The sequence below is a fragment of the Vigna umbellata genome, chromosome 9, assembly GCF_029865625.1.
Source record: "Vigna umbellata cultivar VRB3 chromosome 9, Vumbellata_1.0, whole genome shotgun sequence".
In the NCBI taxonomy this organism is placed as follows: Eukaryota; Viridiplantae; Streptophyta; class Magnoliopsida; order Fabales; family Fabaceae; genus Vigna; species Vigna umbellata.
In genome coordinates this window covers 11,631,829-11,776,007 of record NC_142173.1, presented here as the reverse complement: position 1 = coordinate 11,776,007, position 144,179 = coordinate 11,631,829, and the positions used below count along the sequence as shown (strand labels likewise).

Genomic DNA, 144,179 nt, shown 5'->3' with positions numbered 1-144,179 from the left:
AATTTCCCTGTTAAAGTTTGTCGTCGAATTCGATTTCTATTCAACGTCCTATATCTTTTACATGAGCAAGAAACTACATTAAGAAAAACACAGGAATTAAATAAAAAAAATCAGGAAAACAATGAAGAATGTTTCTGAAATTCATAAGTGTTAACATTTTCCTCTGGTTTTCCACCATGCCTTCATCGTTAACAAAGAAATGTCTTCATTTAGTAGAGGTATTGATGGAAACCTAAAGGAAAAAGTTAACATGAATTTGGTTATGGAAGCTCTGTAATGTAGGTTTTCAAAGGTTAGTTACAAAGGATCTGAAACTGTATTTAAAGAAAATCTACTCTAGTGCCCATCAAGTCAATCCTTATATTGTCAGAGTTCAACTTCAACTGCATAATAAAACGTTGAACCCTTTAGAAATTCGTCGCCCGTCAAGTCAATCCTTATATTGTTAGAGTTCAACAACTTTAACCGCATAATAAAACGTCAAACCCTTTAGAAATTCGTCGTTGTTGAAACTATTTTACTAGGATATATAAGATTGAAAATTTTAGTTGGGCCTGAAACTGATAAGATTTGATGCACAACTTTATAAATACTAGATTTGAAAACGCACTCAGTGTTTTCTAAACTAAAGAGTTACAAATCCTAGAAATGTGAAAGACGTTCCAGAATCTGATCAGAAATTGCTTCTTCATCATCATCAAGAAGAAAATGGAAGGTTGCCCGGATTGCAAGGAATGCTAATCCTACAGGTTGGATTAGTGATGAAGACATTTGACGAAAGCTTTTTAGTCTAAGGAAGATTAAAACCGTGGTTTCTCACATATATCTAAAACTGGTGAGCATGTTCTACTCCTACTTAAAGATGAGTGATGAATCTTTTTGTAACACAGTCAAGGGGGTTGATATGAAACTGATCAAAGAGGTTTGGATTGGGATTGTCGTTTTTCAACCGATCAACAAAGAAGGCTTTCTCTTTCAAATTTGGATTGGTCATCAAGGACTTATTGGATTCAGCATGATGAAAACTGATGATCATCAGCAAGTCTATCCCATATCTGAATCTTTGAGTGGACTAGATGGTTATGCGGTGAAAATAGATTGTATGTCAGAATCGCTCAAAAAGATACTTCGGACTCAAGTAAATTGAAAGCTGACACAGTCATTGAAAAAAGACTCTAAGGACTGAAAAATTACCGATCAAATTGGAAAGGAAGGTGATGTGAACAACCAGAGAGGATCAACAATAATTCTGCAATAGAAGAATATGGATTTTTGTTATTTGATTTTAATTTTGTAATCAATGGCTTCTTAAGCCATTTTGCTGGTTGTAATCATCTTTTGAATATTAATAAAATTCTCTTTTGGCAATAACATTAGTCAATAATGATTGAATTGTTTAAATTGATTAAATCATTTGTATGATTGTAATTGAACGTTTTAATGTTACATCATTACATTGAATATACCATTGTACTCTTTTTGTTTTTTTCTTCTTTTAAAACACCAACATTACGTCGTTGGTAAAGCTACACAACGTAATATTAATAGAAAAAGTTTTGAAACGAAGAGGTTAACGTATTATTGTCAACCAGATTACTCCCTTTTTATTTCTTGTTCCTTTCAACCAACAATAAATGTGCAATTTCTTGGGCATGTGATGTATTATTCGTTAACCAAACCCAAAAGTCGCTCCCTTTTTTTATTTATCCTTTTTAAATTGAAATAGAACGTCCAACTTTATATGAGAAAATGCAGTTGGTTAGGCTTGATAAATGTTGTATTAGAAACAAAGAGATCCACGTCATATATTAACACCACTCGACGTCCAGGTATATGGGAAAAGACTGTTGGCAGGGCATGATAAATGCTACGTTAAAACGAAGAGATACACGTCCAATATTGACACCACTCGACATCCACGTTATTTGGGAAATACATAGGGACGCCATTTTTCCTTCAGAATTCGATGTAAAATTATTTGAAAGATTTTTAAAAGAAATCCATTATTACATAGGTTATAAATGGAAATGAAACAAAGGGAAAACATAATAACACTAAACATAGGAAAAAAAATGAAAATCAAACCACGAAAAGATCCGTAGGATTGTTAAAATGTAGAAGGATTTTTGTGAATAGAGGTTGTAGCGTTTTGAAAGGGTGCAAAATCCAAATCTTTCAAACTTTTTCTTTGTTAAAATTTAGGAGGATTTTTTTTAATAGAGTTTGTTTTAAATTCATAAGTGTTAACATTTTTCCTCTGTTTTGCTACCATGCCTTCATCGTTAACAAAGAAATTTCTTCGTTTGGTAGAGGAATCGATAACAAACCAATGGAAAAAGTTAACATGAATTTGTTTACGGAAGTTCCGTAGTTTAGTAAAGGAGGAGTAGCATTTTGAAAGGATGCAAAATCCAAATCTATCAACCTTTTCCTTTAGTTTTCTATACTCCTTCAAGCTTTTTTGTGTCCTTGAAGGAGATAACAGAAAACACAGAAAACAATTAACAGATGGAGTTCATAGCATAAATTTTATAAATGGATGTCTACAGGTTATCTAAGGCTCTGAAACTGTATTTATAGAAAAAAAGAATGATTGTTGGGAAAGGCTTGAGTGGGGTGACCTTTGGTTTCAATAATAAAAGGTAGTCCCAAGGCAAAGGTCGCTCGTTTTTTTTCTTTTTCCTTTTTAAATTCTCATAGAACTTCGTACTCTAGGGGACTTCGACGTGAAAGGTTTGTGAGTATTTATTTTTTGCTGTTACCAAAGGTTTTGAATTGACTCTATAAATATAATGCTTAACTCTATACAATTACATAGTTTGATCGTTTTTGAATAATTCATTTTTTAAGTTTTCCTAAAGTTGTTTTATAGAATGGGTTAAAAGAAAAAATTAAAAACATTATTTCTCGCCAAAAACGTCTAAATCAGAATAGGGTCTTAGAGTCATAGTATTAAGTTGTGATGTCCTCGTTTTATTATGTGTTCTTTTTTTTATGGCGTTTTATTCATTGGTTTGAAAAAAAAAATTATGTGGCAAAAAAATGTCGAATTGGTAAAAGAGTTCGACATTTTTTGGTTGATTTAAAAGAAAAAAGAAAAAAAGAAAAAAAAGAGGGACTGAGGTTACTATTAACGTTGTTTGTTCTGTTATGGGACGTTGAACTTTGACGCTACACGCGAGTACACGTCAAAGCCAAATCCCCACATAATTTGACTTGATAATTCGCTTAATAAAACGTCGAAGCCACGAGTACACAAGGACATTTTTTCATTTGGTTTAGAAGAAAAAATTAAAAACATAATTCCTTTTGGACGTTATGTGATTACGACCAGCACGTCCAACTCCAACTTGTTCAACGTTCTATATTGTTTTAAATGTCGACCCCATAAAGTGTGGGACGTTCTGTTTGGTTTATAAGAGAAAAGAAATAAAGAATAAAAAAGGCATTCACTCTTTGGCTTCATGCTAGCATATAAAACGTCAAAAATTTGTCATGGTTGACGTCAAATGTGGGTAGGAGTAATATTGCTGGAAGCAAACCACTATTTCGTTTCTTTTTAATTTTAAATTGAACATCAGATGTTTCTTAAGTTGACGTTATGTGATTCTAAGGTCATTGTTTTATGTCGATATAGGCCTTATTTGATGTTAATACATTTTAGATTACGTCGATATGTTCCTTGTTTGACGTTAATACATTTTAGACGGCAAACTATTTTATTAAATGCTCTTTAGGGACGTTATGTGATTACTACCATCACGTCCAACCCCAACTTGTTCGACGTTCTATATTGTTTTAAACGTGAACCCCATAAAGTGTGCGACATTTTGTTTGGTTTATAAGCGAAAAGAAATAAAGAATAAAAAGTGGATTTAATCTTTGGCTTCTTGATGGCATATAAAACGTCGAATATTTGTCATGGTTGATGTCAAATGTGGGTAGGAGTAATACTGCTGGAAGCAAACCACTATTTCGTTATTTTTTTATTTTAAATTAAACGTCAGATGTTTCTTAAGTTGACGTTATGTGATTCTATGGTCATTGTTTTTCGTCGATCTGGGCCTTATTTGACGTTAATTCATTTTAGATTATCAGAAAGAATTGTAAGATGTCATTTCTCTTATTTTGACAACATTTGTGTTATATATATTACATAAATCTTTCAAATAATTTTGAAGTTTTGTTATGTTACAAGAACCATTGGTTTAGCAGAACTCCCAGGGTTAGTTCACACAAGAAGGTCGTTAGGATATTCTTGCCACTACTATTGGAGGACCCAAGCACCCAGGACGAGTGCGTAACTGGCATAGGCATTAGATAGTTCTTTGGGTCTTCCTCGCGTCCATCTTCATACAGATTAAGTAACGAGTATGAACAAAAGCTGAAGCAAGAAATCACAAAGGAGATCACGCAGGAGATCACAAAGAAGGTCAGGGCAGAGTTGAATGATGAAGTCGCTTAAATGGTTGTGCGCCAGTTCTAGAAGTATGAGAGTCATGGAATGCATCCGCAACCATTTCCTATAGAGGAACATGTTGTGCCTCCTAGGGGTAAACTTAATAATCATTTTTGTTTATTAATTTACTCTTTATATAACCTAACATTTAATGTGACATGTAGAAGCGACAAAGGAAGTTGTTCAACTGCCAGTGCCCCAGGGGACAACATGGACGACACTCATCCATGTTAGCTATATATTCTCTCTCCTACTAGGACCATACTAGTGGTTCGTGGCACAATCTATGAGGCAACCACTATAGTGCATGGAATGGAGCTAAGAGAAGATGGGGTTAAGGTCACGGTTGATGAAGTTGTCTTACTATATCCCTTTGTTCCTATGCCTACAGAGGAGTTTGTCATGTGGCACAAGCATTTATGTGCTTCACCGCCTGGCCTAGACATTTGGTTGGTGTTGTATCTGTCCCTGGTAAACTCCTACTATATACTTCTTAATTTTAAACCTTACTTCTTATTCACGTCAGAACATAACCATTTTTTCATGTAACAGCAAACAAAAATAAAGGGAAGTCCTACACCGAAGAAGACTCATTTATATGAGGACGACCCTTTTAGTGCGTTAGACGAGGTTTGTAACATCATTGCAGATGGGTCGATGATTATACCATGGGATTCTACTACATTTGGAAGACACGCTGAGATTCCATTGTACTTGCATCAACAAGATGTTTAGGAGGTTGCGTCAGGGAGAGAAAAGATTAATATTTCACTCGTTCAGTTGTCGATGAGCTAAGTTTATGAGAACTTCTTTTATATAAAATTGATTTATCAACTTACTTATATCAGATCATTTCTTGATTTTAGGTATATGTTTGGTGTAAGTAACAAGATATCATTGAACCCTAAATGACTCACATGGAAAGTTACGTGTAGGGAAGGCATTAGCACCCTACAGCGTCTGCCCTAAGGCAATACCTTTAATCAAATGTGCAAAGTTGTTGTGGTTTTAAAAATGTTTATTTTCCCCGAAAATAACAATGCAAGATAATACAAATAAAAGAAAAATATTTTTTATTTTTAGGAAGCCTGACAAGGATTGCCTTACTCCTATGTATTTTCATGTCAAAAATCAGGGGTAAATAGTTCTTTTGAAAATAAGTTTTGAAAGATGTTTCAGAAAATATTTAGAAATTCGATCGAGATGATTATGGATAATTTTGGATTTTTAGGGAAGTGAACTTGACAGGAATAGCCTTGCTCCTACGTATCTCCACTATTGATGGAGAATCAAGGATCACATAGTTCTAACGGTTTATCATTTGAAAAGGGTTTGTATTTTTTATTTTTTGAGATTTTATGATTTTTTGGATATTTTTAGATTATCTTGAAGAAAAAGTTGTCATGATGTAATCAACAAGATGGATATAAAACATTTTTGTAGTTTTTTTTAAAAAAACATTTTGTAATTTTTATGATTTTTTGACATAATTGACATGATTAAGAAGATGAAAAAATAATTACACAACGATTACGCTTACTTGCCAAAAAACTACATGTTTTTAATTTTTTTTAATATCAAGCAAATCCGAGACTTAACATGATAATCAAAATGATTATGAAAAATGTAATTATCAAGCAAGTCTGAAACTTGACATGACAATTAAAATTATTATTATGAAAAATGTAATTATCAAGTAAGTTTGAAACTTGACATGACAATAATTATTATTACGAAAAATTGAATTATCATGTAAATTCGAAACTTGACATGATAATCGATATTTTTGTGCTTTTTTATTAGAGATAAAAAAACAAAATGGTTTATAAATGAAAATTTAGAATCAAAAATAGCAAAAAATAATTATGGAACAATAAAACAAAATTTAACAAGATAATTCAAAATAAAAAGAAGAGGTGAAGGGATAAGAACCTGGATGAGAAGACAAGGATAGTCTGATCAAGATGCAAGTGGAAATAGAAACTGCAAGAGATGTAAATGTTGATATGGAGGAGAAGAGGTGTGTTGAAGTGTTTGATGATGGAGTGAAGAGAGAAGAGATATGTTTATGTGAATATATGTGGTATTTGTAGAAGAATGATAGTAGGGGAAGAAGGAATGTGTGGAAAGATATGTAGTATGGGAGAGAAGAGAAGGATATTGTGTGTGTAAAATGGAGTGAAGAGTATGTGGGTATTTATAGAGTTATGATGAGAAAAAATGTTGAATAAAATATAATTTTTAAAAAAGTTAGTGGAAAAATAGAGAAGGTTAATGTGTCAAATAAGTAAAAGAAGTTATATAAAAAGTAGGTGGAGAAATTAGGTGAAATAAAATATAGTAAATAGTAAAAGTTAATGTGGAAAATAAGTGAAAGAAATAATATAAAAAGTGGATGGAGAAATTAGATGAAGAAAGTGGATGGAGGAAATAATGAAAAATGTTAATAGGGAAATTATGTGGAGTAAGTTGGTAAAGAAAAATAATATAAAATGTGAGTGGAAACGGTAGAGGAAGAAAATACATGAAGGAAATAATAAAATAAGGTAGGTGGAGAAGGTGGTGGATAAAATATAATATAAAAAAGTGATGGAATAAATAAAAGTTAGTAAGAGAAATTAATATAAAAGTGGGGTGGGAAAGTAGATGCAGAAAATGGATGAAGGAAATAATAAAACGTGTTGGTGGAGAAGGTGGTGAATAAAATATGATTTAGAAAAGTGAATGGAATAAATAGAAGTTAGTAAGAGAAATTAATAAAAAAAAGTGGGGTGAAAAAGTAGATGGAAAAAATGGAGGAATGAAATAATAAAAAATGATTGATCGAGAAGATATAACTAAAAAAAAGGTAAGTGGAATAATTAGAAAAGTTGATATATAAAATTTAATATAAAAATGAGGTGGAAAAAGTAAATGAAAAAGATAGATGATGTGGAATGGTGATGTGGAAGGTGATGTGGAGAGTGTGTGTGATAAGAAAAAAAGGTGGTGAGGAAGTAAAAAAGTGTGGGATTATTTTGGCCATTGGGCTAAGGGTGAAAAATTAAATTTAGGGGAGCAAACAGTAAAACAAATAATATTTTTATTTTTTTTCTTTTCTATTTATTTATTTTTGTGATGGATTTTATTTACTCGAACAAAATTAGAAGTTGACAGTTATCCCTCTTTACTTAGATTTTACCAGATAATATGAGAATTTCAAATTTTCATATTGACGTAGTAAAAGATAAGTAAAGATAGAAACACTAATTATGTTCAGGTTTCAAAATGAATAAAGGAGAAAAGAAACAACAAGAAAATTTCAATAGAATATATACGAAGATGAGAGAATTGAGGTGTGCAAACGTCGTGGAGGGTGTCCTAACCCTATGGATGAGTGTGTAAAGGTGTTGCAACCTCGTGGAGGGTATCCTAACTTTATGAATGAAGTAAAGTGAGGTGTCTCAACCTCGTGAAGGGGTGTTGGTAACCTTATTAGTTTGACCATTGCACAATAGAGGGTCAAGATCTCAGAAAAAAGAATGACCATTGCACAACAGAGGGCCACAAAATTATGAGTTTCACCATTACACAGTAGAGGGTCAAGATTTCAGAAGACGACCATTGCACAGCAGAGGGTCGTAAGATTATGGGTTTGACCATTGAACAACAGAGGGTCAAAATCCTGCAAAACGACTATAACATAGCAGAGAGCCACAAGATTATGGGTTTGACCATTGCACAATAGAGGGATAGAATCCCAAAGAAACTACCACTTGACAACTGAGGGCCGCAATATTATGTGTTTGACCATTGCACAGCAGAGGGTCAGAATCCCAGAGAAACGACCATTGCACAGTAGAGGGCCGCAAGATTATGGATTTGGTCATTGCACAACAGAGGACCAAGATCCCGAACAAAAAACGAAACAACCATTGCAGAGTAGAGGGCCACAAAATTATGAGTTTGACCATTGCACAATAGAGGGTCAAGATCTCAGAAAAAAAAAGAACGACCATTGCACAGTAGAGGGCTACAAAATTATGGGTATAACCATTGCACAACAGAGGGTCAAGATCACGAAAAAAAAGGAACGACCATTGCATAGCAGAGGGTCGCAAGGTTATGGGTTTGACCATTGCACAGTAGAGGGTCAAGATCCCAATGATAGAAAATAAAATTGGGATCGGCCATTGCACAATAGAGGGTCAAGATTCCAATGGTAGAAAAATAAAATCGGGCTCGACCATTTCGCTGAGGGTCACGATTCCAACGGCAGAAAAATAAAATTGGGCTCGACCATTGCACAGTAGAGGGTCAAGATCCCAATAAAATTGGACTCGATCATTGCACAACAGAGGATCAAGACACCAATGGTAGAAATTTAAAATTGGTTAGTTGTTTTGATTTTGAAATTTTTTAATTTTGTGATTTTTTTCAAATTTTTTTTTTGTTTTTGAAAAAGAAATCGATGAGAATTTTTGGGGAAAGGTCATGGTATGAGGATAATATAAACAAGGTATTAAAATTTTGGAATGATGTTGAAACCTTGACTTAAATGTGATAAAAAAAAAGTGTTGAAACTTTTTACAAGGATCAAGGTGTTGAAACATCGATATGCATGAGAAATATGACTGGTGCAAATTTTGAATTTGAAGGAGAAAACTTTGATGCATGTGTTTTTTTTCCTTTTGAAAGAGATGTGATAAACAAAAAGTTCAATTTTTTTTTCATTTATGAAAATATGTATGCAGATCTTTTTGTCTTTTTGAAGGAAAGAATAACCATTCATGAAAAAAAGGTTTTGAAGGTATGTATATGATGTTGGTTTATTGTAACAATTATTTTATTTTTATGCATGATGCAAGACTGTGAAGCTATTTGACATTCTTCTTTTTATTTTGGTTGGGTCAATTTGTTTTCTTTGAAATCATCCAATTTATGAAGATTTAGATCTTCATTTTTTTTATAATGGATGTCACAAATTCTAAAGTCAAATGTTCAAAATGAAGCTTGTGGGCTAGAAATTTTCTATTGAAATACTAGTGTATGCATGCTTGATATTGAAGACTGGTCAGAAGTGTAAAAGAGATGTTTGGAAGGGTTTGGAGGAGACTAGGATGGTTGTTCAAGCGTATCATTCCTCAATGGAGATGTAACATGTGAATGTCAATATGAAATATGATATACCCAAAGGTTGTCCGAGTTTGGTGTTTGTAAAAATGAATATGGGGACCTATGTCATGAATGTAAGAGTGAGAAATTCATGGGTGACCCACAAAATTGCCCCAATTTTGGTTGTATAATTTATGAAAGCCAGGACGAACCAAGATCATGCGAGGTCCAACAAGGGGGCCCTAGTTTTGAGTGTGGGTTCAGATGAAAAATTTGTGTGAGATTAGCAAAGCTGTCCCAATTTTGAATGGGCGAAAAGGTCATTTAAAATTTACAAAGTTGTCCCAGGTTTGGAGAAATGAGCAAAAATGTCATTAAAACCCACAAGGCTGCGTCTAGTTTAGGGATTGGGAGAAGAGTTTGAAGGAAATATGAGTTTTGTTTCAAAAAGTGGTAAGGGATATGAAGATGATTGGCTAAACAGATTGCCCCTGTTTGCTTGATTTTCTTTTCCATGATCTTAATCAATAGGGAGTTCCATTCTTCCCATGACATTTTTTTATTCTTTTATTTTTTTAACCGAATTATTAGTCATTTTGTCTTGTCTCAAATTTAAGCTTTATGAAAATTTGAGCAACCACCATTCAATCTGTGTGGACTTTTATTGGGTTTGTAATGTGGCTTGGGCTGAAGGGTTTTGAAAGATAGGGTATAAAGGCTCAAATCATTATTTGTGGGTTACTTGAAACAAGAGTTGTCATCTACACCTTGTATCAGCTATTCGTTAAACCTTTTGACTACTTGCTATTTTTTCAATTTTCATTCTTTGTTAGTCATCACTTTGTGATTCTCTCTATTTTTTATTTACTTTTGATGAATTGTCTTCATTTGATCACTAAGTGTTTTTTTTTTTTGCATTTTGAGTTGACTTCTATGGTGATGATAACCCTTGTTTGGGTAAAATTTGGAAAAAAAAATTATTTTTGGCTCAAATAAGGTATCAAGGGATATTTTATATTTTTTTGGATAAAGAAAGGTGGTCACACATCATTTCAAATTTTGATTGCTTTATTTTCAAAAGATTAACTTTGTGACAATACTAGATGACCTCAACACGAGTAATTTCTTTCCTTATTTTTTTATATATTTTTTCTTTTTTTTACGGATTCAAGGATCTCCCAAATAAATACCAGCGAAGGTAATCTCAATATGGAAAATCAGCACAGTTGTAAAACTTGTGTTCATTATTTGAGCTTAAATAGCATGATTAAGGACAATCCTTTGTTTAGTGCATGCTAGAGGATGGATGTTTTCAAGTAATGCATACATAAATAATTCATCAGAAAATATAATTTTAGTCATTTGAGCACAGAAAATTATGACATCCACTATAATTAAATTTTTTTGCTTTATTTTTTTTAATGTCACAAATTTAACGATATGCATCGAAAAAAAACGACTCATATTGTGAGATATATTTTTTGTGTTTTTATTTTGTGAAGCAAAAATGATAAAACTTATAGAAAGATTTTTTTTTTTCATAACCAAAGAAAATTAGGTTTAGGGAATGAGACAAAACTAGGCTTAGAAGCCAGGCAAAATTGGGCTCAGGGTGTTAGACAGTGTTAGGCTAAGAGGGTAATAGAAAATTGGATTGAGAGGGTTAGGGAAAGACTAGACTTAGTGGTCCAAACATAATTGGACTTCATGGACAAACACAATTGAGTTTAATGGGATAAACAATTGGGCTTAAGGGACTAGACACAATAGGGTTTAATGAATCAAACACAATTGGGCCTAATGGGTTAGACATAATTGGGCGTAAAAAATGTTTCTTAGTGTCACAATGAATATTAAAAATGAGTTTGAAATTCTCTTTTTTTTGGATATGTAGGTCACTCATGAATGAAATTGACCATCATTCCGAAAATATCAAGAAAACAAATTTATGCACATGTTATAAAATTTTTAATTACAATGTAGAAAAGAATAAAAAATTAATTGTATGCTCAAAACGTTTTTACAAAAAGTGAGAAAATTATGAATTTAACGTGTTAAAATAAGTTTTGTTTTTGTATTTTTTACCATTTTTTTAAGAAATTCTGAAGAACTTGATAACAAGAAAAAATGAAAAATAATTAAAAATGAATTGAAACATAACCTTTTTTTCATATACCCCTTTTTTTTACTTTTTTAATTTTTTTAATATCATGAAAATTTGATTTTTAGGTATAACGAAAATATGAATAATAAATATTGAAACTAATCTCCCTTTTATGTGCTATTTGGTATGGAAAAACTTCTTTTATGTCCTACTTGGTATGGAAAAACTTGTTTTGGCCTATGAGCTTTAGCGAATTCAATGCCAACATTAAATCATCTCACAGGCCTCTAGAGCTGAAGTCAACCTCAAGACATAACCACAATGATAAACGATCTAACAGATGTGACATGCCACGAGGAAGCAAACTCTAGATGAAGTCTTCACAATAGCCAAGTAGATCTGAGATCTAACATGTCAATCGTTGGACCTCCACTTCTTAAGGCTCAATCAGACCCGAGTATACGACCCAATATCAAAATAAATGTAGCAACCTATTATGTGAAGTGTGAAGAGAGAAACCTAAGACTACTCAAAATGACACATACAAAACAATCAAAAACATCTTAGTCATATATAACATGTCTTCTACCTAGGGTTCAATATTCAACAATTATAAAAAAAAATACACTCATGCAAAAAATAAAATACACACATGCAGTTATTTACAATAGCAAGACACATATAGAATTATTCCAAACATTACAAAACACAATAATATACATGCTCAATGAGAAAAGGGGAAAGAAAAACATAAAGAAAACCACATAAATTTTTCATATTTAATTAAATGGATTGACTCTCTTAAAATTGGTCCCCAGTGGAGTCGCCAACTATCGCAACCGAGATCGCGATGGGGGATTGGCAAAACTCTAACAAAATAATGTCATTTGGTGGAGGTTTTTTTTTTTTTTGATTTGCATGGGCTTTTACCCTCCGCAAAGTAATTTTCGGGGGTTTTTCAAATCGCCGCATTTTAAGTCGCCACAACCTATTTGTGGGAGTTTTCCGCACCCCTGGTATCACATTCAATTTGCAGAGGTTTTTCTACGGAGGGTAAAAACCTCCTCTATTACTGGATGTTATCTTGTGGGAGTTTTTAACCTCCTTTATATTCAACTATTTAATTACAAAAAAAACTTGTATTTTTTTGCAGTATATTTTAAGATTAATATATGTTATTCAATGAGCTTGCTAAAAAAATAATAATAAATATACAAAATAGTAAAATACTGAAAAATAATTCAAAATTAATGTATTAATGATTTAAAATAACATACATTAAATTACAATGTAAATATAAAAAAATACATAATGTTTAAATAACATTACAAGTCGAAAACTATCAAACCAATTAAAAACATATAGACTAATATTGATGAACTAAACAAAATCCCTAACACATAAAAATTAAACATGAGACCAATAACTCTGCATTTGCTTCCTACTACTGAAGTAAAACAGCTTCACTTCATCAACTACTTCCCTTGAACTCATTGCTCCACCACTACTGTGCCCAACAAGTCATTGTTTGTAGACTCTCCTGCTTCCATTGCTTCTAATCTTTGATTGATGATGTTCATATAAAGTTTTGTGAGATGGTAGGCATGATAAACAAGATGAACAACGGATTCATCATCCATTTCCGAACCTACAAAGTTGAGATTCTCCATATGAAAAATATTATTGCATGCCCATTTGCATATCAAGAACACACCATTCATATTGCATAATAATAACAGCCTCTAACAAAAATAATATTTCAGCTACATCATATTTACAAGCACACAACCTTTTTCCCTTCACATAGCCTATATAAATAACTTATTTCCCATAATCCAAAGATTCAACAGGGTAACAAATATTCAAACTCATTTCAAACAAAACACACAAACATGAATAATAGCTTTTACATACACCTATCATCAATACTAGTATTACTTCACATAGTCACCAATGACACATCAAAACTACACGTACTCAACATGCATATTCAACAAAACCAGCTATTTCCTTACTTCATCACCCGCTCTTACTGCATCACTAGCTTGCTGAAATAATAAAAAAAATTAATAAAAATAAGCAACAATATATTAATAACCATGAAAATTCAAAATTAAAAAACTGAAGTTTAACGATATAAAATAGGAATGCCCACTAGTGCAGTCAGAGGTAATGGCACCAGTTACTTTTGCCTATAGGCACCGGTTCTTGACCCGAGGCATAAGAAGACGAGGTAAAAACTCTTCACTTTTATGCCTCGACTGCGAATCGAGTCAAAACAATGTAGGATTTAACCTCCGTTTAAAAGGAATCGAGGCATTATGGTCACCACAAGATCGCATATCTCAGCCATAACAATCGAAAGCCATACACAAAACCCATATCTCAGCCATCAATCTTAACCAAAATTACCAGATTAAAACTCCATAACAGGAAAAACCCCGAATTAGATCTCAAATCGTAGATTAAAACACCAAAATTACCATATTAAAATACCAAAATTACCATATTGAAACCTTACATCTCAAATCGCGAAGAAATCAGATCCTCAATTCATCAAAACAGAAACCCCAAAAATTTAAGAACAACCCAAACCCTAAATCGCAGAATCAGCACCACCAAAATCATAGTTCCATTTTTGACGTTGCCTTCACCAAATACCAAGCCCTTCACCTTTGTCGTCGTTGCTGGAGGTCACTCACGACATGTCTTCATCGACTTCTCTCACTGTGCGGTGAAGCAGCAAAGGAAAAGAGAAAGGGAGCCTCCCCTTTCCGCCGCGAAGCAAGACGACCAACATCCTCACACAGTCACCGCGACCTCGCCGCACCATCGCTCCGTGATCGTTGCACCTCCACGAGCCACCACGAACGCCGCATGTCACGCCTTCTCTCACTGTGCGGCGAAGCAACAAAGGAAAAGAGAAAGGGAGCCTCCCTTTTGCATCGCGAATCAGGACGACCAACGTACTCGCACAATCACCGCGACCTCGCCGCACCAGATCGTCACGCCTCCACATGCCACCACGAGCGCCACCACGAGCCACCACGAACGCCTCTTGTCGCCTTCTCTCAGTGTGTGGTGAAGCAGTGGAAAAGAGAAATGGCCTTTTGCGATGAAGAGAAATGGCAAAAGCTATGCGGGACGAGGGATAAAGAGAGAAAGAGAAAAGTATTCGAAAAGCTTTTTGAAGTATATGCCTCGAGTGCCCATTTAACTGAGGTCATATTGTGCACATGCCTCGGGTCCCCCACTGAAGTGAGGCAGTATATCAGGGTTCAAAAAGTTGTCAGGCCAAAAGTTAAATATGCAAAATTTTCAAAATATTAAGCACCGATTGGTACTAGGGATGTCAACGGGTCGGGTCGGGCACGGATAGTGCCTACCCGCAACCCGACCCGACAAAAAAAATCTACCCGCTACCCGCACGGATACCCACTTAAAATATATCCGCAGGTATTTTAAAACCCGCGGATACCCTGATATCCACAGATACCCGCAAATATTAAAAAAAAATTTAATAAATTATTAAAATAAAATTTAAATAGAAGTACAAAAAATATATAAAATATATTATAAATTAAATTAAATATAAATTTAAATTCAATTTTAATTAAATTTAATCTTGTAAAATATAAATTAATGTTAATTTTAATTAAATTTAACTTAATAAAATATAAATTAAATTTTTATTTTTAATTTTATTTTTTGCGGGTAGTGGGTATCCGCAGGTACGGATAGTACAATACCCGCACCCGACCCGTTTATAAGCGAGTATTAAAATATCCGCTACCCGCGGGTTGCGGGTAGTAAATATCCGCAGGTATCATCTATCCCTCGCAGATTTTATTCGCGGATATCCGCGGGCGCAGATTTTTTTGTCATCCCTAGTTGGTACTTTAACCGAGGTCATATAGTGTATATGCCTCGGTTCCCCTATAATCGAGGCATAAAAGTTTGATTAATCTACGAAAATGCCATCGCGTTTTGATAGACTTCGGTTGCTCCTAAACCGAAACCTATTGTGCGAGTTTAAATCATCTTTTTTTACTAATGGCCGTTGAACACAAAACGCCATTAGAATAAATAAAAGACTGAACTATATATGTGATAATTGTTAAGGCAAAAGCAGATTATAATATTTTTCCCACTATTGGAGCTAGCAAAACCTAGTAGCTGCTGATTAAATGCCCTCTCAACTGTTTCTGACCCTTCATCACAGGAAGCCTGTAACCAAGAAATTATCCTAACTTCAACAGTAATATAACACAATAACACAAAATGTAGAGAAAAAAAAGTAAAATCTAACTTATTACTTGTATAAAGATGAAATATGATATGATTCCAATTGCTTATCATTAACCTTGCATACTTGTTTCAACTAGGACTTTCACTACAGGTTCCAAATTGGAATTGTCTAAAGAGAAATCTTAACAACATTCAATGTATTTCAACAGGTAAGCTTGGCTATATAAACCAAGTAATCATCTAATCTAACACTAGTTAGCCATGTTAATATCCAGATTCAATTAACACCATTTTTTAAGGTTTTCCTTTTAATGGTTTATCTTATTGCTCTCTTAGCTCTTCCTCTTAATATTGAAGCAAAATGCTACATTATTGAAGCAAAATGCCACATTATAACTCTAATTTAAAACATATAGCATAAAACAATACTTTAAAATGCTAACCTGGAGATTTATCCTTGGTTGAATATGAATCACCAGTAATGTAAACTTCGTTTGACAAAAATTTTGGATGATCAATTAACCACTACAAACAATTAAGCATGATTGTGATTGACTAACAAATGTATTCTAAAATAAAGAAAAGAGAACGATTCTAAACTAAAGAAATAAAAATTGGATGAAAAATACAGGTACACTTTTATAGTTCCTTAATCTAAAAGGAAATAACATTAACTACAGAGTACCAAAGGAGAAGGGGCATGGAGGCACTAAATATTGTTATACATAAATTTAAAAAAGAAATGTCTAAAAAGTAAATGAGAACTCACCTGCGCTGCTCCATATTTCCAAATCATATGTATTATTTGAGCCTTGGAGAGGGGGAACGTGCATATAGTATAATACATATTGTTGATGAAACATTCCATCCTGAAAATAGTTCATTTTCAACTTATCATCAGAACAAGTTTTTTAAAGTAAAGCATTCATCTCCTATATAGCACTGAGTTGCAAAACTAAATACATTGCCTATATGCTATAACATGTTGTAAGCATGGTTTATGACCAAGGAAAAAAATAAAAAATCAATTTACACTAATATTAGGCTACTAACAACAATGATATACATGTATTGACTAAGGAAGGAACTAGAAAACCATGGAAGTAGCTTCAAAGCAACGGTCAAAGGTCTTACTAACTTTGAGCTTAATGGACTTTCATTGTTGCCATTTGCACTTGCAATTTTGTCATCTGATAGGGATAAGCAAACAAATTATCCAATGGACTAATATTCAAATGGGTGGGAATCGAAAATATAATACACAAGTTTCTGTTTGCAATTTCACATATTAAAACCTAGACGACTAAGACAAAGAAAGGCTAGAAAAGCACCTGATTCATCTTTGCCTTCCAAAGTAATAGCGAGCTTTTTCAGACTTATAAATGTAAAATAGTTGCACCAAGTAAATTGATAATTCAGCAAACAAACAAAACTCCATGACCAACAAGAGTTATTCACTAAACACTCGCTCAGGTAAATATCAACAAGAACATCGTGTCAGTGAATTAAGGACTAACAAATTCATCCCCATAACACAAGCTACATAAATTCAGCCTTCCATAACAGGGGCTAAGAGCGAAACAATATATAACATAAATCATAATAATATAAAAGAACCATGATAAAATTAAGTGAAATGAACGAATAGTTGGTTTAGAAAAACAATGTCAGCATAACAACCATACCGGACATCAATATATTTGAAATACTTCGACTCCAGAAGATCTACAACAAACGTAGCCAGACTAGTGGAATGAACCTGATAGCACCAATCCAAAACCAAAAAAATCATATCGAAACAACAATAACAAAAACATTAATCAACAAAATTGTCATAACGTACAACGCAAAGGAGAAGTTTGTGGTACAAAGCAGAGTGGAAGGCGCTGCCATTGGCCACCTTCACGAACTCCATGAGCGTATCCAACACGAGTTCCTTGAGCGTCTCGTCAGACTGTGCCGAGGCAAGAATGTCGAGGAGTGACTTGAGGAACTCATCGAATTTAGAGCGGAGCCAGGTGACGTACATGAACTCGGACTAGTCAGCAGTGGAGGGAGCAACCGCGGAGGTAGCGACGACGGAGGAGAAAGGGAGCTTTGGTAGAAGAGGGAGGAAGAAAGAGTGGAGAGAGAGTAGGGATTCGAGGACGTGGTGAGGAGGAGAAGAAGGGGAAAAGAATGTGAGGAGAAGAGGGAGGTTGTTGATGTGCGAGGCGGAGGAGAGAAGCTGGTTCCCTAGGATTTTCAACTCTACGACGCTGTATCTTCCTTTCTTCTTCTTCCTTGGAGGATCCACGCACGCCATGGTTCGACGCAGAAGAGGAAGTGTGTCAACACTAGGAAAAAGGGAATATGAAATATATTATGAAGTTGGAAAATTCAAGGAACAGTGGGAAAATTTTGAAAGTAGGAGGGAAGATTTGGGAAATTTGAACGTAAGAGGGAAGGAATAATGCTATAAAAATGTATTTTAATTTATAGAGGCTATGTACCTCTTCTAAAAACAATTAAAACTTCCGTTATTATTGACCATCAAACAATTCATCATAATAATTTTAAATAATGTTAATTTGTGGAGAGCTTTTATAACCTCCTCGAAACAAGTCCTATTAAATGTCTCTTTTTTTTAGTGTTTTATAAATAATGTGGAGTTTGAAAATTAGAGTTTGGAATCGTTATCATAGTTTATTCTGGAAAACTACGAAAAAACCTTAAAATAAAGACATGGCCTATGAAACAAGAAATTGTGGATTCGGGAGTCATTTACATGTAGGGAAGGCATTAGCATCCAACAACGTCTGTCTTAAGGTAGTACATTTAATCAAATATGCAAAGTTGTTGTAGTTTTCAAAATGGTTATTTTCCCCGAAAATAACAATGTAAGATAATACAAATAAAAGAAATATGTTTTTTATTTTTAGGAAGCCCGACAAGGATTGATCTTGCTTCTACGCAATCTCATGTGAGAAATCAGTGGTACGTAGTTCTTTTGAAAATAAGTTTTGAAAGATATTAAAGAAAATATTTGGAAATTTGTTTGGAAATTCTTTTGGAATGATTATGGCTAATTTTGGATTTTTAAATAAGTGAATTTGACAAGGACTAGTCTTGCTCCTACGTATCTCCACTCTTGCTGTAGAATTAAGGATCACATAGTTCTGATTGTTTATCATTTGAAAAGGGTTTATATTTTTTAGTTTTTGAGATTTTATGATATTTTGGTATTTTTGGATTATCTTGAAGAAAAAGTTGTTACGGTGTAATCAATAAGTTGGATATAAAACAAATAGATGATAAAATTATTTTTCTATCTTTTTTAAAAAAAAGGTTTTGTACATTTTATGATTTTTTTTGACATAATTGACATGATTGAGAAAAATTAAGATGAAAACATAATTACACAAAGATTTACACTTACTTGCAAGAAAACAACATTTTTTAATTTTTTTAACTATCAAGCAAATCCGATACTTTGCATGATAATCAAAATGATTATTAATTTCATCTTATCTACTCTCATATATTTAAGAATTGATCATTTTCTTCATCAATGTTAATGTCACTCTCTAAATTACCTTAAACCCGATGTCTCGGCGAAGAAAGCCTAATCATAATCACTAGTTTACAATGTCTTGTTTTCCTAGCAATTAATCATGCATTATAATGAACAGAAGCTTAAAGGCAACTAGTCATCATACTCATATGTCTAGGTTTATACTACTATTGGGAGAGTTTCCCCGGATCTACATTTCCCCGTATTTGTCCATATTAACAAAACCAATAATCATGACATCGAATGAGTTAAACAATGCATGCTTTGACCAAAGAAGAAAAACCCTAACTATTGATGAAAGAAAGCATGTATCTCAAATAAGATGTTTAAACACAAATTCCATATATGAGAGCTTCAAAATATTCCATTGATTCCCCAACAACAATACAAGTTTAGTTCACCATATTCATGGTGAAACTAGATGAAAAATAAAGAGAAAGAGTGAAGGATAGAACCCTAGAAAGTTGAGTAGGTAGCCTTAGCATCCAAAATCTTCCTCCAAGGGGTGGAGAGGTGTGTGTTTCCTTCGTTCTCTGCCAAAGATCTCAACCCTAGGATGTCCTAAAGCTTATATACTATTCTAAAAAAATACAAAAAATTAGGCCCAAGCCCATAAGAATGGCGCTCAGCGGTAAATACCACTTAGCGGCACGTACTCAATTTCCCCCTCAACGGTGCCAACGGGTCTTCAAAAGTGCCGCTCAGCAGTAAATGGCGCTGAGCGGTACTCGCGACTTCTCTTCTTTTGCACTTTTTGAGTTCTTTTCTGATTCCATCTCTGTCCTACTTCACTTCTTTCATCAAAATCATCCTAAAACCTGCATAAAACAAGGAAATCAAGCATAAACCTGTCCAACTCTCTTATTTCCCAAAATATAAGCAAAAACATGGTTCCAAGCTAGTTTCTAAGTCTTAAAGGTTGCTTTTGGTATCAACTTTAAGCATAAAAATAACATTTTTTCAATTGTTATCACCTACGCACCAACGTAGGACTTTTTGGTTCACCAAAACCGGGCCTACGCACCAACAGAGGACTTTTCGGTTCACCAAAACTAAGCCTACGCACCAACGTAGGACTTTTCGATTCACCAAAATCGGGCCTACGCAACAACGTAGGACTTTCTCGCGTCATCAGCCATTAAGTACGTAAGAAAACAGATGATTCACAGTCACCCACTAACATGACTTCTCAAACAACACTTATGGAAACACAACTCAACATACTTATGTTCCCCTCAACACACAATCTAATTAACTTAATTACTACACTCCGCAAGAATAACCATACTAATCATGCATTTGAGCACTACAACTCACCATATAATTATCCCTACAACCAACACATATCGTGATACTTAGGCTCACAACATTGCAACCATCATAGATTTCCTAGAATCACTTCAAAACATACAACAAGTATCTAACACCACCATACATCCGAAAACATCAACAACATATTAGAAAAATACTATAGTTTCTTATAAAGTATCATGACACCATAAAAATCACTATGACTTCTTATGCAAGTCCAAAATAGCAATCAAAATACATAAATCACATAATAAATATCAAATTACTTCCAATGTCATCAATAACTGCTTATACAAATACACAATAACTTAATAATTTGAACACCATTCCAAGTGTCAGAGTGGCGCAACAGAATGGTTAACGCGTTCAACAAACCAAGAGGGGGTGAATTGGTTTCTTATCACAAATCACTCTTTTAATAATTTTCTCAAATAAATATAAATTCCTTAAAATAATTTAAACAAATTAAAATAGTAAGGAAGAGAGAAAATTGCATAAGTAATTTTTATCCTGGTTCGGATCACAGATATCCTACATAGAGTTGTTAATCTCAACTAAGAATTAACGCTTTACTAGCACAAACCAACAAACCATTACAATCACAAAGAAAGTAAACAAGTTGAAGGTTAATACACCTCTCTTGTTACCAGAGATGAAACTCATTTCCCTTGTAACCCACAAGGGATGAACACCTCCTCTGAATCTTCACAAAGGATGAACACCTCCTCCGAATGCTTCACAAAGGATGACAAATTTTCAACTCAGCAACAATCACACTCCCTGTGAAAGTTCTCGCTCTATGCCAATAGCAACAACAAGAAAGAAATAAAGTGGCTCAAATCTCGCACAGGGTATTTGTGTTATAATCAATTCACCCTCTCAAACATCATAATAATCTTCCCAAGCAGAGAAAAGCAAAGATTTCAAACCATAAGTATTAATCACGTTAAGTGAAAGATGAGTCTACAGCTTAAACACAGTCCAGAATTGAAGAGAAAAATGTTAATTGCACACAATACACACTAAAAACAACTTCAAACAGAAAAAGAAAATTTAACACTCAATAACAAAAAATTTAACACACAAAACAAAACAAAAAACCAGAATCTCTCCCCAGTAGACCACACTTAAATTACACAATGTCCTCAGTGTGTTACAATCATCAGATTATCAATTTTAGAGCAGTCAAATAATATAGACAAGTGCAATAAAAGGTAGGGAAATGGGAAGAAATTTTTCAGTAACATCCATCAGTAGATGTTGTCAGTGACATCCATCAGTAGATGTTGTCAGTGACATCCATCAGCAGATGTCTAATCACCTAGCACCCATCAGTAGATGCTAATATATTTTTATTGGCATCCATCAGTAGACGCCTAATCACCCAACACCCATCAGTAGATGTTGTAGAAGCATCCATCAGTAGATGCCACCGTTATTTTTTGTTTTTTTTTTGAAAAAGGATGACTGGTACTGTGACAACAGTTTCGGTGGCAACGACCGGAACTGTTGCTACAGTGGATTATTTTTGGCTATAAATAGGATACTCATTGGCGTCGAGCGACATTTCCCGATCTGCCTCTGTCTCTATCCCTCGCTTTCTCTCTCTTCTCTCTCCTCTGAGCGTCTGGAATCTGCGCGGAGCCTCTGCCCCCGTGCCTTCTGAAGAGTCTGAGATCTGCGAGGAGCCTCTGCTAGCCCTTCTTCTCCGGGTAAGTCCTTTGCACTTTGGATCTCCCTTTCCTTCTTTCTTTTATGTTTGTTTTTCCTTTCCTTCTTACTTTGAGCTTTCGTTCCTTCTTCTAGATTTTCTTTCCCTCTTGCTTTCCTGCCCCCTCTTTATGCTTTCTCTGTTTTTCTTTCCCTCTCCCTTGTCCTGCTTTTATTTTTGTTTTTCTGCCCCTGCTATTATTATTATTTTTTTAATAAACTGAAAATAGGAAAATATAAACGGGAAAACTTCGTTAATCACCTCCCTAAAAATGAAATATGGACAAAAACGGATAGGACATAGACCTGTTAGGACCCTTTGCAAGGACCTTGACCTAAAACTGGACAAAAAACTGGACAATGGACAAACCTAATTTAAAAGACAAACTAATCATTTTTTTTTATAGAAAAAAAAAATGGAACAAAATTTAACAAACCAGCAAGTTCAAGACAAGATAGCGTATAAAAGATGGGCACCAACTAGAGAACAAGTGGCCTTATTGGAGGCATTATTCGCGTTCGGGATAAGAAACCCGAACAGAGAACAAGTTCATGAAATCGCGACAAAGCTTAAGGTATATGGGGAGATCGGGGAATACAGTGTCTATTGCTGGTTCCAGAACTATGGATACCGCGAGAAACAAAGATGTTTGAAATGGAGCAACGCCCCTACGTCCTACTCTCCAATACCCCTCCTGCCGCCTTTCATGGATGGTAAGAAAAAAATGTATTATTATTTTTTTTTGTTATTTGTTTTTATGGTTTTTTTTTTCTTTTTTAACATTTCAAATTTTTTGTTTTTTGTTTTTAGATCTTTCAAGGACACCACCGTCAGTGCCAGATTGACGAGCGGGTCGCACCACTCACAAAAGTGTTGATTGCACGAAAATAATGCAGTATATTTACTAGGAAGTGACTCCTAGGTCGTCTCTCAAGGACCAATATTTGTGGATCGGTCTTAGATTTAAACACGAAGTGGGGGGGTTTGATGATGTTTTGTGCAGATAAAATTAAACACGACTGAACTAAAAACGTTGAAATAATTTTTAATGATTGTAAAAACTGAACGGTAAAAATAGAAAACGTCTGAAAATGAAACAAACGGTAAAATACAATGACAGAATTTAACGGTACAAAAAAATACTAAACGGTAAAATACAACAGATAAAATAAAAACACTTAATTGAAAAAGGAATTCACCGAAGATTCAACACTTGAAATAAAATGTTTGGTACAGATGAAAATGAAATAGCAAACTGTAAAAACCTCTACTGAACCACACCCTTCAGAAATAAAATTCTACAACATTTCTGCACTGTGAAAATGAAAACCGAGAAGGCTACTGGAAGAGAAAGAGCCGTGAGCTTCTTCCAGGCCTCCAAGGCCGTCCGTTCTTCTGCTGCTTCTCTTCCCTTTTAAATGCTAAAATTCTTGTCTTACTCCCCTTGATTCCAGCCAGGTTTTCTAACCTACGTTTCGTTTTTGTCTCCCCAACAGCCCCCTACGTCTTTCTTTACTCTATATGTGCCAAAAAAGGGGGCCCTCCATATCTTAGTCCGTGAGCTTTGCTGCTTCTTCTTTCATGGAAAATCTTTTCAACCGTGGCTCCCACTCCAAGCTGCTGGATTTTTGTGGAGCTGGAACGTGATCTTCTCCCTGCCCGTGCACCTCTTGGACGTGAGACCATCCAGGCCGTGATACCTCTTGAACGTGGCAGTAGCAGCTCCCAGTCACCGTGCCTTCCTTCCTTTCCATTTCTGGCTTCTCTTCACACAGCTGCATGCTTCTCTGGCCGTGTGGTGTTTCCTTTTTGCTGCACCTCCAATGCATGCTGGACCGTGAACTAGCTTCCTTGGTTGAAGTGTTCCAGCAAGTTGCAGCTGCTCATTGCCGAGACACCCTCTTCTCACAAGGCCGTGAGCTGCTTCTAATTTTGGTGGACAATCCATCCACTTCTTCCAGCTGGAGTAAGAACGTAACAGCACCCCTTCAACTTGAATGTAGATTGATTTCATTCAGTGGTGACTGCTATTTTCTTTCCTTCACTGTGCATATATTTCTCTTCTCCAATGAAAAAGATCATTTTCCAAGTGATAGATTATTTCCAAAATAATTTTCCAATGGCCTAGGCCGTGTGCAGCTGTTGGAAGCCGAGACATCACTGCCCTTCTTCTCCTGCTTCCAGTCCATCACCGTAAGTGGTGGCTCCCTAAATGAATTCTCCATATGGGGTCGTGTAACCTGCTGCTAAGCCATTAAAAGAAAGAACAAAACAAAGCATTCCCCTCACGGTGCTATTCCACTCACGGTGCTAGCTGGATTTCACTTTCAAGAGTGTATAAACACCTTTCAAAACCGCATGGCATCTTCCAAATAATAAGAGAGCACAGGTCCTGAAGTTGTTTTCTTTCAACGTGGTCCCTCCTTTATTCAAATTGCCAAATTGAATTTTCCAATGCTAAGTGGGGCCATGTGTTTTTTAGTAATGACAATTCAACAATTTCAGCATTTCATTTTGAAGTTTTTCACGTAAGCTTTTAACATGGTGATCCCTTCCTCTTTTATGCCAAATTCTCAATGTTTTGCCAATTGCAAAATTCTTCATTTATTTGGAAGCAAGGAGTTGCCGTGGCCTTTCATATGTGGTGGATTCCACTTTCAAATGCTAAGCCATTAAATAAAACAAGAAAGAAGATTCCTTGCCAATTGTTTTTGTAATTGCCGTGTGTCATGTGCTATGTGAGTTAGCATAACACTTCTCCAATTTCCTTATGCTTCTACGTGAATGTGCTGCATGACACCACTTTCCTCTTTTTCCATTTCCATTGTTGACTTGCTAAATGAATGAATAGAACCGTGAATGATTTTCAAGTGGCGGCTCTTATGTGTTTGTCCAACCAAAAATGTTTCATCTTGCAAGCCTTTGGACGTGCAAAAGTGTGGTATGCATGGTTTCCAAACTAACCAATATTGCTTCTTGAAATGAGGTATAAAATGTGCCAATATTCCATTTCAACACACAACTAAATCAATGCAATGTAGCTTCTTCCAATAGAGTATGTAAATGAATATTCTTCCAAATGTCCAAAAATATTTACAGAATTTTCCCAACACTCAATAATGTAAATAATTAGTCTCAGATAATTCAAATTAATTAAAATAAGAATATCTGATTGGATTAAGCTCACTTCAGTAAAATGGGAAAATACTGGACATTTAAACACAATTCCCTGATTAATTCTAGCACAATAAGCTAAGTGAAGTGAAGAAAATAATGATTCATCACAGATCGAGTGACACTCGATCTCTTTCCGATTCCTCCGGTTCCTGTCAAAGTTGAGGTCCCTACCCCCTTTCGGTTCCAGGTGAAACCCACTTCTGTCGAACTCTCCCTGTGACTGCCCTCGGCCGACGAGTAGTCTCCTCAAGGAGACTGTAATTTTCATTATGTTATTCTTGTTTTTTTTCATGTATTTTTTTTATTTGGACTGTAATATTAAGGTTTAATTGCTTCCTTTGTCCCCAGTTTGGTTGAATTGTGTCAAATTCATCCTCATTTTTAAAAAAGTTTCATTGTCGTCCTCACGTGGTATAAAAGTGTCAATTGAATCTAAACATAGAAAAAATTTGTGTCAAAGTAGTCATTTTTCCTATATCTCTGTGTCTTCCTTTCATATGTCACTTCTCTGGAGCTATGAAAAGCCTTAAATTGGATAAGGTAAAATGAATATCTGTACTTGATTGTATGAAAGGAAGACACAGATATATAGGAAAAATGACTACTTTGACACAAATTTTTTCTATGTTTGGATTCAATTGACACTTTTACACCACGTGAGGACGACAATGAAACTTTTACACCACGTGAGGATGACAATGAAACTTTTTTAAAAATGAGGATGAATTTGACACAATTCAACCAAACTGGGGACAAAGGAAGCAATTAAACCTAATATTAATGATCATTATTGATCGACCCCCGAACATCTTTTATTATGTTTATGTTTTTTTTATTTTTTTTTTATTTTTTTATTTTTTTGTTGGACTGTAACCTTAACGATCATTATTGATCGACCCCCGCACATCTCTTATTATGTTTTTTTATGTATTTTTGTTATTTATTTATTATTTTTTTTTATATTTTTATTTGTATTTTTTTATTTGGACCGTAAGACAGATTGTTTTCGGTGTATTAGGTTTTATTCAATAAATGCACTCAGATTAGTATATCCTCACTACACCTCTCTGTCCATTACTGTTAATTCTGCTCTTATGTTGATTTTTTATTTATTCACTCGAAACAAAATTTTCAATCAAATAACTATATTAAACAATAAAGAAAATTATATTTACAACGAAAGAAAATAAGGAAAATTGACTTCGAAAAAAAAATGATATCTGAAGTAAAAAATGATAAACAAAATTTTCAATGAATTATTTGTATGAAATAATAAGAAAAATGGATTGTAGGTTAGCCTCTAATGAAACTGAGGGCCGAAAAAATCATGGACTATGCAAAACAATTTTTTTTGAATTTTCGATTTTTTTTTAATTTAAAATAAAAACTAAATAAAAAAAGCAGAATACACAATAACAAAACAAAAGACCTAATACCGAACACAAAATATCAAAGCAGACAAAACACAAATGTAAAAAATAGTAGACAAAACATACATTTACAAAACATATATTAACAAAACAACAGACGAACACATATTTTTCTATGTTTTGTTTTTTTTTTAATTATTTTTTAAGGATAACAATTCGCAAACTAAGAAAGTTCAGAATCTCCCCCAATCGACCACACTTAAACTACACAGTATCCTAAATGTGTTCTAAGCATAAGATCATCAATTAAAACAATAAACAGATAAAGGACAAGGGCACTAAAAGTATGAAAACGGGGAAGAAAGAAAAAGAAAACTCCCCTGGTCATGGTGGCAGTTGCCAAATTTGGATTTGTAGGGAGATGTCTTCCTCTTCCGTATCCAGCAAGGACATTTTGAGGACGAACTGCTTCATCCTCCAGATCTGATCAAGCAGGGAAATATCTTCCACCGCCGGATCTAAGCAGCAAAAATTGTTGATGAGCTGGTTCAGCTGATGCCTATTGATGTTGAAGCTTTTGTCATTATCAGCACCTTTGTTGTCCACTGTGGGCATTTGTTGGTCAAATTCATTTGTACCTCCTGCAATAGGGTTAGTGCAATATGGTTCTACAAAAATTACATGTAGGGGTATAACACCCAAATCTAGTGTAACAGGCTGAACCTCAGATACATCCTCAGAACATGAATCAATTTCAAAATTAGAAACTATATTAACCGCATACTCAGATTCATGTTCAGTGAATGAAGAATAAACATACGGATTTGATATCAAAAATTGGTTCTCATCATGCACAGAGGGAAAATTAAAAACATGCTCGACAACAATATAGTCATTAGCATACCGATCATCATCACAATCAACAAAATAATCAAATTGTGGTATGCTTACCTCCACTTCCTTGAAGATTTGTAAAGTGGAGGGAGATAAAAATGGTCTACCTGGGTCAAGAGTGCTGCTCATATCTGCCTGGTCCTCAAAATGTTTAGCAGTTTCCTCCAGTGCAAGAGTAGGGACATAGGACGATGGGAAAGTAGGTGGCATAGTAAGAAAATGACTATGGTCCACATCTCCTATATAGGTGGCACTAACATCATCAGGAATATGAACAGTCTGAAATGGTGATTCCTCTGACAGTTGAGACTGTTCTTGATTAAGCTGTGTGGCCATATGTCCTATTTGGTCATTCAGATTCTACATGGCAGCTTGAGTTTCCTGCTGAATCTTCATGCTCTCTTGCTTGAACTTGAGATTCTGCATGGTCATCTGCTCCAATAACTCCTTCAATGTAGGCTCAGAAGTTGAACGCTGAGAAGCTATTTGGACAGGAGCATCATACTGTTGACTCTCGTATTGCTGGACTGTTGGAGGCATAAAAGTGCTCTGGAATGGTGGTTCTAGATAATGATCTTGTGGGGTATCGTACCATTCGTTGTTAAGATCATTCTACTCAGGATCGTTGATGTATCCATACTGCTCAGGGGAGAATTTGCTTAGAAACTAATGCTCAAGATATCCCCAATCGGTAACGGATCCTAGAGGAAGAGAGTCTTGCCAATCCTTAGCTGCTCCTTGTAATGAGTGCGAAAATTCCCTTAAGAAAACTTGATCATCCGTGACATTTGGAGGTTTCATTGCAGAACAAATTCTATAGAAATTTTCCAAATGTTCATGTGAGCATTCGCCTGCAAAACCATGAAACTGGGGCAGCATTTTTATCATTCCAATATTGAGAAAGTGATGATCACCATCCCTATTCGGTGGAACTGACTCCCAAGGAGAGCTCTTAGAAATTGGAGGATGGGCCATATTTTTCTCAACATAAAAATCAGCAGAAGTAGACTCATAATTAGAGGCATTGACAGAATAAGCACTATTCACAAAATTAAAATAGGTAGACATGGAAAAATAAAAATAAAAATAAAATACTAAAAATTATGAGACAAACAAAACACAACACATTTATACATGCTACAGGCACAAACAAGACAGAACATCAACAGTAAATTTTTTTTTAAAATTTTCTTTTAATAACAACTAAATACAAAACACAACACAATTAAACACATATAAACACAACATATATTAACACAGTAAAAATCTAAAACAAAAACCTGACAATGTCGCCAAAATTTGTTGAAGGTGTCGTTGCCGCCTACAAAAATATAACAGACAGAACACACAAAACACAGATATTAGCAGAACAAAAATTTACACAACAAAAATCTAAAACCAAACCGTTATTGGTCCCCGGCAGCGGCGCCATTTTTGACGAGCGGGTCGCACCGCACACAAAAGTTGAGCATTAAAGAATGCAGTACAGTATAACTAGGAAGTGACTCCTAGGTCGTCTCTCAAGGACCAATTTGGGTTTAGTCTCAGATCTAACACGAAGTGGGGGGGGGGTTTATTGATTGTTTTTGGTTGCGGAAAAATAAATTAAAACTTGAATTTAAATAAAACAACATTTAAAACGTTGAAATAAATTTTAAAGACTATAAAAACTGAACGATAAAAGACGGTAAAAATAGAAACACTTGATTGCAAATAAAATTTATCAAAGATTAAAAACGACGTTTGAAAATAAAATGAAAAGTAAAACACAATGACAGAATTTAACGGTCAGAAAACCATAAACGGTAAAATAAAACAAATAACAAAAATAAAACACTTAACTGAAAATAAAATTCATCAAAGTTTCAATATTTAAATTAAAATTCTTGACAGTGAAACAACTACACGAAATGCTCTCCAAATACTGACACAGAAATAAAATTCTACAACTTTTACACTGTTTAAAATGAAAATCTGAGAAAGAGAGAGCTCCTGGAAGAGAACCGTGACCCCTTCCAGGCCTCAAGGCCGTCTCCCCCTCCTACTGCTTGAACATTTCTCTTATAGCCAAAATTCCTGTCCTACTCCCATATGCACTCCTTCTTTCCAGCCAATTTTTTCCACCCATATTACACAGTGCTTGTCAAGTAAAATAAGCAAGGGCCCTTCATTTGTTTGTGTCGTGTGCTTTTCTGCTTGATGACAAATTCCTTTGAAGAATGGTGCCCACATTCCAAGCTGCTCGACTTCACGTGGACCATGTGTTGCTGGATGTGCTGGATTAGCTTGCTGGACCGAGTAGCTTGCTGGTCGTCTGGACGCTCCCACCTGCTGCCAAGGTCGTGAGTTTCTCCTTGTTGGACGTGCTTCCTCTTTTTCCAGGACCGTGGAGTGTGCGTGTGATGAGTCAATATTTTATTGATTTCACTTAGTTTATTGTACCGGATTTAATCAGGGAATTGTGCTTAAATATACACTATTATCCTATTTTTCCTAATTGTGCTAAATTTGATCGGAAATGCTTATTTTAACTAATTTGAATTATCTGAGCTAATTACTTTGCAAGGAAAATTTTGGAAATAGAAATTGAGACATTTGGAAGGATATTCATTCACACACTGTATTATTTAACTGAAATAAGCTACACTGTATTGATTTATTTTGTGTTGAATAAAAGAAAGATGTACAGATCATGAGACTTCAACTAGAATTGCAGTTTGATTTGGCTAAAACAAAGCACCTTCAACTCATTTTCTTTTGGAAGAAACAAATTAATTCTTTGTTGATTTTCATATGCAATTCACGGCCATGACAACAAAATTGGTGTGCACATTGATGAGGAAGGATATCTCACGGCATTTACAAATGGAAGGAAGAAGGTGACAATGTCACGGTTGAAGCATAAGTTAAGTGGAGACCCTTGCTTTCAAATTGATGCATCATGACATGGAATCACACGTGAATGAGTGGAAGAATTAAGTGGAAGTGTGGACAAGTGGCAGCCAATGTTTCTTTTATTTTAATATGATGCATATGGAGAGACATCACGTGAAGTGAAGCACAAAGGGAGTAATGTTACGGCTGCACATGGAAGCCTTTCTTGCCTTTATTTAATGCATCATGGAACCACAAAAATCTGAAAGTGTTCAACCAATCTCACACAACTCTCGGCACACCATGTGGAGGAAACACACATTTTATTTTTCTAATCTTTGGAGGCACATGGGAATTGGATGCATTTGATTAATAAAAATGAAGAGTTACACGTTGGATTTGGAGAAATTCTCGGCAAAAGTTTCCAGCCACAATTGATTACCAAACAACACATGAAAAAGAGCAAGGCTACTAATTGAAGCATACATGGACATAATTAATTGAAGCCACATTCACAGCAAATTCCTTTATTAAAAGTAAGAACCACACGGTTTTTTTTATATAAATGGACTATGACAGACATCATGTGCTCCACATAAAAGCAAAAGACGAAGCTGTCCTTGGTACTTTCAATTCAGAATTGGCATCTTCACGTGGAAATGAGTAACCTTTTCTCCTTCATTTTAATTGTACATAATGAAATTGGAGAGACAGTGCAGCACCAATAACTCGGCACATAATGCTGATGTTGGGAAGCTTTTGGGTTTTATTATTTTATATAGAGAATGGGAAGAAGGTGGACAATCTTCACGGCTGCACATAAGAAGTGGAGGGCCCTCCTTGCTTGTTTTTGATTGGAGAAAAGATGGAAGGAGCACTCCTCACGGCTTAAGGCAGCAGCCAGCACTAAATGAAGAATTTTCTTTCTATTGGAAGTGGGAAGCACCATAACATCAGACAAAAGAAGGGACCACTAATTGAAGAAGTATTTCACGGTTCTTCTACCCAGCTGCACTATTGGAATTTAATCTCCTTCTTTCTATTGATGAGCTTCAAGTGAAGACATTAGGTGCAGCACCAACAACAAAGTTCACGCAGCTGCCACAAAGGAAGTCCAACCATCACACAAGAAATTCTTCACGGCCTTGCTGCAGCAAAAACTCATCCAGCCTTCACATTCTACATGGACATGGAAGCCAAAACCAGAAGCACACACAACAGCATGCGCAGTCAGAAGCTAAGGCAGCTAGTGGAGGTGGGTCATCTAATCTTAAGTGCTTCAAAGCATTATCTTCAGTGCTCCATGCAATACCTTGAGGGCTCCATCCACTAAGGAAATAATCATCATCTTGCAAAATGAGTGGAGAGTCCAATTAGCACAGGAAAGGGTGCACGGTTTTTATGCAGATTTTTCTGAAGTGTCTAGGAGGTGGGTGGTGCTGGAGAGGGAAGTTTTTCAGAGTTTGGAGTGTGGAGAAGGCCGTGAGCTTCTGGGAGAGGTTGGAGAATGAAGGAACTAATCACTGCTGGAAGGGAGGACGATGTACCTTGAACATCTTGCTGGTTTTGTACATTTCTTTTTATTTAAGTTATTGTTCATCTGCTTTTGTTTATCTCACTACAAAAAAACGGTTATTTAGTGGAGGTTTATTTTCCATTTTGCGGAGGTTTTTACCCTCCACAAATTAATTTCCAGGGGTTTTTCAAACCCCCGCAATTAGAGTCGTCGCTATTAATTTGCGGGGGTTTTCAATGACCTCTGGTATCCATTTTATATTGCAGAGGTCTTTTTGTTGAGGGTTTTAACCTCTTCTATTACTGACTATTATTTTGTAGAGGTTTGAAACCTCTTTTATTTTCAACTATTTTACTGTAAAGATCAACCTCGTTTTTCTCAAACCTTTTTGGATTAATACCATATTCAATTTGACAATTATAATTTACATGTTTTAAGTCGCCTCATTTGTACTATTTAGGTTGTGAGTTTACAACTTTATTTTGCTTATATTACATATATCACCATTAAGATGCTTATAGTTTTGTCAACAATATTTATTTGTAACAAAATTCAAATACTATAATAAAGACAAACAAGCATGACAAACTTCTTTTACCAAAGTCTTGAATTATATATCATTAAAACATTCAATTATCAAAAACACCATGCTATATAAAAGTAAGTTAAATTGAATCGTAATTACAACTAAATTCATAATTAATCAAAATCCATAGGCTAAATATAGTTTCATCCTAAAGGACATCATAAACTCCCTAAATGTTGCTAGCACCAGATGATCCTATCGTATCCAAAGGAGACTCGGGCTCATTTGCATCACCACCTTCCTAAAATGATAAAACAAAAATATTAATAATAAAGAATGCTTATAATTAAAGTATATTAGGCACAATGCTTCAACTATATTTAGTAACTTACTTGAGGTTGACGATCAAAGAATGAGATCAATTCATCAGGAATCTTTCCTTCCTTCATTATCATGTATGCTTTAAATGCTGATTCTAAATTGTTATACTTTTGTTGCCACTGATTAGAAGATGATGATGATGGGACAGTGGTAGATGAAGCAAGACTTAAATCTGAAAGTCGAAGTCTTGTATTCCTAAATGCATTAGTAGGAGCTGCTCCCAAACCCATACATCGTACTCTCCCAGAATGCTCTGGGCCTAACACTTTACCAACAACATCATTAGGAGAAACCTCTGATTCATTGGTAGTACTTTGAGTCAAACCCACTTCAATTTGTTCCTATAGGCATATAACAATTTATAATTAAAAGTCTAAATATTAAAAAAAACATATTTGAAAATATAATATTATAATAGAACTAACCGCTATATCTTTTGCTGCGTCATTTACAAATGATCCATCCTTTCTTTTATGAGTTTCAATGTATAGTTTTCCACGACTAGGCAGTTGTCCAGTTTCCATAAACTAAATAAAAAAGAAGAAATTAAAATAAATAGTAAACTTTAAAAAATAGTAAAAACTGTCATGTTTACTAATATCCCTACCATCTCATGCCTTTTTCTTGAGAAAGGTTTAGAACCACCTGTATGAGGAGTTAGTTGCTTGTTGCGATTTTCTCTATTTTTTTTACACATCTCCTATGAGAGAAACAATTGTAAGTTAATATACCAATAAAATAAATTAAGTACACAAACAATTCACACCATTCAAAATAATGAAATTTATACCAGTGTTTCTGGTTTTAGACGATAAGTAACAAAATGAGCCCATTGAGTTCTTTCTATACCAGTTGGCACATTACTTATGATTTGATCTTTGGTTTTCGCTGGATCATAAAACTCATTCCATAAATTCTGCCTATGTGCAGCCCATTTTCTACCAAGAGTTAATTTACAATATCGTTGTGCATTAGCTTCAGCAATCCTAAAACAAAATCGAGGCTTTTGAAAAAAAGAAAACATAGTTAGTGTGTTAACATTTATAAAAAAATTGAAAAATTTCAAAAGATAAAAGTCATACGTGCATAATGATATATATACCTGCAACATTTCCTTAAAGCATTCCAAAAAATATGTGTTAGGCATGCCTGTTTTTCCAGACCACCTTTCAAAATTAATTGGAAACAAATTGCCATCAGTTGCCAATATACCACAGTATCCTGCAAGCACGCCTTGTCCTTCACCAATAGGCATGCCTATCTCATCAAACTCCACAATGATGCGTTCCCCAGAAGGTAAATTATTTACTTCTTTGACCTTGACCTTAATTTTCTTGAAAACTCCTTCTAAGTCTTTAACAATAAAACAACTTAGTCAATCATCACTACAATTTAAAAAAATATGCATTCAGAAAAAATAAATATGACATATACCTATTGCATCAACAGTCCAATACGATAAAGATTGACGTCCAACTTGTTGGGTGGATGTTTCAGTTTGTTCTGTGTTTTCAGTGGGTAATGAGGATTCACATCCAACATGCGTGGATGTTTCAGTTTGTTGTGTATTTTCAGTGGGTAATGAGGATTCAAGTCCGGCATGTTGTGATGATGGTGGTTGGTCAATCATTGGAGAAGACACTATAGGATTAGTTGGTGAAGAATTACCTGAAGGTTGAGTTGTAGTATTTTCCACACATTGAGGTTGAGGTGTAGATTTTTGCAGATTTCGAAAACGCTTAACCTTTGGCATGACTACATATTTATGAAAAATAATTAACTTAAAAGGTGAAACAATTAGAGAATTCTTTGATGGATAAGTGAGGATCATTATATCAAATTCTGGTGCAACGAAACATTGACATATTGGTGAAATTAAAAAAGTGAGGAAAATTGACTAAAATATACCAAAATGCTGCAAGTGAGAAGTAAACAATCAAGAAGTAAACAATTAGAATATGGAATGATCTTATGTAATGGCAAGTGGTAGTTTTCTCAACGGACAATGACAATTGCTTTTATAATGTCTTACTTCACCAATTGTTGCGATCACTGCCTACAATTATAATTCTAATCTCTATAGACACTTTTAAAGTTCAACAGTATATAGTAATTAGCTATACAAAATACTATCACTACACTTTGCATACATTGAAGCAGCCTTAATAAAGTAAAAAAAACTTGCTAAAGTGGGGAACATGTATCAATCTGAATTCCCACAATAAATACACCAAATAAAAACAGAAACACACACATCATCATCCCAATGTGACCTTTTTCTGCTGCATGCATATCCATCTTTACATAACAGTAACCTTCAAGAACATGGTTAGCATATTCAGAATAAGAACCTTAAAGACAACTAGTTAAGCCACAATTCCAATGAATCCTTAGCTCACAACAAATACAGAAAAATAAAATTCAGAACATGGTTAGCATATTCAAAATGCAGATTCATTACCTTCCCAAATGATGAAGAGTTGTAATTCAAAATACCCAACTTCTCCTTTCTAACCTGAAACTGAGAAGATGTAGTCATATAAATATGTGGTACATATATTGAAAATAACTTTGAATATAAATAATCATTAACTTTGCAAGTCATACATTTCACTCATGGATATCATCATCTAAATGGTTTGTAGCCAATTGAACATATTCATTGTCATTACTATAAAATTTCTCAAGTTGTTGATCTTCATATGGCTCATTTTCATACACCTCTTCTTCTACCTCTTCTCCCATTTCATACAAATCTCTTGGCTTTAAATGCACTACAACACTCCACCCTTTATTAACAACATCATCAACATAATATACCATTTGTGCTTGAGATGCCTCAATATAAGGTTCATGTTCTTCACGGTCTCCAATATGAATAAGTCTATCAAAGTTAACACAATTAAAATTCCATTGATCCTTTCTATATCCTCTCTCTCGTGTTGTATCTACCCACTTACACTTGAAAAGAACAACTTTGAATCGGCCATAATAATTAAGCTCAATGATATCTTCTAACTTTCCATAATAGGGTAAGTCTGCTTGCCTTAAGTTCCTATCAACACTACTTGAAACACAAGATGTATTAGATGTTAAAAAAACACCACTATTTTGTGTTCTCAATCCCTCATCTCGAGTCAATGTTCGAAATTTAAACCCATTGATGTTGTATGCAGTAAATCTTCTAGCATTATCCAATGGACCTCGTGCTAGAAACTTCAAGTCCATAGACATTGTATTTACTGTTTCTGGATTCATAATCTAAATAAAGAAATTATGTTAGTCAGAATTGAAAGATAACATAATAAACAACAAAAAGTGTACTATTTGATCACCTACCCGTTGTTTAAACCAATCAACAAACTCTTTAAACACTCTAGTTTCTATCTCAGTGGTTGAAGGTCGCCTTCCTCTTGATCTTCTTTTTATTAGTTCTTTAAATTCACTACATGAATTTATTCCAATATAATAAAAAAGGATGACTAATATAGTTGAATTTGTTTAAATACAAATCACACACTTAATGTAGATTACTCACTCAACAAACGGTGTGACTATGGCACAATTTAAAAGCACATATCGATGGGCTTGTAGTTTTTGCATCTGAGTTAAAGTAAACATCGAGGAACCTCCTACTGCCCTCCCAGCTTGTGGGAATATAGATGACTCAATAGGCTCATTATCATCTGGGTTATCACAAACACGTCCAGGTCTATTGAACCTTGTCTCTATATCTTCAATGTATCTAGAACAAAAGGTAAGAGACTCTTCAGCTAAGTATCCCTCGGCTATAGAACCTTCTGGTTGTGCCTTGTTTCGTACAAATGTCTTTAAATGACCTAATTCCCTATAATAATGACAAATAGTTACATTAAACAACTTGGATATATATATGATACCTTAAACAAAAAGTACTAAGCATTACCTCTCTATAGGATACATATATCGATAATGAACAGGACCTCCAAGCTTTGCTTCTTCTACTAGATGGACAGTTAAATGAACCATAACTGTGAAGAATGATGGTGGAAATAACATCTCTAAGTGGCAAAGTGTAACCACAATGCGATCTTGAAGCATTTCAAGTTCTTGTAGATTTAAGCTTTTAGTACAAAGGACTTTAAAGAATGAGCAAAACTCCACCAAGGTTGCAGTGACATGGTTTGGTAACAAGTTACGAATTGCCAATGGTAGTAATTGCTCCATAATAATATGGCAATCGTGACTTTTTAGTCCTAATATTTTATGTTGCACCTCATCAACACATCTAGAAATGTTACTTGAGTAACCATCCGGTACTAATACATTTTTCAAAGTTTTGAGAAACAACTTTTTGGTATCACGAGTTAGTGAAAACAAAGCAAGGTGATATCTTCCATTATCATGTGGCCAAAGATCTTGTCTTATACCCATTTCCTTTAAATCTTTCCTAGCATTAAGATTGTCTTTGGATTTAGGCTTTTCATTCAACAAAGTATACATAATATTGTCAAATACATTTTTTTCAATATGCATAAAATCTAAATTGTGGCGTAACAAATTAGACTCCCAATATGGAAGTTCAAAGAAAATGCTTTTTTTTTTCCATTGTTTAACTTCTTCTCTATATCTTTTTCCTCTACCATCCAAATGAATTCCTCTCCCAAATGTGACATTAATATTTTCCACTTGCCTAAAAATGTCAGAGCCTGATAATTTTAGTGGTGGATTCCGTTCTTCAGTGCTTCCATCAAAACGAACACGATTCAATCGAAATCTATGGTTTCTACTTAAAAAGCGACGATGCCCCATAAAACACCACTTCCTACTATGAGGAAGACGACAAGGTTCTGCATCAAAGTTACAAGTAGGACAAGCTAAACCTGTGTGTGTGTTCCAACCAGATAAAATACCTAAGCCAGGAAAGTCACTAATTGTCCACATAAGAGCAGCTCGCATTCTAAAAGTTTCATTCAGTGAAGAATCAAAGGTGTCCACTCCATCACTCCATAGCTCACGTAACTCATCCACAAGGGGTTGTAAGTAGACATCGATATTATTTCCAGGCATTTGCTTGCCTGGAATGATCATGGATAGGATCAATGAAGTGTGCTTCATACATATCCAGGGTGGAAGGTTGTATGGAATTAAAAAAACTGGCCAAATACTATAGGTAGAACTCATAGTGCCAAAAGGATTAAAACCATCACTAGCAAGGCCTAAGCGAACATTTCGAGGATCAGAAGAAAATTCTGGATGCATTAAATCAAATGTCTTCCATGCCTCACCATCCCTTGGATGCCTTATAAACCCATCCTTGTTATCTAAAGAATGCCATCTCATATGCTTTGCAGTCTTAGAACACATAAACAATCTTTGCAATCTTGGTTTCAATGGAAAGTAACGTAAAACTTTAGCAGGTTGCTTTTTCTTCTTCTTCTTTGGGTTCCATCTAGATGTACCACAATGTTTGCATGTGTCCAAATCTTTTTCATCATCTCTTAAATATAACATACAATCATTCGGACATGCATCTATTTTGGTATAGTTAAGACCCAGTTTGTTGATGACTTTCTTAGCCTCATAAAAAGAAAGAGGCAACTTTGCTTCACTAAATGCATCTCTTAACAAATCTAAGATCATAGTCATTGCCTTGTCACTTAATCTACACAAAACCTTGATATGATATAACTTGATTACAAATTCTAATTTTGTGTACTTGCTCCCATCACATAAGATCTGATTTCCATCATTGAGAAATTCATTAAATTCATTATGATTCTCCCTTGGCCTTTCATTCAGAACATTGTTTACATCCACATGTTGTGAACCTATATTAGTACCTTCTTGCCTATAATGCCCAAATGCTTCATTTATCATTGTTTCCATTGGATTTTCAGAATGAAATGTCTCTTGTATATCATCTTCATTTCTTGAAATATCTTTTGTTTGTTTCTCACCGTGAAGATTCCATATAACATAATTTTTAGGAAATTGTTTTAAGATCAAGTGCTCTTGAACTTCGACTCTATTATGCCATTTCATAAATCCACATTTGGGACATGGGCATCGAATTGTATCTCCAATAGCCCCATTCTCAAAAGCAAAATTTAAGAATTTTTCTAAACCAATAGAGTATTCAATTGTATTTCGAGGTTTAGCAATCCAAGATTTATCCATTCAAAAATATTCCTAAACAAAATGAAATACACTACCACATCAAAAGGATAACAATATTCATGGAATATACAAACAAAGATTGAATTAATAAATAAAATGTTTTCAAATGAAATTAAATGTACTAACCTTGATAACTGTGAGATTCCAAAGTTTGATGGCAGTCAAATAGTAGAACAACTCAGTAACTCAGTAATAACACAATACCTCCCCAGCTTAGTTGTAACACCAGCTTATTAATAAGCACGTTTGTATCTGTGAACTACCTACAAAGTGGTTTAGGAGAAAAGCTGAAACTATAAGCTTATATTACATTGCTTGTAATTGGTGGTAAGCTTTGGAGTAATAGGTTTACAGGGTAAAAACTCATATCCCAAAATAATCAAAATATTAAAGAGATACAGATTTTCAAGTTATAAAAAGTTAGTTTATTACTTAAAAAAAGAGATTTAAGTGTCAATTTTTCTTTTATATCATGCATAGTTTTCCAGAATTATACCTTGACTTAAAAAACTAAATAACCAATTATATATTAAAAAACAATCCATAAACATTGCACCAACTATAGTATCATGCGTAAGTGTCAACAACTTATGTATTCAATCATTTTGACCAACATAAATATGCCACTGCTCCAAGACTTATTCATGCCTAATTTTTTTTAAAACCATATAAGAGAACTAATTTTATATGCACTAAAACACCAACTTTTCCTCACTATTCCAATATATTTTTTCAGTAACCAAGTTTCAATACCCCCAGGCAATAACCAATACAATCATCACCATACTTAAAGCACCTAACAGGAATATAAAATTATATGGCTCCAATTAAATGAACAACATACCAACAACACAAGAATTCAAGCATTACAATTTATATTAGCGAATCATAAGCCAAGTGAAAGCACAAAATTTTCAAATAGCAAATAAATATACAGTAAAAAACAATGGTTCTCTAGAACAATTATAAAAGAAAGAGAGATTCCAATTTTTAAAGCACAAAATTTTCAAATAGCAAATAAATATAAATAAAAAACAATGGTTATCTGGAACAATTATAAAAGAAAGAGAGATTCCAATTTTATGAACTGTAGGTAAAGGGAGTTTGATCAAAGTTGTAATTAGATAAGGGAACAGGACAATTGTCCTCACAGGCTGCCATGTAGTCCATGATGGTGAAAGACATGTTGGACCACAAAAGGAAGAAAACATCTATATTTACAAATGCAGTCAACAACTCTTTTAAAAATTAAAATCACAATTATTCATGGAATATACAAACAAAGATTGAATTAATAAATAAAATGTTTTCAAATGAAATTAAATGTACTAACCTTGATAACTGTGAGATTCCAAAGTTTGATGACAGTCAAATACTAGAACAACTCAATAACTCAGTAATAACACAATACCTCCCCAGCTTAGTTGTAACACCAGCTTATTAATAAGCACGTTTGTATCTGTGAACTACCTACAAAGTGGTTTAGGAGAAAAGCTGAAACTATAAGCTTATATTACATTACTTGTAATTAGTGGTAAGCTTTGGAGTAATAGGTTTACAGGGTAAAAACTCATATCCCAAAATAATCAAAATATTAAAGAGATACAGATTTTCAAGTTATAAAAAGTTAGTTTATTACTTAAAAAAAGAGATTTAAGTGTCAATTTTTCTTTTATATCATGCATAGTTTTCCAGAATCATACCTTGACTTAAAAAACTAAATAACCAATTATATATTAAAAAACAATCCATAAACATTGCACCAACTATTGTATCATGCGTTAGATTCAACAACTTATGTATTCAATCATTTTGACCAACATAAATATGCCACTGCTCCAAGACTTATTCATGCCTAATTTTTTTTTTAAAACAATATAAGAGAACTAATTTTATATGCACTAAAACACCAACTTTTCCTTACTATTCCATTATATTTTTTCAATAACCAAGTTTCAATACCCCCAGGCAACAACCAATACAATCATCACCATACTTAAAGCACCTAACAGGAATATAAAATTATATGGCTCCAATTAAATGAACAACATACCACATTATATCACAGTACAACAACACAAGAATTCAAGCATTACAATTTATATTAGCGAATCATAAGCCAAGTGAAAGCACAAAATTTTCAAATAGCAAATAAATATAGAGTAAAAAACAATGGTTCTCTGGAACAATAATAAAAGAAAGAGAGATTCCAAATTTTAAAGCACAAAATTTTCAAATAGCAAATAAATATAAATAAAAAACAATGGTTCTCTGGAACAATTATAAAAGAAAGAGAGATTCCAATTTTATGAACTGTAGGTAAAGGGAGTTTGATCAAAGTTGTAATTAGATAAGGGAACAGGACAATTGTCCTCACAGGCTGCCATGTTGTCCATGATGGTGAAAGACGTGTTGGACAACAAAAGGAAGAAAACATCTATATTTACAAATGCAGTCAACAACTCTGTTAAAAATTAAAATCACAATTATACCTTTAATGGCTGGCAAGATTGAACAACTGAATGATCAGCACAGGTACGTTCATACTTATTAATTTGATAGCACTAAACATACTTATTTATTTTCCCATTGCATATAACATCAAAACAAAGTCACTAGCCAACCAAACAAATGATCAATAGTTAATTTCCAATTCAGACGTATATTAACCCTAAACAATATATAAATTTTGTTAGAGAATAATCCCTAAAATGATTCATTCATCTACTTAAAACAACTCTTTAAAAATTTTCCTTTCATTGACCGAATAGAGCACACACCAGACAATTATCAACAACAATTTCAAATCAAAAGGAATGTCTATAAATTGAAAGCAAGAACCTTCTAGTACATCATCGATGTCGGGGAAAAAAGAGGGTTCAAAAAAATACTAGGTTGAAGAATTAAACCTGTCCGTGAGCTGGCTTCCGCACCTGGCTTGACAACCACACTTTGCTGAACCTGGCCGGCGACCACACTTTGCTCAACCTAGACGACGACTACACAGAACAAAATATGAGTTGCTATGAGTGGAAGGAAAGTTGCTAAACTTTGGAAGAAACTAAAGTGAAAATTAGGGATTGAGATTTGGGGGGAAATAGGAAGAGATATTTTGGAGCAAGAGTCAGATGAAAGTTGGGAGCAAGGATTTGGTGAATAAGTTAAACTCCCGCTTAGGTTTTAGGAAAAAGGAAAAAAAAGGGGGAATTTTTTTGGAAAATATGATGTTAAGTGGGAAAGTTTAAATTTTTAATTAAGGAGGTTATAAACCTCTTAAAAGAAAAACTAAAACCCCTACAATTACTAGCAATCAGACAACTCATTGTAATAATTTTAAATAATGTTTATTTATGGAGGGTTTTTATAACCTCCACAAAATAACCTCCATTAAATAATATTTTTTTTGTAGTGTCTGCTGTTACATTCATCTTGGTATTTTATGAACTGTAATTTGTATAATATTGTGCAAGTTGTTGTAATTTTAAAAACTTTGTAATTTCATTTTGGAAGTGTTTTTCCTTCTTTTGATTTATGGTGAAAGGTCACGGTTTATTCAAGAGTGTATTCCTTCGTTCATTTTAGCTTTCTTTGATGCACTTTTGGTTGAATGTTTTTGTTGTTTATGTATGAATCTTCACGGCTGTTTTAAGTGTGGGGAATGAAATATTGTTTCATGCTTTATTTTGATGTTGTTGAGTGAAAAGAAGCAAAGCAAAAAGGTAAATTAATGGAGATGTTCACGGTTCTTTCTATTCTAGTACCTCTTGTGTTTTGTTTTAATTAGAAAAGAGAAGTGGTGTCATGGCTGGAATGGGAAGTTTTCGGTTATTTCATTTTCCAGTAGCAAACCTTTTGATTCTTTTAATTTATTAGATGACATTTCATTGTTGAGTAGGTAGTAGTCAAAAATTCCAGAGTAGCGTAGGAGTAGTGTAGGACGTGTTCTGGAGTCATTTTTCCCCCTCCCCCTTGGGGATGTTTTGGGTTTATTTTCATTTTCCAGCTTCATGATGTACTGAATCTTAATTTTCCAGTCTGCGTTTTTCAGTTAATGTTGTTGAATTTTCACTTTCATCTACGCCAATTACAATTCTGTTTTCAAGTTCAAATCTTTAATCCCATTACTGCCATTTTCCAATTTACTGCAATTTGTTGTATTTCACGTTTTTGCTCAACTCATTTCATCAAGTTTCAATATGTTTCCAATTGTGAAGTTTAATTCTGTCAAAAATTTCATTTCCAATTTAAGTTTTCAAAACTGCGATTTACGTTTCTCTGCTTATTTTTACTGCCCTTGTGTAATGCCTTAAAAAAAAAAAAACGAGCGTTGGTGGAGTCCACGTGGCGAGCGACGAGCGCGCCACCTCAGCGACGCACATGGGCGACAGCAGAGTCGGACGCCCACTAACGAACGCCAGCTGTCGCATGTGGAGCTGAGTCAGGAATCGGAAGTGGAAACCACGTGGCGACCGCTGAGTGGACGTCCAGCATGGCTGCCAAGGTGTGAACGTGCATTCGGCGGTAGCGGAAAACACGTGGCGGCCTCAGAGTGGACGACCGTCCGACATGGGTTGTCAGAAGCCTAGTGGAGTGTGCTGGCAGAGTGGGACGTGCGCTGGCAGAGTGGAACGTGCGCTGGCGGAAGTGGAAAGCAGAAGCTGGGAATTTCTGAAATATCACTAGTACAGGAGTAGGATATAGCACCGGTTAAAATTGGTTATAGGCACCGGTTCTGCAACCGGTGCATAATCAGACGAGTTAAAAAAGTATAGATTTTATGCCTCGGTCATGAACCGAGACAAAAGTGGTAAGATTATGTCCCGAACTTTAGGATAACCGAGGTCGTAACCCTTTTTTTTTTTAATTTAAGTAACCCAGTTCAGTTCAAGCAGTTCAGTTCAAGCAGGAGGAAGGAGGATTTGGTGACCGAAATTAAAAAAATGCAACTGCAGAACCCAGAAGCGCAACCCATAACCCAGAACAACAACCTACAACCCAAAACAACAATCCAGAATCACCATAACAGCAACCCAAAACTCAAATCGTGCCTCCATGATTCAATCTTCTCCACCCCAACCTGCACACAGAACCCAGAAACTCAAAAATCGGAGAAACGAAGATCAAATCACAGAAACTCAAACGGTAGGAGAGAAAACAGAGATGGTGAGGGAGATCGAGAAATTGTCGCTGCCGCCGCGTCCTCGTCATCCCCGCGTCCACCATCCTTTCTCTCTCGCCGGAAACCACCGATCTCGCGGCTGTGCTGGCTGTGTGGGTGTCGTCGTCGCGACGGGATCTAGACTCAAGGACGTTGGGGTCGTTGTCGCACTCGGAGCAGAGGATGACTGGACGAGAACGAGCTGCCGGAATGGTCGAGAACGAGACTGGACGAGAACGAGCTGGACGACGCGAGAAAGCGATGGAGGGAGTGGGAGGGAGGGAGTCAGATCTGGAGGAAGAACGAAAGGAGGGAGAGCGAGGGAGCGAGGGTGGGTTGCAGATCTGGAGGAGGAAGAGCGAGGGAGCGAGGGTGGGTTGCAGATCTGGAGGAGGGAGAGCGAGGGAGCGAGGGTGGGTTGCAGATCTGGAGGAGGGAGAGCGAGGGAGCGAGGGTGGGTTGCAGATCTGGAGGAGGGAGAGCGAGAGAGCGAGGGTGGGTTGCAGATCTGAGGAGGAAGAACGAAATTAAAGTTTACGTTTTTTTGCTTAAGTGTGTGCTGCAAATATGACTCGGTTCTCTCTGCCCGAAAGAATACATGCATAGGTCTCGGTTCTAGTCCTGACCGAGGCATATAGTCCTCAAAAAAAAAAAAAATATAAAATCACTATATACCTCGGTTTCCGTTTAAACCGAGGCATAAACACTATTTCGTACTGGTTCTGTTGGGACATGTGGGTTTTTAGGCTTCGGTCGATGCTTTAACTGAGGTAATATGACTTATATGCTTCGGTTGATTTTGAACCGAGACATATAAGTTTGCTTAAACTACAAAAATGCCACCGTATTTTAATAGGCTTCGGTTTCACCTAAACCGGTGCCTATAACGCGAGTTTAAAACCAGTTTTTTTACTAGTGTATTCTCCACCCTCCTCACGCTCCACCATTTTCGTTTCTGAGAATTCAATTCTCTCCTCCTTCTCTCTACATTCTCTGCACCTTCTCTCTAAGAAACACCCGTATAATCCCCTCCATTCTGTATTCCGGCACCGTTGAAGGACGCACGGCGTCAAGGACTCCAGAAGAACCATTCGGTTCGTGAAGACTGAGCTGGTAAGTCCTTCCCTTCATGCTATCGTTCGTTTTCCATGCATGCGAACTCAGTTCTGAGTTCGTACGTTCGTCATCCTTCTTAGAAATGAATAGATCTAATTTGGTGTCGAGGCTCGTTCGTTGTAGTTTGGATTAACGAGCGTTGACGAGCAGAGGACCTGTAGTGGAAAAGTGTATTTGTGCGTCTGTGGACGTTCGGTCATTTCCAGGTAAGGGAAGCTTATTTAATTTAACTGATTTGATGTATGATTGTGTGAACGTTCGTTATTTGACTGTATGAAAATAATGCATGATGTTGCTGTGATTGAGTTGCATGAACGTTCGTTGTTTACTAAGTGAAAATGAAATATGACTAAGTTTACGTATGATGTATGAAATACATGAGATTTGGATGATATGGATTATATGAGGATTGTGAAATGTACCATGACATGAATGAATGGAATTATGAAACTGTATGATGAGAAATGAACTGGAAATGAAAATGGATTTTGTAAGAATTTCCCTATGAAAACGTACGTTCGTACTGAACGGTCATTGACCGTTCGGTTTTTCTCTTGTAACGTAGTTGAAATGTTACTCCTGTCATCCGAATAGAACTGTGGTGAGGACGAGCATCCTCGTGTTAAAATACTATGCTTGAGCGTTCGGCCAAGCACTGTTGTATCTGAGTATTCTTTGATAAATTCCATTCTTTTACTTCCCATGATAATACGCGTTCGTTACTTAACGGTCATTGACCGTTCGGTTTTCCCTTGTAATATAGCTGAAATGCTGACTTTGTCATTCGGATAGAATTCTGGCTGAGGACGAGCGTCCTCGTATTGTGATACCTTATTTGAGCGTTCGTTCTAAATGGTGCTCGATCTTAAACTGAGCGCACGTCCTAAATGGTGTTCGGTTTTATACTGAGCGCTCGTTCTAAAGGGTGCTCGGTCTCATACTGAGCGCTCGCTCTTAATGGTACTCGGTCTATTACTGAGCGTTCGCTCTAAATGGTGTTCGGTCTTATACTGAGCGCTCGTATTCATCCTTAGAAAATTAGTGTTATTGAAATAGCGTACGTCCAACTTCAGATTTGCCACGTTCGGTCATTGACTGGCAATGGGTTCAAAATGATAATTTCTATAAAAACGTTTCTTGGAAGTCTTGAAATATTCGTGTTGATGTATCCGGCCTAGGGCCTCTATACTTAAATTATTTCTTGGAGTATTGGTTTGAAATTCACGAGCGTCAGTTCATTCAACTGATTCTCAGAGTAAATGTCGTTCTTCCAAATGAATAGGATATTACTCGGCCATTCCCGAACGTAACTGTAACTCTGCCGTTCGTACTCTGATTCGAACGAGCGTCTTTTGGGTCTCGTTCACAGCGTTTGTCCTCGGTCTTATTGGGGACAAAACGTTCGTTTTTTATGGTTTCCCTATGAATGATGAAAATGATTATGGAATGATGAATAGTGAATGATGAACAGTATATGAGATGAAATGAAAGTATAAATGTTGAACGAGCGTTCCGGGGAGGAACGACTCTTGGATGATTATGAGAATTTGTAAAGTATGACCGTGGTCAGACTTAGCAGGCGATTCATCCTGATGTTCCGTGAGTGCTCGTCCTCAAGTAGAGGGGAGTATGTCATGTGTGGGAACAGCAGGAGGTCCTAGTCCATAATTGTACTTTGGACGGAGCGGACTAACCTCGGGTGGCAGCTGATGAGAATTCCAGCTAATCCACCTGGGTGCACGAACGTCGTAGCTACACGGGAATTCATAAAGTCCGGACGGTCAGTCGTGTATTGAGTTTTATGTTAAGCGTGCGTTGAAATGTGCATGTATGTTGAATTGTTTACTTGAATTAGTATGTTGATGCATGAGTTAAATTACATAAGCTTACCCTGCGTTTTCCTTGTGTTGTCTCGTTTTGTACGTTCGTCTTGTCGTTGCAATGATCATCCGTGTGGATGTGAGCAGAGGGAGACGAGCGTTTGGAAGAGGCGCTGAATGAAGAGAATCTGGTTGAAGTTGAAGTGAAGACCGAGCAGTGAGATGCTCGGCTAGTAGTGTAGGTTTGTGGCAGAGTGGTCGTTCGACCAACTTATGATTTTATTTTGGCTGTTCGACCGTTCGGTATTTTCATGTGTAAACCGTTCGGTCAGTTTCCGCTTACGTTCGTCCTTAATTTGTAACTCTTATGTAAAGACGTGCGACTTTACGCGTTCGTTACTTTAATGTTGTAATACTGCACTCGAGGACGTTCGTCCTTGAGCGTTCGTTCGGTTTGTTTTTGGAAAACTGTACTGAATTATTATTAAAAGTGATTTTCTAATTTTATGGTTTATGACTGTATTTTTGGGATGTCACACCTTGTGATTTACAATTTCTTGTGATGTTTACAAAAGTCAAATTTCGTTTTTACTGTTTTGATTTTATTTTTTTTTTACAGCTTGTTTTTACGATTGACTTTTACAGATGTTTTTATTTAAGTGTTTAATGTTTACCGTTTTAATTTAATTTTTCGCGCAAACAAAACCTTCAAAACAACCCCCTTTTGGTGTAAAGATCTAAAACTGAACCGCACATAATTGGTATTGAGAGACAACCTAGGAGTCACTTCCTAGTAAAATATACTGCATTAATTTCGTGCAATCAACTTTTGTGTGCGGTGCGACCCGCTAATCAGCCTGTGATGCTGCAACTCTTGCTTGCTGCCGTGAGTCCTTTATCATGCGACAGCCATGCTTCTTCTCCAATTTCTCATTTCCGTCACAGCCACTGGATGCTGGTGTAGGGCCGTGATCTTCCTCTCTTCAGCTGCTTGCTTCCGGACCAACGTGAATGCTTCTACTGTCACAGTGAATGAATCAAGCCGTGCAGCTCCTCTCTGCTAGACCGTGTGCTCTACTGGACGTGTATCTTTCTTAGCTTCCAGCCGTGGGCTTCCTTGCTTATCCTCTCAAAGAAAGAAGACGTGAAGGTGCAGCTCCCCTCTTCTTGCTGCAGCCACCGTGTCCTACTGCTTCTCTTTGCATGGACCGTGAAGCATCTATTCTGCTGGACCAGCTGTTGGTGTACTTCTTTGGTTACTGGATGTTGCTTCATTTTGCTAACTCAAGCACCGTGTGTCAGTCGTGAATGCAGCTTTCCATGGACGTGTGGGTCTCTTTTGCAAGAAAGAAAACTAATTCCCAGAGGAGAGAACCCGTGAGCTGTTAGACGAAACATCAGTAAAAACGGTGGCTCTCATTCTCGTGAATCTTCAACATGTGGCCCCTTTCATGTGTGTACCACTTCAAACTAGAATAAAATATTCTTTTGTGGCCAACATCTTTTCTCTAGACTTAGTATCTCCAAATAAGTGAACTTCCTTCCTTCAACGTCGCCCCTCATGTGTCATCCTTTATGATTTTAGAATAATATTTCCTCGTGGCAGCCCCCACTTTTGTCCATATGCATGCTACATTTTGAATTTGGACCGCATGAGTTTCGCCAAGCCATCAACTAAATGCATTTCAATAAAACCGTGAGTGGTGGCCCCATGATTTCCCTTTCTCCTTTAGCAATCTTGAATAATTTTCTTCAATCAATTGGACGTGCAAAACTGAGCAAGGGATCCCATGTGTCCGTCACTACAAAAATGTCTAATTTTAGCAGGGGTTTTTTTCTACGTTACCGGGGGTTTTAACCCCCCCTAAATATGTTTCCTGCGGTTAAAATAACCACCGGGAAAAGCAGCGTCACAATTACCGACGGTTTTCAAAAACCGCCAGTACTAGCAGGGGTTTTCAAAAAAACCGCCGGTACTAGCAAGGGTTTTCACAAAAACCGTCGATACTAGCAGGGGTTTTCACAAAAACCGTCGGTAATTATTGAGGTTTCCAAAACCGCCAGTACTTACAAGGGTTTTCACGAAACACCGATAGTTACCTGGGGTTTTCCAAAACCGCTGGAAAATCATTTTTTTTTAAATTATATATTTATATTCATTCAATTTATTTTTCTGTATTATGACATTCAATCAATCTATAATCATTATACGCTCATAACAAACAGATTCAATTGAACAAACAAAAAATTCATTTCATAGGTTAAATTGTATAATAAGATTTAATACATTATTTGTACCTAAAACTATATATCTTAAAAAATGCAATAGTAGTTGGAAACAAAATGAGTATGTAACCTTAAAATCCTCATCCACCGAAACGGTGAGAATGAAATTTTACCTAAACTACGCAACTATGTTAGTGGGATGAGCAATAGAGCCTCCAAGGGTCTTGGTTGCATTTAGAATGTTTTCCCTGTCGTGTGATTCAAGTTCTTTATTATATAGAGGGCTTCCACTTTATTTCATGTGCAACACGAACTACTCTTTCAATTACCTCAGGGGTATCCCTCACCACCACAGTTCCTTCTAGGAGTAAAATTCGATCCAATTCCACCGTCAACTCAATAAGGTTACATCTGCAATGAAATCATGAAGCAATCAGAGTGAGTTCATAACTTATGTGAACAGTTGTGTTTGCAAGGATGATACAATATGACAAATATTCTCACTTTTTTTGTTAGTATCTGCAACTTAGAACTACATTTGACTATAATCTTTTGTTTAAGTAGTAAAACCATGACTGTATACACATGCATTCTTGACTTTGGTACAAAACTATGATGAAACTAACAAGCTACACGTCAATTAAGGTAGTAGCAAGTTTTTGCTAACGCTTTATCCAATTATTCATGTTAACAGATATTTGAAAGCATCAATTGAAATTTAAAATTCATAAACAAAAATTCAATCACATCATCATGACCCCAAAAAATGTAGAAGAAAGCCAAGTCTATGAATTCAAATTAGCACTTTAGAATGAAAATACTTGTTTTTGGCAGAGGCAGGATCCTTTATAAGTGATTTGATGTTTGTTGCAGGGATCAGATCATAGATGCGAGGATATGTTGACAAAGGTTCACACCTGGGAACATTAATCAAACAACTCACATTTCAAATAAGAGTTTAAAATAAGAGGTGAGTTACTCCAGTTTACCTTTTTATAAAAAAAAAACTAAAAGATTATCATTATTTTTTAAAAGAAAACTCTCTAAAATGCAAATAAACAAAATATCCTCATTAGGTATGTCACCTAAAAAATAACAACACAGAAGAGAGTTTTACTAAGAAAATAACGACTCAGGGACAATAAAGAATCAGTGAAATGACATAATAGTAGTCATGTTTTACTAAGAAACCTTTCCGATTCACCTTCTGATTTTCTTGATTTTCTTGATTTAGGACTGGTGTGAAGTAATTGTGTAATACTACACCTAACAATTACTACACCTAAACACACTTTATTTCCCATTAATTCGCACTTTATTTCCCATTAATACTCTGACGTTACAGAAAGAAAAGGACAAAAGGAAACCACGTAACAATTCAAATTCAAGTAAAACTTACTAAAAAAAGCATTTGTTACGTTAACATGTCTGCACCACTTAATAAAATAACATTCATAAATTCACCTAATAAAATCTCTTTCATAACTATAAAATATCAAACGTATATATCTAATATAATACGTTTATAACCTACATAATATAATATCTTTAACAATAAATAATAAAATATCCTTCTTAAATCTCTTTAATATAATACGTATATAAAACCTACCTAATATAATATAACGTACTTGATATAATATCATTCATAAATAATAAAATATCATATAAAAAAATTAATCATTCACGTATATTTATCAGTAGCATCCAAATAACCCAACTGATAACCAATTACTATTACACTATAAACCTATTATATGCATTAGCTTTCAAAGATTTATATAAAAACAAGATCACGTTAAAGCCTCTAAAAACAACTTTTACTGCAAGAGTATATATTTTATTAACTGGGGGACTAATGCACGCATTCAAATGTTATATACTTATAAAATGAATAAGGGATGAACAAACAATTTAACATTGTTCTTCGAAGCTAGTAGTGCTGGGTCTGATTCAAACAGTTTCAAAAGCTTACCTTTTCATTCACTTTCTTGAATAATGTGGATATAGTAGCCTGGACAAGGGAACCATGATTACTGGACTTAACTTTAGTAGATGCACTGACTGAAGTAGATTGAGACACATACTCATTATTTTCCTGGTTGAGTGGATGTCCCGGTGCATCATCCTCCTTATCAAGGTCAAAAACTACAGTTTCTTTCTGTATCTGTGAATTAAGGAATATAAAATATAAACTCAATGATAATATAAAAATATATAAGAGCAAGCAACTTATAAATTCCAGGTGGCCAGGTGATCAAAAGGAAAACTAAAGTTGAACACAACTTCTTCCACTTTCTCTTCGTGATCAGAAATGTCAGGGCTGTTTTCGCCAGAATCATCACTGGACGAAATCTCAGCAAATCTAGTCCAAATGCAGTACATATTAAACCAAAAAATTGGTGAAGTTCTATGTTCTGACCTTCTTCTGGTTATGCAGAGTTTGACAAATTTATAGGAAAAAAGTAAAGAAAGTAGCAAAAGGATAGTCAATTTTGAGAATGAATGAGAGAAAAGTTTATGAAACTTTGAGGGAGAAAAGTTTATGAAACTTTGAACATAAGTGCTCCACAATAAACCAGGCATCTCAATACTGCGGACAACCTCTCCCAGCTTCTTCATCTCGGTCTCATCATCCCAAGGCTTGACATCGAGTAGGACAGAAGACTGGCCACCTATAAAACGTCATTCAGTTACAGTTTCCAACAATTTCAGCAATGAAGTAAAATCTAGAGATAAGAAAAAACCCTGTATGTGACAAGTTCTCATAAATTTCAACCATTGTTCTACTATATAGCAACATGCCTAGTTTCTAAGTTTTCCAAATAGCAAGACAATTTTACTTGAATTAAAAAAGGTCCAGAACATCTTCCATCAATATTTTAGTTATGGGAAATGTTTCATGGACCAGAAATTACTGTCACCATGCTCTTAAGAAAGCTTACTCTCTTTTATCTTGGCAGGCTTTTTAGCAACCTCCCTTTCCTCCAATATTTCACTTTCTCTACTCAAATCCTTGGCTTCTTCACCTTCTCAACAATCTTCTGCACTACTTTCAACTAAGATTCTTAATTAGGGAAGACCAAATTACAAAAGTATATGTTGCATATGCTAATAACTTTAGAAAGACAGATACTAACCAAGTTGTGCTTTGATCAGGCCAAACCACTTCTGGATGCAAAGCTGGTCAAAGAATTTGTAGACCCCAGATTAGGAGCTAATTATGATCTGGCCAAAATGAAGTTTTTATAATATTTTATTTTAGTTTTTACTATGTTGAACGAAATACTAGGGAGTTACATCACTATAAAGCTTACATCTATTTGAGTTGTTATCCAGAGCGAAGCACAAAACCTGATTTTTAGAGGAACACAAATAAATAAAGCTCCCAGCATCAAATACATTTTTTTTATCACTTTTCATGTAATTAGCTGGTGTGTAAATTCCAGAACTGGAGAAGAAGTTGAACTTGCCTGCAGAGAGGAACTATCTCCTCCTCAATGTCACGAGTCCATTTTCTTCTATGGAGCTTTTCGTGTCTTGGAGGATCTGTTCCTCGAAAAAGTAGAACGCCTCTCAGACCATCGGATTCCTCTCCTTCCTTCGCATCCCTCGCCACTGCCATTCCAACTGTCTGCACATGAGTCCAAGCAAGGAATCGTTGGATTTGATGGTCTCCCAATCTCTAAGAGAAGCCAAGGCAGGAAAGGCATGCGGTTGAGGTAGGTAAAATTATACAAGTAAATAACACACACTTTTAAAGAGACCAAACAAATATGAAAGTAGTAAACAACAGCAGATGGAAGAAGGAAGAAAGCAAAATTAAAATTTCGAGGATAAGATATAGGAGACAAACGAATCGGAAAGATTTTTCGCAAGGATTCTAAGCCGCATGAACGAATCTATAGTTTAATTTCCCAGGGAGAACACGCCAGAACACCATGATGCCTCGATGACGAACACAATGCTCAGCCCAAGCAAGAGAAGAACGACACGAAGATGGTGCAGGGAAGGGGTTGGGGAAAATGACTATGTGCGAGGAAATAGGGTTGGTTTGGAGAAAAATTAGGAAAATAAGAGAAATGATAAAGGCACGGAGAGGGTGAATAGATATTTAGGGATTAAAACTTATTCTAAAAATTTTAAAAAACCTTTAGCGGCGGTTTTAGTTATAAACCGCCGGAAAGTTTTTTTGGTTTCCGAAACCACCGGTAAATAACCTCTGCTAAAATATATTATTTTTGTAGTGCGTGTGCTATTCCATGATAATTGCAAGTGTGAATTAAAATAAAACTTATGCCATCTTGCACCGTAACGTAATTGTTTTTTTTTCTCCAAAATAAAACTTCTTAAAATTCAAGATTTTGGATGACATGGTTTGCCAATTAATTTCGTGGACCACTTTGCATCCAGCAAAGAAGCAAGAAGACCGAAACCTCCTCAAGCTTCATGAGCCAAACATCTTTTCCATTTTTGTTTTCAATTCAACACACAAAATAAATCAATGCAGTGCAACTTCTTCCAAACACAGTGTGTGAATGTTTTTCCAAATGTCCCAATTTGTATTTCCAAAATGTTCCCTACAATTACTAATGCAAATAATTAGTTCAGATAATTCAAATTAATTAAAATAAGAATTTCTGATCGAATTAAGCATAATTAGCAAATACGAAAAAATATCGGACAATTAAACACAATTTCCCAATTAATTCTAGTACAATAAACTAAGTGAAGTGAATAAAATATTGATTCATCAACTGCCATGTAATACCTTAACTAATTAAGACTTAAGAAAAATTTCATTGGTTTAGAATGTAAAAATGCAGAAAAAGTAAATATGAATGCAATTTGATCAATTGGGCAAAACAAAAAGTGAATGGATGATTTTGATAATATGAGATGAGTATGTTGTTGGGGTTTAGATTTCACAATCCTTACTTTCATGCATATAAGAACTCATCTTCTTCATTCATTTGTTAATGTCACTATCTAAATTACTTAAAACCCGATCCTTCGACGAAGAAAGTCTATCCTTAATTATCAGACCACAATCCCTTGCATCCCTAATAATTAATTTTGCATTATGAACAAAAGCTTAAGACAACCAAACCTATTATCCCCATCCCTGGGCAATATTTCTTTTGGGAGAAATTCTCCAGATCGTGGTTTCTAGATATTTCCCAATAACAAAGAAGACCATAAAATCATGCCATGAATGATCAAAACATAACAAACATAGAGCAAAGGAGAAAATCCCTAACAATTAATGAAAGAAGCATATAATAATTTATAACAAATTCAAATACATGAGAGTTTAAAGGTTACATCTTCCCCAATAAAAAATGAGTTTAGTTCTCCATAATCACGGAGAAACTAGGTGTACAATGGAATGAAAGTGATAGAAAAACCCTAGAAACTAAAGAGGCGAGCTCTCGCATCCAATTCTGCCTCTAGAGAGTGAAAAAGTGTGTTTCTACGTCTTTACTTCCCAAAGATACAAACCCTAAGACGAACAAATCCTTAAATAGAACAAAAAACAGAGTCGAAGCCCAACACGCTGGCGCTCAGCGCCCCTACTTAGGGCAGCCAAGTGCTGGTACGAGAGGAGTGGCGCTGAGGGTCCTAAAACAGGCAATCAAGCGGTGTGCGACACAAGGAGGATGGCGCTCAGCGCCCTAGGAAGGGCGCCCAAGCGTTGGTACGAGGCATCCTGTGCTGAGGGCTCTAGAAAAGGGCAGTCAAGCGCCCATACGAGACATCCTGCATTGAGGGCCCCAGAAAGGGGCAACCAAGCGTCATGCGACCTTCTGTAGCCTTCTTTTCTGGTGTTTTTTCTGTTCTTTCTGGATTCCAACTCCTTAGTACTTTAACTCCTCTTCCAAATCATTCCAATTTCCTACAAGATCAAAGCAATTTAGTGATAAAAATCATAAGTTCTAACCTTAACTCTCTTTATTCACAACTTAACTAAAAACAAGAGTTTAAGCAAGTTTCTAAGTCAAAAAAGGCTCATTTAGTATCAAAATTGAATCACAAATAATGGTGAAATCAACCGTTATCAGTCGTCCATTCTCATTTTCTTCTTTGGACAAGTGACCACTACCTTCAACTAAACTCTCCCTCTATAATAGCAGCAACTCTTTTGTTTTTTTCATTACTTCTCCTCTATGAGAGCAACCTTATCCTCAAGGTTGAATTGTGTATAAACTATTTTCATCTATTTAATTTGCTCTCACGAATTATCAGCTTCTAACAATGAATCATATTGCACCAAGACTTCCAAAATTTTTTGTACCAGGTATCCAAAATATTATATGACCACATTACTGGACCAAACTCATTAGTTGTCAACTATAGAGGAAAATATTGTCGAGTAGGATCACCCTTGAACTCCTTCAAAATGATATAGCAAATATTGGATGTATTTTTACTATCTTTGGTAATAATAGTTTATATGCTACACTTTCAATCTTCTCGACAATCTCAAAGGGCCAACAAACCTTAAACTCAATTTTTATTCTTTCTTAAGACCACTAAATGTTGTTTATATGATTGTAATTTAACCAATACCAAATCCCCATATTCAATTGAGCACCCCTTTTTTTCTTATTAACCTATAACTTCATATAATTTTGATATTACTGCAATTTGGTCTTTAACTTAGTTAAAAGTGCATCTCAAACTTTCAAGCACTCTCTAAGATCAGGTGGATCTTTGTCATTGTGTTTGTTGGGAATCCAAGTGTGAGTCTAAGTCCCACATTGGAAAGAAATGAGAAAGTAGAGTGGTTTATAAGTGGGAAGACCCATTAACTCATTGCCTTAAGGTTTTGGGTAAAGAGTGGTGTCAATCTCTTATAAGGTTGGACTCACATCTCATTGCTCATTGACTCCCCGGTCAAAAACCTCCCCCTTGGTACTCCTAACAGTGGTATCAGAGCCGATGGTTGGCCTTGGTGACCAAGGCTCAGACGAGGGTAATGATCCCTATATCGAAAGTCTTCCTGGCAAGGGTTCCAGGAAAGCGAGACCCGTTAAGATGAACGGCGGTATAGAGGGCAACTCGTGATTGAAGGGGATGCTTCCGCTGAAGGGGGAGCTCTAGAGGGAGTGTATCAATGACTCACCCTTGAGGGGGAGATTGTTGGGAATCCAAGTGTGAGTCTAAGTCCCACATTGGAGAGAAATGAGAAAGTAGAGTGGTTTATAAGTGGGAAGACCCATTAACTCATTGCCTTAAGGTTTTGGGTAAAGAGTGGTGTCAATCTCTTATAAGGTTTGACTCACATCTCATTGCTCATTGACTCCCCGGTCAAAAACCTCCCCCTTGGTACTCCTAACAGTGTTCATAGCAAAATACAGATGGAGGTAATTCTCCATAAACTTGCTAATAAGTAGACTTGGCGATGTTGTGATGGAAGGAAGAGTTGTACCTATACTGAGCCCATGGTAGCCTGTCTAGACAATCTTTTGGATGATCAAATATAAACCATCTTAAATACATCTCCAAGGTTTTGTTTAAATTCTGTATTCAACCATCTAATTGTGGATGGTAGGCTGAAGTCATTCCCATATTCATGCCCTGCGTTTTTAGATAGTTTCCTTCAAAAATTGCTCATAAACACCTTATCTCAATCTGATACAGTAGCTTCTGGAAATCCATATAGTTTAACAATGTTCTGAATAAAAGCTCCAAACATTATTTTGCTATTGAATCCAAGCTTTAATGGTATAAAATGAGTAAGTTTTGATAGTTTATTAACTACCACCATAATATTAGATCATCCACGAGCTAAAGGCAATGAGATGCTGAAATCCAAAGCAATATCCTCCCAAATCAGATTGGGAATGGGGAGTGGTTGAAGTAATCACGCTAGTAAGGATTAAGTTACTTTGGCCAGTTAGCAAATAACACATTCTTGGACAAATCTTCTAATATCTTCTTCCATTTTGTGCCAATAAAATTGGGCCCTGATTCTATCAATGGTTCGGTGAATACCAACATGATCACCAATTTTAGAGTTGTGAAGTTTAGAGGATTTCTTTCCTCTTTTTCTCTTCTTCAGCTCAAATGTACTCTTTTTTAGCTTTTTGCTTTTGTTTTGTCTTGAGTGCTTATTAGATAGATGTTTTGTTGTAAGCTTCTCACTTGGCTATCCTCTTGAATTTCTTTTTGAAAGTTGTTCTGTTTAAAGGCTTCATGAATAATTGTCCGTTAGACTGAGCTTTTATCCTTGATACTCGTGCTTTCTCTTTCTTTGTTGTACAACAACCGTTAGGTAAGTCTTGTGAGAGCAGGCATGCTTTTTCAGTATTTTGCTTGAAGTAGGTTGTACGTTCCTTTTAGGTATGACTTCAAGTGAAGAACATTCTTTGAATATCTCCTTTGTCTCTAACGTTCACTTTTGATATTTGATTTATAGCTTTGTGGATGCATGTATAATAACTAATATGCAAAGAATAGAGTAAATTGTGCATGCAACAAATATGTCTTTTCTTATCACTTTTTTTGTTTTTGAACGTTGAGCATTTAATGTCATTTAATGCTTACTCAAAACAACAAAAGTCTTTTTGATTTTCTATCATTAGGTAGCTTTTTGCAATTAAGTTCTTTTCTGAAGATACCAAGTATTGTATGCAGACTTCATCTTTGGACGGAGTATTGTTTTAAGCTTATGGTATCATTTAGTCATGTAAACTCTTCTTTTGGTTTTGTCTCTTTTTAGATAGATATAATTTAGTTTAGTAAAGCTTTCTTTTTATATTTTAATAATTAAAGTCTTTTAAAGTGTTTTGTCAGAGACATTGTCTCAATTGTTCTAAATACCTCTTTTAGGAGTGATAAGCAGTAAGTGTTTTACTTCAAGTCTCTTGGACGCTTTAGGAACAATAATGTTTAGCCATGCGTCTGGGTGTTTTAGCCTAGATGTTTTTCTATTATCTAAGGTCCTAAGTGCTTTCCTAAGCTTTTCTATGATGTGGATTCTAGTTCTAATTCTTTGTGTAGGTTTTCTATGTTTGAGGATTTTGGTTCTAGGTTTCTCACCCTACGTTGTTTTCATATTATTATTATCTCGTTTTAATGTTATTTGATTAAACTTCAAAACATGAGAAAGTTTGGGTGCATAGACGATTTTTGTTTTAACATAGGGTAACAGGTGGTTATTCGCTGACCGTGGAGACTAAGACTGGTAAGAATACTCATCCAAGTTTAAAGTAACAGAAGGTTACTCGCTGACTATGGAACCTAGGAGTGGTGTGAATACTCAGTGTAATCTTGTGAAGATTATAGTGGAACCCTTTACAAAGGAGACTGGACGGGAGTTAACTAGTATAAAATATTTGTGCAATTACTTCCTCCTTGCCTAAACGCCTCTCTTGCAAAACCTGTAGTTGAGTTTTTATTTATAAATGCGCGAACCTCCCAAGTTAAATGATTATTATTAAACAAAGGAAAGCCTTATAAAGTCATCTGTGTACATTCTAAATAACACGAAAAAAGTACTTCTTGATATAATCAAAGAAAATCATAAAGCTTTATAAAGTGCTATATCAGAAGGGTTGCGAAAAGAATTTTTCCATTAACACTCCCCCCTTCTAGTGTTTTTCACATACTTCTTAAGATCCCAACAAGCAACTTATTCTTATTGATAAGCAACTCGGGATCCTTCAAAAAGGAACGAAAGACCATAATCTTATTGAATCCTTTAAGGCCCCGAGAGAGCATTACACCATCCTTATGTAGTTCTACCTTAGCCACAGATGTCCTCATACAATATAATATCTAATCCTTTTACCCTTGTGGAGTAGATCCTATCACGCACCTTCAAGTTCAAATAGAAACCTCAAACCAGATGAGGATATAATTTACCTTGCATTTCCAAAAACGACATAATTCCTTGATGGAAGATTTGAGGTGGAAATAGAAAATCATAGATATGGAACCACTACTAGAAAAATGGTATTTATATACGGAATTTTATATACGGATTTTTATCCGTATATAATGTGAATTTTACATACGGAATTTTTATACGGATGTGAATAATGGCAATACATACGGATTTTCCGTATGTAATTGGGGGAAAATTTTATATAAGGATTATCCCTCTGTAATATCGGTATGTAATTAAAAAAATTAGCACGTGCACTGTTCTTAGAGTCTTCTCAGTCTCGATTCTTTCTTACTTTCGATGCTTCTCACTCTCCAACCCTAACCTTTTTCCCCTTACTCTTCTCATTATGCATCCCTAACATTCTCCCTGCACTGTCTTCTTCCCTCCACTCATTCTCCGTGTCCGATTGCAACTCTGTTAGTCTTGAGCTCACAATCCTTCTCGAACGTAGTTGGCATTCGTTCTCCGAAATCGCTTTCACTGAAACGGTAACTTGACATTCGTTCTCCGAACCGTAGTGTGGCATTGCAGGCATCGTTTTCCCTCAGTCGAACCGTAGTTGTCGTCATCCTCGAATCCCGGTGAGTAGTTGAAGCTTTGAGGTTAATTTTTTTCCTTTTGCTCTAGTTGTTGTCACATTGACCTATTTTTGGTTGTCGTTGTTTGGAGGTTTGAAATTGTGATTAAGGAAACGTAGGTTGGTTTCGTCGATGTGGAAGATATAAGCTAGAGCTGGCATTCTCTTCTACACCTTGTAAGTTTCAATTGTTTAGATTTAGGTTTGTGTTAAACCTTGAGTGTTATTGAAAATGGGTGTTCAGGGAGGGGACGGGATATGGGATGTTGATGGAGATGAGTTTTTGTGTTGAGGAGGTCGAAAAATGCATGAAAGTGTGTATTCCATTTATGTGTTTACCTCTGCATCCTGAAATAAGTGGTTATTAAAAGATTTGATAACTGTGACATTGTTTTGAAGTTATTTTGTGTTTAGATATTTGATTTGAAGGGAAAGAGTGAAACAACATTTCGGTGTTTTCATCCTTTAACGTGCAAATGTTTGAAAACAAGTAGCTTCTTTTGTTATAAGTAATAGGACAAGTGATGAAAATGTAAAATAATTTTCTTTACTAAGCAAACCCTTAATTACTTAAGCATTATTCTTGTTATCATACAACTCTTGTGCAAGTGTGAGGATAATAATGTTGTAGCCGTTGTAATCTTGTTTCATGATTTGAAGCTAGAAGATTATTATTTTATCTGGTTGCATGATATTCTTGCAGATGCAGAATTTGTGTTTGGAATGCATTTGACAAAAGCTTAGTATACTCATTGACTGGGCATATTGAATCTGTAAGTGTTTAAGGTTGGTTTTGGTTTGTCTTGTTACTTTGGTTTGATATGATTTTCTTCTTTTGTAAATATAATATATGATGTCAGATTCTGGCTTTTTATGTGATATGTAACTGAAGCATCTTATCTGATGGCAAGTGTTGTGTTTAAGATTTTTTTTAAGAAGTTGGTCAGGATTCTATAGAAGCTATGAAACTGAAAAACAATGTGTTAAAGAGAAAATCTATAGAAGCCAGCTAACCAATTTATTCTTTGAGACTTGTGACATAGTTAGCTTATTAGAGCAAACTAAATCTATAACATCTTTGTCTGAATGATAGGGTTCTGAATGGTATCCTTATATCAGCCATCTTCCACAGCAAGGGGAGCAACACAATACAGTAAGTTTTATGAAAAAAAGTCTCTTCTAATTTATGGTATTTCTGTAGAATCTATTTCTCTTTTCTGGAATTAAAGGCCACTTTGCTCATGTACCAATTTTAGGGTTTGAAATAGTTCTTACTATTAGTTTGTTTCCGCAATTATTCTTTTGAAATAGTTAATACCTACTTTGTATACAGTTTTTAGATTTGGAGAATAGTCATAAAGGCCTTTACTTACTGTGGGTTGATTTTTGAGCCTTTTTGTTTTGACCAGGTATTTTGGAATGAAAGTGAGTTGGAGTTGATTCATCCAAGTTCAGTTTATCAAGAAACTATTGACCATAAATCTCAAATTGAAAAGGATTTTTTGACAATCAAGCGTGTTAGTACTTTTTATCATTATCTACTTTTAAATGTTTAAGTTGTGACTCAATCTATTATTGTTAGAAATTTTAGGCTATTGTGTTTGCAACACTAGGTTTCTGCCATTTGTTGGAAATAAAACATATTTTTACCTAGGTTAGTATGTCATTTCATTTTTAATTTTAAGTATGCAGTTGACTCCATTTTTTATTTTTTATTTATTATTATTATCATCTATCTTGGGATAAAGCAAAACATATTTTGCTTTGGAGAAAATGTTATAGGACAAGAAACCTTGTTACAAAATAGAGGGGAATTAAAATCCCAAAAACTATACAGAAGAACATTAGCTTCTTTTGGTTTATGAGAAGTCATGAGATAATGAAGTGAGTACTTTTATCAATAGAAACTCAAAAGCTTTTATCTGTCAGATTAAATAACTTTATTGTTTTCTTTTACAATGCAATAGGTGTTCGGGTCAAAGTATTATTCTCATATGAGTGGCTAAATAAATTAAGTTTGCTGTTTTGGAGACTGATTATATTGAATTTGTCCTCCTAATTCAGGTTTTTGAATCTTTCGATGTGAGTTTTGAAGATTTTACCTTCAAGGACTTCATGCACGCATGCACACTAGGTAGAGCAAACACTTGCAAAGTTTGTGCTTTCATTGTGTGTTCACTTCATAGGGTACAAGGATTTTATATGATCTTTCATGTGTGGTAATACGAAGGAACTGCATGAAAATTTGACTTTGGTCAATTTGAGGGTTGTTAATTCAAGTTTGTTTTTATAGCATTAGCTATAATAAGTTTGATAATTTTGATAATTAGTTTTGAAGGTGGCTGTATGGTTTACTTTTTGTTGTTAAGATTTAACCTGTTTTGTAAAACACTCTCAACTATTGATGTTTTGCTTATTGTGTATTATTATTTCTTCTTACTCTTTCTTGACATCTCTCATTTTGTGTTTTGACTGTCTCATTCCAGATTTATCTGATTGTTCAACAATTAAAATGAGAAAACGACCCAATATTATCCTAGTTTCTGGTTTAATTTATCTTTCGTCAAACATTTGATTATACAATCTGATCAGAATAATCAACAACCTCGTTTATCAACAATCATTTGGTTATACAACCTATTACTTCCTAGGAAATATCAACAACCTCGTTTCCCTCCCACCACAGTGACTACTTATAATAGCCAGTTTATATGAAAAAAAAGAAACATTTACAAGAGGTTATAACTGTCATATTCAGTTATACCTCTTATCCCTCCTCTTATAACCAATTCCAAACCTATCACATTTTCCTTTTGTATCCTTGATAGAATAGTTGTTTTGTGTTGTATTCATCTGTAACCTAAAATGGTAAACTCTATTGTATTTTTCTTTCTTTTCTTGAGCTTTGGTTCTAAGCCAGTGGTCCTTACACACACACATATGAATATAAATCAGTAAATCAGTAGAGAGATCTAGTCTGAAGCTCTTTTTCTCATATATACTCCAAGTATTCTGATCTGGTCTGCTTTGGTCAATACTGTTTATGCTCAATTTTGTTGTTTATAAAGCTTGAGACAAGTTTCTTTTATGATTTTAAGCATGTCTCAAGTGATAGCAACTCCAATCAATCACAGAATTGAAAAATGAATGGTTGAGTTGATTAAATTCTGGATTTCAAAACTGTCACAATTTTAAATGAAGTGTTTGCACCGTGCTTGCTGTCTTTGTGTGGTTTTAGGTCACTTTAAATCTTGTAGCTGATATCCTGCAGTTAGATCTAGTGTTTAGGCATTCTTTGAGTCTTTATTTGAACCAGCCAGCTTTGAATCTACTGTTTTATTAAATCTGCAAAAGTTTTCAATGCATTTTTCGGCATTTTAAGCAACTACTGCTGTCATACGAAGCCACTGGCTGTGTCTATGTATTCTAACCAATTGAGCAAGTGTATGTTGTCAATTGAAAGTTGTGTGCAATTTTCAAATGGTCCTTGAGAAGCCTATATGCACAATTCACCTTTAAACCATCACATTTTGCTGCATTTTAAGCTACAACTGTTGTGAATTATAGAATCTGATTGTTTCAGTGCAGTTTAAACGTTTGATATAGGAGCTGAAGTGGTTGAGAATTGTGGGGAACCTCATTGGGAAGGCTTAAAGTGTTGTACAGTGAAGCAAAAGATCTATCAGAAACTGAAGCAAGGTATGTTTACTCCTGTGTTTTGCTCTGTGTTGGTTTCTTTGTTCCTTGTGTGTATGGTGTGGTTGTCTTGTGTGTGGTCTGATTTCTTAGGACTCCAGTAAGATGTGTTGTTTGTCTTGACTGTAAACTATGTTAATCATCAGGTAAAAATTTCCCCCAAATTTGTAGTAAAACAGTGAAATCAAAACTCAAGTAAGTGGTTCTAACCTTTTATTTGGATTTATTTTCCCAAATTAATGTTGGAGTTGTGATGTTTTCTTGGATTTTAGTCAATGAGTTTGTTTTCTTTAATTTATTTATTTATCTTCTATTCTATTTTCTATATTTAGCATTTATAGATATATTTATTAATTTTTTTTCTACTATTGGCTATCATGCCTTCTGCCATATTTTTATTTTGTTTTCTTGTACATTAGAATGAGTGCTGCAAGCAGCACCATTGCTTGTTTTGGAATCCTTACTTATTACTTTGGTTCTTTAGTAAACAATACCCCAAACATTCCTTTTCCAATTTATAAATGTAGAGTACAAGCCTAGTTTTTGAATAATGTGATATAGGAAACAATGACCTTAAAGTCCAATTTCCCATCTTACAAACTTCCTTTCCCTAACAAACAGTGACCTTACAAACTTCACCACTACCCTCTAATATCAAGATAATATCTTTAGATATTTACTGTCTTTCTACACTCCTCCATAAGAGGATGTTTACTGAGTGTCAGCTTGTTACAAGAAAATAATTCACTGCCCTGCAAGTTCAATGTTTAAAAACATAAAAATCAAAATTGACTGAAAACAATGGTTGGAGAAACAACTCTGGAATTTGGGACAAAGTTGAGGCCTTTGCATTTGGAATAAAGTTGGGACTTGTGAGTTTAGAAAATAGTTGGGGTCATTGCAGGAATTACTAGGACCAATGCTTTTGGCAATAGTTGGAGCTAGTGCATCTAGCAACTAGTTGGGGACAGTGAATTTAGGGAAAAACCAGGACCAATGCATTATGGAAAAAGTTGGGGCCAGGGCATTTAGGTTACCCATCAGGGTTATTGCATCTGGGGAAAATCTGGGGTCAATTCATATGAGAAACACCTGGATCAGTGTATCTAGGTAAAAGTAGAGTTCCACATAAATGTTCTTCACCTACATAGAATCTGTTGGATGATTAACAAAATTTGATCAAGGTTCTGTTCTTCTTATCTGTCTACATATGAAAATAATTGAACATATTTTCTCTGTACATAGTGACTCTTCAATAGTTTCTTCACATACTCCAACTTTTCTTATAAGGAGGAGATAAACTCACTCATCACAGCTCGGAACCTTGTAGGTGTCAGCTACAATTTCTAATAACCTAATCCATTAAGTCGAAGTTCTTTGAGCACGCACACTCCAATAAAATCAATTCTATTCCTGTGAAGGAATCACCTCTTATACTGAGTTCTTCTTGCTCTGGCCTCCTTTTTACAAGCATAATTTATGCTTGTTTTCCTCTTAGCATTTCCTAATTTGACAGTTTATTTTTTAATAACAAAATATCCATGGTGTGGCATTTTTTGGCTTTGTCTGGTAATGACATATGGTCACATGATTCTGCCAGTCTTGTTCCATTTCAAATATTGAAATTTTTTTTCAGCTCTTCCTAATCCTCCTCCTCATTTTGTTGAGGCTCAATCAAAGTATGCCCCTTCTCAACTCCAACTCCAAAACTTCCATCTTCTCTTCTTGCCTTGCTAGGTGATTTGTAACATGTCCATCTCCTCACTCCACTAACACTATTATTCTTTCATGATCTTTTTCCACACCATTGACACCAAAGTTCTCCTTTCTTCATTATTTGTATGAACCCATGTACCCCAACTCACTCAAACCTCACTTCCACTCCTCTCATACTTAAAACTCGTTCTTTTCTCTTCAAACAGTGGAAGAGAATACTCAATACTCTCTTACCCGCACTCTTGGTCAAAGAGTATAGATAAGTGCCCCAACAATGTATACTTAATGCAAGAGGCTAAAAACAAGATATCCACAATATACATGGTTTTAAAGTGTATCCATGACACTTTTTCATACACAAACAACATCCCAAAGTATCCAACCATGTGTACTCTTTATAACAACATCACTTTTCATAAAGCATGAACATCTATACCCCATGTAATATGCCAAACCTTGTAAACTAACATGACTAAGTACTTACCTAACATTACCTTCCAAGGAGCAGTGATGGAAATTCAATTACTTGATTGTTTAGTGTTGAACTTTCAATTAATTTAGCCTTGTATTAAGTAATGGCTAATTTGTCGTTAATTGATATGTATACAGAACATGGATCAAGTTCCACCAAATCGTTCATGGATGTACGATAGGTGTTATAGAGGAAGAGGTGTGTTGAAAGAGTCATTTGTATTGGGTGTTGAAGAGTTTATAATTAAAGCTTGTGAACAAGACCGTTATCAAAGAGATGGGGGGCTTCGATGTCCATGTTCAAAGTGCGATTGTACAAAGATTTTGAACGAAAGAGTTGTGAAGGTTCACCTGTATAAAAACGGTTTCAAGCCTAATTATTTCATTTGGGAGGATCACGGGGAAACCATGCAAGAAGCTGATTTAGATAATGATGTCACTTTCAGGGGTGTGGAGACAGAAGGTGAACCAAATGAACAAGTTATCACGATGGAAGACATGGTCCATGATGCTCTCATACAAAGACAACCCTTCCAAGCATCAAATTCTTCTAACATAGAAGAGGCTCCAAATGAAGAAACTCAAAGGTTTTATAACCTTTTGTTGGAGGCAAATACGCCTTTGTATGAAGGAGCATCAGACTCCAAATTATCAATGTGTGTGAGGCTTTTAGCTTGCAAGTCGAATTGGAATATTCCTAACCAATGCATAGATTTTTTTGCAAAAATGCTTTTGGATGTAACACCACACAAATGTGGTTTACAGAAAACTTACTACGATGCAAAAAAGATAGTGTCGAAGCTGGGATTACAGTCGCAGAGGATTGATTGTTGTGTGGATGGTTGCATGCTATTCTATGATAATGAATATGGTAAGATGGATGGTGCGTTAGTTGAATGCAAATTTTGTGGGAAGCCAAGGTATCAACAACACAAGACAGGAGCAAGTTCAAAAAAAAAAGTTCCCGTTAAATCCATGTTCTATTTGCCAATAATTCCAAGACTTCAAAGAATGTATGCCTCAAAAGAAACTGCAACAGAAATGACATGGCACCATCACAACAAGTCGTCAAATGGTGTTTTGCGTCATCCATGTGATGGAGAGGCGTGGAGGCACTTTGATAGAGTACATCGTGATTTTTCCATTGAGCCACGCAATGTTCGACTTGGTTTATGCTCCGATGGTTTTAATCCATATGTGCAGGCATCATCAATACCATATTCGTGTTGGCCAGTAATTGTCACGCCGTACAACCTGCCTCCAGAAATGTGCATGTCTAAACCCTACATGTTTTTGACTTGTCTCATTCCGGGGCCATTCAATCCAAAAGTACGCATTGATGTATACCTAGAGCCCTTGATAGATGACTTGAAAAAGTTGTGGAGTGGTGTCATAACATACGATATTTCAAGGCGACAAAACTTTATCATGAGGGCGATGCTAATGTGGACAATTAATGATTTTCCTGCTTATGGTATGCTGTCTGGATGGAGCACCCATGGTAAATTGGCTTGTCCACATTGCATGGAGCATTCAATAATGGGCGAAAAAATTCGTGGTTTGATTCCCATCGGAGGTTTTTACCAAATGACCATGCCTTTAGGAGAAATAAGAATGCTTTCAAAAAGGGGGAAGTGGACATGGAAGACGCGCCACCATATTTGACGGGAACAGAAGTTTGGAATAGAGTTAATGGTTATCCTAAAGTAACTGAAAATGGTGCACCAAGAATAGATGGATACGGTGAGTGGCATAATTGGACGAAAAAAAACATCTTTTGGGATCTACCATATTGGAAGGATAATTTGTTAAGGCATAATCTTGATTTCATGCATATTGAGAAGAATTTTTTTGACAACATTTTTAATACTATGATGAATGTCAGTGGAAAGTCAAAAGACAATGAAAAGGCCCGAATGGATTTAGGCTTGTATTGTAAACGAAAAGACTTGGAGCTCAAAACTCATACAAATGGAAAGATGTACAAGCCAAAAGCTAATTATACACTTTCAGTAGACCAATCAAAACAGGTCTGTCAGTGGTTGAAAGATCTTAGGATGCCTGACGGATATTCTTCTAACTTGTCAAGGTGTGTTGATGTGAATAGGGGAAAGGTCATTGGGATGAAAAGTCATGACTGCCATGTGTTTATGGAATGCTTACTTCCTATAGCGTTTAGTTCTTTACCGACTCATGTTCTCAATCCCATTACAGAAGTAAGTCATTTCTTTAGAGATTTATGTTGTACAACATTGAATGAGGTCGACCTTCGGAAGATGGAAGAAAACATTCCAATCATTATTTGCAAGATGGAGAGAATATTCCCCCCGTCATTCTTTGATTGTATGGAACATCTCCCTGTACATCTTCCATATGAGGCAAGACTTGGTGGACCGGTCCAATATAGGTGGATGTACCCATTTGAAAGGTGACAATATCTTATTCAACAGTTGAATTTAGATGCAACACATATTGAAACTAACATACCACTTTCTTAAATTGTAGGTTCATGGGATATGCTAAACGTTCAGTTAAGAATAAAGCTAGGGTTGAAGGATCAATAGTGGCATCATATTTGCAGAAAGAAACAACTCATTTTTGTTCACACTACTTCAAGAACTTTATGTTAACACCACAAAGCATGAGAAATGAAGTAGACACTGAAGTTGAAAGGACAACATTATCAGTGTTTGACGAAGGTGGTCGTCATTCCGGGAGGGAATCAACTCATTGGCTAAGTGACGAAGAATTGAGATCAGCTCATGTTCATCTCTTGATCAATTGCAATGAAGTTCAACCTTATCTTCAGTAAGGCTCCAAATAAATTGCATTTGTCTATGGATTTTGTTTTCATCATATTAAATTGATATTGACTGAATATTCTCATACCTATGGACAGCTCATTCTTACATACCTATCAACTTTCAGAGTCAAACAATTCGACACATATACATGCAAATTTCCCATTGTGGTTCAGGGATCAAGTACAACTTATCAAATTCTTCGACATAAATTTGTTATTCACATATTGATTCATTTTTAATTATATTGAATAGGTTCAAATATTTTTGTAGGTTCATAACGATCCTTTAAGTGTCAGAAACCAACATCTTAGAGATTTATCACTTGGTCCTTTAAGATGTGTGAAGGAATGGCATACCTACTTTGTCAATGGATATAAATTTCATACCCATGCATGGAGCCAGGGCAAGAAGACTATAAATAGTGGGGTTCATCTTAAAGGCCTTACAGAAGGGGGTGAAGATGATTTCTATGGTGTCATTAAGCACATATATGAGCTCGAGTATAATACCTCAACCATTGAAAAGAAGGTTGTATTATTTTATTGTGATTGGTTTGATCCATCAAGAATAGGGACAAGAGTGGATTCAAAGTATGGCACTGTGGATATTCGAATGGATAAAAGATATATCTTGTTTGATCCTTTTATAATTGCACATAATGTAGAACAAGTGTATTATGTACCATATCCTGCATCGCGCACCGACAAACGGGGTTGGTGTGTTGCAATAAAGACCAAACCTAGAGGTCGTATAGACTCTAATGAGGTAGATGCCATTGAGCCATACCAAGTGGAGGAAATGTCACATGTTAATGACATCATTCAAGTTGAAGAAGTTATCCGATTGCAAGATATAGAAGCCGGTCTTGAAGAAGTGGACCCCAACAATGTACCATCAATTCAACGCTATATGGATGAAGAAACAAGTGAATCGGAAGAAGAATGCAGTGAAGAGGGACAAAGTGAAGATGAGGATGAAGATTCATTTCACAGTTCTAGCAGTGAATAGAGTTACGATGTGTTGGTGTACCCATGGGTGATCATAAACCCATACTTGTAGAGGGGAGAAAGAAGAAGTGATGAATTCATTTATGTAATTTCAATTTTCGTGTTATTTTGATTAGGGGTGGGCAAAGCACACTGTACTACATTGTATTGTAAAATTTTATAGTTAACTATAAACTAGTTTAGGAAAACTGTAAAACTGTAATGTACTTAAAAACAACTCAAAGTAACTGATCTGAACTATTTTTTAGTTCAGTACAATTCAGTTAACTGTTTTATTCATGAAAATCTAATCTCTTTACTGGTTTAAACATCACATGATTTTTACAAATAAATCTTTTATATTTTAATCTTCAAGAATATAAAAGATTGGATTATTCACCTCCTGCTTCAAGAATATAAAAGACTTAACTACTCGACTAATGGGTTATGGTATCAGCATAATACTAGTGTATGATTCCCACACACCACCAGTTTCAACACTCCAATAGAAAACTGGTATCAATTTTCAACCAAATACCCATTCTCCAGAACCAATTCTAGACAATTCATTATTTTTTATCTTCTTCTTAACCCAATCAGTCTCTGCCAAAATTAGCAGCACATTAGCTTCTGCATATGATGTCTGTCCTTCAACCATACGACATCCCAGTTGGATTTCTTCGCAAAGGCTTGATTAGACTACTAATTAATCTTCAAGAATATACATCTATATAAATCTTCTAATCCACTTAAATTTTATCAAGAACAGTATATACGTATTCAAGAACATAAATACTTGGAATGAATGTAATATATAAAACAACCTTTTCAATGAAACTAACCCACAACATTATGAATAAAATAGATGTTGTAGTAATTAGCCAAAATCTGAAATTCGTCCATACCCTACTCTTGAAAGTATATATAGTTTTCACCTCAACACTGTGCTATACAGTTGGAAACCCTAACTAGCTAGCCTTGAAAAGAAGCTTCATCCATCTGCAACAGTTAAGTAATTGACTTTGCTACAAGGGAAAAAGTTGTGGGTGAAAAGCCATAACCCAAATAGAACATCTAAATTGCGACCAAATCTGCATAAGTGCCAAATGCTACATGTCTGTGCGTGGATCTTCTCCTAGTTACTAGGGTACATAGGTGGGGATGGATTCATCTTTTAGGACCTTTAATCAATTGGTTATGGCTGTTTCGTAGTGTCCGTTAGTTTTTCAATAAATGAAGATTGCGAAAATACATATTCCCTCTGCTCTCAAGTTTCCATATCAGTAAACAGGAAGAGACTGTGAAGCAGCTATAGGAATACAGCATGCTAATGTCTCACAGAATAGCACCAGACATACAAGTTGAGACTTGTCTCTTACTTTTAAAAACTTGTTTTTCATAATCTATTAATCATAAATTATGATATCCTGTATATAAAAAGGTCTTTCAACGCTTCATATATGTTTAAAACTTTTTATATATGAATAAGAGTGATCTGATTTGTTAATGAGCATGCAGAATCATATTTGAACTATTTGAATGACCCAAAGATAAACATATAACAAAAGGGATGTGGATAATGTATAATATATATGAACCAGAAAACTGCATAATGCTTGCAGATAAAGATGTATACTTGTGTTTGGCTGTGTTTGAGAAGGTCTCGTATGTTTATACATTAGTTGGAACTGAGATCCATGTGATGATTAGTAGAATGTAATTAAGCAAGTGTGATGTTATTTGTAGTTTTTCAGCAGAGAATACTCTTTATACAGATAAGTTTCTGGGACAGCAAGTTTCTGTCATTTTTTAGTCTGATCTGTTGAATCAGTGGGAAGGGAAATCTGTGAGGTATGCAAGGTGATCATTTGGGATGGAGTTTTGATTGTGTAGATTTGTTGGTTGAATAATCAGAAAAATATCAAGCTGATGTGGTACAAATGGATGAGATGATTGGACACATGGAAGAGAACCGTCTCTTTGAGATGTAAAGGCTGTTAGGGAAGAGAACCACGGTGGAAGATGTGAGTTGCAATCATAAGTAAATATCCTTTAAGCCAGGACTCGAATTTGAATATCCAAGGTTTGGAGAAGTACTGTATGGCTATTAAGATAGTGGAACTGCCGTCCTTTATTGAGAAGAGCCTGTGGGATGGATGACTAGGGCAGAAACATACTTTGGAGCAGTGCAAAATACTTTAGAAGTGCAGATCAAATTGATTATGAAGGGATTAACTATTAGTTGCTTAAATATTTTGAGAGAAACAGATGTTGTCACTTGGTGGAAATTAAGGATTCTAATTGCTATGTTTGGAGGAAGAAGGTTTGAGAACCCATATATGAGGAATTAGCAACCTTGAGATAATTAGAACCCATATATGCCACTTACCACCCCAACAGAAACCAACAAATCGCATAGCAGAAGCACCTTTCCTTTTCAAGGCTTCAATAATAGGTTTTGCAATTTCAATACATTTTCCCTGCACATTTAATAGGTAATATCATAATAACACAAAATGTTCTTTTCTTACTTTTCTTTTCCATTCAATTGTAAAAATAAATTGACCCCACAATTTTGTTTTTTGTTCAAGAATATGGCATCAGATGGTTGTGACCCTCCTATTCCACCTTCAGCAAAATCAGATAAGGAGAAGGGCAAGAAGAAATCTTATATGGTCAAGTTGTTAAACCGTTTCAATAACGTAAATGCTTCAAGTAGTCAGCCATCTACACCTACCTCTACCTCCACTGCTAGATTTGTTCCACCACCATTACAAGTTCCTGGTTTGACACCTACTCCACCATCAATTCCACCTTCGTTGGAAGTTCCTCCTTTCACACCTAGTTCACAACAATTTGCTGCTGATCAATGGAGATCACCCTCCCCCCATGTTGGTTCTAACCCAACAACTCCCACAAATATGCCATCACCATCTCTTATAGGGGATAACCCTCCACGTTCAAGTTCAGCAGCCAATGACTTTGAAGATGTTTCCAACAATCGTCCAATCATTACACCTATTGGAGGAGGGTAAGAAAACATCAATTTAATGTTCCAAGCATATACTGTATTATTCTAATATTTGACTTTTATTTTGGTATAGGTTTTATCCAACAAAAACAGCATCCAAAGCAATCACAGCCACCATCAAGCAACAGTTTGATGAGCCATGGGTGACATGGGGACAAATACCTCAGACACAAAGAGATGTTTTCTTTGAGCGTTTTAGGGTACACTTGTGTTCATTTACATTATGTACTACAGTTAATTTTAAATGTTAAGGTCCTCAATTATGTTATCCAATATTCATCTTTTTTGTCAACAGAGAAAGGTTTCATGGAGGTCTAACCATGAAGAAAAGGTGAAAAAAAATTTCCACACAAAAGCATCTCATAGATTATCTGAGATGTTTAAAAAAGCTCGAACAGAAGGAAAAAAACCTGATTGGATGGGGGATATTGTTTGGAATGGTCTTTTGGAGAAGTGGAACATGCCACTTTATAGACAAAAATGTGAAACGGCCAAAAAGAACAGGACATCTGACAAGGGTGGTTGTTTGCACACTGGGGGATCCATTAGCGTGCATGAGCATGCAATTCGTCTGGTACATATAAATTTATTTTTACATTTCTATACGGATAAACTTTAAAAATATTTGATGTTAACAACTTACATCATCTTTGCTTGCAATCACAGGAGCTTGGTCGGTCAGTGCATGTTGATGAAATATTTCAGCAGACACATATTCGAGCATCAACAGGAGAATTTGTCGATGAAAGGTCTAGGCGGACACATGTTAGTTTCTACTAACTTATTCTTTATTAGGTTATATAATTCTTAGGTCTATCTATTTAACGATAATCATGTATTCATTTAACAGGAAGAGTTTGAAGCCAGATTTTCTCAAATAAGATCTGAGACAGCATCCGTTGGGGCTTCAACATGTGCTCCCCTAGACCCTGCAGATGAGGAAAGATTGAGGAACCAATGTTGGTTGGATGTTGCTGGTGGAAGGTACAAGGGACGCGTATATGGCATTGGAAATGTCAGTGCTCAAGATGACTGTGTCGATAGTTACATACAACAGACACAGGCATCTTCTTCTCAGCAACCGATTGCAGAGGACATTCTTAACCTCCACACACGAGTATCAACCCATGATGACCAACTTCGATAGATGAACTCTCAATTGCAAGGCTTTATTGGTGTCATGATGCAGTATCTTCCACCTCCTGCAGCCGCAATTGCACAACAATTTCTTCAATCCCAGAATCAGCCACAAGCTAATGTTCAACCACAACAACCACAACAACCACAACAACCACAACAACCACAGCAACCAACAGATCAACCACAAGATGATACTGTTTATGGAGATTACTAGTTATGTTTTTAGAAGTAGGACATGTATGACTCACACTTATTCCCTCAATGACTTTAAACATGTTATTTGAACTTATTATGATTAACAATTATGTAAACTTTCTTATTATGATTAATGTGAAATGCATGTTTGTATGTTTTAAAGACTTGATTTATTTATCAAATTTGTGAATGGATATAATGTCCAGGTCTTGTGAATTGTCTGTGTGGTATGGGCAGGTCTTGTAAATTGTCTCTTTTTGGATGTTGGATGACCAGGTCTGTTATTCAAGTCAAGCTGTATGTAACTTATATACGGATATTCCGTATATAACTTATATACGGAATATCCGTATATAAATTATATACGGAATATCCGTATATAAGTTATATACGGAATATCCGTATATAATTTATATACGGATATTCCGTATATAATTTATATACGGATATTCCGTATATAAGTTATATACGGATATTCCGTATATAAGTTACATACGGATAATCCGTATATAATTTATATACGGATAATCCGTATATAACTTACATACGGATAATCCGTATGTAATCTTATCTACGCCCTTTTTATATACGGATTTTTGACCGTATATAATTCGTATATAACACCACTTTTTATACGGATTTTGGATGTTATATACGGATTTCGGCCGTATATAAATGCGATTTTTCTTGTAGTGAACCAATAGAGATCCACATATTTAGGAGAAATCAACTTCCTCTTCTTCCATAGCAGCAGGTTGTGAACCACTTCAGGTCTTGAGCTTTCTCCTTGTAGAATCAGCCATAGCAGTAGTGTAGCATCAAGGAAAAAGATAGAGTGATGGAGCGCAAATATTCACACAAATGATAATCGATTATGGCTTCTTATAATCTATTATCATTTCAAAAAACTGAAGCCCGAAACTTATGATAATCGATTATGGCTTCTTATAATCGATTATTCGAAAACTAATGACATTTTCTAATGGGAAGGATAATCGATTATTAGTAAAGGATAATCGATTAGTTCACGAGGATTTTCAAAAAACATGAAAATGCATTAAATAAGACCTCTAAAAGATTTCTAAGTTCCCAAATCCCTTCTAAGCTCATAAAATCTATCCTTGGGCAATGCCTTAGTGAAAATGTCTACTAATTGGTGCTTGGTATCTACATGTTCTACCTCACAGCTCCTTTTTGGATATGGTTTGTACGAAAGTGGGGCCTAATCTATATATGTTTGGTTCTAGATATCATAAAGGGATTCTTAGTAAAATTGATGGCATTGGTATTGTCACACTTATGTGAAATATGGTCTAGGTATATATCAAAATCATCCATAAAATTTGTGCACAATAATTACCTACAACAATATACTCAGCCTCAGTAGTGGAAAAGGTTTCACAAGCTTGTTTCTTAGAATCCTTGGAAACTAAGGAACTACCTAAGAGGTGACATGTACTATTTGTGCTATTTCTATCTATCTTACATCCTCCATAATTTGCATGAGAAACCCTACAAGACTAGGTTAAGCTTCTGAAGGATACCACAAACCAAAGGACATATTTCCCTTAAGGTATTTAAGGATACGCTTAACTGCGGTGAGATGAGATTCCCTAAAACTAGACTAGTATCTAACACATACATAAACACTTTGCAAAATATCTGGCATACTAGTAGTAATATATAATATAGACCCTATCATGTCTTTATATAGAGTTTGGTTCATACCTGATTCATCCTTGTCTAGATAACATGATGTCCATTGGAGTGGATGCCTCCTTAGCTTTGTCCATTTCAAACTTCTTCGGGATTTCTTTACAATATTTAGTTTGAGAAAGAAACGTACCTTCTTTCGTTTGCTTGATTTGTAAATCAAGGATGAATGTCAACTCTCCCATCATTGACATCTCAAATTCACCTTGCATAGTCTTAGCACAATCCTCACAAAGAGATTTATTAGTTGATCCAAAAATAATATCCATCAACATGTACCTGGGTAAGCAGAATATGTTTTCCTACTCTTTTAATAAATAAAATGGAATTAACTTTACCTCAATTAAATATATTTTCTATTAGAAAATTGCTAAGTCTTTCATACTAAGATCTAGGTGCTTGTTTTAAATCATAAAGAACTTTATTTAATTTAAAGATGTGATTTGGAAATTTATAATATTCAAAACTAGGTGATGGAGACCAATTCCCAGCTGGAAACGTGTAGGAAGAGGTTCCAGACCAGAGAAAACCAGTAATGAAAATTGGTGCAGCGGATGGATGAAATGATGCAGTGTTTGATGTGTTTTAATGGAGGAAAGGTGTATGGGTGAAGCCTCACAGCTCAGAGGGCCTTCATACAGAGGAAGGAAGCTTGAGGAAAGGAGGAGAAGTAGTAATTCAAAGGTGACTTAAGAGCACAAAAGCTGGAAAACAATTTCTGCAGCATATCATTAAGCTCAAAAGTGAATCAATACAAGGAAAAGGCCCTCTTATTTATAGGTGAAGAGGAGCCTAATTTCTAATTCTAATTCCCTCCTAAATTCAAATGGTTCAGATTTATTTTGATCAAGCAAGGTCCATGCCTCTTTCCAGCTCATCAAGCAAGGTGTGTGCTTCCTTCCACATCAGCCCATTTCACGTGGAAAATGTTGGTGCATGCCGTAAGCACCTCTTTTTGGCTCTTTTGCTTGATTTATTGATTTATCTTCTTGGATGGCTCAATCATAGTCTCCAAGATTTATTAATTCCTACAAAACAAAGTATAAATGCTTTAGTTAAGAGAAGAAGGATTTTTATAAGTAACCTTCCATAGAAGCAAAATAGTATGTGGTCCTTCTTCCTCTTGAATCCTCTTTGCCATGGCTCTAGTAAGAGGTCCAATGTGCATCTTAGATGGTCTTCCATCAGACCCTCCCTCTTGAAAAAGATCTGTCCTCATATCTGCTTCATCCTGTTGATCATCTCCTGTGAAAGGAATTAAATCGCAGATGTTAAAAGTAGGACTGACACCATAACTTTCAGGAAGGTCTAATATGTATGCATTATCATTTATCCTTTTGACCACCTTGAATGGACCATCTCCTCTTGGACTAAGTTTGGATTTCCTTTGAGAGGGAAATCTTTCCTTTCTCAAATGAAGCCAAACTAGGTCTCCTTTTTCAAAAACTATTTTCTTTCTCCCTTTGTTGTTGTGTTCTGCATATTTTTGAGTTTGTTTTTCAATTTGGATTTTAACTTTCTCATGTAACTTCTTGATAAACTCCGCTTTAGAAGCACCTTCTTTATGAAGAAAAGAAGATGATTCTGGAAGAGGTAGTAAATCAAGAGGTGTGATAGGGTTAAAACCATAAACAACCTCAAAAGGAGAAAGATTAGTAGTCTTGTGGACTACTCTATTATAAGCAAATTCAATATGAGGTAGATGTTCATCCCAAGATTTGTTATTTCCTCTTAATATTACCCTTAATAATGTAGATAAAGATCTATTTTCTACTTCAGTTTGCCCATCAGTTTGTGGGTGACATGTAGTAGAAAATAGAAGTTTAGTTCCAAGCTTTTCCCATAAAGTTTTCCAAAAATGGCTTAGAAACTTCACATCTCTATCAGACACTATAGTTTTGGGTAAGCCATGCAATCTCACTATCTCTTTAAAGAAGAGTCTAGAGATATAGCTAGCATCATCTACTTTGTGGCAGGGTATAAAATGAGCCATTTTACTAAAACGATCTACTACCACAAATATAGAATCATACCCCCTTTGAGTTCTTGGCAATCCTAAGACAAAATCCATGCTTATGTCCTCCCAAGGGGTATTAGCTATAGGAAGAGGTGTATAAAGTCCATGAGGCATAATTTTGGACTTAGCTTGTAAACAAGCTATACATTTAGAACAATGCCTTTGAACATCTATTCTCATGTGTGGCCAATAAAATTTACTTTTCAATTTTTGACTTCTCTTTCAAACCAATTGTCATGAAAACATTTTCAAAATATGACAATTCAAATCTTGAGTTATTCTTATCTTTAAGAAAACAATTAACTCAAGATAAAATTGAATTTGGACTTCTAAAAATTTCAAAGATTACTAATCAAAGTATTAGAAGTTCTTATTCTCTTGTTTTTAAAGAAAAATTCTTTCTTGGATTGATATTAACCGAAGATATATGTGATGTGTATTGCAGATTCGTGTTTGATCCAGGAGGAAGAAAACTAGATCTAAAAGAATAACGCCACTCCAAGATGGCCATGCTCCCAAAGATTGTGTGGAGCTTCTTCATAAGGCGATTGCCAGATTTGATGACAAATCTTTTTTTAAGAGGGAGGGTATGATGGAATCATACTTGACGTAGTCCTCCTTTTGTATTTTTACTTTTTATAGTTTAGCTCTTAAGGAGTATGGGTTACTATAAATACCCAGCTCCTCTATTGTATTGTCACTTTTGAGATTAATGAGAATTAGGATTTCTGAAATAGAAACTATTCTCTCTTGAAAGTCAGGCTAGAGAGTCCAAAGACTCCCTCTAGCCACCTTCCAAGCACCTTCTTCATTCTCTCATTTTTCCACCTTAACCATTGTCCTTCTCACTCCTCCACGCTGCATCCTTCACTGCCATCTCTCCTCCAATCCGCGTCAGTGGCGTCAGCAAACGCGTCCTCTTGTTCCTCGCGCCTCAGACACACACACCACAGTCTCTTTCTCGTTCCTTCACTCTCGCACAGAACCGCGCCTCTCATTTCTTTGTGTGTTTCATTATCTCGCGCATCCATCCACATCTCAGAGCGTATCATTCTCGCTCTCGACCACAGATCCACACTCCATACACGTCTTCGAAGGTATCTTCTCTTCGTTCACCACACTTCCTCATCTTCTTCTAGGGTTTCCTCTTCCTTCCACCATTTTCCACCGTTCAAACACCTTAATCCCTTCAATCTTCACTTTTCACCGATCATCTTTGAACCAATTAATCAGTTTATATTGAGTCTCATCACCATTTTAGGGTTTCTTCGTGTCCGATTAGTGTTTCCACCGATTAAAACCTAGATCCTATGTTTTCCAGTGTCCGGTCTCCGTTTTCCCCTTCAATCTCGAGTTTCTTATTTCATTCCGCTGCGTCTTCATCTCTCTGGAGGAAGCTTCGAGGAGTTCACGACACGCACCTTCGTCCTCTCCTCGGCGTTCGTCCATCACTAGGTGGTTGTTAAACATATACATCTTCTTTAACAAAATTGTTTAGGAAAGCAATTTTAACATCCATTTGATATAATTTAAATTTCATAATAGATGTATAAGCAAGAAGTAGGCGTATTGTCTCTAACCTGGCAATAGGAGCATATGTTTCATCATAATCAATACCTTTTTCTTGACTATTGTTTTGTGCTACAAGCCTAGCTTTGTTCTTGGTTATGTTTCCATCTTCATTCAGTTTTTTTTTGAACACCCATTTTGTTCCTATCACTTGATGAGTATCTTTTCTAGGGATTAATTCCCATACTTGATTTCTTTCAAAGTGGTCGAGTTCTTCTTGCATTGCGATACATCATTGATAATCTTGAAGAGCTTATTTTATGTTCTTAGGTTCTAACTGTGAAACAAAAGCCACAGTCATGCAATAATTTCTAAACTTCTTCTAGTACTTATTTGTAAAACAAAAAAAAATCATATTTTGGTCCCAAGAAAAACTTATTTGGGTCCTTTGGGTTGAATATAAAATTTTTTGAATTATTTTATAACTGAAGTAAATCTTCTGTAAGGAACACCACAATGTTTAATTTTACATTTATTTGAGGTATGACCCATTTTCAGTAACAACATTTGGGTTCCTATAAGTAATTCCTTTCTCTACCAAACTCTAGGAATTCCTTTACTTTTATTTTTGTAATGAGGAACATACTTCTTTTCTATAGCATTTTTACTACATTCATCATAGGTTGTTTTATCTAGTAGCTTCTTTTTATTTATGCAAGAAATACATTCATCAGTCCTTTTTCATAATATAAATTTTATTTTTCAAATTGTTATTTTCTTGTAGACTATTTTCAAATTTTAAATTTAATTATTTAAAATCTTTTTTCAATTTCTTATAACCAATATCCAATTTTTCGGATTCAATTAATAATTCTTTATAAGTGTAAAGCAATTCACTATGACTATAATAAGAATTTTCAAAATCGCTAGAGGAACATACTTGGCTTTTAGATATATTGTTGTCTACCATTAAGCAAATGTTGCTTGCTCGTCATAATCAATTGAGCTTGATGTTAGTTCATTATCATCATCCCAAGCAATGTAAGCTTTATTTTCTTTAAGATTTTCTTTGTATTTCTTTCTTCACCCTTGTTTTGATTTAGGCAATCAACTTTCATGTGTTTTTTTTCTCCTTCCTCTCGCTTTTGAATCTTCTTTTACTTTTAGACTTCATGAACTTGCTTAGCTTTTTAATGACAAGACTCATATTTTCTTCATCTTCATCAGAGTCTTCATACTCTATGGTACTCTTCACTTTTTTAACCTCGTATTTGAAGGCTAGCGTCTTTTTCTTGCATTGTTCTCGTCCTCTTTCAATCTTCTGAGATCAAGTTCATGTTCTTTCAACTTACTAAACAATGCAGCCATCAACATGGTGTTGAGATTTTGTGACTCGCTTATCGTAGTCACCTTGGGTTGCCAAGTCTTGTCAATGATTTAAGAATTTTTATATTTAACTCATAATTATAGAAAGACTTACCTAACCTAATGAGGTTTTTAAAATAGAATGACTCAATTTCTCACACCAAGAGGGGGAGGGGGGGAATTGGTGAGATTGAAAAACAAAATCTTTTAAAATCTTTTTCACAAAAATGATGCCTTGATACTTTTTTTGAATCACAAGGTAAAAGATTTTCAATGCAGTGAAAACTTAATCGAATGAATGCAGAACGTAATCGATTGAATCAAGAGAGTAGGGATGAGAAAATTCAAAACAATGTGTTTTTATACTAGTTCGACCAAGCCTACATCCAGTGTCCTTCCAACCATAGGAAGCCAATGCATTATAATGATCAAGAATTTTACAACAAGGCTTTTATGGCGACCACACGTCAAAAATATAAAACACCTCTCTAACCCTCAAATCAAAATATAGGCAGTAAACAAGAAGACCAGCAGCAAGAATCCCCTCTCCTACTATCTAAACCGTTTGAGACACTCTCTAAGTCAAGAACGCCACACACTCTTTTTCCTGTAATCACAACAGGGAACCTCAAACCAATCTTCAAAATATTGCAGAATCTGATCTCTCAATGACACCCAAATGTGCAAGTTGATCAGCCTTTGAAAAACACAACAGTCTTGCTCTTCAAGAAATCACAAGTAGTTGATCACCATGGTCACTCTTGTTTCTTGGAGCTTTTATTTTCTTTCTGCAAGATCACAACTTTATGTAAACGATATGAAAATGTTGGAATCACAAAAGTTCTTACAAAAATCAAATTTGTGTCAATTTATAGAATAACACATCTTAGACGCAATTTAATCGACTTAGTTACTAATGCATTCGAATACAACAATTTTGTTATAACAATTAGCAACAATCACGACAATTAATTTAATGCGCAATTAATGCAATGGACTATCATTTATGCTTGGTCAACACAATTAAAAATATGACCGTTAGACATTTATGTCAAGCATTAACAAAATTTCAAAATAATAACAGACTTAATCAAATACAACACGCATGCAATCGATTAAGTAAAAATGTTAAGCATAGTTTTGAAAATCTTTCTCCTTGAAAAAATCACACAGCACACTTGAAAATAGTTTGTGGAAAGACACGAGTTTTAATTGATTCATCCCATAATGAAATCATCTTAAAACTGTTATTTTGCCACACATTTAAAGTTCAACATAAGTGCTTGTGGTTTTCCCTTTCAACATTGTATGTCATGCATTCACATATAAAAACACATATGTAACACAATGATATGCAATGACCAACACAAGCATGCTCTCATATATGCTTAAACATATTTAACACATTGATCAAAAACATATATCATGTAAATATAGAACATGTAACTCAGAACACACATGTATTATTATGTGTTGTCATCATCAAAAACACAAATATCACTGAGATTGTGGGTTAAGCTGAACCTTTGCTCCCCCTATCAACAATCTCAATAGAGATGATTCACAATGTGAGTGAAAAGCTTTTGAACACCAATGATTATTTCTCCTTGCTTCATTCAAAACATCTCATATTTCTCGATCAAGGTATTCCTTCTTGCTCTTCTTACATCATTTGTACGATTGTGAGTGACCCTTAGCATCTCCGACATCGCTTGTGCATTCTTATAGGTTGAGACCTTGTAAAGCTCATCAACAGTTAAGGCATATAATATAATATTTTGAGCCTTTACATCATGTTGAGTTCTTTTTCTATCATTACCATTCCATTGGTCACTGGGTTTTGGTTCCTAAAAGTTCTTAATAAATACACTAGGAACAAAAGGACCATTTGTGACAGTTTCCCAAATCTCAGTATCAACAAATTCCATAAAAAATTGCATTTTGACTTTCCAAAAAGCATAATTTTCGCCAATAAACAAAGGAGGCCTATTGATAGAGGCACCCTCAATAAATGTTTGCTGATTCCCTGCCATTTGAATTACAATCAAAGCAAGCTCTGATACCAATTATAAGGGTGGTGCAGCGGAATGTTTAGCGTGAACAATAAACCAAGAGGGGGGTAAACTGGTTTTTTATCACAAATGTGTGCCTTTAATATATTTCTCTTAATTTTAATTTCCTTAGCGAGTAATTAAAACAATAATAGAGAGTAAGGGAGAGAAAAAATTGCATAGATAATTTTATATTGGTTCAGATCACAAGGATCCTACATCTAGTTTCTAATCCCAAATAGAGATTAACGTTCCACTATCACAAAACCAATAAACTATTATAATCACATAGAAAGACAAGTTTAAGGGTTTATAAAACACCTTTATTGTTATCACAAAAGATGAAACTGACCTCTCCTAAAGGTCACAATGGATGAACTCCTCCTTCGAATGCTTCACGAAAGATGAACACTTCCTTTGAATCTTCACAGAGGATGAGCGCTTCCTTTGAATCTTCACAAAGGATGACATGTTTCACTCAGCAACAATAGCAGCACTCAATCACACTCCTAGTGAAAGTTCTCGCTCTTGATAACACAAAGTTCTCAAATCCAAAGCACAAGGGTTACACAAACCTAGATCGCACTTTTCACAATTTAAACAAACAAATATGTTTTTCGTTGCTACAATGAGAGTCTAAAACATCTTTATAAAGACCTCACTCAAGGACACCTCTAAAAATCCGTTGTCAGCTTTTTCTCGCATGATAATCAATTATCCACTTATGGTGATTGATTATGCATTTAATGAATGCACAATAGCCAAAAACATGCCTAAAATCTCCAACGACAAGTCGTGATAATTGATTATAGATAATCGATTATCATAGTTTTGTAATCAATTATTCTAGAGCCAAAATTGAGTTTTTAGTGACCTTTAAAAACATTTTTGTGATAATTGATTATCTTAAGTAGTTAATTGATTATAAATCCCTATATATAGAGCCTAAATTACAAGAAATCAACAACATATAAAGCCCTATATATAAAACTACTAATTACAAAAGCTTTAACACGTAAAACAAGTCTTCATGAAGGTCTTATAGCAAAGTAAGAACTTGAGACTTGATTTGGGTATGATAAAAAATTCTATACTTCATGATTTTGCTAACACACTTCCTTCTCAAAATGCATCGATGCAATTTCCACTCATTCTGCATCTGATGTGTTGTGACAGTTAAAAAAATTATCTATCTTAAAAGTCCACTCTAACATTGAGGAAGAACCATCAAAATGAGGAAACCCCAAGGAAATATCACTACTCAGAGAAATCATTGTGATGGTAGATACTTTCATTGTAGAGCTTGAGTTCTTCCCTAATTGTTAGCGAAATTAAGTAACAGTTGTTGTAACACTACTTTGATCTCTTCCATCCTGGTTTCTTGTACTTGTTTCTTAACTTCCATCATTTTTTGTAGTTTGTCTACTATGGTGGCCAGACAACGAATATCCTCAGCATTTGTACAAATCTTTGCTTGCATCTCCTTCATTCTAGTATTCTCCACCATGGAATTCAATGAAAGCACCAAAGTAATGGATTAAACTCAAAATTACATAATCAACCACTATAATAGTTATATGAAAACAAAATAATAACACTTCTAAAATTTATTTAACACATAATTAGAATTATATAATTTAAACAACTCAATGCATAGAATAAGAAATATGATTGACATAATATTCTGTTAAACTTGAAGAGAACATCAGCTCATCAAGCATTCTATTCCTATAAGTGTTAAACAAGACATAGAGAGGTAAGAAAAGAGAGGTCAAGTAGAAAATTGAATTATGAGAGGAAGAATGTTTCAGAGAAAATCAAAGAGAGAAAGTTCCATACCACACAATGGTACTTCCACATCATGTAGTCATGCCATTTAGCACTCTCTTTCTTGATGTGACAACTCTTACGCGGTGTATTTTCATTTTCTTCTTTGGACATGGCCACTACCTTTATTTAACTTTTTCTCTACAATAACACCAACCCTTTTGTTTGTTATAGTCTGTGGTAGTAACAACATGCCACTTTTTTTAGTTCTCATGGTTGTGTTATTTTGTTGTTATTTTTAACCATTATTTTAAGGTATTTGATTTTATGTTATATTTATTATATTAGTTTAATCGATGTTCTAGTGAACACACCTTGTTCACCAAACAAGTTCAGGGTAATATTTTAATAATCAGTCTTTATGTTGATGATTTGCTCTATACTAGAAATAGTAAACATGTGTGAAGAGTTTAAAAGTTCAATGAAGCTAGAATTTGATATGAATGATATGGGCAAAATGAAATATTTTCTTGGAATAGAAGTCATACAAAGCAAGGTAGGAATTTTCATTTGTCAAAGAAGATATTCATTGGAGATATTGGCTCGGTTCAACATGATAGATAACAATCTAGTAAGAAATCCTATTGTACCGGGAATAACACTGTCTAGATATAAGGAATGGGTCACAATCGTTGCTACAAAGTTTAAGCAAGCAATTGGTAGTCTTATGTATCTCACAATCACTCCACTTGATTTAATGTATTGGGTAAGTTTAATCAGCGGGTACATGGCAAATTCAAAGGAATCACATTGGGCTATGGTAAAATGGATCCTAAGATATCTTAAAGGCACAATTGAGTATGGAATCTTTTATCAATAGAGTGGAAGAACTGGTCTTATTTCCTATAGTGACATTAATTATGCAGGTGACTTAGATGATAGAAGAAGTACTTCTGGTTCAATTTTTTAATAGGTATGGGTGTTGTCTCTTGGGCCTCAAAGAAACAACCTATGGTGAGCCTATCTACAACTGAAGTTGAGTACATTGTAATAGCATTTTGTGCATGTCAATGTATTTTGCTTTACAAAATTTCAGAACATCTCGGTTTAAAAGAAGAAGGTGCAACAAGAATCCTATATGATAACAGATATACTATTCAGTTGTCCAAGAATCTCATCTTTCATGGAAGGAGCAAACACATTGTAGTAAGATTTCATTTCCTTAGAGATTTGGTTAAAGACCAAGTTGTTTGTCTTAGTTATTATTGCTTTGAAGAACAATTGGCTTATATAATGACCAAAACATTGAAGTTTGAACAATTTGAGAGTCTACGTCACGTGCTTGGAGTTGGGACATAAGTGAAGTAAGCTAAATGTAACAACTACATATAGCTTAAGGGAGAGAATGCACTAGTAAAAAAATTGTATTTTAACGCGCCATATATGCTTCGATTTTATAAAAACACGAAGCATATAAAAACATGGTGGCATTTTTGTAATAATAGCAAAGTTATATGCCTCGGTTCATTAGAAACCGAAGTAGAAAGGGTCTATTGCCTCGGTTATAAGAGAAACCGAGGCATAATAACCTGCAAAATTCACCTACTTTTCTACAAGTCAGACTTTTCAAATATGGAAGAGACTTAATGCCTCGATTGAGAGGTTACCCGAGGCATAAAAGTGACTTAGTGCCTCTGTTGAGAGGTGCTAGAGGCATAAAAGCTTGCGTATTGAAGTTCCCCAAGTCTTCCCCATTTCTTTGTCTCACGTCTCGCGCGAGAGGGTTCTTTCTTTCTCACTGCTTTCTCACTTCTTCCCCCTTTCTCACTGCTTTCTCACTATGCGAGAGAGGTGACCCGGTGCACTTGTCTTCTTCCCCCTTTCTCAATGCTTTCTTCTTTCTTTCTCGCGCGAGAGGCGACCTGAGGCATAAAATCACTTCTTTCTTCTTCCTTTCTTGCAGACAAACTAGGAGGACACAGCTAGGGTGTGGCGAAGGTGCGACAAGGGCACGACGAAAGAACGACGACGACACAACACCGTGAGGGCTGTAGCGGCGCTGCCTCCACAAGGGTTCCATCTCCGTCGTCTTTGTAGGAACTCTTATTCGTTTCCACAAATTCCTCCTGGTTCCAAAATTAGGGTTCTACAAATGGGGAAAGGGGAAGAACATTTTCCCTTCTTACTCCTGTATCGCTATGGAGAGGATAGAGGCGTGGCCATAGATGGCAGCTTAAGGAGTTCGTGATTGAAGCTCATGGTTGCGCTTGCAAGGAAGAAAAGAACTCGTCTGCGTCAATGGAGGTAGGCACCATGAAAAGGATTTGCGATTTTTGAGTTTGGTTTCTACGCTTTCAGGTTCCTAGTGAATAAGATGAATGATGGAGCGAACATTGTTTATGTGATTCTGTGTGCAAGTTGGGGTGGAGAAGATTGAATCAAGGAGGCGTGATTTGCTTTCTGGTTCTGTCAATTGAGGAGGATGAACTCGCGAATCATAGTGAAGCTGTTCTGGGTTCTTTTATGGTGGTCTGATTGCAGAGCGGAAAGGGAAAGCGTTCTGGGTTATATTAAATTAGGTTTCTGAAATTGGGAAATCTTGGGTTTCTGTTTTGATCTTGGGTTGGGATTTTGTGCTATTGTTTTGATTTTGGGTTGGGGTTTTTGTCGGACACAAATTTTGGAAACACATTGGAGTTTGAGACACTAAAGAGCAATGCAGAGGAAAATGCAGTTTTAACAGAAGAGGATATGGACTTAGGGGATGAGAAAAGATATTAGAATTTTGATGTTGGATATGAGCCTGATGATTTCACCGAAGAGGATGAAGATATAATGGATGAGCTTGGAAAGTTGGAAGAAGAATACAAGCTAGAAGAGTCTTCAGGAAAAAGTTTTGAAGATAAAAATATCAATTCCAAGCTTCAGCAATCAATGAAGCCCATTCACAAACTTTAACAACTATTGATCTTGAGGATTCCAACCGGTTTGACACATGGTGGGAACATCAAGATTTGATAGAATAGTTGAAGATGGAATTGAAGAAGGTTAGAGCCACTGGTCTGCCAACCATCCTTGAGGATTCTGAGTCTCCAAGGATAATGGAAGACTTGAAACCATGTAAAATTGATGAAAAATTATAGCATGGTAACACCACAAACGAGCTTCCAAAATTCTACCGGAGTTATAGAGAACGAATGCGGAAATTCGACATCTTAATAACCGAAGCCTAAAATATAAAAAAACAAAACACGTTACTGCCTCAGTTACCTAAAAACCGAGGCATAATCCTACCCACTTTTGCTTCGGTTCATAACCGAGACAAAAAAACTTACCCTTTTTACCTCGTTGCAGAACCGCTGCCTATAAACAAAAGTAACCGGTGTCGTTTCTTTTTACTATACTAGTTATGTTAGTTATTTTTAAGCTTAGGGTTTAAAATAAGTCTTCTATTTATTAGGGAGAATTACTCATTAGTATGTTGTAGATTTTATTTCTAGACAGGTGCCATTTTTATTTCAATAATTGTTAATTATGCAGAACAATTTTGATGTACTGTGTAAGGGCCGCACGTTTTTAAAAAGAAGATGTGGTGGGGAAGGGCTTTAAATGGGCGGCTGCACGTTCGGTTGAAGTGGTGGGGGAGAGGCTTCAAGAGGGCAGCAGCTGTAAGTGGTGGGTCTCTCCATCTGGAAGTGCTCCAGCCACCAGGAATCTTCATCATCAGCTCTTCATAGTGTGCTTGGCACTAAGGAGTGGAAGGGGATGGCTGAGATTCGTCCAAACAGTAATTCAAGTGAATTAGTGATTTAGGCGTTCGTCCTTAATTTAGTATTCTCATGAAGCAATCTCGAGCGTTCAGTCTTGGTTGGTTAACGATTGTGAGCGTTCGTTCTCAATTTGGTATTTTAGGTTTCAATCTTGAGTGTTTGTTCTTAAATTGATATTCTGAGGTTTCAATTATGAGCGTTCGGTCTTCACGTAGTATTCTTACGTTTCAAACATGAGCGGTCGGTATTAATCTTAAATTCTTAGGTTTGGATCTTAAACGGTCGGTTTTGATGTATTAGTGATAGTAGCAATCGGTTTTAATTTGGTAGTCTCAGCTGGTGATCCTGAGCGTTCGGTCTTAAATTGATAGGTTTCAACCTTGAGCTTTCGGTCTTCGTGAAATAGTGATCGTAGGCTTTAAACTGGTATTCTAAGAGTAAACTATAGCGTTCGGTTTTGAGGAGGTACTCTCAGGTTTAACTTGTAGCGTTCGATCTTAGTGAACTAGGGATTGTAAGCGTTCGTCCCTAAATTGGTATTTACAAGAAGTGATCTTGAGCGTTCGGTATTGGGTATTAGTGATTGCAGTCGTTCGCCCTTAATATGGATTCTTAGTTTTGAATCTTGAACGTTCGGTTTTGGTGGATTAATAAGCGTTCAGTCTTAAGTTGCTTATTCTTAAGTTTTGGATCTCGAACGATCAGTTTTGGGGTATTAGTGATTAAATGAGCGTTCGATAGTTAGTTTCTGTTGATCGGTTAAGTATTGATTTTTAGCACCGTTCGATTAGGTGTTGATCCTGTACCAATTGATGATGTTATTCTACAGTGATCCTTCGTAGTGAGCGTTCGGTTTTAAATTGATATTCGTAAGTTTAATCTTGAACATTCGGCCTTAAGTTGATATTATTAAGTTTGGATCTTTAGCGTTCGGTTTTGGTGTATTAGTAAGCGTTCGATCAAGCGTTCGGTTTTGGCGTATTAATGATTGGAGCATTCGGTCTTGAACGTTTCTGGTGTATTAGAAATTGTAGGGTTCGAATAAAATTAGTACCCTCAGGATTTGATTTAGTACCGCACGGTCAGAATGGATTTAGTACCATTCGGTCAGGTTTTGATTTAATATTGTTCGGTTAAGTTGTAATCATTCGGCCAGGGATCCAGACGTTCGGCCAGCACTATAGGTGTGCGGCAAAATGATCTAGGTGTTCGGCCGAGACTCTAACATTTGTCCTTTTAGTATTCGGTTAAATGACTTTCGACCCTAGCGTTCGTTCCTATAGTGTTCTGTCTCGTAGTGATCGTTCGTATGGAACGACCGATCTTGATGATGTTAATTCTCAGGGAGTACTTGTCAAAGGTAGTGTTAGGACTAGGCTTGATATTTGATCGTTCGTTCAAATAGCGTTCGGTTTAATAACGTTTGGTGTTATAGTGTCAAGTCTAAGAGATTGATCTTAACGTTCGTTCAGCCAATATCCGATTTCAGTGTGGTGTTTGGTGTTAGCGTTCGGCCGAATAGTGTTTAATGGTGCTCGGTTTTAGCGTTCGGTCAAATAGTGTTCAACCTAATATGGTGTTCGGTTTGTAGCGTTCGGCCTGATTATGCTTGATCTTTAGCGTCCGTTCAAATAGCGTTCGGTGAATAGTGTGTGGTGAATAGTGTTCGGCCAATTGTATTCGGTTCTAAGTTTACTTTGCTGTTGTTCTGGGTTGAATTGATTGTGCTCAATGTTTGGAATATATATACTGTGATGTGATTTACGTGAGAAGTATGTGAATGTATGAGGTATGTTGGATTTACTGTGATAATATGGTGGTATCTGGTTATTCATGACTTGGGTTAAGTTTCAATGTAACAATATGATTCGTGGACGTAATTCCATGATCCTCAAGGAGAGGATACATGGTGGTGATTTGGGGGTGTACAGAATGATTGCATGGTAGCTCAGTCTTGGGGGTTTTCCTGACGCTCCAATGGTTTTTCATTCTCAAGTAGAGAGGATTGATCCATGTGGTGAGGAGTAGCAGGAGGTCCTAGTCTTGGAGGCTTCCAGTATGCTCCAGGGCGCGGAACGGACTAACCTCGTGAGGGTGGTAGGGTGGAACCCCTTGGCAATGGCTTTGGAAAGCAGTAGAGGCCACCACGAGTGCATAACCCGCCATAGCTCGGTAATCATTCTAGTCCGGACGAGTCGGTCTATAAAGTAACAAGTTGGGGTATAAAGTAACAACTCTTGTGATGTCGATTTACCATGTTTGGATGACTTTTTCATGTCGTGTGAGATTATATAACATGCTTTTTATATCTAGCTCACCCTTGCTTGTTTGTATTGCTTGTGTATGTTTCTTTGGCGATGATCATCCACTTGGATGGGAGCAGATGTTGTCGCGGAGATTCCCTTGGAGCAAGAGCTGGAGGTTACGGATGTTGCGGAGTAGTCTTCTTAGGAATTTCCTGATTGAACACTTGTAGTGTTTAATCCTTTCAACTGTTCAAGTTTAAATTTTCAGTTTCTTTTATTTCTGGATAACTGTAATTTCACATTTAATTACACGTCATACTCCGACTGTTCTCTATATTGGTATGTTGACGTCTTTATTATATAATATTCGTTATTATATAATCGGGATGTTACATACTGACTTATATAAGCCTTTTTTTTTTGCTATTCAATAAAGTACTCTCTTGTTAATTTTTATACTACATACGTGGTTTATAACACACCTGTCCTTATAATTTTTTTGATATAATTGTTAACGTGATATAATATAGGAGTATGGAAAACACGATGAACATGAATTGCGTTTTGAAACTTTGAAGTAATCCATCGGTGTTTATATATATATATATATATATATATATATATATATATATATATATATATATATATATATATATATATATATATATATATATATTAATAATAAAAATATTAATCATAAAATTATACCTAAAATATTTTTGACATGGATAATTCTAAAGGTTATTTTTGACAGCACACCAAAACATTAAGTTATACAAAGAATAAGCATTTGGTTAAATTTATGAAAATTGATAAACTTAATGATAAAATGAGACAAGACATGAACAATACATTCATAATGTAATGATAGTTTAGTAGCAAGAAGTACAGCTAAACATATATGTATATAGGTATAAAATTCTCAATCTCAAATTATGAAGACACTACATATATACATTAATTAATCTTCTGAGAGTTCTTATTTGCAGTGCCTTTGATCTTTAAGTTCCAATAATTTTAGTTAAATGTCTTGGTAATCTATTTTTCAAATATAATTATATGATCAGAATATTTCTAGGTTGCTCATAGGATCAATTTCTTTATATTGGTCTCTTCATCCTTTAAACAGCATGATTGGTTACACTTTACATATATTAGGTTTGAGGTTAGTCTCCAAAAATTCATATTTTAGTTTCTAAAATCAATTTCTTACAAATTCTTATATATTCATTTTTAATATGTAATATTTCATTTTATTTTTTTATTGTAACAAACATACTCTCAACTTAAATGCTTCTTCATACATCCCAAATGTTTGCTTTTTATTTTACTTTATGGATTGGCTAATCCAAAAGCTATTAATTTATGTCATTTAACATTCCAAACGATTTGGAAAGAAAAAGTGGTGTTAAAAAGAACTTGATGGAGTGCAGAAACTTACTGTCATAATTAGTGATCTTAACAGTTTGGCCTGATTTGGTTATCGTGAATTCAGGTTTTTTCAGCAACACACTCCTTTCCTTATCATAAAGCATATTTAGTTCTCAAAAGAGCATTATACATAAGAAACTTCACCAACTTTCCATGCTCCACAAGCACAAATTAATCTCTGGTTATCAGTTTTAAAATACTGCTTGAACTTATCCATGGACAAAAGTTTCATCAACTTCCCAAATGCAAAACACAGGTTCATTCCCTTTTTGGATATCACAATCTTGGCCAGTTTTCAATATGAAAAGGTTCTAGCCAACATTCTTCATGATCCAAAATATTAAAAGTTTTATATTTTCCCATAACAAACACCAGCATTGTGCTACAGATAGAGTGAAAAAAGCCCAAGCTATTTTTATATGTAATTCTAAACCATGTATTTTATAGTAAATACAATAGAAAATGCAAGCAATACAGGGAAAGGTGTAAAGACAATAGAATATGCACTTAGACTAAATACAGGGAAAGATGTAAAGACAAGAACTGAAATATCACAGTTTACTCACTCCCTCGAATAAACAAGGTCAAACCAATCAAGTTGCTACTGTGCCAGTACTAATATGAGGCATTGCTTCATGATTTGCATTCAAGACCAAACACTTGCTAATCTGTTGTTGAGGAATAACAAGACCAGGGGATTTTAAGGAGTCATAAGTTTATTCCTGAGTTCATTTCTCTTCTGATCAACACATCCTGAGCTGATCAAAGAGGTTATCCAGATATCGTCAGATTTTACCGGCTCATCATCGTCATTCCTGTGCCAACTCCAGAAAGCATGGGTAGAGTTTACAATCTTTAGCTCGCCGTGACCAAAACTGGCTTCACGGAATTCTGACCATATTGGCTGTGGATTTATATATCTGTCAACAAACAATAAGGTGACGTGACCACAAAAATCGTAAGAATGACACAAGTTATATACAAGCAGCATGCAAGTTGTGTTTTGACAAATTGAGTTTACATAGATTTTTTGAAATAACAAATGGTCAAGAGAAAGATATATTTGGTTTATGCTGAATCAAACTTACCTATGAGCTAAGCCTTCTTTGTTTCCTCCATCACCAATGGTTATATGGACTGAACCACAAGGGTCAACTCTTCCATTGTATACACGTTTCTGCCAACAAGACAAGCACAGTTTAAAATCCTAATACAATCAAACTTAAAAGAAACAAAACTCTGTAGGCATACCGAGCGTTCATAAGCATGCACATGACCAGCAAGAACTAAATCGACGCTAGCAGCATTGAGTAATGGCTCCATAGCTGCCATCATATCAGCGCCTTCACCTTGATGAGCAGTGTTACTATTATACCACGGCACATGAAATAACACAAGCAACCAAGGTGTCCTTTTCCTGTCCACCTTTGAAAGATTTTCCTACAGATTATTGACAAGAACATTAGGCCTGTGTACATAAACATATTTCAAGTAAAAATGTAAAATCTCTGGAAATGTTTATTATAATATAATGTCACAAGAATATCAGCAGAACACCAAGAATGACTTTATCGTCTAAATCTTTCCTTCTCTTCATAGATATACATTGAAATATTCAACTATGCATAATGGAGGATATTTAAATTCACAATACTTAAGATCTCCAATATCTGAGTTAAAGACATGACCCCAATGTTGGTTTTATGAAGCCTTATCATTTTTAAGTAGGTTATTTTGCCAAAGCCATGTGAAAATACAATGCATGCCTCTGTTACCACGTACTTTTAACATCAGTGTGCTCTACATTAGGCTTCATGCTCGAGTGTAAGCAGTAAAAAATGAAATCGAGAAAGGAAGAAGCAATTGTGTTTTTAATTTCTTCATAATTCCATTGAGAGATTTCAAGGCAACAGGATGGAAGAAATACAGATGCTAGTCATTGCTTTTTAAACGAATATTTAGTCTTGTGACTGATGACAAGACATATATGGATCAATTGACTTCATTTGGAAAATCTGTAACAAGATAAATAAAGAACAATAAAAAACAAGGACATTGTGACAGTTGAAAAGTAATATAACATATTAAGGCATGAAGAATACAGGAACCGAAAGCAATCTTATCCAACTCATATATTAATGACATATTCTCATTGGAAAAAAAAATGAAAACCAACAGTCTAAAATTCCAAAGCAAGAATTCTTCTACATGGCCATGATGAATCATGAGTTAAATATCCCAAGAGTCCAAGACTGTCACAGATCAAATTTAGTTTTCCCCTGTGGATATGATACATGTCATTCCTAATAATAAAAAATCATACTGTGCTTCTAACCATTGCTGAGAATGCTTTTCATTAAAAGTGTAGACTAAAACCAAAAACTAGAAAATGAAAACCTAGCACAGAAGAAGCTTTCGTTATCCACATTTATTCTCTCCAAGCACTTACTACTTAATGGTGGCAATAGATAAAGCAAGACTTGTCAGAATATAGTAACCACTAATCAGTTAGAGAAACCAACAAACCTTAAGCCATCTATATTGTTCAGAGTATTCATCATAATCTGTATAGGACCCAAGCATGATAATGTGAGCACCTGCAACTTCAAATGAATAAAAGAGATTTGAATTTGATCCGCTTTCCTTAAATGGCATTTTCCATCTGGAATTATAGGACACAAACCCATCCTTTAACAAAGGTATGCTTTCTACTTCATGGTTCCCTTGTGTTACCATCCATGGTCTTGCACTAGCAAGTGGCTGCACTAGCCTACCAAAGGAGTCCCATCGATGCTGGATGTAATCAGCATATGCTAGGTCTCCTGGAAGTAGATGAACATTATACTTACATTGGTCAATGTGATCCAATGTTGATTTAGTCCATTCAGTTTGACCCAAATCCCCAGCCACAGCAAAAGTGATTGGAAGTTGAGCTGGAGGAGTTCTGAGCTGGAACTCGGGACCTTGTCCACCACATCTATAATAGTACACAGAATCATGTTCTAAAGGACCAATAACGGCATGGTGTATCTTTCCTGAGTTATAGAACACATAACTGTACGAGGTGGTCTCTCCTTCAGCTACAGAGCCATATTGCCCTGGCAGTGTTCCATATTCTACAATTGAAGGTGCAGAATTATCATCAGTAATCCAAGTAACTCTCATGTGCTGGTCTCCTGCTAAAGAAATGTGTACCTGGAATATAAACTTTGATGATAAGAATCTGAATCAACTGATACTAATTGAGTAGTTCAACAATTAACATAGAATTCACCAAAATAAAGGAGGGCAGTTTAAATTCAAATAAGAAACATTCAATGAAAGCGTTTTGCAGAGTACAAGCATTACAACAAACAAACGATCACTACAAACAGACATCATATAATGATTTCTCACCACTTAAGACACCTGTTTTAATGAGGAGTATAATCACAAACATATTGAGGGTGCAAATTGAATACCATCCACATTGCAGTGCCAACCTCCCAAAGAAATTTTCATCATAACAATCAAGATCAAATATGACTCCAATCATAAAATGCTGCTAATCAATTAGTCTAATGTCATGGACCTCAACCAAGTAGTCACAAATCAAAGAAGTGGTGCTTCACTGAATTTCACTTCAATCTCTCCGTATATCACAATTTCTATTACATAAAATCCCTAAGGGAAAAAATATCAAAGAAAGCATTACAGTAGCAGGGCCGAAACCGTGTAAGAACAAAGAATTGTGCTCAATGAGGACGAACTTTGAAATACCTCATTCATTTATGTAATTCACAAAGTAAAGGAAAACCATTCTAAATTAAGACACACCAGAAACATAAACACTTAGGGTCCGTTTTTATGAGATTAAAAACTATTTTCTGCAACAACTTCAAACTACTCACCAATTAATCTCTCATCAAAATACTATTATGTTTTGGAAATTCTATCCAAAACAAGTGGTCTAAAATCCTAAAAACACGAACACTTAGATGCTTTGTCTCATTCTTCTCTTATTTTCGTCTTATTCAACCTATATCCCAATTCTACACAGCCATGTGGCACCACTCTGCAACAACTTTCGGGACTCTGCACCAACTTTCGGAACAACCTTTTCGTCCGCTAAACATTGTACTAGTATAGATTATCCATTAGATTTCTCAGTGACTAATCTTTATCCAAAAATCTAGTTGGGTTGCGGGAGTCTCTCATTCCAACTAATTTTATTACATCTACAAAACTTAAAACCGAGATCATACTTAAAAGACACAAGTCCATTCCACCCAGTTTTAAGTGTGATCTTCTTGGTTGAACATTGTTTACTTGCATGTTCAAAGTTAATAACAGTTTTGAAATAAAAATGAAATACACCCATGTTAATCTTTCTTATTTTTTCCTTGCAAAAACCCAGATTCTGAACCAAAAGCACAAGAAAACAAAGAATGGAAAAGAGTGGTATTGATCAGCCATAAGCAAAAGGGTATATAAAAAAACTGATTTAATAGAAGAATACAGAGTGATGAAGAGTCTGACTTGTTGAGGATAAGAGGAGGGTTGAGAATGCCATGGAAGATGCAAAGCTTTTCGAGGCGGAGGTCGAACGTAATCAGCCGCAACAGTTGCAGACCGAATCAATAAAACCGTTAGGAGTAGTTTCAGTTCCATTTGTGTGTCAACACAAACCTCTGTCAATAACGTTGGATCAGCACGATGACAATGTACTTCTGGAATCTATCATCACTGTTCACCACGCCGGGATTCAAGTCCGTAGATTTTGGCAATAGTGCACCACTTTTTGTTTTGTCACTGTGTGACTGATTAGTTTATAATATTCACTCGATCAACTTTTTGTTTCGTTCAATATACTTTGAATTTTTCTTTTAAATAAACCACCGGTTTATGATTCATTAAGGATACGGAGTTTTATTTTGAATACTGAAAGGGGATACATATTTATATTCCACGTTATAAAGAAAAGTACTCATAAAAATATAATTTTTTTGTATTTAAAAAAATTAATATCAAATAAATATAAAAAATGTATTTGTATAAAAATATTTATTTTATTTTATTTTTGGAGATAAAATACCTGCTACAGAGTTAATATCGTACAGCAAAATCCGTTTAGCAGAGAAAATACCTGGTACAGAGCTAACATCGTACTGCAAATATTTTTTCTGTCGTTATTTATTTATAACATTCAAATTCTTAGTATTAATGATTTTTAGACCAATTATTTTTATAATTTAGTATGAAATATTCATTGAAGTTAAATTTATTTAGATAAATATATTTCAAGACACGATAAATAAAACAATAAAAAAATCTCAATAAATCAAACTAATATATATATATATATATATATATATATATATATATATATATATAAAACTTAATATGCATAAATAATCTTTCATACTGATTTCTTCTTAAAACACAATTCTTTATTTATATATTGTACCAGATGACCCTCGGACGGTTCCAGACAAACACATGGGACGGACAGTACCTCTCAACACATCTAGACCAGACGGTCGTGACAGGTAGGTCTCCAGATGCGATCAAGGTAAAACCCTAATTAGAGGATTGGGCCGTGATTAAGGACTTGCTAATCTTAGGCCCATGACCAAAACTATAAATACAGGTTAAAGAGGTAGGCAGATTAATTAATTATGCATTTATTGCAGCACCTAAACAATCGATCAGACCTTTACTAACTTAAGCTTTGAAACACCTTTAACGGGTACCCTCTCAGGCGTACAGGATGGACGGACTTTGACCAGCGGAAGAAAGGATCACGGGAAGACCGGACGGAGGCAGCGGAAAGTACACAGATTTAGGTGACTCGACCCCATAAAGGAACATATATAATTTAACTTTAGTTTGTGAAAAAACTATTGAATTTCTCATTCTCAATTTACAAGTGTTTATTTAGAAATTTGAACATGTTATTTGGAATATTAGATATATTACCTTTATATTTTTTTATCTTTTATCTTTAGTTTATTTGTAATTATTTTTTATTTGTATTTTAGGCTTAACTCATTTTTTCTATTATTATAAATGGAGAATCCTATCTATATATTCAACATAAGAAAGATTAATTTCATACATAATTTTCACTATATTCAATAGGGTATTATAACCTAAGGTTCTTTTGAGAAAAAAATTTATATCAGCCACTACACCCATCATTATCAGCAGCCCCCGTCATCTACCATCGCCGTCTATCGTTACCCTTATCGGAGTTCTAGCTTTGACCGTCGATTACACAGTTTGACCGTTTCATCAATGACGCTTTCATTGAAACTCTTACGCGCTCTCAACACCTTTTGAAGTTGTGGATCTACTCTATTTTTCGCTGTGCATGGTGGCATGTCTCGTCTCCTTTCAGGAAGCAATTTAGAACATCGAGGTCGCTCTTTTTTCTCTTTCAGGTTCATCGTGTGTGGTCGCACGTTTCATCTCCTCTCGGGCAGTTATTTAGAGCATCGAGGTTGCTCATTTTCATTTTCAAGAATCTTGGATTTCTAATCTGTTCATCTGTGATCTCTTCCGCTGTTGTCTCTTTCAACTTCCCTTCTATCTCTATTATGTTTGACATGACTATATATGTTTTTTCTCTCATGACAAAGATGACTTTTGTTAGTTTATTTATAGCCGTGGTGACTCTTCAATAATGACATCTTTATCTATTGGATGTCAACAATACATTCTTTAACGGCAATTTGCGAGAAGAAATTTACATGGAGCAACCTCTGAGTTGATCAGGGGAGTCTTCTGGGTTAATATTTCATCTTTTATGTTGTCTTTGCAAATCATTAACAATTTGGTATCACTTAGAAGCATATATATTCACTAAATCTTTATGGATTATATTAGTAACAAGCTTGGTACATACAATTTGTATGTACAAGCTTGAGAAAGTGTTAGATATATTATTTTTATCTTTTATTTATATTTTTAGTTTATTTGTTATTATTTGTTATTTGTATTTTGGACTTAATCCATATTTATTCTATTATAAATAGATGATTTTATGTGTATATTCAGTATAATGGAGATTAATCTCATACATATTTCATTGTATTCAACATTTTTCATAACTTGAATATCAATATTTTGATTGGATATTCTTTCACAATCACACTTTGTAAATTAGTGACTAAATTTGCATGATGATATACGAGTATTAATTATAAACTTTCAAAAGCTAAAATTATAAATTTTTTTTTGGTGTTTTCACTTTAATGCTTAATAACTACTACTTCGTTATTTTTTAAAAAATTATTTTGTATATGTAATTAGTTTGTCTAATATAATACATTTTTTTATTTTAATATTTGTTATCTATTTGAAAAACATTAACCACTCAAATTTTCAAGTGAACACACTCACTTATGGTCAAGTAAAATATACACTAGTAAAAATTTTCGATTTAAACGCGCCATATATGCTTCGGTTATGAGAAAACCGAAGCATATAAGAGTGTATACCTCGGTTGCAACAGAGTCCGCAGCGCAATGCACATACTGCCTCGGTTCCAACAAGAGCCGAAGCATATACCTCTGCACAACGCCCTGCAGAAAAGACATTTCTGTATGACAGCTTTTTGAGAAGGCTCTATTGCCTCGGTTCTGCCACGCAACCGAGGCCTAAACGTCTGCTCCTGCTCCTGCTACACCTGCTCCTGCTCCTACACCTGCTACACCTGCTCCTGCTACGTTAGCGCTACGGCATCAGTTCAGAAGGGACCGAGGTCGTTGGTCACAGCTACGACATCGGTTCAGTAAGGAACCAAGGCCTAAACCCCTCCCTATTGCTTCGTTTGGAACGAGACCGAAGCCTATACACCTCTGCTGGTCACTGAAAAGTATGAACCCTACCTACTACCTCGGTTTGGTAGGCAACCGGTGCCTAAACCAGCTCCTATTGCTTCAGGCTTCAGGGGAACCGAGGCCGAAACCACTACTACACTGCTGTTACGCGCTGCTACGCCTGCTCCAACTGCCACTTGATTGCTACGCCAGACCTAGGGCATCGGTTTATCCCTGAACCGAGGTCTATTAGTGACACGTCCTACACGTCCAACGCTGCTACGCACTGCTCCAACTGCCACTTGACTGCTACACAAGACCTAGGGCATCGATTTATCCCTGAACCGAGGTCTAGTAGTGACACGTTCTACACCGTTTGTGCTATCAACCGATGTTGTATTGATGTATTACCTCGCGTGTTTGAGTAACCGAGGTAGTAGCTCTAGTTCATAAACCTCAGCAGACAGCTTCTTCTTCCTCGTATACGTTGTTCTTCATTTGTGCTGTCGTCGCAAAACCTCGCCGCGCCACCACTTTGCTTCCAGTTCTCTCGCCTGCGTCCTCCCTTCGCCGTCACGCCATTGGTGCCTTGCCGGTCTCCGCCACTGCTGCTGCCATTGGTGCCTTGCCGCTCTTCGCCACTACTACTGCCATTGGTGCCTCACCGGTCTCCGCCACTACTGCTGCCATTGGTGCCTTGCCGGTCTCCGCCGCTGCTGCTGCCATTGGTGCGTCGCCGGTCTCCGCCACTGCTGCTGCTAGTGCTCTCGCCTGCCGGTGCTTCCTCCGCCACTGCTGCCTCCGCCAGTACTGCTTCCAACGCTGTTTCATTCTTCATGTCTGCATTGAGGTTAGTTCATTGTGTTTTTGCTGATAATAATTGTTGTTTCTGGAGGAGAATCAAATTGTATGTATTGGTTGAGTTGATTTTTTTAATTTTGTTGGTAGTGTATGTATTGGTTGTATGTATTGGCGGTTTGTTGTTCGCAGTGTATTGGCTGTTTGGGAGTTGGATTGTTAGGATAAGTAGTGTGTTACACACTATTCCAAGTTAATTTAGAAATGTATAGTGTAGTGATTGACACGTTGAATTGTAGATTGTTTAGTTTAGATAAATAAAAGCTGAGTTTCAACAAACTTTGAAGGCTGGAAATTTGGGATGATTAATTGGTTCTAAGTCTAATACTTATTTATTTTTCAAGGAATTGATTCAAAGAGTGTAACTCAAGGTAGTTAACAAAATATAAGACATAAAAAAATAACAAGATTGATAGATTTTGAGACCAATTGAACGCATTTGGTGTAGATAAAAATTATGAAAAGTAGACAAAAAAGAGAGAGTTAAGGTTTTGTAAGTTTAGTTTAGAATAAATAACAAGAAAGAAATTTAAAAAAAAAAAAGACTTGTTGGGTTTTAGATGGAAGGAAGGGAGATACGTTAATTTAAACAATATTCAAATAAGGTTTGAGAAACATGTTGTAAACAAGTGAAATAAACTCAAGTATCTAAACCCTAAAGTTAATTGAAATGACATTATTTACTCTTGGTTGAATATATTGTTTGGTTGAATATATTACATGTTGCGTATGTAATTATTTGTTTGCTTGAATATATATTGTTGTTGTGAATTAGCCTTAGTTTCCCGTTTAAGATTCAGTACAAAAATTATTTACTATCTCCATATTTTTTTAACAAACGTACTTTTTACAAATGAAAATAGAGGAGATGGTAATAATAATTTACAGTATTGAATCTTGAATTGTCCGGTTGGACAGTTTAAGAAGAGTAATAACTTTTTCATAGTTTATTATAACATATCAATTTTAATATACATTTCTTAAATTTCACGAAAATTTGTCGATGTGTTTTGTATTGATCTTCGGTGCATATTTGATTGTGATTTATAATCACTTTCATTTCGTGTAACCTGAAGACCAATGCGAAATGCTGGCAAAATTTCGTGAAATATGAGATATGTTGTTTAAAATTGATATGTTTAATAAACTAAAAAAAGTGAATCTTCTTGAATGGGATAGGGTCACACCTTGAATACAAACACGATCAAAGTGATCATTCAAGATTATTGAAATTGTGTAAACAATTTCAGTAAACATGCGTACGGATAGAGGGTGGATTAATTTACCACGCATCAGCACTGAGTACGAGAGAGGGGTAGAAGAATTTATAGAGTTTGTGCAACGTAATGCAAGTACAAGTGGTGATAATGAAGTGAAGTTCAGATGTCCCTGTGTGAACTGTTTGAATGGGAGGTTGTTAAACGCAAGTAATATTAGGGAACATCTTATCTGTGATCGTTTCATACGAAGTTATACAACATGGATATGACATGGCGAATTAACAGACTTTCCAACTGTCTCTCCAATTGAAAATGTTTATGATTCCACAATGGATATGGAAGATCAAGCAGAAGAAGACAACTTAGAGGACATGATCCGCGATGTTGGTGCAGAAGCTTTCGCCCAAGCACATGTGTATGAAACGATGTCCACTAATTCGGAGACTCCTTTGTATGCGGGTTCAACTAAGCGTTTGTTCGCGAATCCCAAAGATGCTAAAAACCTAAGATGGCATGCAGATGAGAGAACAACTGATGGGCTGCTTCGTCATCCAGCTGATTCAAAGCAATGGAAAATTATTGATCAAGAATTCCCCCAATTTGGTGAATAATGTAGAAATCTTAGGTTTGGCTTAGCTATTGATGGAATGAATCCATTTGGTAATTTAAGTACCAATCACAGTTGTTGGCCCGTTATACTGATAATTTACAACTTATCTCCTGGATTGTGCATGAAAAGAAAGTACATGATGTTGTCAATGTTGATATCTGGTCCAAAGCAGCCTGGAAATGACATCGATGTTTATCTAAGGCCACTAGTTGAAGACTTGAAGTTGTTGTGGGTTGATGGGGTTGAAATATTTGATGCCTTTGGTTCAGAAACTTTCATGATGCATGCCATGTTATTTTGCACCATTAATGACTTCCCAGCTTACGGTAATTTGTCGGGGTACAGTGTGAAGGGTCATAAAGCATGTCCTATATGTGAAGAAAACACTGCAGCTCAACAATTAAAACACGGAAGGAAGACAGTGTATATGCGTCATCGACGATTTTTACAATCTAATCATCCGTATCGAAGGTTAAAGAAAGCATTCAATGGAGAACAAGAGAAAGACAATGCACCCAATCCACTTACTGGACTTGAAGTTGCTGAGAAAGTTAATAGAGTACATCATATATTTGGGAAAACGTCGAAGAAGTCTTCTGTAACGATCCCTTGGAAGAAGAAATCAATATTCTTCGATCTTCCATATTGGTCAAAGTTATATGTTAGACATTGCATAAATTTCATGCATGTTGAGAACAATGTCTGTAATAGCTTGATTGGTACACTACTAAACATCCAGGGAAAAACAAAAGATGGAGTGAATGCGCGTTTGGATTTGGTTGACATGAAGATCCGAGAAGAGTTGGCACCAAGAGAGATTGGTAAACGTACTTATTTGCCCCCTGCATGTTACACAATGTCCAAACAAGAGAAGATAAGTTTTTGTCTTTGTTTAAAGAGTATCAAGGTACCACAAGGATACTCTTCAAATTTCAAGAGCTTAGTGTCAATGTAGGACTTAAAGCTTGTTGGACTGAAGTCTCACGATTGCCACGTCTTAATACAACAATTGTTACCAGTGGCAATTCGTGGAATTTTGCCCAAAAAAGTTAGGCTGACCATAACTCAATTGTGCTCATTTTTCTCGTCAATTTGTAGTAAAGTCATCGATCCTACAAAGTTAGATGAACTTCAAAGCGAAGTTATCATCATCTTGTGTCAACTAGAAATGTTTTTCCCTCCATCCTTTTTTGACATCATGGTGCATTTACTTGTTCATTTGGTCAGAGAAATAAAGTTGTGTGGACCAGTATACTTAAGACGGATGTACCTTATTGAGCGTTATATGAAGATATTGAAAGGGTACGTCAAAAATCAATATCGTCCAGAAGGTTCGATGATTGAAAGATATATTGCTGAAGAAAGTATTAAGTTTTGCTCTGAGTATATGACTAAAGCAAATCCGATAGGAGTCCCTCGGACATCATGATTGAGTAGATATTCTACAAGTAAAAGCATCCGAGGTGTGAATGTGGTGACGAAAAGTCGTGAAGAATTGATGCAAGCACATTTGTACATATTAAACAACACAGATGAAGTGATCCCATTTTTGGAAGCACACAAAGCCGTTGTAAGGGACAACTATCCACGACAATCAGAGAAATGACAGTTGATGGAGCATAACAGAACATTCTTGTCCTGGTTCAAATCTGAAGTTTCGAAAGAATCACGGTCCTCTAAGACTTTGTTGTGGTTAGCAAATGGCTTGAAGTTTGATGTTGTATGTTGTACATGCTACGAAATTAATAATTGCACATTCTATACAAAGACTTTGGATGATAAAAGCATAGTACAAAATAGTGGTGTCAGTCTAGAAGCTGAGTCGCTACAGTTTTCCACATCCAAAGATCAAAATCCTATAGTTGGATCCATGAGATACTATGGTAGAATTGAAGGGATATTTGAAGTTGATTACACTAAGTTTTCCGTTGCACTCTTCAAATGTAAGTGGTAGACAATAAGAGTGGTGTCAAAATAGATGAATCTGGTATGACACTTGTTGATTTTCGAAAGGTTGGTTATAGAGACGAACCGTTCATCATGGCATATCAAGCAAGTCAGGTTTTTTATGTCAAAGATCCTGCGTCTGACCATTGGTATGTTGCTCTCCAAGGAAAAAGGCAAATTGAAGATAAAGAAGAGAATCTAAGTAATCTTCATATCGCTGACAGCCATCCATTTAAAACGACAATAAATTTGGATGACGACCCTCTAATTGATTATATACAAGCAATACGAGAAGATCACAATGAGGGAATATATATATATATATATATATATATGACCAATCCATATGATTATGTATGAATTTCATGTTTGTGTAAATATTTATGGCTTTTGTTAAATAATAAATGTTATTTTATAAGTGCTTTATTTATATTTCATCTTATTTATTGTGATAGATATATGGCTGAGTCACCTCATTCGTCAGGCGATGAAGTCCCCACCACTTCTAGACGGACGAGAGGAGCAACGAGGTTACGACAGCTTATACTTAGAAGAAATGCAGGTGAGAGGACACCTGCCATTATTGACGTGGTCACTGGAGTTGCATCTGGCCCAAATGCAGATGTATTTAGGTCTTACCTTGGAGTATTGGCACGTGATCGTATCTCTATACTTACTCCATCCTTTGACCATGTTTCTGAGGCTGATCAGAATCTCATCTGACAAGATCTATTGGTAAGTTAAGAAATATTGCTCCATCTTTTATATTCATTATATTGATAAATCGGTATTGATATAAGGTTATTACTTTCTTTGTTGCAGATAACATTTGATATGCCAAACGTCGAGAGCTTAAGGAATAAGTGTTTATCTGCAATTGCAGAAAGATTTCGAGGGTTTAAGACAAAATTGACGTCTAGATATATATTTGGACCAAAAAATAATGAAAATTCATGTTCCAAATATTCAGCAATTGACGAAGCAACATGGCGTCAGTTTGTAGAGCTTCGTTCATCCGAGGCGTGACAGGTAAGTACAGTAAAATCATTCAATTCATCATTCATAATTCTCTACTATGACAATTGTTTCATATTGTCACAGGAAAAAAGGTCAAAAGCACAGGGAATAAGCGCTCAGAATAAAAATCCACACCTACTGTCTCGTGGTGGATATAGGAAGCTTGAAGAGAAAATAATGAAGCAGAAGTCAGATAACAGACTTCCACTTTCTGAGGGTGGTGACCCTCCTCCTCCTCCTTCACCACCATCTCGGCACGAGAAGTGGAAGTTAGCCCGTATAAGACCATCGGGCTCCTACACTTCCAAGTCTGCCAGAGAAATATCTGAAAGAATTGTAAGATGTCATTTCTTATATTTTTACATTAATTTTGTTATATATATTACATAGATTTTTCTAATGATTTTGACCTTTTGTTATGTGATAGGACTCCTTGGTTGAGCAGAGCTCCCAAGGTCAATTCACACAAGAAGGTCGTCAAGATATTCTTGCCATAGCTATTGGACGACCTGAGCACCCAGGACGGGTGCGTGGTGCTGGGACTGGCATAGGCATACGACAATTTTTTGGGTCTTCCTCGCGTCCATATTCATACGAAAAGATGAAGGAGGAAATAAGAAAAGAGATGACGTAGGAGATCACAAAGAAGGTTCGGGTAGAGTTGTATGATGAAGTTGTTGAAATGGTTGCGCGCCAGTTCCAACAGCATTATGAGGATTATGGCAATCGTCCTCCGCCATCTCCTGTAGCGGAACATGTTGTGCCCCCTACAGGTAAACTTATTTATTTTTGGTAACTAATTTACTTTTCGCATAACCTAACATTTAATTTGACAGGTAGAAGCGGTAAAGGAAGTTGTTCAGCTTTCGGTGCCCCAGGGGACGAAATGGATGAAACTCGTCCATGTCAGTTATATATTCTTTCTGATACTGGGACCGTGCTAGTGGCTCGTGGTACAGTTTATGAGACAGCCACTGTAATGCATGGTGTACAACTTTTAGAAGATGAGTTCAAGGTCACGGTGGATGAAGTGGTCACAGCGGATGCCGTTCTTCCTGTGCCTACAGATGAGTTCTTCACTATGGAAGAAGCATTTAAGTCCTTTGTCGCCTGGCCTAGACATTTGGTTGGTGATGTATCTAATCCCCCGGTAAACACTCGTAGTATATACTTCTCAATTTTAATATTTACTTCTAATTGACGTTATAACATAACCATTTTTGCATTTAACAGCAGATAGGTAAAGAGGGAAGTCCTCCACCGAAGAAGACTCATTTAGCTGAGGATGACCCTCTTGGTGCGTTAGACGAGCTTGCTAAAATCATTTCAAATGTGTCGATGAATGTACACTGGGATTCTACTACATTTGGAAGAGAAGCTCAGATCCATTGTACTTGCATCATCAAGATGTTAGGGAGCTTGCATCGGGTAGAGAAGAAATTAATATTACACTCATTCAGCTGTGGATGATGTAAGTTTATGAAAACTTTTTTATACAATTCTATTTTATCAACTTACTTATATCATATTATTTCTTCATTTTAGGTATATGTTTGATGTTAGTAACAAGAAGGGGTTCAACGATGTATATGGGTCCATTGACCCCTCTATGACTCATGAAAGAAATAAATTTGATGATATCCAGACATACATCACCACCTGCTTTGGAATGGGGAAGGAGATATATTTTCTCCCTTATATACATGGGTAAGTGAAGTTTGTTAACTTCAACACATTCATTTACTAATTTTGGTATATGATTCATAAGTTATTACCAATTTCAGATGTCATTGGCAGCTACTTGTGATCTTCATACCGGAGAACACTGCTGTCTGGTTTTGTTCATTGCAAAAGTCTCCTCCCAGCTCTCCTAGACATGTAGTAGATTGGTAAGAATCTCAATGTTTCGACTTTTTTTTTATATAAATGTATGCTAAAGGAATTGTTTTTAATAGTTCCCTTGCAACACATATGATGTTATCTGGGAGATCTACTGCTACAGCTAAAAAGCTTGCATGGGTTGCCCTTAAGGTTTGGTATTTTAGTCCATACTTTGTTACATTTGGTTCCATTCAATTGATGTTACTTAACATTTTATAATTATGATGATATATTGTAGTGTAATATACAAACGGGGTCATATGAATGTGGTTACTACGTCATGTTTTGGATGATGACCATTATTCGTGCACATTACACCAGTGGATGGGAAACGATATTATTTAGGTTTCAATTTTATTTTCCCTATAGTTTAGATTTCAAATACACTAAGTTAAATCATTGTATTTTATGCAGAGATTCAATAGGACTGCTCCAATTCCAGAGAAGTCACTTCAACTTGTGAGATGTAATTCATTTATATAATAGTATATACTAGATATTAGGATATAGTAAGTTCTAAGTTTATGTTTCTAAGTTGTTTGATGTTTTTCTACATTATTATTAGTTTAACTTTGTACATTACATTGATTTATGCTTCAAACTTGATTTATGATTATAATTTGATTGATTTATGCTTATAAGAAGTTGATTTATGATTGAATTTAATGTATTTATGTTTTGTTATAATTTTCATTCAAAATATACGTTTCTGGATTATTCTCGACTGTTTTGGTTGTAAATATATATGCAGGTCTGTTTTTGTTGTTGGGAATGTTGCAGAAACAGACCTCATTTAAAAAAAAACAAGGATATATGCCTCGGTTAGTGTCAAAACCGAGGTAGAAAAGCAACTTATGATCTCGATTATGACCACAACAGAGGCAGAAAGTACTGTGTAAAAAAAAAAGACCTCTACTGCCTCGGTTCAAGCTATAACCGAGGCAGTAGGTGGAACATACGGCCTCGGTTCCCCTAACCCGAGGAATATAGTCCTTCGAAAAAAAATAAAAAAATCCAAAAACTTTACTGCCTCGGTTGTGGTTGAACCGATGTCAAATCGCCTCCCTTTATGCCTCGGTTCAAGCCCGAGGCCAAAAGTAGTACACTTTTTTCCTCGCTTGCATATGTCTCGGTTCAAGAACCGGTGCCTATAACGAAAAACAACCGCTGTCGTTCACCTGCCTGTACTAGTGATAGTATTGCTAGTACTTTTGAAGGTTAATGTATTAATATTAGTATTTTAAACAATTGTCTCATTAAGGCCCTGTTCTTTTGAGTGGATTTGAGGGAGTGGATTTGAGAAGATTTGAAGATACATTTTTTTGTCGTTTATTTGAGTGAATTTGGAGGTAAATGAGAGTGAATTTGGAAATAAAATTTTTGAGAATTAGTATAGAATTGTATTGACGTGACAAATTAAAAAAATTTATTTCCAAATTCACTCTCGTTTACCTCCAAATTCACTCAAATAAACGACAAAAAAATTTATCTTCAAATCCTCTCAAATCCCCTCAAATCCACTCAAAAGAACAGGGCCTAAATTATTTTTTTCAAAATTTTAGAAATAACTGTTTTTATCTCATAAAAGATGAAAGGAATATTATAAAACGTTAACGTTGATAACTAATTAGTATTTCAAAAATAGGAAGGTTGGTAACATATTTAATTTTACTAAGGTTTAAACTAACTTATTTATGGTTAACAAAAGGTTTTTTTAGATGAAACAAAGAAAGTTATAATAATTTTTACAAGTACACTAGTAAAAAATTGTATTTTTAACTCGTACATTACACTTCGGTTTTTCATGAACCGAAGCGTATCAAAACGCGGTGGCAGTCTCGTGATTTTTAAAATACTATATGCCTCGGTTGTTAAGAAACCAATGTCTAAAGAGAATACTGCCTCGATTGGCAGGGTGAACCGAGGCATAAACCACACAGGGTAGAGATACTCCTTCGGTTGTCAAGATGAACCGAGGCATATAAGCCTTTCTAGTTGGACCGTGGGACCTTCAAGTTAGGAAACTTTTCCCCAAATGCCTCTTCTCCTCTCCTCTACACGCGAGTCTCCCTCGTTCTCTCGCGCTTCACTCAGCCATAGCTTCGTCTCCCTCGTTCTCTTGCGCTTCACTCGCACCAGCCATAACTTCATTGTCCTCAGCTTCACAGATCCACCATCACAGAACCTTCATTGTAAGTTAGATCCAGTATTTTACCTTTCCTTCATTCTCACCGATTGAAATCGGGTTCTAACCATTTACACCAGTTAAATCTTCGTTTCCAGCCTTTTCCATCGTTTAATCGCACCATTTCACCGATTAAACCACCATACAACCCCGATCTCTAACCTTCACCGAACAATCCTTCGGGTATAGGGTTTGCTCGTTCCTTTTCCTCTTCAACATCGAAACCTAGAGTTTATAGATCTGTGTGCTTCTTTCGTTGCCTCATCTTCTCCAACCACGCGTTTAGCTCTAGTTCTCGGATGGTGTGGCTTTGATGGCGGCTGTGATGGTAGTGAGAGTGCAGCGACGGTGCGGCGAGAGAGCAGCAATGGTGCGATGGCGGTGAGAGCACAACGATGGTGCGGCGAGGGCGTAGCCAGTGGGTCTGCGTTTCTCTTCCTTGGGTTTTTGGTTCTGTTTCTCTGTAGGTGGATGGCGAAATGGATAATGTTTGCGTTTTGGCAAAAGGTCTCACTCCTACCGCCTGATGGAAATAGGCTGACTACCGGGCGTCAAAGAAGTCATAAAGAGCTTGGCCCGTCCATAAGCTCCCTTCGTAAAGGACAAAAATCTTATTTGATCGGTCTGTCCGCTCATTAGGTGGATGGTGATGGGCTCCGATCAGTCTGTCATGCAGAGTTGGGCTCCAGGTATAAACTAAGTTCATTTCGCAATTGATCTCTTCTCTTTGTAACTTGTTTGAGAGTTAAATAACTGATGTAAACAACAATTTGTGCAGAATGTTCGTGGATGCAATGATGCACAGATGTATGATTGCAATGGAGTTAAATATTGAATAGGACACCTTCCTTTGCGCACACTTGTGTAAAAACATTTGTAGGATAAGCTTGAGATTAAAAAATAGAGAGAGAAGTTTAAGGCATAAAAGATAAGGAAAAGAGAAAGTAAAAGAACATAGAAAAACATAACAGAATGAGGAACCAAGTTTAAAAAAATTTAAAAACACTCTACTACCTTGGTTGTCTATGAACCGAGGCAGAATCCGAACCTTTTTGACTCGGTTCAGAACCGAAACAAAAAACTTATCTCTTTTTACATTGCCTGTATATGTCTCGGTTGCAGAACCAGTGTATATAAACGAAAATAACCAGTGTCATTTCTCTTGACTGCCCTGGTAAGTTAAGTTTATTAGTTGTTAGTAAAAATTGAAATAATGATATATAGTCGTCTTTCTTCAAATTTCTAAATTAGAATTGAATTTTGTTCATCAATATATCGAAACAATTTATTAAAGGATATATTTTAGTATGTCTACGGTCAAAAAGTATGTTTCCAATTACAAATTAAGAACTTAGTATGTGGGTGCGTGTGAAAAAAACTAGGATAAAATATGTTTCTAAAGTCATTATAATATCTTTTAAATTTAATTTTATCATTCTAAAAGAAATTTATCCGTTTTTAATCTCTTTAATTATAAAATGCGAATAGTTTAATTCCTTAAGTGATATAGAAATATACAAAGACAAAAAATGAAATAGATAACATTTAGAAAAATAAAATTATTCAATTTAAAAATTAAAAAAATAAAACATTGATAAGTTTTAAAATAATTACAATTCAGTTCAAAACATTTTATAACATCACAACAAATTAATTTATCAGAAAAAAAAAAATGGAAGGTATTGCTCATTTCTCAAGAGTGGTGGCATGTCACGGGTGCAACACGGCTCAAAAAAAGCCAAACTAAAGGATGTGTATTGTAGTTATTCTACTTTTGTCACTTTCCCATTAAGTATTTATGATCGATGTTCATCCTCAATTCTAAAATAGCGTGTATGCAACTATAATTGAAATTCATGAGTATGACAAAGATGTCTTTGAAAAAGAAGTAGAAACCTATAATATGAAATTGTAAACATCAATTAAACATTTCTGCAATTATGTTTTGGTGTCAAAAAAAGGTGTTTTGGTAGCTTTGATTTATATGATTGAAAAAGGGACCCACCCAACTTGTTTTTATTTAAGTTATAAAAGAGATATGTACACACTCATTTGGGATGCTTGGCCAATACGAAAAAAGGAAAAAAAAAACAATAAGGGAATCAAAGGAATGAACTATTTAATTTGAATTTTGGAAAATGAATCCAGAAAGAGAAATGCTAATAATAATAGTAGACTCTTTTATAATATTTTATTACTGAATAAAATGTGGATATTATAAACTAATGAAGTGATACTAATATTGAATGATCTCTCTCACATGACATGAGAAAAGACAAAAACTTAATTTATATTGAAATGTTCTAAAAAGGAATTTCTTTTTCTTTTTCTTTATTAGAAATCATATTAGTTCACGAAATAATGGAGGTAAAGATGTCACAGTATTAATGAAACTTGAAGAAACGAAAGAGATTAAAATTCTAATCAATTAAGGAGATATCAAGTGAAACCAAATAATTTTTGTTGTATGTTTACATTTACGGGCTTTTAACTTTCTTTATTTTGTTTTAGGTTCATTAAATTTGAATAATCATTTGAGTTTTATTTTAAGACTTCATCATATATATCATTTTATGTATTTAAATATTAGTTAATTGTAGTTTATATCAAAAGAATGTCCGATATTCTAAATTTGAAATTTGAGACATGAAAAGAATATTAAAGAATGTAAAGATAAAGCAAGGATGTAGAAAAGTAAAAAGTATTTAAGGGATAAAGAATTACGTGGAACTTTTGCACTTTGGTTCCTTCGTTTGCTTGTGTATAATGTTTAATCTGATGCCATAGTTCACTAAAACCTAAAACCTTTGTGTGTGTATATATATGTATGTACATATAACATTTGATTGTGTCTTGAAAATTTGTGAGAAAGAAAGAAAAGTTGTGAGAAATTGAGGAAAAATGTCTATCAGAACAAACCGAATGAAAGCAGTGCCATCACTGCAGAGACGGTTGACATCGGTTAAGAGCGGAGAAGAGCCTAATATTTCTGATAAGCTTGACAGGTTAATGTCTGATCTAACAGCCATAAAAGATTTGTTTTCAAAAGTGAAAAGTAACGAAGAAGAACTCCTTGACACGTTAAAACTTGTCGATGATCTTCTTCGCAACTTCAAAACAGAAAAGAAGTTCGACGAGATTTCCCGTCGAATTTTGGAAACAGAGAAAGCCGATCCACAAAAGGGTGAGCTGCTAAATCTCTCTCTCTCTATATATATATATATTCAAGTCTTTTGTATATTATGTTTAATGTTTAATATTCTTTACCATTACAAATATGATGTTAGTTCGGAATGAGATCATGGTATCTGATATTTACATGAGTAATTTGATTTGCCCTTACAAGTTCCAATTTGATGGCTGCATGAACGCACGAATTTGGTGTACATTTCTCTATTTTTGGTTCTGTTTATTAGGGTTTTGGTTCCTATTACAGCCATAGAATAGTATGTTTGGAGTGATTTATTTATTTAATGAATTTGAAAGAGGGAATTTACTAGAGTAATTTATTTATTTAATGAATTTTAATTATTTTTAGATAGCCTGAATTGTTTGGATGGGAAATTTAAAAAAAATTAAAACTTACAAATTTTAATAAAATATTTTAAATAATTAAAATAATGGAATTTGAAACTTATTCAAGAAAAAGAAAGAAAATTAAAATTACACAAGTAGTCGCGTAATATATTACGTATATATTTAAGAAAAAAAAAATACATTTTTGACCTTTTTATACACATTACGTATATATTTAAGAAAAAAAAATAAAATTGTTAAATATTATTTGATAATTTAAATTTGACTAACAGTTTTTTAAAATTTAAATTGTAAAATACATATTTTTAAAATGAAATTTTATCTTAAAAGAAAAAATCAATTATTTTATCCAAAAAAAAATTACTCAATCCAAATAATATTTAAAAATAAAAGAAATTTTAATTACAAGTACTTTAAATATAATGTATTTTAAGTGTTCAGAATTATTAAAATTCTTCATCCAATCAGTAAAGAACAATTTTCTTTTTCCTCTGAGACAATACTTTTATGAGTTTGAGAAGACCAAAAGAAGTGAGTGGAGAATAGAAGAGACTTTTTCAATACCAACATTAAAATCCTTAAAATTTCTGTGAACACTTGAGAATTTCATTGTCTATTTTGATTTTCTTAGATTATATTAGAAAAACATGCTATGAAAATTGGCATTGTACCGATATATATATATATATATATATATATATATATATATATATATATATATATATATATATATATATATATATATAATTTACAAAGGAAATTATTTTAGGGAAATAGTATCATATTATTTGATATTATTATTTTCTATGGACTTGTAGGGAGTGATGAGCCATCTTCAAGTCAAAAGGCAGAAGAAAAGAGTGGGAAAAAAGATGAAACGATTGATGAAAAGTTGGAGAATTTGGAAGGCACGTTTAAGAACTTGAAGGCCAATTTTTCCACGCTGAAGAAAAACGAAGAACTACGAAGAAAGTTAAGGGAACTTGAAAATTTCCTTAAGAACTTCAACTCTAAGCTCGCAGAAGATGCAAATGAAGATGAAACAAAAGCATTAGAACAACCAAGCCAAACATCAATGGAGGAGAAGAATCAAGACTTCATTGGAGCAGGTGCTTCTCGGGAAAATAACCATTAATTCATATTTGGTGGAAAAAAAATTATTTTGTTGAGAAACTTATTCTTTTCTCTCTTAAAATTGTTTACAGAAATCCTGCTACACCTATCACATTGATATTCGTATTCTATTTGTGTTCATAGGAACTGATAAGCCATCTTCTAGCCAATTGACAAAAGACAAGAAGAGCATAGTAGAAGAAGTTAAAAGCTCATTTGGGATTGCCAAGCCTTCACAAGATTCTGATCAAAGTGAAACAAAAAGTTCAGAGCTACCAAGACAAAAATCAAGGGATGAATCACTAGATCAAGACTTGAAAGCCACTGGTAAGAACATCAACTTCTTTTATATAGAGAGGGGGTAAACAATAAAGTCTCATTAACATAATATGTGATATATTATTTATTTAAAATTTGCTGGAAAGTAGAAAATCATACTTGAAATTTGCTGGAAAGTAGAATTGATAATATTCTTTTAAAGTAAGTTATGTGGTTTGTGATTGATCCGTTTTTATGAACTAATTTATTATAAAAAATTATTAGAAAATGTTGTTATGATATCGTGATACTATGTTTATATATTAAGAGTCATCATCATGGATTTTTAAGAAATTAAATTTATATGGATAAATAGACATGAGATGAAATGAACCCCTCAACTTGACATGTAGGCATAAATTTTCTCGAAGCATGTTTAAAAGAGAAAACAAAAGCTCTTTATAAACTAAAATCAGATTATATATAAATTATTTTGTGGTAATGTAGAAATTAATTTCAATTTTGTATATATAAATTGATACCTGTATTTTATTTATGCTCATAGGTATTGAAAAGCCACCTTCAAGTCAAGAGACACAAGACGAGAAGAGTATTGCAGAAAAAGATAGAACGATTGAAGAAAAGTTTGAAAGTTTTATGTCCAAGCTAGACAAAATAAAGGGGATGTCTTCCAAAGAAAATGAAGAACTTAGGAAAAAATTAGGAGTGATGGAAGATCTTCTTCGAAAATTCAATTCTAATCAAAGTGAAACAAAAAATTTAGAGCTAGCTACTCAAATAAAAAGGGATGAGTCGGTGGACAAAGGTTTCAAAGCCTCCGGTAAGAAAATCAGTTTTCTTTTATTTATGTATCGACAGAGAAGAATTAAGAATAAAGTTTCTAACGTAATCTATAATATATATTGTTTATTGTTGTTAAAAATTGTTAAAAACTGTAAAATTATGTGTTGAATCTATATAAACAATGTTCTTGCATTTTTTATCTGTTATGACTTACTTGAAATTCCTTATTTTATTTGTGCTCATAGGTGTGGATAAACCAGCTTCAAACCAAGAGCCAAAAGACGAAAATTTTCAGGAAAAATATGTACCCGTTGATGAAAAGTTGGGGAGTTTGAAGTTGGAACTAGACAACATGAAGGCCAAGTTTTCCCCAGCCAAGGAAAATGAAGAAATGACTAAAACGTTAAGAACCCTAGAAGATCTTCTTCAAAGCATTGATATTCCTGCAGAAGATGCAAGCCCAACTGAAACAAAGGGTTCAGAGCTAACAAGCCAAATATCAAGGGGAGAGTTGGAGAATCAAGTCCTTAAAGGTATTCGTATAAACATCAGTGTCATATAATTAGTAATGTCCAAGGTTTTAGGTTATGGTTGCGATTGCAATCTTTATCGTAATCCTTTATACAGTGAAACGTTGCCCAGAAATGTAACTGCAAAACTTTCACCGCTTGACATGATGAAAAACTAGAGAAAAATATGACAACAATCACAGCACGACATATTACAATAGCTTGAAAAGCTTACACTTTTCAATTATAATTGCTGTTTCAGTCCGTAATTTGATCATGTTCTTCTCTTACCTTAAATTTGGAATCATTCTTTGAATTCTTTGATTTTTTATACAATTTTTTTAGTTATTTCCTTTTTAGAAAATTAGTTCATCTATAATACATATCACATATACATAGGTTTCTTCTATGCTGTAAACTCATTTTCTTTGTGTTTTAGATTCAATCGAAATACATAAAGTCGCTTCTCATTCGATGCCTGTAATTTGTAATCTGTGCTTGTAGGTGTTGATAAGCCATCTTCAAGCCAAGAAGTACAAGACAAGGAGAGTGTGGAAAAAGACGTATCAGATGATGAAAAGGTGGAGAGTTTGAAGTCTGAGAGAGACAACGAGAAGGCAGATTTAGTAACACTGAACAAAAATAAGGAAAATCTTCTAAAACACACCAACAAAAAAGTCTCAGATGAGAATGTCAAGCGTAAAGATTCCAAGGAGGAGGTGGTAGAAAAAGTAGTGGAGGCCATTAATAAAAAGATCAAGAAATCAACTAAAAAGCTTGTTGTTAGTGAAATTGAAACAACTAATGAGTCATCAGAAAAAGGAAAAACATCCAAAACAGTGCATTGCCCCATGTCTTTAAGCCTCGACGATGAGACTGTGGTGCTAGTCTTGAAAAGGTTCCAAGCCAGTTATGATGCCCTTAATTCTCATTCAAAAGTTTGCTGTTTGTCTCTCTCGATTTTCCGAGAAAATGTTGTTATAATGAAAAGACATATAATTTACTGGTGGATTGGAGAGGGGTTTGTAAAAAGGTCAACAGAGAAAACAGCTGAAGAAGAAGGTGAGAATGTTTTCGACGAGCTTCTGAATTCTAATCTGATTGTACCACATGGTTCAGCCAAGTGTCCTGTTGTCAATAAATTCAAAATTAATCCTTGGATCCGCCACATGTTGGTATCATCTGTTCTGGGAGAAAATAAAGAACCCTTTGGATTTTATTCACAAATAACAACCTCTTCCTATGGTTGCCTAGTACTTGACCGACAAAAAGTTGAAATAGGTGGTGACTTTGCTTCGAAATCTGATCAATGGAGAAGTGTTTTCAATCTTGGTGCCAAATATCTTACTATTGAACCTCAATGGATGGCTAAAATGAAGAAGTTGGTGGTGCTTCAGCTTGGTCGTTGGCAAGAGTCTCCCGAACATCACATTGAAGTTGCTGGTACAGAATTCATGACAGACACAAAGGCTCAAAAGCATCTGAAATATCTAAGCCTTCGTGGTATATCAAGAATATCAGCTTTGCCACCCTCTATTGCTCAACTTGTTAGCCTAGAAATTCTTGACCTCAAGGCTTGTCACAATCTCGAAACCTTACCTAATGAAATTACTTCATTGAAAAAGCTCACACACTTGGATGTGTCACAGTGCTACTTGTTGGAGAGTATGCCAAAGGGGATTGGGAAGCTCACTGAGCTCCAAGTACTCAAGGGATTTGTAGTAGGCAGTTCCAACAAGACTCCTACAATATCGGATCTTGCAAACTTTAAAAAGTTGAAACGATTGAGCATACACATTGGAAGTAAGGCTGTGATCGAAGATAAAGAGTTTGAAAACCTGAGAAAATCACAAGTTAAATGTCTCAAAATATCATGGGGCGTGTCATCCAACACCAAGTACAAAGATATTGATATCGTTCTCCCACAAGGTTTGGAAAAGTTAAACCTTGAAGGCTTTCCTGGTGAGAACACTCCAGCATGGTTGAAACTCCTATCTTCTGAATTGAAGAGACTATACATAATAGGAGGAAAACTCAGGAGCATAGAAGAGCTAAAAGACAGTACAATAAATTGTAAGGTGGAGATCTTGCGTCTGAAATACCTAAAGAATCTTCAAATTGATATTGACCATATCAAAAAGTTGTTTCCTTCACTGAAGTATGCCGAGGTGAAAAAAGTCAAAGAGCAAAGCTATGAAATGGACCAATTCTGATGGTAAAAGTACACCCATTTCATAAATGTTCAATGTATTTTATTTGAAGAGAAATTTAGTTCACCCGAATATTTATTTGTACATATATATGATTCCAACCATGCATATTTGTTCAGTGTGTTCCAAGTCAGAAGTGATGAAAAAGTTCAGAAAAAGATATATGTGAGTTATGTGGTAGGTTGGTGATTATTGTAACTGAACTTATGTTGTGTCTCTGATGCATCGATCAATTATATGTCAGTTCTAGCGGCATCTCATTGTCTCGACATGTCATAATTAAATCCAAATTAGAACCCACACTTACGAAAAAATTTCTGATCTGAAAACAGAGGGTTCGTATTCAACCCACAGTGCCTTGCATGCCTCCTGCATTTTACTATCTGAATCTTCACCATCTTCTTTTTCTTTGAAAAGAATTCGACCACAGAGATTGCTACAAAACACCTAGGCAGAAAAAAATTAGCACATTAAAAGAACATTTGAAGTCATTGGTCTGTGTATATGAATGTATATCCTCACTCTAAGGTTTTGAGAGGGGATTATTAACCTTTTGTAGAACTGAATGAATTCTCGAAACCTCTCGCACGTGTTCATTGCCCGAGACAGAAAATTAGATGTGGGCCTCCTAGTGTTCTTTTCAAGCCTCATTGTTCTTCCTTTTTCTTTTTCCATTTTCCTTTCTATAGTAGCAATATTTTTCCTCCTGCTAAAGAAGACAGTGGCCTCATCACACGTGTCTAGGAACCTTGACATCATGGTAGGTTGCATGATCAAGACGTATAACATGTAATCCGACAAAATCTTATTAAAATGCCGCAGTTCAATATCACCATTTTCACCATCACCGTTTCCGTGCTCGAGATCTTCAGCATTTTTTTCTTTCTTTATCTGCTCATCATTTTCGTTTTTATCCTCTTTCTTTTTTCGCTTCTCATCTTTCTCTTCCTCTTCATAGAACAAGAGATTAGTGGCAATATGCCACAGAATTAGGCCCTCGTCAAAGGTGAATTCATTGCGCTCCAAATAACGCATGAACTTGTTCAGATCCTCTCGTAATAGATCATCCTCCTGGATAACCCACTCACCTCTAGAGGAACATATTCTTTGAATACTTTGAACATCTTCTGCATCCCTAGATTTTCTTTTCAACTCGTTAAATATAAATATCCAAAGCTTCTCAAGCAATGGCCTCTTGTGTTAGTATTTTGTAGCTTGATTTTGTAGAAATATGGGAAATATATTCTTATTAATTTTCTGGACAAACTATCAATAACATACATATACAAACACAATACTTTAATCTCTCAAACTCACACAATACATAACTTACATAATAACTATTAAAGTATAATGCAATTTCTAGAAGAATGTAGAAGTTCCTTAGATACAAGAATTGAAATATAATACAAGTTCTAGAATATTCTAGAAAAACCTAAGATAGGAAAAAAAATCAAGAATATTCTACATAGGTAAAAATCTAGAACATTCCACATAAGTTGTGGCTAGTATGTTCTAGAATAATCTATGGGTCTATAAATACCCATGAACTCTACCATTTGATGTAAGATGTAGCCAACATCTACCATTTTGTAGCTTGATTTAGTCCCGCCTTACTTTCCATTTTGCTATATAAGCAATCTTAAGTAAGATATACAAATGCACCAAATAAATATATTTCCTAGTGTAGAATAGACTAAACATACACATTATAACTCAATCACGTTAAATTGTAGTGTTGTTTATTTCTCTCTTCCATTCTTTTATTGTTTTGTTTTTAATAATTGGTATCAAGAGCTATGCTTTGCGATTGTAGCATTGTCTCATCTTCCACGTCAAAAAATATTTGGTTATGATGACAATGACATCGGGGTTCTGGAAGATGCAAATAGAGGATTACCAACATACACTTGGGGGTTGATTTGATGTAGGCGTTATCAAATATGTATGCGAAACCATCCACCGCAAATAAAGTGTATATTGATTCACAAACTTGTCAACCTAAAATTCGGTGAAGGTAATCTGATTACTCGTCATATTAATGAATTTAATACAATTATTGCACAGTTGGAATAAGTGCAAATAACTTTTACCTTTGAGCTTTATGTTAGGTTTTATAAGTTTTCTTAAACTTATCTGCATATATATAGAGGTATCAAAAGTTAATGTATACACTTTTGAATCATATTATATGCATTTTGATTCTTTAAGAAAAGATTTTCTTGCTTCTTTGATTAAAACTTTTATTCTTATAAAGATTACAATCTCTGCAGTGAATCTTCACTTAACTTTATTAATATGCTAGATTGTAGTATTTCTATCCATATCCTTTATTTATTTAAAGAGATGTTCATAACCTCATTTATATTTATATTTATTATTCTATTTATTTAATTTATTTAATGAGATGGTCAATATTATTTTGATTTATTACTTTTATTTATTTAATTTAGTTACGTTAGAGCACTACAAAAATCTGTAATTTTACCGGGGTTTTTTTTTAAATATTACCAGAGGTTTTAACCCCTGCAAATCATATTTCCCGCAGTTGGAAAAATCGATGGAAAAACGTCCGTCGCCAAGCAAGTACTGGCGGTTATGGAAAAAACCGCCAGTATTAGAGGGGGTTTCCAGAAACCGCCGGAATTTCCAGGGGTTTTGTAGAAACCGCTGGAATTAGTTGGGGCTTTATGAAAATTGTCGGGAATAGCGGGGCTACTCAAAAACCGCTGGAACTAACTGGGGTTATCTCAAAACTGCCCCTATTTTTTATGGTTTAGTTTACCGGGGTTTTAAAACCGCCGAGAATTTGTATAGTTCATTTTTTTTATTGTAATAAAATTAGATTATAATAAAAATGGTTTTATTGACAAAACAAACAATAAATTAACATGAACTAAAATTTAATAATATTGTATAAAATAAACTACATTGTTCAACCTAATATCATTCATACAACTATAACCTTTCTTCGACCATTACTTGAGGAGTTTCGGCCATTACTTCAGGAGCTTCGGCCATTACTTGAGGAGCTTCGTCATTTACTCTTCTCTCCCTGTGTAGAAGCCACACTGTATAGCCTTTTGGAAAAGGTTTAATAATTAAGTACTCATATACTTCTTCACGACTTTGTCATTTCTTAAAATTGCATTTCTGACATGGACATACTATCTTTCCTCTAACACCACTATTAGTGAATGCAAAGTCCAAGAAGGTATTCAATCTTCTCATATATTAATTTTTATTTTGAGGCATGTCTATCCATGATCTATCCATTACAACGACCTCTGTTCATGCCAAGAGGATTGGAAGGTTAGAATAAGTGACGATATTCAACGAAATACACTACATGAGATGAATTTACTAAACTTTGAGAACTAATCCAAGGAAAATCATTTACAATCGACTTTCCTTTTATGGGGAAAGTCAACTCACAATCCCTTAGATCAAGGGATTTATTTCAGGAGCTAATTTCACAATTAGCTACTTTATTAGGATTGATTTTGTTTCACTTTTTATCTACATAAATCATATTATAAACTCTTGACAAACTACCAGCTTATGATTCCAATTTCTTAACAACATTTGAAGAACGAACTTCAGATTTTAAGGAAAGAATATTTTAGGAGTAATATTAAGGAAATAATACACAACATAAAGAAATACAAGTAATTTACAAGAACATTTTTCAAAAATGAGGACAAAGTCGGAATTTTTTGTATTACCACTTGAGATTTTTTAGCAGAATAGTCTCCAAATCTTGTAACAGAGCTAATAGGACTCCCTGATACACAAGAAGTGAATACAAAAATGTTGTTATACAATTGATTATGAATTTTTAGATCATCAAAATAAATTAGAATATATACAAGAATACACTTACTAAAAAGAATGAAATTGATCTCCCAACATAAGTTGTGCCAACAAAAAAATTCACAAAATATGAAAAGTTCTAGTGTTGATTGAACAAAGCAAAGAGAATTAAAAAAATGAGTGAAGCTTTGATTAAGATCAAGAACACCTAAGAGGGTGACATCAAATATGCATCCATATGCAAATTGACTAATTCTAAATCTCCATTTTCTTAGTTCTTTTCCACCCTCTCTCCTTATTTACTGCTTTATAATATTAATTATTACAATTTAATATTAATCGTTACTTTCATTTTAGAAAAAAAAATGACACTAGTAAAAAAACGCTATTTAAACTCGCACAATAGGTATCGGTTTAGGCGAAACCGAAGTCTATCAAAATGCGGTGGCATTTTTGTAGTTTAGTCGAACTTATACGCCTCGGTTCAAAGGGAACTGAAACGTATAAGCTTTATTACCTCGGTTAAAGTATACAACCGATGCCTAACACCCTGCAATCCCACCTACCCCTCTGCACAACAGACTTTTCAGCTTTTCGAGACTGGCCTACTACTTCGGTTTGGGCAGAACCAGTGTGAAAACATGTTTATGCCTCGGTTTAACAGTTAACTGAGGCATATAACTATCAACAAATTTTTTATTTTATTTTTTATTAGGTGTATAAGCATCGGTTCCTATGTGAACCGAGGCATATAGTGGTCTACTACTTCGTTTAATTGAAGAACCGAGTTAGTATAGCGTCCAGGGGTTCAACCATTTAACCTATTTCTCGCGTAAAACCTTTCTTCCTCCATTCTCGCACTCTTCTTTCTCCAATACTCTCTCTCTCTGTCGCCTGCACAAGGCTTCTTCCTCCACTCTCACTCTTCCAAACAATACCGCTAGTTTGGTCCACGCCTCATCCACCGCCGACGGGAGCCACCAGTACCTCGTCGTGTGCGACGACTGCGAGTGCGGCTTCCACCTCGCCTGCGAGCGCGTCACCTCTGGAATGAAGATAAAGCGGTGGCCGTTGGGAGTGAAGCTCCTAGGGTTCTAATCCAGATCCCCATCCCCAATTTATAATTTGTTATCCCCTTTCTCAGATCTACAATTCTTCAGCTCTTATCCCCTTTCTCTTCCTTTTTTTTGTTTCTTAGATCATCTGGGTTTTTTTTTGGACCGCCTGATGCGGCCTGTGCCAGTGGTGGAGCCGTTGCGGTGGGACGTTCGACTCTGCTACGGAGGCCGAGGACGACAACGTCGACAAGAACGTGCTGCTGCCCCTTTGCGATTTTCAGAGTCTGACCAGCATTCGGTTGTGTGAAGAGATTGATTCGGGTTTTAGCATGATTGAAAAGGTGATTCCTTGTACTGGAAAATGGGGGAGAAGGAAGGAGTTGTCTTGTTTGTGGAAGAGGTTTTTAGGCACAGTGACGTTGCAGCGAGGGCGTAGCCGGTGGATCTGTTTTTGGTTTTGTTTCTCTACCTTGGGTGTTTGGTTTTGTTTCTCTACAGGTGCGGTTTGGATTCGCCTCCTGAATTGGGGGTACTGCTTCTTAATTTTCTTTGTGCCTTCTGATTGCTCGCTGGGAAAGTTCTTAGGGTGGAGGGTGATGATTGGGGTTGAAAATCTGGAAAGGTCTTTGTTAGTGCAGGTTGGGGTTGAGGTTGAAAATCTGGGAAAGAAATTGTGGTTCAGCACCTAGAAAAGAGAAAGGAAAAGAACATAGTAGAACAGAACCAAGAACAGACGAGGAACCAACAAGAGATTTTGATTTCGATTAAAAAAATTAAAAACACTATACTGTCTCGGTTGTCTGTGAACTGAGGCAGAATTCGAACACTTTTGACTCGGTTCAGAACCCGAGACATAAAGCCTATCTTTTTTACTTCGCTTGAATATGCTTTGGTTGTAGAACCGGTGCCTATAAACTAAAAGAACCGATGCCATTTCCCTTAATTGTACTAGTGTGATTTATTATTAATTCACCAAACTGCATTGGTAGGAACCATCGTCCTCCCAAGTCAAGTCACAGGTCCTAAAAACTGGATAAAAAAAACACTTTTTACAAGGAACTAAAATATAATATTCAGGTAAATGCATAAACTTAAAATATATTTAACTATAAAAATTATTATCCAATCTAACCTAAAGTAACCACCCAAAAGATTATACACTAAATAAAAAAGACAATATAACGTGAAAAATGAAACATTAAAGTATGTTGCAATTAGAATTTTCAACTAACCAAAAACACTTGTCAATCACTTCTATGTAGCTTAACTGCACATATTGAGATGATGAATGTAATAAAATAGAAATAAAAAAGTATGGAATTATTTAACTTCATTACTATATATACAACTTCAAATGCAATTCAACTCCTTTCTAGTTTTAAAAATCTAAACATTTGAACAAAAAGAGTAGGCCGTTTAGATGTCTATTTTCCTAATATACTAATCTTTTAATTTAAAAATACGGAAACTAAGAATCTTTACCTTCCAAGTTCTAACATATCTAAATCTTTTAGAAATTAACCTCTGCTTCAACCAACAAGAAGATGATATACTTTTAAGATAAAAAATAAAAAAAATTTCAAAACAATAATTCATAGAGTAAATTAATTCAAAAATAGAAAAAAGAAAATAGGTTAATATAATTGATTAATGATGATGTAAGTGTGTATTAAAAATTCTGGTGAAATTGAATTATATATAATCAACCAAGCTGTGAAACCCCTACTTATGCATCCTAGTCTATCTCTGCAGTGAATTGGATGTGCTAAGAAAACAAAAAGTTTTGGGTTTATTCTATTACTACTCTTATAGGGTACATTCTCTTGCTTCTAGATTGGTAATGGGTATAATATCATTTATAGACGATTCATTTCTTTCAAGAGATGGTTTAATTTTTTTTCTCACTTTTCTCAAATTATATTATAAAGCGCATGCAGATGTATAGTCGTAACTTACTATCTAAAAATGTGATTCCACAAAAGAAACAATCATACCTTGGAATCAGAACAGCAGAAGCAACCATTCGCAATCAATCAGATTAAAGAAAACCAGGTAGCTATCCTGATCTATGAAATTGATAATTAATTCCCCAACGAACACCTACAATAAAGGAAAGAGAATAGAAAAAAGTGAACTACAAAGTGTCATTAAATATATTACATTGTAATAAAGTAATACTAATTAAGGAAATAATTTCCCTCTAATTTATAAATTTGAAAACTTACGTTGCAGATATACTTATCAGACTGTTGAAAAAGTTCTCCCTGTATATATATTTAAAAATATTTACGAAATAAAACCCCTAGCCTCGCAAAGTCCAGGTTTTGCCACTCAATGGCCTCCCAATCGTGCCTCATAAGAAACACTGATGCTAGTAGAAGCTGGTTGGCGCAGAGTAATAGAAGAAAGAATTCCAGTTCTAGTTAAGCTACACAAAGCCCTTGGCCTCTGCTGTGAAAATGAAAATAACTTTGCTACAATGTCTTGAAACACAAAAAGTCTACAATCAAGTAACATTTAAATTTAAATTAATGTACAATTATAAATAAAATATTAATAAAAGATAGAAACTACAACTGTAGGACAGCTGCAACAAAAGAAAATAAAACTCTATGTGAATTGGTACAACAAAAACTTAGTAGAACCTACAAAAGCAACACCAGTAAAAAAAACTGTTAGAAACAACAAGAGATGTTAGTAAAGTTAGATAACTGACTAAGGTAGCAAAAAGATGTTAGTCATAGAAAATTAGAACAACTGAAACCGTTAGTATTGTTAGACAAAAGCTTAGTTAGCAACACTAATTTGTAAAATAAAATTCAAAACTAAAGTAGACTAAACTAACTCTTACTTATAGCAAAAAGTAATCACACAAATCAAACTACTACAAGAAAACTCTTAATAAAACCATTTAATAGAATTACTAAAATCTAAACACTAGTAGAAAAAGGGGTATGTGACGCACCATATAGGCTTCGGTTAACAAAAAACCGAAGCGTACAGACGTATATAACTCGGTTTAGAGAAGCCCGAAGTGGAAAGGCAATACTGCCACGGTTAGACATCCAATCGATGCCTATACCTCCCTACAAACTAGACTTTTGGTTAACTTTTGGCTGACAACTTTTCAGAAAAGCTGATATTGCCTAGGTTGGTGGCAGAACCGAGGCCTATCTACCTGCCACATCCTGCAAACTCCTCTGTGTGCCAGGCGTGATGACAGGACTTTGCTATTGCATCGGGTTGTTGACTGAACCGAAGCATATGTGTGTAGATTATGCCTCGATTTTACTAGTAATCGAGGTCTATGTGTGATGAGGCAGCGATTAGTTGGATAACTGAAGCATATACTCATTTAAATTTTGCCTCAACCCGCAACTTCTTTCTTCCTCGTTGTAGTTTCTCTCTGGCCGAACCTGCGTCTTCTTTCGCCTGAAACTCCATTTTCTTGGTCGCCTGAAACTTCATCTTCAACCACTTACGCCTGAAGTTTCTCCATTTTCCCTACACTGCATCCATTTGCTGCAAGAATTGGAGCACCGTCGTTCTCCCACTCTGCCGCCTTCGTTCCTACAGTTGTCGTCCTCGTCACTAGGTCTGCCGTCGTTGCACCGTTGCCGTGGTTGCCCCGTGCCGTCGTCGTTGTTGGTGCTGCCATCACGGTAAGTTGTTCAAACCGTCTTTATCTTGTCTTTGATATGATATTTGAGTTGGCATGTTGGTTGAGACTGGTATATTGGTTGAGACTTGGTGGAGTAAGAAAAATCTGCTCTTTGCGTTTTGGTTGCTGCTAATTTTAAATTATTGAATGAAAAATTAGTAAAAGTGATGTAGAATATCAGTATAATTTTACAAGTTGTCAAGGGGACTCTTGATGGATATAAGAGCTAGATGCATTACTGTGGGATGCTTGAGTTGATATTTTAATTACTTGTTATTGAGACATTGGGCAACAAACGTTTGAACATCTTATGAGCAAATAATTGTTGTCTATAATATTGGTTAAAAATGAGACAACAAGTTAAAAACTAATAGCAGCTCTAGCCATGAACCCAATCAGAATGGTCTTGGATAGAAAATCAATTATGAAACCCAGCCTGCAATCATTAAAGCAATAGACACTTCCTGTCTCAGCATCGATCCCAACACAAGAGAAGCAATAGACACTGGTCCTACATCTAGGTCCCTCGAGCTTCCAAGAACAACATACACAAGCGGTGGGACAAAACTGGAATCTGAGTTATGCAACACCAGTTGCTTGAATATATTGCATGTTGTATATGTAATTATTTGTTTGTTTGAATATATATTGTTGTTGACAATTAGCCTTAGTTTCCTGTTTGAGATTCAATACAAAAATTATTTACTATCTCCAGATTTTTTTAACAAACGTACTTTTTACAAATGAATAGAGGAGACGGTAATAACAATTTACAAGTATTGAATCTTGAATTGTCCGATTGGATAGTTTAAGAAGAGTAATAACTTTTTCATAGTTTATTAATACATATCAATTTTAATATACATGTCTTAAATTTCATGAAAATTTGCCGTTGTGTTTTGTATTGATCTTCGGGTGCATATTTCATTGTGATTTATAATCACTTTCATTTCGTGTAACCTGAAGACCAATGGGAAATGCTGGCAAAATTTTGTGAAATTTAAGATATATTGTTTAAAATTGATATGTTTAATAAACTAAAAAAAGTGAATCTTCTTGAATGAGATAGGGTCACACCTTGAATACAAACACGACCAAAGTGATCATTCAAGATTATTGAAATTGTGTAAACAATTTTAGTAAACATGCGTACGGATAGAGGGTGGATTAATTTACCACTCATCAGCACTGAGTACGAGATAGGGGTAGAAGAATTTATAGAGTTTGCGTAACGTAATGTGAGTACAAGTGGTGATGATGAAGTGAAGTTCATATGTCCCTATGTGAACTGTTTGAATGGGAGGAAGTTGAACGCAAGTGATATTAGGGAACATCTTATCTATGATGGTTTCATACGAAGTTATACAACATGGATATGGCACAACGAATTAACAGACTTTCCAACTGTCTCTCCAACTGAAAATGTTTATGATTCCACAATGGATATGGAAGATCAAGCAGAAGAAGACAACTTAGAGGACATGATCTACGATGTTGGCGCAGAAGCTTTTGCCCAAGCGCATGTGTATGAAACGATGTCCACTGATGCGGAGACTCCTTTGTATGCGAGTTCAACTAAGTTCACACGGTTGTCAATGGTATTAAGGCTCATGAATTTAAAGGCGAGCAATGGATGAAGTGATAAGAGTTTTACAAAATTGTTGTCGTTGTTGAATGAAATGCTGTCAGATGGAAATACGTTACCCAATCGTAATTATGATGCAAAAAAAATTCTTTTTCCGATGGGTATGGAATATAAACAGTTACATGCATGTCTGAATGATTGCATATTATATAGGAATGAGAATGAAGTTTTGATAAAGTGTCCAAAATGTGGGTTATCACTATACAAGTCAAAAAACAACGGTGAAGATGGTGGTCACACAGAAAAGAATAGTTCTGCTTTGAAAGTAGTTTGGTACCTTCCACTAGTTGCCAGACTTGAGCGTTTGTCCACGAATCCCAAAGACGCTAAAAACCTAAGATGGCATGCAGATGAGAGAACAACTGATGGGCTGCTTCGTCATCTAGCTGATTCAAAGCAATGGAAAATTATTGATCAAGAATTCCCCCAATTTGGTGAAGAATGTAGAAATCATAGGTTTGGCTTCGCTACTGATGGAATGAATCCATTTGGTAATTTAAGTACCAATCACAGTTGTTGGCCCGTTATACTGATAATTTACAAATTATCTACTGGATTGTTGATGAGTCAATATTTTATTCACTTCACTTAGTTTATTGTGCAAAAATTAGTCGGGGAATTGTGCTTAAACGTCCGGTATTTTCCTGTTTTTCCTAATTGTGCTTAATTTGATCAGAAATTCTTATTTTAACTAATTTGAATTATCTGAGCTTATTATTTTGCATTATTAATTATGGGAAAATTTTGGATAACTTTTTGGGACATTTGAAGGCTAAATGTGAAATGACAAATTGAGCCCAATGCATTTCAGCCACTTAAATTTTCGCACAGTGCTGCGTGAATGTTGTGTCAACTTGTGTGTCTTCGTTTGAGTTCAATTCTTATCCGTTTTCCATGCAATTTTTTTTCATAGTTTCGTCTAGATATCTATTTTCACGTATAGTTTTTCGTTTGTTCAAATTCGTTTTGTGCTGTTCCCAGTACTTTTTTTTACTCTCCTATGTCAGTCGAGTGATTACTGTTTGAGTGTTCTAATCTGTTTGCATTGTTTGCTCGTTGTTTGATACTTGTGGTGGTTGGAATTGATCATTGGACGGTGCTAAGACCTCCCAACACTCACGGATTCAATACTCATATTGGCACATTTTATAGCTCATTTCAAGAAGAAATATTGGTTGGTTTGGAAAACATGCTAAAACTCACGGCCAAGAGAAGTCCAAGGAAATGCTAAAATTTTTGATATTTTAGCAATTAATTGAAGAAAGAAGGATGCCATCATCTAAGGTTGGAATTCTCGGTCTTATTGTGGCAAGCATACACCAAAGCACTATGTTTTGGAATGAAGCAAAAGGAAGGGACCATTTGTTGAAAGTTCACGTCCATACATGTTATTTCAAGTGCTGAATTTTATTCAATTATTAATGAGGAGGTGGAATCACGGTGTAAGTTATTTTAGCAAGTATCCAACAAAAACATCTTTTTGAATTAAAATGGGAGCCACCATACCTTTATAGCTTGGAACGTGAATTACAATTAAAAAGAAAGCAAATGGAGATGGGAGCCACATTCTTGAAAGTTCACGGCCATACCACCTTGGCTCATTGGAAAATTCAGCAAGCATCACATGTTGAGTGGAGTGCCACGGCTGCAAAATCATTGATTTCAATTGGCTTCTTGAAAAAAACACAAGGGACCACCATTCATGGCAAAGTTCACGTCCATACATGTGCTGCATTTTATTACAAAAATTTCAACAAAATGAAGAAAGAAGGAGGGGACCACATTGAAGCAACCAAAGCTCACGGCCATTCATCTTGGCAAAGCCTTAGTTGGAATTGAAGAATGGGGCCATCACTTAATGGAGCTCATGGTTTTGTTGGGAGAAAGGCCACTTTGTCACTCATTTCACAAATGCTTCAGAAATAACACACACCACTCACGGTATTATGGTTTTATTTTGGCATCCTTGGAAGCAAATCACGTCTAGCCATGAGAGGAAAGAGCAATTATGTTGGTTTTAAAAGAATACTGCACTATGAAGGGGCTGGAACGTTCCTTTGGAGTTGATCCTTAAACCAAGCTTTGATTTAGCACGTTAAGAAGAGGCATGGCAGCAGCCACCAAGAGGTGAGAGGTGTCACGGCCCACATGGAATTAAAAGAGAAGCTTTTTATTTTCAATTTGTATATGGTGTGTTGCGGAATGGTAGAAGCACAAAGGCACGTTGCAGCTTGTATATCTTCACGGTAAGCAGTGGCATTGGTGTGGACGGACAGCTTGAAGAGAAAAAGCCCATCACCATCCAGCAAGGTCTTGGAGCAGCCACCAAAAGAGAAGAGAAGAAAGTGAAGAGGAAGCCGAGAGGGAGAGCTGGAACGTGTGCACAACAAAGAGAAGTCTTCATCTTTCAGCACCTTCATGCAACACTTGAAGAAGACTGTCCAGCCACATCCAGGAGCAACATTCAGCAGCTGCAACGTTGAGGAGACCTCTTCATTCTTGTTGTTAGCTCACGCAAATTAGAAGACAACAAATGAGAAGGGAAAAGAAGAGGACCAGTAGTGAGCAAGGTGTTAACGTGTTGGAGCAGCTGAGTTTGAAGAAGAAGGAGCTGGTCCAGTAAAGGAAATACTCCACAATCACGGCAGGAAATACTCCACAATCACGGCCTGATGGAAGTAGAAGAATTGAGAAAGGAGCCCACGGCTCCAAGGTGTAGAAGATGACACAATGGAGGGGTCCCACCCTATTTCTTTGGCATGGCATGGCTAGGAGGAGGTGAAGAAAGTCTTCCAGCTACACAAACAGACAGAGAACCAAGGCTGAAATGGAGGAGAGAAGTCACGGGAGGATGTTCAAAATTTTAGCTATAAATCCAGCAGCATGCAGAGAAGCAAAGGCATTAGATTTTAGGAGTAGAGTTAGGAGTTACGTTATGAGTTTCTCCTCCCCTCTTGGGGAGGTTTTGTGCTTGTTTTAGTTTCCAGTTTCATAATTGAATTTTAATTGAATTTTCCATTCTCCATTTCTCAATTGATGTTCGTTGAATTTTATTTTCATTTACCGTTTTCTGAAATTATCGTTTTATGAATTTACCATTTTTTTTTAACTCTCTTTATTTTACCGTCTGCTGTTATGTTTTATGCATGTTTACAGTTCCAGTATTTTAATTTCAAACACTGCATAATTTTTCGTTTTCTGTTTTTACTGTCTTTTACCGTTCAGTTTTTACCGCTGTTAAAATTTATTTCAACGTTTTTAATTTTAGTCCTTTTTTTTTAAATTCAGTCGTGTTTAAATTCCAGTTCACTTTAATTTTATCGCATCAAACAAAAATCACAAACCCCCCCCCACTTCGTGTTAAATCTAAGACTGAACCGACAAAATTTGTCCTTGAGAGACGACCTAGGAGTCACTTCCTAGCACTGTACTGCATTTTAATTGCACATCAAATTTGTATGACCGCGACAGTCATATCAATTGTGCATGAAAAGAAAGTACATGATGTTGTCAATGTTGATATCTAGTCCAAAGCAGCCTGGAGATGACATCGATGTTTATCTAAGGCCACTAGTTGAAGACTTGAAGTTGTTGTGGGTTGATGGGGTTGAAATATTTGATGCCTTTGCTTCAGAAACTTTCATGATGCATGTCATGTTATTTTGCACCATTAATGACTTCCCAACTTACGGTAATTTGTCGGGGTACAGTGTGAAGGGTCATAAAGCATGTCCTATATGTGAAGAAAACATTGCAGCTCAACAATTAAAACACGGAAGGAAGATAGTGTATATGCATCATCGACGATTTTTACAATCTAATAATCCAAATCAAAGGTTAAAGAAAGCATTCAATGGAGAACAAGAGAAAGACAATGCACCCAGTCCACTTACTGGACTTGAAGTTGCTGAGAAAGTTAATAGAGTACATCATATATTTGGAAAAACGTCGAAGAAGTCTTCTGTAACGACCCCTTGGAAGAAGAAATCAATATTCTTTGATCTTCCATATTGGTCAAAGTTAGATGTTAGACATTGCATAGATGTGATGCATGTTGAGAAAAATGTTTGTGATAGCTTGATTGGTACACTACTAAACATCCAGAGAAAAACAAAAGATGGAGTGAATGCGCGTTTGGATTTGGTTGACATGAAGATTTGAGAAGAGTTGACACCAAGAGAGATTGAACAACGTACTTATTTGCCCCCTGCATGTTACACAATGTCCAAACAAGAGAAGATAAGTTTTTGTCTTTGTTTAAAGAGTATCAAGGTACCACAAGGATACTCTTCAAATATCAAGAGCTTAGTGTCAATGCAGGACTTAAAGTTTGTTGGACTGAAGTCTCACGATTGCCACGTCTTAATGCAACACTTGTTACCAGTGGCAATTCGTGGAATTTTGCCCAAAAAAGTTAGGCTGACCATAACTCGGATGAAGTAAAAGCATATTAAACATGGTTGAGTAGATATTCTACAAGTAAAAGCATCCAAGGTGTGAATGTGGTGACGAAAAGTCGTAAAGAATTGATGCAAGCACATATGTACATATTAAACAACACAAATGAAGTGATCCCATTTTTGGAAGCACACAAAGTCGTTGTAAAGGACAATTATCCACAACAATCAGAGAAATGGCAGTTGATGGAGCATAACAGAACATTCTTGTCCTGGTTCAAATCTGAAGTTTCGAAAGAATCACGATCCTCTAAGACTTTGTTGTGGTTAGCAAATGACTTGAAGTTTGATGTTGTATGTTGTACAGGCTACGAAATTAATAATTGCACATTCTATACAAAGACTTTGGATGATAAAAGCACAGTACAAAATAGTGGTGTCAGTCTAGAAGCTGAGTCGCTACAGTTTTCCACATCTAAAGATCAAAATCCTGTAGTTGGATCCATGAGATATTATGGTAGAATTGAAGAAATATGGGAAGTTGATTACACTAAGTTTTCCGTTGCACTCTTCAAATGTAATTGGGTAGACAATAAGAGTGGTGTCAAAATAGATGAATCTGGTATGACACTTGTTGATTTTCGAAAGGTTGGTTATAGAGACGAATCGTTCATCATGGCATATCAAGCAAGTCAGCTTTTTTATGTCAAAGATCCTACGTCTGACCATTGGTATGTTGCTCTCCAAGGAAAAAGGAAAATTGAAGATAAAGAAGAGAATCTAAGTAATCTTCATATCACTGACAACCATCCATTTAAAACGACAATAAATTTGGATGACGACCCTCTAATTGATGATATACAAGCAATACGAGAAGATCACAATGAGGGAATATATATATGACCAATCCATATGATTATGTATAAATTTCATGTTTGTGTAAATATTTATGGCTTTTGTTAAATAATATATGTTATTTTATAAGTGTTTTATTTATATTTCATCTTATTTATTGTGACAAATATATGGCTGAGTCACCTCATTCATCATGCGATGAAGTCCCCAACACTTATAGACGGACGAGAGGAGCAACGAGGTTACGACAGCTTATACTTAGAAGAAATGCAGGTGAGAGGAAACCTATCACTATTGACGTGGTCACTAGAGTTGCATCTGGCCCAAATGCAGATGTATTTGGGTCTTACCTTGGAGTACTAGCACGTGATCGTATCTCTATACTTACTCCATCCTTTGACCATGTTTCTGAGGCTGATCGGAATCTCATATGGCAAGATCTATTGGTAAGTTAAGCAATATTGCTCCAAATTCTATATTCATTATATTGATAAATCTGTATTGATATAAGGTTATTACTTTCTTTGTTGCAGATAACATTTGATATGCCAAATGTCGAGAGCTTAAGGAATAAGTGTTTATCTGCAATTGCAGAAAGATTTCGAGGGTTTAAGACAAAATTGACGTCTAGATATATATTTGGACCAAAAAGTAATGAAAATCCATGTTCCAAATATTCAGCAATTGACGAAGAAACATGGCGTCAATTTGTATAGCTTCGTTCATCCGAGGGATGGTAGGTAAGTGTAGTAGAATCATTCAATTCATCATTCATAATTCTCTACCATGACAATTGTTTCATTTTGTCACAGGAAAAAAGGTCAAAAGCACAGGGAATAAGCGCTCAGAATAAAAATCCACACCTACTGTCTCGTGGTGGATATAGGAAGCTTGAAGAAAAAATAATGAAGCAGAAGTCAGATAGTAGACTTCCGCTTTTTGAGGGTGGTGACCCTTCTCCTCCTCCTTCATCACCATCTCGGCACGAGAAGTGGAAGTTAGCCCGTATAAGACCATCGGGCTCCTACACTTCTGAGTCTGCCAGAGAAATATCTGAAAGAATTGTAAGATGTCATTTGTTATATTTTTACATTAATTTTGTTATATATATTACATAGATCTTTCTAATGATTTTGAACTTTTGTTATGTAACAGGACTCCTTGGTTGAGCAGAGCTCCCAAGGTCAATTCACACAAGAAGGTCGTCAAGATATACTTGCCACAACTATTGGATGACCTGAGCACCCAAGACGGGTGCGTGGTGCTGGGACTAGCATAGGCATACGACAGTTTTTTGGGTCTTCCTCACGTCCATATTCATACGAAAAGATGAAGGAGGAGATAAGAAAAGAGATGACGCAGGATATCACAAAGAAGGTTCGAGCAGAGTTGTATGATGAAGTTGCTGAAATGGTTGCGCGCCAGTTCCAGCAGCATTATGAGGATTATGGCAATCGTCCTCCGCCATCTCTTGTAGCGGAACGTGTTGTCCCCCTACAGGTAAACTTATTTATTTTTGGTTACTAATTTACTTTTTGCATAACCTAACATTTAATTTGACAGGTAGAAGCGGTAAAGGAAGTTGTTCAGCTGCCGGTGCCCCAAGGGACGACATGGATGAAACTCGTCCATGTCAATTATATATTCTTTCTGATATTGGGACCATGCTAGTGGCTCGTGGTACATTTTATGAGACAGCCACTATAGTACATGGCGTACAACTTTCAAAAGATGAGTTCAAGGTCACGGTGGATGAAGTTGTCATAGGAGATGTCGTTCTTCCTGTGCCTACAGATGAGTTCTTCAGTGTGGAAGAAGCTTTTAAGTCCTTTGTCGCCTGGCCTAAACATTTGGTTGGTGATGTATCTAATCCCCCGGTAAACACTCGTACTATATACTTCTCAATTTTAATATTTACTTCTAATTGACGTTATAACATAACCATTTTTGCATTTAATAGCAGATAGGTCAAGAGGGAAGTCCTACACCGAAGAAGACTCATTTATCTGAGGATGACCCTCTTGATGCGTTAGACGAGCTTGCTAAAATCATTTCAGATGCGCCAATGATTGTACACTGGGATTCTACTACATTTGGAAGAGAAGCTCAGATCCCATTGTACTTGCATCATCAAGATGTTAGGGAGCTTGCGTCGGGTAGAGAAGAAATTAACATTACACTCATTCAGCTGTAGATGATGTAAGTTTATGAAAAGTTATTTATAAAATTCTATTTTATCAACTTACTTATATCAGATTATTTCTTCATTTTAGGTATTTGTTTGATGTTAGTAACAAGAAGGGGTTCAACGATGTATATGGGTTCATTGACCCCTCCATGACTCATGAAAGAAATAAATTTGATGATATTCAAACAAACATCACCACTTGCTTTGGAATGGGGAAGGAGATATATTTTATCCCTTATATACTTGGGTAATTGAATTTTCTTAACTTTAAAGTTTCATTTATTAATTTTGGTATATGACAATTAAGTTATTACCAACTTCAGGTGCCATTGGCAGCTACTTGTTATCTCCATACCGGAGAACACTGCTGTTTGGTTTTGTTCATTGCAGAAGTCTCCTCCCAGCCCTCTTAGACATGTAGTAGATTGGTAAGAATCTCAATGTTTCGACTTTTTTGTTATATAAATGTATGCTAAAGGAATTTTTTTTAATAGTTTCCTTGCAACACATATGATGTTATCTGGGAGATCTACTGCTACAGCTAAAAAGCTTGCATGGGTTGCCCTTAAGATTTGGTATTTTAGTCCATACTTTGTTATATTTGGTTCCATTCAAATGATGTTACTTAACATTTTATAATTATGATGATATATTGTAGTGTAATAGACAAATGGGGTCATATGAATGTGGTCATATGAATGTGGTTACTACATTATGTTTTGGATGATGACCATCATTCGTGCAGATTACACCAGTGGATGGGAAACAGTAATATTTAGGTTTGAATTTTATTTTCTCTATAGTTTGGATTTCATATACACTAATTAAAATCATTGTGTTTTATGAAGAGATTTAATAGGATTGCTCCAATTCCAGAGAAGTCAATTCAACTTGTGAGGAAAACATTGCTAAATATGTAATTCATTTATATAATAGTATGTAGTAGATATTAGGATATATAAGTTTATGTTTCTAAGTTTTTTTATGCTTTTCTACATTATTATAAGTTTAACTTTGTACATTGCATTGATTTATGCTTGAAACTTGATTTATGATTACATTGGATTGATTTATGCTTAAGAAGTTGATTTATGATTCCATTCAATATATTTATGTTTTAATATAATTTTCATTTAAAATATACGTTTCTGCATTATTCAGAACTGTTCTGGCTATAAAAATATATGCAGGTTTGTTTCTGTGGTTGGGAATGTTGCAGAAACAGACCTCATTTAAAAAAAAGGATATATGCCTCAGTTCACGTCACAACCGAAGTAGAAAGACCCCTTATGCCCTCCATTATGGTCACACCCGAAGCAGAAAGTCTTATGGATGAGAAAAAAAAAGTCAAAGTAAAGTCTACTGCCTCAGTTCTAGGCACAACCGAGGCAGTAGAGTGGGACATACTGCCTCGGTTCCAGCTACAACCGAGGCATAAATGTGGTTGGGAATGTTGCAGAAACAGACCTCATTTAAAAAAAAAGGATATATGCCTCAGTTCACGTCACAACCGAAGTAGAAAGACCTCCTATGCCCTCGGTTATGGTCACACCCGAAGCACAAAGTCTTACGGATGAGAAAAAAAAAGTCAAAGTAAAGTCTACTGCCTCGGTTCCAGGCACAACCGAGGCAGTAGAGTGGGACATACTGCCTCGGTTCCAGCTACAACCAAGGCATAAAGTCCTACGAAAAAAAAATTAAAAAAATAAAAAACTTTACTGCTTCGGTTAAGGTTGAACCGAGGCCAAATCCTCTCCTTTTATGCTTCGGTTCTCAACCGAGGCCAAAGGTATTAGACTTTTTGCCTCGCCTGAATACGCCTCGGTTCAGGAACCGCTGCTTGTAGCAAAAAATAACCGCTGTCGTTTTCCCAGACTGTACTAGTGAAACCTACCAATTACAAAGGTTAAAAACTATTTAAACTACTTCAGTAAGACAGAAAACAGATTTAAAACTACTTATGACTATCTAAAATATAAAGAAAACTAGACACATGAAGACTTAATTATAATTTAAAATAACATCAGAAAGGAAGCTATGAAGAAGCATTAGTTAAGCATCAAATAGGTTCAAAGCATAGAAGGAGAAGTTACACAAGTGGAAGGTGAATCTTGAATTTCAAAACATCTTATGCTTAGGTTTCAATGTAAGCAAAAGTCAAAATAATTTGCTTATACCAAACCCTCCAAGAAAGAAAATCTACTACAGGAGTCCATAATCTTTACACAACCATAGAAAGGGACTTCAAACCTTGATAGTTCACCAGAGCGACAATCAAAGTGTTGTTGCTATAGCACACTATACTGTTTATCACTCCAAAACAAAGCATATATTGGAATAATTTTTCAAGTTAAGCTTTGGTATAATGAATGATTTAATTAATGACATCTAATGTCATCATCCAAGTACTTATATTTAGATCCCCTACCACCGTCTTACCTCCAATGTTGCACTTGAGAAAGCAACTAAAACAAAACTGAACCTAAAAGCAGTTACAAGTTACAGTAGAAAAGATAAAATTTAGTTACAGTAGAATGTTCTTTATTCTTCAAATTGTGGAAGAACAATATATTTGAGAAAGTAGATTTGGAGGGAGCATAAGAAATCCCCCCGAATTTGAAGAAAATAGAAAAGAAAGCAGTGGGCTAGAGTAGCTAAAAAATGCATCATAGTGCAAAGTTGTCCAATATTTTCTCATATCAGTAATAGGAATTCCTTCCTTTTGAATAACATGAACAAATAACAAAAGAGAGGACATTAACACAATCCTATCAAAGAACATTGACAGGAAGAGAGAGAGAGAGACATATTTAGAGTCACATGCATTCCCTTTCTATCAAAATGCCCATATATCATAGAACAACCAAAATTTAGGCAATAATTTTGCAATTATGGCCTAACTTGTACTAAAACAGAATTATAGCTGGATGAAAAATTAGTACCTTGTTGACACTAGGAACCCGCTCTTGCAAAGCCCTGATTCTTTCAGCTATACTGTGTGGATCAGTAGCCTGCCCTCTTCTAGCGCGAACTCTAGGTCACACTGCTGGTGGACATGGGACAGTCAGAGCAGTAGTTGGCATAATCAAATACTAGAGTTAACAATAGCAGCAAAATACAAGAGTTAGAGATAATCGAATCAATGAATGCGTTCAATAGACTAAGGTACAGGAGACAAACATGTAGAGTGAAAATGAACGAAGAGAAATGAAGTGACCTCGCCGCTTTCTGAGCTGCGTGAACCATAGATGCGAGGAATTTTGAGAGCAAATCTACAATTCAGTTCCGAGAGCACCTCGACAAACAATAAGGCGCCTCCATGCTGCCTCGAAGCCTCACTTATCCCACAAATGCATCCACGCCTCGACACTTTGCTCAGCCCTAACAAGGGGAGACCAGCACCAAGATGGTGTAGAGAAGGCGCGGGGAAGGTAGAAGAAATGAGTGAAGGTAGAAGAATTAGGGTTTGGGAGAAACTAGAGAATCAGGGAAAGGTAGAAGAAATGAAAGGCGCTAGGAAGGGTGAGTATTATTTAGGGGAATACATTAAAAAAAATTGGAGAAAATAAAAAAAGGGAAGTAACTACGGTTTTAGTCAAAACCGCCAAAACTTATTCAGGATTTTCAAAACCGCCAGAAATTAACCCCTCCTAAAATATATTATTTTTATAATGGAGGTTCATAATCTCATTTTAATTATTATTTTGATTTGATTGAGGTGACTCAGACCTAATTTTTTTAATACCTTTAACTATATGATGGTTTTAGTTGTTCATCTATATTGTTTGGGTTTAATATTTAGTAATTGTTATATATATATATATATATATATATATATATATATATATATATTATAAAATGATAAATAAAAATTTGATGTATTAGTTAGAGGTATAATCTTGGAAATTTAAATGAGTAGCCTATTAGTTCATTATTCTGAAATAATATGACTTATAATTGGAAGTGTAACTTTGTAGATTTAAATGAGTATATTATTAGCTCATTTATTCTGACTTGCCAGTATGAGGAAATTTATTTGAATTTTTATAATGATATTATAGAATAAAATCAATAAATTTATCTAGGATTTTGATGTATTGTTTTAATATATAAGAGGTTACACCCGAAACTAATTTCTTAATTAAAGTAGTTTAGCCTTAGCCATTATTTTTAAATATTACTTTAATTTGCATTTGCTTAATGATATTAACCCACTAGTACAAAAATGGTTTTTTATACCTATTAAAAAAGGCTTTTTATACCTATTTTCGAGTAGGTACAGAAGCAGGGATATAGAAAGTTTACAATTTTTTATACCTACTATTAAATTGGTGTAGAAAGTTTTACTTTTTATACCTGTGTTGTGCATAATAGGTATAAAAGTCTTATATTTAGTTAGAGAAAATTTTTCTTTTTATACCTATTGGTGCAATAATAGGTATAAAAAACAAAACTTTTTATACCTGTTGTGACTTTGACTGGTGTAAAAAGTGATGTTTTTTTTTAAATATTTTATTTGTATGTACTACTATCTATATCCAGACCTGCATAAGATTCAATCCCAGAATACAGTTTAAATAATCAATAACAAGTAAAATAATCAATATTATTTTCATTAACACATCAAAATGTAATATTTACTTAACAAAGTTCCTAACTATATTTACCTAACATAGTTTCTTAACATATTACACATAAAATAGTTCCTAAACTCAAAATGTAATATTGAAACATCCAATCATTTACAAATGGTTAAAAAAAATGTAGCCCACTGCTCCCGAACATCCTTTATGACATGTTGTTCCATTGGAGACGTGTCATCAAATATCTACACAATGAATAGTTTGAGTAAAGTTATAATATTAATGGCTTAAAATCTTAGTTATAAAATGTTCACGTTACCAATTTTCATGAATCAACGACATTTGCAGATATAATTTTCTGCATGTGACTCATGACATAATATCCGCACTCAAAGCTTTCCGATTGACGTGAGCACTACAAATTAAATTATGATTCTCAAATGGAAACAAGTTGAACTACTCCAAGCAACTACAAAGAGTCTTTAGCTAATCAAATTAGAGTCATTCTAAGTAATTGTTCCATGTGATTGATTGATTCAAATCTAAAACATGCATTTTTTTCTTTTTGTGTTAAGATGAAACAATATTAAATACTCAAGTATGTTCTTTAAATACATTTAACTCAAGGTAAAAAAAATACTTTTTCCATTAATAAAAAATATTATTATTCATTCATATCCATAATAGTCGGTTTTACAAAACAATTAAACGAATTATTAATTTTTTAATTAGTGTAATTTTAAAAGAGTTATTCCTTGTATATACTTCTTTTAGTTTTTTATATTTCAGCATCGCAATTAAAATTTTCTTCCTTCCTATTAATTACATTAAGGATAAAATTATAAAGATCATATTATTTTGAAACTAAAAGAAATGACAGATAAAAAGTAGCATTTTTACCAAAATAAAAAGGAGAATTAAAAAGAAATGTTACGTGCCTAGTGCCAAAATCAGAGCAGGTTAAGTAATGAAAAATATAATTTTCCTTTGTTTATTGGTTTCTTTTCCTTTATTTATTTCTTATCTAATGTCTTAATGATTAACGTAATCTTAGATTTTATCACTGATTCTAAAAAGTTTAATTATGTTCTTAGTTTCTAAAATTAGGGTAAAATAATATTTTAGTGTCTCAGATTTAAAAATATAACTTTATTTCATAAAACTTATCAAAAAGTACTAAAATTTATTCTTACGAATTTTATAATATCAAAATAAAATCCTTCTCAATTTTCTGTAACAAATATAATTAAAAAGTTTGAGCATAAATAACTTCATTTATAAATAAAGCAAACCTTGATTTAATTTATGAAACCAAATCAATTGAAAATGATATTTGAAAAAAATCACTTAAATGCACATACAGTTTATCAATATTTTATTGAAAAATTGGAATAAAAATTTGCTTGTTTTTTTCTTCAACCGATCTCAAAATTCAATTTTAATTCCTACAAAATTATAATTACATTTTTCATTGATAATAAACTTAAGACATGCATAATGCAATAGTGAACTTAAGCCATGTATACAGAATGACTCACGCCAATGAAATAGTGAACTTCTTAAATTTCTGCAGATTCTTTTATTAATCAACCTTGTAAACCTTAATGACTGAGTGAACCTATAAACCTTTTAAATTATAACAGAATGAGTAAACTTGTTAACATTTGGCTAAAAGTTAAATTTGTTTTTTCATTAATGGAAAAGCTACATTTTTAACGTTGACTGAATGTATTTAAAGAACAAAACTTGATTATCCAAATCAAGCTAAATTGATGACTAACAGAATAAAATAAAGTTGTATTTGAAATAGGATGAGTATAGATAAATATATACATGTATATATATGTGCGATAAAGTAACCATATTTTGGCCATTGTAAATGGATATATATGACATACTAACCTGGTGATGAAGATTTTTAGTCTTGTCTACTAGAAGCTCTATCTTTTCCCCTCTGTCCAGAACCTACATTAAAGTACGAGCATATTCATGCAGAAAATACATTTTATTCATTTTCCAACTAGAATTTATATCTAAAGCAAATTAGAAAAGCCATTTAAGAAAGATGACTTTTATTGCAGAGAGCAATTTATGGTGTGGAGGGATACTAGAACTAGATGTTTATGAAGGAACATTACTGATATTGCTTCTTTGATTAGATGAAAAACCAGTTAGAGCCAACAATGTTGTGTTAGGAAAAGCAAATATTTTTCATGTTAAAGAAACTTGATGAATGCTTTTGTTTGTGCTGACATGAAACCTTATGAAATTTGATCCTATATATGAAGAACTGAAATGTTTTCATAGCAGTGTAAGCAAAATGACTGACCTCAAGAGCCCTGTTCTTGGCAAATGCTTCAGGATCAGCAGACAATCCAGCAGTGTCCCATCCATAGTCCCTTGGGAATTCTCCAGTCAAATAAGAGGGAGTCTGAGCCGAAAAGGGTCCCAAGTATTTCACTCTGTCTGGACCATACCACAATTCATTTCTCTGCTCACTCATCAACACAGATAACACTACATATTAGTCACACAACACAACCCAAAAAAACCAAAACCAGTAAGAAAAAATATGAAAAGCACAAACAAACAAACACTTGAAATTTTGTATTCTCAACTTTCTTCAGTTTTACTAACTTCTTCAACAAACAAACAAACCAACATAAACAAGGAGGAACTTATGAACTCAAAGGTTCACGTCTAAACATAACTAAGATCCAATCACATTTCCAAGACTAATTTCAAGAGGCTTTCATCACATAATTCAGATTCCAAACTAGATTCAAAGTGTTATATAAGAGAGTAGCAATTCTACCTTATATCAACTAAACAAAGGTCTATCCATCAAAGGAAGAAATCTGAAATTTGGATCTAGAAAGGATGAAGAACCAAGGAGAATAAGGTTGTTCTGAATGGTGACCAAATTCCATCTAGCTAATGTAATAATCAATGATTGAAAGGCCACAGTTTTATCACTGTGAGAGTTAATGAATGAGAATAAGAGAAGAGTTGTCCTACCAGCACAAAGCAACATATAAACAATCATTTTGGGAACAAAAACAACAACCTTAATGTGATAATTGAGAAGCCATACTTAAATCTAATTCATGTACATGTCCTATTCTTAATTTCTTATCTTCAACTATCTACCATTTACCACTGTGAAAGTCTGGTCCAACTTTATTTTATAACTTTAAGGAACCATTAGTACACCAAGAGGAAACGGAGAGACATGACAGCAAGGATGCGAGAAATCGACTTTACCAAGAAGCATGGCTTACAGGATAATAAAATAAGATGGCTCAAAATAAATATGGTGAAATGGTTAATTTCAACAAAAACACATTTTTAGAAGTTCAGAAGTGACAACCACAGTAGCAGGCTTAAATCTACACAAAGAGCGAAACACAATCAAACCTACACAAATAAAACAAAAACACATTCACACACACAACAAGAATTTTAGAGTTAGTTCAGACCCTTGAATAAGAGAGTACAGCCAGAGAAACGTGGAAACTCGAGAGGCAATTCCAATTTTAGCCTCTGGATTGTCCAGCTCTTCAACGAGTGCCGCAATGATCTTGGCAACCTCAACGGAGCAGGAGGTAGGAGTATACTTAATACAACTTCCAACCTTCTTAAACCACAACACAATGCCTCAATCGAACTTTGGAAAGAATGAAACACAGCTTGCCGAACCACAAATGTCCCAATTAAAACCAAAACGCAGATTAGGGTTCCTGTGGTTTACGATTTTAGGGATTACTAGGGAATGAAGGAAGAGAAGGATTACTTACCAAATGAAGGGATTGTTGAACGCGTCACCTTAAGCAACCACAACAACGAACTTCGTGACCTCAATGCACCGAACCACACCGAGAAGGCTGAACGAGAAGGCAGAACGAGAAAACCGATAGAGAAGGTCGAACACATACACTTCGTCATCAAACA

At 35.1% G+C, this 144,179-nt stretch overlaps 8 protein-coding genes, 1 long non-coding RNA gene and 1 pseudogene across 37 annotated transcripts in view; 4 read left to right on the top strand and 6 right to left on the bottom strand.

Moving 5' to 3' along the window:
- Positions 1–12,912: 12,912 nt before the first annotated feature.
- LOC148192542 (protein NUCLEOLAR COMPLEX ASSOCIATED 4-like) lies at positions 12,913–18,302 on the bottom strand. Of its 11 annotated transcripts, none has more exons than XR_015782023.1 (6): positions 17,749–18,302; positions 17,591–17,664; positions 16,675–16,774; positions 16,349–16,430; positions 13,673–15,884; positions 12,913–13,305 (listed from the first exon to the last, which is right to left on the bottom strand). XR_015782023.1 is itself a non-coding variant. In XM_088098338.1 (6 exons), exons 2-6 carry the CDS (start codon positions 17,595–17,597, stop codon positions 13,148–13,150), a joined length of 399 nt encoding a protein of 132 aa, XP_087954464.1. In that variant the 5' UTR covers positions 17,598–17,664; positions 17,749–18,302; the 3' UTR covers positions 12,913–13,147. The 11 variants fall into 11 exon arrangements, 6 of the variants coding, with proteins under 6 accessions (XP_087954464.1, XP_087954462.1, XP_087954463.1 ...); XM_088098338.1 differs by lacking the exon at positions 13,673–15,884 and adding an exon at positions 17,044–17,095; XM_088098336.1 differs by having other exon boundaries at positions 13,673–13,705.
- Positions 18,303–31,138: 12,836 nt separating this feature from the next.
- Positions 31,139–39,636, bottom strand: LOC148192540 (uncharacterized). Of its 2 annotated transcripts, XM_088098383.1 has the most exons (8): positions 39,504–39,636; positions 35,680–35,739; positions 34,653–34,973; positions 34,321–34,571; positions 34,009–34,221; positions 33,826–33,918; positions 33,644–33,745; positions 31,139–33,559 (listed from the first exon to the last, which is right to left on the bottom strand). In XM_088098383.1, exons 3-8 carry the CDS (start codon positions 34,969–34,971, stop codon positions 33,218–33,220), a joined length of 1,320 nt encoding a protein of 439 aa, XP_087954509.1. In that variant the 5' UTR covers positions 34,972–34,973; positions 35,680–35,739; positions 39,504–39,636; the 3' UTR covers positions 31,139–33,217. The 2 variants fall into 2 exon arrangements, 1 of the variants encoding a protein (XP_087954509.1); XR_015782045.1 differs by lacking the exons at positions 31,139–33,559; positions 33,644–33,745; positions 33,826–33,918; ... (1 more) ...; positions 34,321–34,571; positions 34,653–34,973 and adding an exon at positions 35,203–35,533.
- On the bottom strand, positions 36,612–39,173 carry LOC148192541 (uncharacterized). Its single transcript, XM_088099701.1, has 2 exons — positions 37,144–39,173; positions 36,612–37,065 (listed from the first exon to the last, which is right to left on the bottom strand). The coding sequence occupies exons 1-2, from the start codon at positions 39,084–39,086 to the stop codon at positions 36,753–36,755; spliced, it is 2,256 nt and encodes a 751-aa protein (XP_087955827.1). The 5' UTR covers positions 39,087–39,173; the 3' UTR covers positions 36,612–36,752.
- A 10,062-nt stretch (positions 39,637–49,698) lies between the features above and the next one.
- LOC124835656 (uncharacterized) lies at positions 49,699–53,792 on the bottom strand. 18 transcript variants are annotated; one of them, XR_015781986.1, is made up of 9 exons: positions 53,171–53,791; positions 53,015–53,051; positions 52,838–52,880; positions 52,643–52,746; positions 52,302–52,372; positions 51,785–51,864; positions 51,673–51,711; positions 50,519–50,614; positions 49,699–50,108 (listed from the first exon to the last, which is right to left on the bottom strand). It is a non-coding gene; the product is annotated as an uncharacterized LOC124835656 (long non-coding RNA). The 18 variants fall into 18 exon arrangements; XR_015781985.1 differs by having other exon boundaries at positions 51,673–51,864; XR_015781983.1 differs by having other exon boundaries at positions 51,673–52,372; positions 53,171–53,382; positions 53,554–53,791.
- Positions 53,793–66,193: 12,401 nt separating this feature from the next.
- LOC148192539 (uncharacterized) lies at positions 66,194–69,864 on the top strand (annotated as a pseudogene).
- Positions 69,865–72,436: 2,572 nt separating this feature from the next.
- LOC148192538 (uncharacterized) lies at positions 72,437–72,877 on the top strand. Its single transcript, XM_088099742.1, has one exon. It carries the CDS (start codon positions 72,437–72,439, stop codon positions 72,875–72,877), a length of 441 nt encoding a protein of 146 aa, XP_087955868.1.
- Positions 72,878–72,950: 73 nt separating this feature from the next.
- On the top strand, positions 72,951–74,227 carry LOC148192537 (uncharacterized; the record flags this gene model as incomplete). Its single annotated transcript, XM_088099224.1, has 5 exons — positions 72,951–73,073; positions 73,169–73,451; positions 73,538–73,638; positions 73,724–73,990; positions 74,063–74,227. Coding segments are annotated over 5 exons (939 nt in total), but the record flags the coding sequence as incomplete, so codon positions are not given.
- An 18,244-nt stretch (positions 74,228–92,471) lies between these two features.
- LOC148192536 (purple acid phosphatase 18-like) lies at positions 92,472–96,889 on the bottom strand. Its single transcript, XM_088099849.1, has 5 exons — positions 96,596–96,889; positions 94,604–95,272; positions 93,329–93,517; positions 93,166–93,254; positions 92,472–92,997 (listed from the first exon to the last, which is right to left on the bottom strand). The coding sequence occupies exons 1-5, from the start codon at positions 96,725–96,727 to the stop codon at positions 92,778–92,780; spliced, it is 1,299 nt and encodes a 432-aa protein (XP_087955975.1). The 5' UTR covers positions 96,728–96,889; the 3' UTR covers positions 92,472–92,777.
- Positions 96,890–112,472: 15,583 nt separating this feature from the next.
- LOC148192535 (uncharacterized) lies at positions 112,473–118,347 on the top strand. The gene is made up of 6 exons (XM_088098355.1): positions 112,473–112,781; positions 113,953–114,243; positions 114,392–114,574; positions 115,071–115,346; positions 115,555–115,842; positions 116,323–118,347. Exons 1-6 carry the CDS (start codon positions 112,499–112,501, stop codon positions 118,029–118,031), a joined length of 3,030 nt encoding a protein of 1,009 aa, XP_087954481.1. The 5' UTR covers positions 112,473–112,498; the 3' UTR covers positions 118,032–118,347.
- Positions 118,348–140,242: 21,895 nt separating this feature from the next.
- The window catches only part of LOC148192534 (uncharacterized), a 4,546-nt gene continuing 609 nt past the window's right edge, over positions 140,243–144,179 (bottom strand). The window contains exons 2-6 of the mRNA XM_088099223.1: positions 143,726–143,862; positions 143,571–143,617; positions 142,558–142,745; positions 142,131–142,193; positions 140,243–140,473 (exon numbers count right to left, since the gene is read on the bottom strand). Coding sequence (XP_087955349.1) covers positions 140,384–140,473; positions 142,131–142,193; positions 142,558–142,745; positions 143,571–143,617; positions 143,726–143,862 — 525 coding nt within the window. The 3' untranslated portion in view covers positions 140,243–140,383. The remainder of the gene's footprint in view (positions 140,474–142,130; positions 142,194–142,557; positions 142,746–143,570; positions 143,618–143,725; positions 143,863–144,179) is intronic.

What these genes read in the sequence shown, in the direction of transcription:
- LOC148192542 (XM_088098333.1), bottom strand. Translation starts at nt 17,934, where the DNA reads ATGTACGTCACCTGGCTCCGCTCTAAATTCGATGAGTTCCTCAAGTCA. An exon ending in TTCAAATATATTGATGTCCG is followed by an intron (nt 16,775 to 17,590) that starts GTATGGTTGTTA and finishes AACTATTTTCAG; the next exon opens with GATGGAATGTTTCATCAACA. An exon ending in GGAAATATGGAGCAGCGCAG is followed by an intron (nt 16,431 to 16,674) that starts GTGAGTTCTCAT and finishes AATTGTTTGTAG; the next exon opens with TGGTTAATTGATCATCCAAA.
- LOC148192540 (XM_088098383.1), bottom strand. Translation starts at nt 34,971, where the DNA reads ATGCCAAAGGTTAAGCGTTTTCGAAATCTGCAAAAATCTACACCTCAA. An exon ending in GTCTAAAACCAGAAACACTG is followed by an intron (nt 33,919 to 34,008) that starts GTATAAATTTCA and finishes TTTCTCTCATAG; the next exon opens with GAGATGTGTAAAAAAAATAG. An exon ending in CAAGAAAAAGGCATGAGATG is followed by an intron (nt 33,746 to 33,825) that starts GTAGGGATATTA and finishes TTTTTTATTTAG; the next exon opens with TTTATGGAAACTGGACAACT.
- LOC148192541 (XM_088099701.1), bottom strand. Translation starts at nt 39,086, where the DNA reads ATGGAAACAATGATAAATGAAGCATTTGGGCATTATAGGCAAGAAGGT. An exon ending in TATATGTATCCTATAGAGAG is followed by an intron (nt 37,066 to 37,143) that starts GTAATGCTTAGT and finishes TCATTATTATAG; the next exon opens with GGAATTAGGTCATTTAAAGA.
- LOC148192538 (XM_088099742.1), top strand. Translation starts at nt 72,437, where the DNA reads ATGGCATCAGATGGTTGTGACCCTCCTATTCCACCTTCAGCAAAATCA.
- LOC148192536 (XM_088099849.1), bottom strand. Translation starts at nt 96,727, where the DNA reads ATGGAACTGAAACTACTCCTAACGGTTTTATTGATTCGGTCTGCAACT. An exon ending in AACAATATAGATGGCTTAAG is followed by an intron (nt 93,518 to 94,603) that starts GTTTGTTGGTTT and finishes AATAATCTGTAG; the next exon opens with GAAAATCTTTCAAAGGTGGA. An exon ending in TGCATGCTTATGAACGCTCG is followed by an intron (nt 93,255 to 93,328) that starts GTATGCCTACAG and finishes TCTTGTTGGCAG; the next exon opens with AAACGTGTATACAATGGAAG.
- LOC148192535 (XM_088098355.1), top strand. Translation starts at nt 112,499, where the DNA reads ATGTCTATCAGAACAAACCGAATGAAAGCAGTGCCATCACTGCAGAGA. An exon ending in GAAAGCCGATCCACAAAAGG is followed by an intron (nt 112,782 to 113,952) that starts GTGAGCTGCTAA and finishes ATGGACTTGTAG; the next exon opens with GGAGTGATGAGCCATCTTCA. An exon ending in CAAAGGTTTCAAAGCCTCCG is followed by an intron (nt 115,347 to 115,554) that starts GTAAGAAAATCA and finishes TTGTGCTCATAG; the next exon opens with GTGTGGATAAACCAGCTTCA.